At 37.9% G+C, this 144,179-nt stretch overlaps 1 protein-coding gene and 1 pseudogene across 3 annotated transcripts; one reads left to right on the top strand and one right to left on the bottom strand.

Annotated features, from left to right (window-relative positions):
- Window positions 1–41,563: 41,563 nt before the first annotated feature.
- On the bottom strand, window positions 41,564–132,411 carry PHF3 (PHD finger protein 3). 3 transcript variants are annotated; one of them, XM_061131580.1, is made up of 16 exons: window positions 132,271–132,404; window positions 118,903–119,171; window positions 74,912–75,073; window positions 69,418–71,164; window positions 63,362–63,671; window positions 61,009–61,192; window positions 57,992–58,139; window positions 57,753–57,909; window positions 56,406–56,522; window positions 54,251–54,382; window positions 53,540–53,675; window positions 50,081–50,276; window positions 49,140–49,287; window positions 46,794–46,883; window positions 44,601–44,796; window positions 41,564–44,388 (listed from the first exon to the last, which is right to left on the bottom strand). In XM_061131580.1, exons 2-16 carry the CDS (start codon window positions 119,144–119,146, stop codon window positions 42,287–42,289), a joined length of 6,069 nt encoding a protein of 2,022 aa, XP_060987563.1. In that variant the 5' UTR covers window positions 119,147–119,171; window positions 132,271–132,404; the 3' UTR covers window positions 41,564–42,286. The 3 variants fall into 3 exon arrangements, with proteins under 3 accessions (XP_060987563.1, XP_060987564.1, XP_060987565.1); XM_061131581.1 differs by lacking the exon at window positions 118,903–119,171 and having other exon boundaries at window positions 132,271–132,411; XM_061131582.1 differs by lacking the exons at window positions 118,903–119,171; window positions 132,271–132,404 and adding an exon at window positions 75,949–76,099.
- Window positions 91,349–93,466, top strand: LOC133048123 (HAUS augmin-like complex subunit 3; annotated as a pseudogene).
- Window positions 132,412–144,179: the final 11,768 nt, after the last annotated feature.

The raw sequence follows: 144,179 nt of genomic DNA, 5'->3' as shown, positions 1-144,179 counted from the left end.
TGAAAGTGGGATTAATGTCTCCAGCTTTCATTTTTAAACTTCCAAATCCTCTTCAATTCTGCCGTGTTTTACTTTATGTATTTTGGAGCTCTATTATTAGGTGTGTATTATTCATGTCAATGTATGGCAAAACCCACTAAAATATCACAAAGTAATTAGCCTCCAACTAATAAAAATAAATGGAAAAAATATTTTTAAAAAACCACAATTTATATTTTATTTTACTTTTCATTTATTTTTATTAGTTGGTGGCTAATTACTTTACAATATTGTAGTGATTTTTATCATACATTGACATGAATCAGCCATGGATTTACAAGTATTCCCCATCCCGATCCCCCCTCCCACCTCCCTCTCCACCTGATTCCTCTGGGTCTTCCCATTGCACCAGGCCCGAGCACTTGTCTCATGAATCCAGCCTGGACTGGTAATCTGTTTCACCCTAGATAATATACAAGTTTCGGTGCTGTTCTCTCAAAACATCACACCCTCACCTTCTCGCACAGAGTCCAAAATTCTGTTCTGTACATCTGTGTCTCTTTTTCTGTTTTGCATATAGAGTTATCGTTACCATCTTTCTAAATTCCATATATATGTGTTAGTATGCTGTATTGGTCTTTATCTTTCCAGCTTGCTTCACTCTGCATAATGGGCTCCAGTTTCATCCATCTCATTAGAAGTGATTCAAATGAATTCTTTTTAATGGCTGAGTAATATTGCATGGTGTATATGTACCACAGCTTCCTTATCCATTCATCTGCTGATGGGCATCTAGGTTGTTTCCATGTCCTGGCTATTATAAATAGTGCTGCAATGAACATTGGGGTGCATGTGTCTCTTTCAGATCTGGTTTCCTCAGTGTGTATGCGCAGAAGAAAAACACTTTTTTTTTTGTCATTGATTTTTATTAGTTGGAGGCTAATTACTTTACAATATTGTAGTCGTTTTTGTCATACATTGACATGAATCAGCCATGGATTTACATATATTCCCCATCCCGATCCTGCCTCCCACCTCCCTCTCTACCCGATCCCTCTGGGTCTTCCCAGTGCACCAGGCCCGAGCACTTGTCTCATGCATCCAAACTGGGCTGGTGATCTGTTTCACCATAGATAATATACATGTTTCAATGCTGTTCTATCAAAACATCCCACCCTTGCCTTCTCCCACTGAGTCCAAAATTCTGTTCTGTACATCTGTGTCTCTTTTTCTGTTTTGCATCATTACCATCTTTCTAAATCCCATATATATGTGTTAGTATACTGTAATGGTCTTTATCTTTCTGGCTTACTTCACTCTATATAATGGGCTCCAGTTTCATCCATCTCATTAGAACTGATTCAAATGAATTCTTTTTAATAGCTGAGTAATATTGCATGGTGTATATGTACCACAGCTTCCTTATCCATTCGTCTGCTGATGGGCATCTAGGTTGCTTCCATGTCCTGGCTATCATAAACAGTGCTGTGATGAACATTGGGGTGCACCTGTCTCTTTCAGATGTAGTTTCCTCGGTGTGTATGCCCAGAAGTGGGATTGCTGGGTCATATGGCAGTTCTATTTCCAGTTTTTTAAGGAATCTCCACACTCTTCTCCATAGTGGCTGTACTAGTTCGCATTCCCACCAACAGCGTAAGAGGGTTCCCTTTTCTCCACACCCTTTCCAGCATTTATTGCTTGTAGACTTTTGGATAGCAGCCATCCTGACTGGCGTGTAATGGTACCTCATTGTGGTTTTGATTTGCATTTCTCTGATAATGAGTGATGTTGAGCATCTTTTCATGTGATTGTTAGCCATCTGTATGTCTTCTTTGGAGAAATGTCTGTTTCGTTCCTTGGCCCACTTTTTGATTGGGTCATTTACTTTTCTGGAATGGAGCTGCAGGAGTTGCTTGTATATTTTTGAGATTAATCTTTGTCTGTTGCTTCATTTGCTATTATTTTCTCCCAATCTGAGGGCTGTCTTTTCACATTGCTTATCGTTTCCTTTGTTGTGCAAAAGATTTTAAGTTTCATTAGGTCCCATTTGTTTATTTTTGCTTTTATTTCCATTACTCTGGGAGGTGGGTCATAGAGGATCTTGCTGTGATTTATGTCGGAGAGTGTTTTGCCTATGTTCTCCTCTAGGAGTTTTACAGTTTCTGGTCTTACATTTAGATCTTTAATCCATTTTGAGTTTATTTTTGTGTATGGTGTTAGAAAGTGTTCTAGTTTCATTCTTTTACAAGTGGTTGACCAGTTTTCCCAGCACCAATTGTTAAAGAGGTTGTCTTTTTTCCATTGTATATCCTTGCCTCCTTTGTCGAAGATAAGGTGTCCATAGGTTTGTGGATTTATCTCTGGGCTTTCTATTCTGTTCCATTGATATATATTTCTGTCCTTGTGCCAGTACCATACTGTCTAGATGACTGTGGCTTTGTAGTAGAGTCTGAAGTCAGGCAGGTTGATTCCTCCAGTTCCATTCTTCTTTCTCAAGATTACTTTGGCTATTCGAGGTTTTTTTGTATTTCCATACAAACTGTGAAATTATTTGTTCTAGTTCTGTGAAAAATACTGTTGGTAGCTTGATAGGGATTGTATTGAATCTATAGATTGCTTTGGGTAGAATAGCCATTTTGACAATATTGATTCTTCCAATCCACGAACACGGTATGTTTCTCCACCTGTTTGTGTCCTCTTTGATTTCTTTCATCAGTGTTTTATAGTTTTCTATGTATAGGTCTTTTGTTTCTTTAGGTAGATATACTCCTAAGTATTTTATTCTTTTTGTTGCAATGGTGAATGGTATCATTTCCTTAATTTCTCTTTCTGTTTTCTCATTGTTAGTGTATAGGAATGCAAGGGATTTCTGAGTGTTGATTTTACATCCTGCAACTTTACTATATTTGCTGATTAGCTCTAGTAATTTTCTGGTAGAGTCTTTAGGGTTTTCTATGTAGAGGATCATGTCATCTGCAAACAGCAAGAGTTTCACTTCTTCTTTTCCTATCTGGATTCCTTTAACTTCTTTTTCTGCTCTGATTGCTGTGGCCAAAACTATGTTGAATAATAGTGGTGATAGTGGGCACCCTTGTCTTGTTCCTGATTTTAGGGGAAATGCTTTCAATTTTTCACCATTGAGGGTAATGCTTGCTGTGGGTTTGTCATATATAGCTTTTATTATATTGAGGTATGTTCCTTCTATTCCTGCTTTCTGGAGAGTTTTAATCATAAATAGATGTTGAGTTTTGTCAAAGGCTTTCTCTGCATCTATTGAGATAATCATATGTTTTTAATCTTTCAATTTGTTAATGTGGTGTATTACATTGATTGATTTGCAGATATTAAAGAATTCTTGCATTCCTGGGATAAAGCCCACTTGGTCATGGTGTATGATTTTTTTAATATGTTGTTGGATTCTGTTTGCTAGAATTTTGTTAAGGATTTTTGCATCTATGTTCATCAGTGATATTGGTCTGTGGGTTTCTTTTCTTGTGGCATCTTTGTCTGGTTTTGGAATTAGGGTGATGGTGGCCTCATAGAATGAGTTTGGAAGTTTCCCTTCTTCTGCAATTTTCTGGAAGAGTTTGAGTAAGATAGGTGTTAGCTCTTCTCTAAATTTTTGGCAGAATACAGCTGTGTTGCCATCTGGTCCTGAGCTTTTGTTTGCTGGAAGATTTCTGATTACAGTTTCTATTTCCTTGCTTGTGATGGGTCTGTTAAGATCTTCTATTTCTTTCTGGTTCAGTTTTGGAAAGTTATACTTTTCTAAGAATTTGTCCATTTCTTCCAAGTTGTCCATTTTATTGGCATAGAGCTGCTGGTAGTAGTCTCTTATGATCCTTTGTATTTCAGAGTTGTCTGTTGTGATCTCTCCATTTTCATTTCTAATTTTGTTAATTTGGTTTTTCTCTCTTTGTTTCTTAATGAGTCTTGCTAATGGTTTGTCCATTTTGTTTATTTTTTCAAAAAACCAGCTTTTAGCTTTGTTGATGTTTGCTATGGTCTCTTTAGTTTCTTTTGCATTTATTTCTGCCCTAATTTTTAAGATTTCTTTCCTTCTACTAACCCTGGGGTTCTTCATTTCTTCCTTCTCTAGTTGCTTTAGGTGTAGAGTTGGGTTATTTATTTGACTTTTTTCTTGTTTCTTGAGGTAAGGCTGTAATGCTATGAACCTTCCCCTTAGCACTGCTTTTACAGTTTCCCATAGGTTTTGGGTTGTTGTGTTTTCATTTTCATTCATTTCTATGCATATTTTGATTTCTTTTTTGATTTCTTCTATGATTTGTTGGTTATTCAGAGTGTGTTATTTACCCTCCATATGTTTAATTTTTAATAATTTTTTTCCTGTAAATGAGATCTAATCTTACTGCACTGTGATCAGAAAAGATGACTGGAATGATTTCAATTTTTTTTTTTAATTTACCAAGACTAGATTTATTGCCCAGGATATGATCTATTCTGGAGAAGTTTCCATGTGCCCTTGAGAAAAAGAAGTTGATTGTTTTGGAGTAGTATGTCCTATAGATATCAATTAGGTCTAGCTGGTCCATTGTGTCATTTAAAGTTTGTGTTTCCTTGTTAATTTTCTATTTAGATGATCTATCTATAGGTGTGAGTGGGGTATTAAAGTCTCCCAGTGTTATTGTGTTACTATTAATTTCCTCTTTCATATTCGTTTGTGTTTGCCTTACATATTGCGGTGCTCCTATGTTGGGTGCATATATATTTATAATTGTTATATCTTCTTCTTGGATTGATCCTTTGATCGTTATGTAGTGTCCTTCATTGTCTCTTCACAGCCTTTATTTGAAAGTCTATTTTATCTGATATGAGTATTGCGACTCCTGCTTTCTTTTGGTCTCTGTTTGCATGGAATATTTTTCCAGCCCTTCACTTTTTGTCTGTATGTGTCCCTTGTTTTGAGGTGGGTCTCTTGTAGACAGCATATATAGGGGTCTTGTTTTTGTATCCATTCAGCCAGTCTTTGTCTTTTGGTTGGGGCATTCAGCCCATTTACATTTAAGGTAATTATTGATAGGTATGGTCCCATTATCATTTAATTTGTTGTTTTGGGTTCACGTTCATACAACCTTTCTGTTTCCTGTCTAGAGAAGATACTTTAACATTTGTTGAAGAGCTGGTTTGGTGGTGCTGAATTCTCTCAGCTTTTGCTTGTCTGTAAAGCTTTTGAATTCTCCTTCATATCTGAATGAGATCCTTCCTGGGTACAGTAATCTAGGTTGTAGGTTATTCTCTTTCATTACTTTAAGTATGTCATGCTATTCCATTCTGGCCTGAAGGGTTTCTATTGATAGATCAGCTGTTATCTTTATGGGAATCCCTTTGTGTGTTATTTGTTGTTTCTCCCTTGCTGCTTTTAATATTTGTTCTTTGTGTTTGATCTTTGTTAATTTGATTAATATGTGTCTTGGGGTGTTTTGCCTTGGGTTTATCCTGTTTGGGACTCTCTGGGTTTCTTGGACTTTGGTGGCTATTTCCTTCTCCATTTTAGGGAAGTTTTCAGCTATTATCTCCTCGAGTATTTTCTCATGGCCTTTCTTTTTGTCTTCTTCTTCTGGAACTCCTATGATTTGAATGTTGGGGTGTTTCACGTTGTTCCAGAGGTCCCTGAGGTTGTCCTCATTTCTTTTAATTCTTTTTTCTTTTTTCCTCTCTGCTTCATTTATTTCTACCATTTTATCTTCTACCTCACTTATCCTATCTTCTGTCTCCGTTATTCTACTCTTGGTTCCCTCCAGAGTGTTTTTTATCTCATTTATTGCCTTACTCATTTTTAATTGACTCTTTTTTATTTCTTCTAGGTCCTTATTAAACATTTCTTGTATCTTCTCAATCTTTGTCTCCAGGCGATTTATCTGTAACTCCATATTGTTTTCAAGATTTTGGATCATTTTTATTATCATTATTCTAAATTCTTTTTCAGGTAGATTCCCTATCTCCTCCTCTTTTGTTTGACTTGGTGGGCATTTTTCAAGTTCCTTTACCTGCTGGGTATTTCTCTGCCTTTTCATCTTGTTTAGATTGCTGTGTCTGGAGTGGGCTTTCTGTATTCTGGAGGTCTGTGGTTCCTTTTTATTGTGGAGGTTTCACCCAGTGGGTGGGGTTGGATGATTGGCTTGTCAAGGTTTCCTGGTTAGGGAAGCTTGCATCAGTGTTCTGGTGCATGGAACTGGATTTCTTTTCTGTCCTTTCGAAGACAATGGGCTGCTTTTCTGGGCGCCTGATGTCCTCAGCTAGCGATCAGAAGTTGTTTTGTGAAGTTTGGTCAGCGTTCAGTTTTTCTTTCGATGAATTTGTAGGGGAGAAAGTGGTCTCCCCGTCCTATTCCTCCGCCATCCTGGCTCCTCCCCCTCCTCCAGGGTATTTTTAATCTCACTTATTGTGTTGTTCATTGCTGATTTTCTATTCTTTACTTCTTCTAGATCTTTGCTAAATATTTCTTTTATCTTCTCCATCCGTGCCTCCAGTCTATTTATCTTTGCCTCCATTTTATTTCCAAGGATCATCTTTACTATCGTTATTCTGAATTCATTTTCAATAATTGCTATTTCCTCTTAACTTTTTTGGTCTTGTGGATTTTTATCACGTTCCTTCTTCTGCTGCATATTTCTTTGTCTTTCCATTATGTTTAATTTACTGTGTTTGCAGTCTCTTTTCTGCAGGGTGGAAGGCTCTTGTTCCTCTTTTTAAATTTTTTTAATACTTTAAAAATTATAGGATAATTACTTTATAAAATTGTAATTTAGAGGATAATTTAATTAGAGGATAATTACTTTACAATATTGTGATGCTTTTTGCCTTACATCTACATGAATCGGTCTAGATATACATATGTCCCCTCCCTCTTAAGCACCATTCCCACCTCCATCACTGTCCCCCCTATTCTAAGTTGTCACAGAACTCCAGTTTTGGGTTCCCTGCATCATACAGCAAACTCACACTCATTATTGATTTCACATATGGTCATGAATATGTTTCAGGGCCATTCTCTCAAATTATCCCATCCTCTCCTTCCCCCACTGTGTCCAAAAGTCTGTTCTTTATGCCTGTGTCTCCTTTGCTCCCCAGTATATAGGTTCATCAGCACTCTTTCTAGATTCCATCTGTATGTGTTAATATATGATATTTATCTTTCTCTGTCTGACTTACTTCACTCTGTATAATAGGTTCTAGGACAATCCACCTTATTAGAGGTGACTCAAATATGTTCCTTTTTATGACTGAGTAATAGTCCATTGTGTATATGTACCACTTTTTTATCCATTCAGCTGTTGGTGAACATCTAGGTTGTTTCCATGTCCTAGATATTGTAAATAGTGCTGCAATGAATATTAGGTTATGTGTGTCTTTTTCATTTATGGTTTCCTCAGGGTATATGCCTAGTAGTGGGATTGCTGGGTCGTATGGTAGTTTCATTCCTATCTTTTTAAATGAAATCCCCATACTGTTCTCCATAGTGGATGTATCACTTTACATTCCCACCAACAGTGCAAGAGGGTTCCCTTTTCTCCACACCCTCTTCAGCATCTATTGTTTGTACTTTTTAATGATGGTCATTTTAACTGATGGGAGATGATATCTCACTATAGTTTTGATTTGCATTTCTCTAATAATGAATGATGTTGGCATCTTTTCATGTTTTATTACCCACCTATATGTCTTCTTTGAAGAATTGTCAGTTTAGGCCTTCTTCCAAATTTTGATTGGATTGTTTATTTTTCTGGTATTGAGCTTCATGAGTTGTTTGCATATTTTGAAGATTAATTGTCAGATGTTTCATTTGCTATTATTTTCTCCCATTCTGAGGGTTATCTTTTCAACCTAATTGTGCAAAAGCTTTTAAGTTCAATTAATCCCTTTTTAAAAATTAACTTATTTATTTTAATTGGAGGCTAACTACTTTACAATATTGTAGTGGTTTTTGCCATACATTGACATGAATCAGCCATGGGTGTACATGTGTTCCCCATACTGAACCTCCACCACCACCACCTACCTCACCATCACATCCCTCAAGGTCATCCCAGTATACCATCCCTAAGCACCCTGTCATATGCATCAAACCTGGACTAGAGATCTATTTCACATATGATAATATACATGTTTCAGTGCTATTCTTCCAAATTATTCCACCCTCGCCTTTTCCTACAGAGTCCAATAGTCTGTTCTTTAAGTCTGTGCCTCTTTTGCTGTCTCACATATAGGCTCATCATTACCATCTCTCTAAATTCCATATACATGACTTAATATACTGTTTTGGTGTTTTTCTTTCTGACTTACTTCACTCTGTATAATAGGCTCCAGTTTCATCCACCTTATTAGAACTGATTCAAATGCATTCTTTTTAATAGCTGAGTAATATTCCATTGTGTATATGTACCACAGCTTTCTTATCCATTCGTCTGCTGATGGACATCTAGGTTGCTTCCAAGTCCTGGCTATTGTAAACAGTGCTGCAATGAACACTGGGGTACATGTGTCTCTTTCAATTCTGGTTTCCTCGGTGTATATGCCCAGCAGTGGGATTGCTGGATTATATGGCAGTTCTATTTCCAGTTTTTAAAGGAATCTCCACACTGTTCTCCACAGTAGCTATACAAGTTTGCATTCCCACCAACAGTGTAAAAGGGTACCCGTTTCTTCACATTCTCTCCAGCATATATTGCTTGTAGACTTTTGGATAGCAGCCATTCTGACAGGCATGAAATGGTACCTCATTGTGGTTTTGATTTGCATTTCTCTGATAATGTGATGTTGAGCATCTTTTCATGTGTTTGTTGGCCATCTGTATGTCTTCTTTGGAGAAATGTCTGTTTAGTTCTTTGGCCCATTTTTTGATTGGGTCTTTTATTTTTCTGGAATTGAGCTTCAGAAGCTGCTTGTATATTTTTGAGATTAATTCTTTGTCAGTTGCTTCATTTGCTTTATTTTCTCTCATTCTCAAGGCTGTCTTTTCACCTTGCTTATAGTTTCCTTCGTTGTGCAAAAGGTTTTAAATTTAATTAGGTCCCATTTGCTAATTTTTGCTTTTATTTCCATTACTCTGTGAGGTGGGTCATAGAGGATCTTGCTGTGATTTATGTCAGAATGTGTTTTACCTATGTTCTCCTCTAGGAGTTTTATAGTTTCTGGTCTTACATTTAGATCTTTAATCCATTTTGTGTTTATTTTTATGTATGGTGTTAGAAAGTATTCTAGGTTCATTCTTTTACAGGTGGTTGACCAGTTTTCCCAGCACTACTTGTTGAAAAGATTGTATTTCCCCACTGTATATTTTACATCCTTTGTCATAGATAAGGTGTCCATAGGTGCGTAGATATATCTCTGGGCTTTCTATTTTGTTCCATTTATCTATATTTCTGTCTTTGTACCAGTACCATACTGTCTTGATGACTGTAGCTTTGTAGTACAGTCTGAAGTTAGGCAGGTTAATTCCTCCAGTTTCTCTCTTCTTTCTCAAGCTTGTCTTGGCTGTTTGAGGTTTTTTGTATTTCCATACAAACTGTGAAATTATTTGTTCTAGTTCTGTGAAAAATGCCACTGGTGGCTTGATAGGGAATGCACTGAATCTGTAGATTGCTTTGGGTAGTGTACTCTATTTCACTATGTTGATTCTTCCAATCTGAGAACATGTTATATGGTATATTTCTCCATCTATTTGTGTCATCTTTGATTTCTTTCATCAGTGTTTTATAGTTTTCTGTATATAGGTATTTTGTTTCTTTTAGGTAGAATTATTCTGAAGTATTTTATTCTTTTTGTTGCAATGGTGAATGGTATTGTTTTCTAATTTCTCCTTGTCTTCACATTGTTACTGTATAGGAATGCAAGGGATTTCTGTGTGTTAATTTTATATCCTGAAACTTTACTATATTCATTGATTAGCTCTAGTAACTTTCTGGTGGTGTCTTTAGGGTTTTCTATGTAGAGGATCATGCGAACTGCAAACTGAGAGTTTTACTTCTTCTTTTTCCAGTATGGATTCCTTTTATTTCTTTTTCTTCTCTGATTGCTGAGGCTAAAACTTCCAAAACTATGTTGAATAATAGTGGTGAGAGTGGGCACCCTTATCTTGTTCCTGATTTTATGGGAAATGCTTTCAACTTTTCACCATTGAGGATAATGTTTGCTGTGGGTTTATCATATATGACTTTTATTATGTTGAGGTATGTTCCTTCTACGCCTCCTTCCTGGAGAGTTTTTATCATAAGTAGGTGTTGAATTTCGTCAAAGGCTTTCTTTGCATCTATTGAGATAATCTTATGGTTTTTATCTTTCAATTTGTTAATGTGGTGCATCGCCTAGATTGATTTGCAAATATTGAAGAATCCTTGCATCCCTGAGATAAAGCCCACTTGGTCAAGATGTGTGATCTTTTTAACATGTTATTGGATTCTGCTTCCTAGAATCTTGTTGAGGATTTTTGCATCTTTGTTGTAGTTTTCTTTTTTTGTGGCATCTTTGTCTGGTTTTGCTATTAGGGTGATGGTGGCCTCATAAAATGTATTTGGCAGTTTGCCTTCCTATGCAATTTTTTGAAAGAGTTTGAGTAGGATAGGTGTTAGTTCTTCTTTAAATTTTTGGTAGAATTCACCTGTGAAGCCATCTATCCTAGGCTTTTGTTTGTTGGAAGATTTTTTATTACAGTTTTGATTTCCATTCTTGTGATGGGTCTGTTAAGATTTTGTATTTCTTCCTGGTTCAGTTGTGGAAGGTTATACTTTTGTAAGAATTCGTCCATTTCTTCCAAGTTGTCCATTTTTTGGCATATATTTGCTGATGGTAGTCTCTTATGCTCCTTTGTATTCTTCTGTTGTCTGTTATAATTTCTCCATTTTCATTTCTAATTTTGTTGATTTGATTCTTCTCCCCTTTTTTTCCTGGTGAGTCTGGTTACAGCTTTGTCTATTTTATTTATCTTCTCAAAGAATCAGCTTTTAGTTTTGTTGATTTTTGCTACAGTCTCCTGTCAGGGGACATTCAACTTTAAGGGATCCAATATGTTTCCTTCCTTTGTGTGTCGTTTCTCAAGGACTCTCTGTTCTTTATCAGTTCCTGAAAAACAGGAATGAGCAGAGCTGCACTCAGTTCTCAGGACTGAAATCATGGGAAAGGGCACCTGCTTGGATTCCCTTCAGTGACTCTCATCAGTGACCTTCTACTTAAAGGACTGTTGGGGTCCTTTAATGGACCGGAACCTGGTGGTATGGAGTAGATGATAAGAAAGTAAAAGAAAGAAAGAGAGAGAGAGGAAAAAAAAAAAAAAAAGACCCGGGGACCTAAGCTCTGATGGAGCAAAGGTGCTTTAATGATTTTCCTATGAGTATATATAGGCTGTGGTACAAGAAACTTCTTTCGGGAATGATAGAGATCAGAAAACCAAACGTACAGCAACCATTACCAAGGGAACAAGGGGTAATGTTAGTCACAAGGTCAGGAGGCAATCCATATCTCAAGAAAGGGGAATGAGACTAAGCAGTTTTGTCCTAAAGAGAATGTTTACTAAAGGAGACCCAAGCCTGCCTCACACAATGACCTCAGTCCCTGGGAGCAGTGTGCTGTTCCGCTTGAAGAGGGACAAAGGACTCATGAGAGACAGCACGTAGGAATCCTCCCGTCAAACATTCCCTGACAAGGACTATCCATTTTGTTGCAACTGGTGGAATTTAATTCTTTTTAATGGCTGAGTAATCATATTATTGAAGATATATAAGCATGCGTTTCTGCAAATGAAGTACCCTTATTTCACTTGAGACTTGGGTTCCCTGTGTCCTTCTTCTTGTCGACTCCAGTCCCCAGGTCCCGGTCTACGAAGACTGTGACAATTGGCGCCTGAACAGGGACCTGGTGAACGACCTTGGCAAGTGGACGGAGTGAATGTTAGGACCTATGGAGGGCGGTAAGTGCAGGGGTTATGGGACAAATGGCTGGAAAGCCCCACCTCTTTTCTACTTTACTTCATCATTTATTGAAGGTTTAAGGACTTTTGGTTTTGCGTCAGCAGATACAGGCTTGTTTCCAAACAGTGGTTGAATATAATTCCTGGTTCCCTGATGAAGGCAGTTTCAATTTAAAAATTTGGAACTGGGTTAAAAAAAAAATGTTGAATGAGCCGCAAGACAGGGAGAAAATATTGCAATATATTTCTGGCCCTTGTGGGCCCTCATTGAAGCCATGATCTTGCCATTTCAAGGCAACTCTAGCCCCCCTGATATTCATCAACAAGTGGAATGCTCATTATATGAATATAAATTAGATGATAAAGCTTTACAAAAGGCCCAATTAGAGCAACATAAAATGTTCCAAAACTTTCCCACCATCCCTGCTCCAGCTGTCCCAAGTGCTCCTCCTCCTCTTTTAATGGGCACAAAACCAAAGGTCCCCTCGATTCAAGGACAAGATGAATCTGATGATGATTCTTCTGATGCTCTCTTTGACACTAAAGCCAACAATACTTTGTTTTTTGATGACAGTGATAAGCCCCTAGCATGCACTCATATTTATGAAGAGAGACCATCCACTCATTCTCCTTCACAACAAAGGCTTTCTGATTTACTGGCTTTGCAATCTTGAGTCTCTGAGGCTGATGATCTTTTTTCCTTTCCAGTGTTAAAAAATGTTAATGCTCAAAGACAACTAATACCTCAATATGAAGACATTAATTTTGCTCACATGCAACAAATGAAAAAGGCTATAACTATGCATGGCCCTCATTCACCTTTTACTAAAGAACTTCTAAACACTATGACATCTCCTATTGAAAATTTTATTCCTTATGATTGGCAAATTTTGATAAAAACTTTTCTTAAACCAGGAAAATGTCTTCAATAGAGAATATGGTTTCATGATGTGACCCAAGATCATGCCAATTCTAATGCTCAAGCTGGCACTCCCCCAAACCAAATTACTTTTAAAATGTTAACCGGTACAGGGCAATTTAATTCAATGGAAGCTCAGATACAATGTCCTCCTTTGTTACATGAGCAATTGAAAGAAGGTGCCCTTGAAGCTTGAGATCAAATTACTCCTCAAAAAGAACCTAAAGAGAGCTACACAAAGATGTTACAAGGGCCTAGTGAAGCCTATCTTGATAGGAGTTGCTATCTCCCATAGTGTTGTCAGAGAGGAGGCCAGAGTACAACTAGAAAAACTGCTTACATATGAAAATGTGAATCAGGAATGTCAGAGAGCTATCGCTCCGATTCGTGAGACCAGAAATGTTATTTATTTAAAAGCTTGTCGCAACTTAGGATCAAAAACTCAGAAAATGCAAATGTTAGCTGAAGCAATGGCTGCTACTTATAAAAAGAAAAATGGAATATGTTTTGTTTGTAGGGATAAGAGCCATTTAAAAAAGAATTGCCCACTTGTTTCTTTTACCTTACATTTCTATTAACTCCTCTAATGATATACGGACAGATGGATTTGGTAATACTAATCAAAAACAATCCTTATGGACATCAATAATACCTAAATATGCACAACCAAATGTAAATATCAAAATTAATGACAAAAGATTTTCTGGTCTTCTTGATACTGATCCAATATTACCATTATTTCCAAATATTTATGGCCCAAATCGTGGCCTATACAAAGAATTTCTTACCAAACTGCAGGAGTTTCTCAAACCAAAATACAAGAGGTTTATCAAAATGTCCAAATATATCCATGTGAGGGACCAGAAGGCCAGCCTACAACATTACAGCCTTATGTAATAGATGCACCCCTTAATTTAATAAGAAGATATTTACTTATACAATGACAAACTCAAATATATATTCCACATTTTTCCTAGGGGCCACTGCTCATTTAATAAACAATACAATTATTAAAATAACTTGAAAAAATGACAAGCCTATTTAGACAGAGCAATGGCCCCTTACAAAAGAGAAATTAAAGGCTACTAAAAAACTTATAGATACACAATTGAAATTAAAACATATTGAAAAATCTTGTTCCCCTTGAAATTCTCCCATTTTTGTGATAAAGAAGAAATCTAACAAATGGCATCTTTTAACAGACCTTCGAAAGGTTAATGCATCCATGAAACCTATGGATACATTACAACCAAAAATTCCATCACCTACCACTATTCCTCAAAACTGACAATATTATTATTATAGATTTACAAGATTGCTTTTTTACTATACCTCTACACCCTCTAGACCGACAGAGATTTGCTTTCTCTCTCCCTTATCCTAATCATATCAGCCCTCACAAATGATATCAATAGTCTGTGTTGCCTCAAAAAATGATAAATTCTCCCACCATGTGTCAATATTATGTAGCCAAAGCTCTTAAACCTATTTTTTAAAAAAAATCCTAACTTTCTTGTTATTCACTATATAGATGATATATTGCTTACAGCTCCTTCTATTTTAAAAACTTAACAGATGTTTGACATAGCTCAACAATACTTACCAGCTGAGCCATTTCCCTGGTGGCTCAGAGGTTAAAGTGTCTGCCTCCAATGCGGGAGACCCAGGTTCGATCCCTGCGTCGGGAAGATACCCTAGAGAAGGAAATGGCAACCCACTCCAGTATTCTTGCCTGGAGAATCCCATGGATGGAGGATTCTGGTAGGCTACAATCCACGGGGTCGCAAAGAGTCGGACAGGACTGAGCGACTTCACTTCACTTGACAATAATACTTAAAAGATTCTAGATTAATCATTGCCCCTGAAAAGAGTCAAACCTCTACACCTTACCATTACTTAAAATTTATTGTTAATAGACAACGTATTACTCCCCAACTAACACAGATTCATGTTAATAAATTATCAACCTTAAGTGATTTTCAAAAACTTTTAGGTGATATAAATTGGATTAGACCCTCTTTAGACATTATAAATTATCAACTGACTAATTTATTTAACACTTTAAAAAGAGATTCCAATTTAAATAGCCCTCGTTCACTTTCACAAAAGACATGAAAACTCTGTTTAATACAAAATAAATTGCAAAAACAGTTTCTTACTCATATTAGATTTTATTTACCTCTAGAGTTATTTATACTCCCCTCTCTCCATTCTCCCACAGGACTTCTTACCCAACAAGAATACCTGATAGAATGGATCTATACCCATTTTAGAGGGACAAAGTCGCTTATACTCTATCTTGATTTGATCACTCTAATCATTATCAATGGAAAAAACAGAGCTAAGACTCTAATTGGCTCTGATCCTCATAAAATTGTAGCAACTATTAATAAATCTCAATTCAAAAACACATTATAAACTTCTACCGATTTCCAAATAGCCTTTCTGAAATATTTTAAAGAAATTTCATTTCATTATCCTTCTAACAAACTTTGGAATTTCTTCAAAAATACTGAATTTATTACCTCTCACATTGTCACATCACAACCTATACCTCAAACTGGTGTTTTTTATATAGATGGGACTAAAAACACTAAAGCCTCATTCTGGTCTCTCAAAGAATATAAAGTTTTTTATACTAAATTTCACTCTGCTCAACAAAATAAATTATATGCTCTCATTCAGGTTATTCACCTACATCCTTACCCTATTAATATAGTTTCTTATTCTTTACGTTCAGTTTTTGTAATACGATATATAAAAACTTCTACCATAAATTCTAATCAGTCTATTATTCAACAATTTTTCTTGAACTACAATCTATTGTTGAGAACCACACTTACCCCATTTATATTACCCATATTCAAGCACATTCTTCTCTTCCTAGCTCTATGGCTCATGGCAATGAGCAAGCTGATAAACTTGTCTCTTTTGTTACTCCTGAAGAGCAACATGCTCTATTAAACAATAATTCTGGCTCATTACATCAAATTTAGAAAATTCCATACCAACATGCTAAAAAAATCATTAATAATTGCTCTGCTTGTAGGCTCCTATATCTTCAACCCATTGCACAAAATACCAATCCTCGAGGATTACAACCCAGTAAACTATGGCAAATAAACATAACTCATTGCCCTAAACGTTCTCCCTCTTCCTTCTTACATGTCTGAATCGATACAAATTCTTCTTTTATATGGGCCACACCTCTCCAAGGTGAAACTACACAACATGTTATAGCCCACCTGTTGACTTGCTTTACAATAATGGAAACACCTAGTTCTATAAAAACAGACAGTGGCCCTGCCTATATTTCTAGGCAATTCAAAAAACAATTTTTACATTCATTCTCTATTAAACATATTACAGACATTCCTTATAATCCACAAGCACAGGACATAGTTGAATGAACACATCACACACTGAAACTACAAATAAAAAAAAAAAAAAATTACAAAGGGGGAATACATAGGAACACTTCTATCTTCCTTATCCAGAGCAGACTTTACTAGATTCCAATGCAATATATTCTTTAATCATATAACTATTGTTAATACAGCTTTATTTGTTTTAAATTTTTTAAACTTACCACAAGGAGATATTTTGACAAAAGCAGAAAAACATTTCAAGACATTGAAGGATACCTCCCTTCCTCTGCTCATTTGGTATCAAGACGGGTTGACTAAACAATGGAAATCTAGAAAATTAATATTTTGTATTTCTTGTATTTCTCCAGATAGATCCAACAAAATCAGTTGGCTTCCTCTTCGCAAGATCTGCCCCAGGGAAGCCACCAGCGTCCAAGATAGAGAAGAAAAGGCAAAATCCCCCGGAGGAGAAGATTACAGTACAAGCCATGGCGGCTTTAAAAATTTCCAAAAAATGCCACCCTCGACGTCATCAACCTTATGATCTCCCTACTTGGAGACAGATAAAAAACCCTTACTAATCAAGCTGAAAACCTGGTTTCTCAACAGGGAATGCTCGAAATCCTGAAAATATTTTTGTTGCTATGCTTGCTTTGCTTGTTTTTGCTTCCCCCGCTCAGGCTGACTTGATTAATCACACTTATTGGGCTTATATACCTAACCCCCCACCTCTTTATTGCAGGTTATAAAATGGACAGACATAGAACCGATCATATCCACTAATGACTCAGTACATATGCCTCCTCCTTGGAGCTTGGAGGGGCCCTCTCATCCTGAGAAAGAAGGGAGACTAATTAACATTTCTCTAGGCTATGAAATCCTTCCTTTATGCATGGGCCCAGCAGAATTATGTGTTAATGTTCGTCAACAAACGTGGACTTTTGTTCTACCTCCAAAAAAGAACTTCCACACATTGCTTGGACTGTTTACTGCCCTGTCCTTTTAATGAAAACCATGTCCATACTAACAAAACTCTAGGAAAAGGACAAAAGTTGGAATGTAAGGGGTTTATTTATAAGGACTTTAAATATATTCCTGTTTATTGGGATAGATGTCAAGCTAAATCAGGGAAATTAATGTTTGTGGCCAATTACACCATTGTTGATTAGGGACCCCATGGTATGTGGCTATCTAACTGCTCAGATGATATTAACAGTACTATATGTGATTATGTTACTCAAGTAGCATGGAAGATTACCAACAGTTCAATGAAACACTTCCATAACAAAGGGCTCCTTGGCTGGCTTGATGGCGAAATGGCACCTCCTTGCCCTCATATCATCCTCAATAAACGAATTGGGCCTGAACAATGGGATATCTGAAAACTTGCTGCAAGTACTGAAAAACTTGCAACTTGGACTAGATGTTTCACAGAGATCAGTTGTAGTCATAGTAACTATCCCTTCTGTTATAATCATTCATATTTTATACAAGCTTGTGTTCCCCTTCCTTTTGTTATAGCCATAGGAAACTTACAATTTAATAAGATTTTACATTCTGTGACTTGTATAGATTGCAAATTGTATACTTGTCTTAATTCCTCTATTTCTCTAAAAAAACGAATCCCTTTTGATTCTTCGATCTCAACATAGTCTGTGGTTGCCAGTAGATCTCCAACGACCCTGGGAAAAGGGTCCCATGGCAGGGCTTGCCTCCTGGTTACTCACTAAATTACTCCGACGATCTAAGCGATTCATTGGATAGCTAATTCTTGGCATTTTGGGGTTAATAGCCATTTGCACCACTGCTTCTGTTGCAGGCATTGCTTTACAAACTTCAATTCAAACACAAAACTTTATTCAAAATTGGACTAAAGATGCTCATACTATATGGGTCACTCAGGTTCAGATAGATGAAAAAGTTCAGGATAAAATTCAGGAATTAAAAACAGCCATCCAATAGGTTGGAGATCAATTAATAGATTTACAAAAACAAATATTATTAAATTGTGATTGGAATTCTACTCAATTTTGTATCACTCCTGTTCGGTTCAACCATAATGCTTACAATTGGAAACAAATCAAATTTCATTTGCAAGATATACATAATAACGCTTCCTTAAACGTACAATTGTTGCAAAAGGAAATCTTTGAAACTTTCTCTAAGAGTCTATCCTCTTCCAACAATTTGGAAACCTTAGTTAAACAGCTAGCTAATCAATTATCTGGGCTAAACCCTCGAAGATGGTTTCAAAACATTACACATAGTATTGGATCTGAAACTATAATGCTGATAATTATCCTGATGATTATATTTGTAGTATACTGATGCCTTTCAACTAAAATTGTTCAAACTAAACAAACTCAATTGGTCGGGGCCTTTTTCACAAAAGTATCTACAGTCATCCCCAATTATGAAAAATTAAAAAGGGGGAATTATCAGGGAACATTCAACTTTAAGGGATCCAATGTGTTTTCTTCCTTTGTGTGCCATTTCTCAAGGACTCTGTGTTCCTTATCAGCTCCTGGAAATCAGGAACGAGCAGAGCTGCACTCAGTTCTCAGGACTGAGATCATGGGAAAGGGCACCTGCTTGGATTCCCTTCAGTGACTCTCTTCAGTGACCTGGTACTTAAAGGACTATCCATTTTGTTGCAACTGGTGGAATTTCATTCTTTTTAATGGCTGACTAGTCATTTTATTGAAGATATATAAGCATGCATTTCTGCAAATAAAGTACCCGTGTTTCACTTGAGACTTGGCTCCCCAGCGTCCTTCTTCTCGTAGACTACAGTCCACAGGTTCTGGTCTACAAAGACCATGACCATCTCCTTTGTTTCTTTTTCATTTATTTCTGCTCTGATTTTTATGATTTCTTTCCTTCTACTAACCCTGGGGTTCTTCATTTCTTCCTTCTCTAGTTGCTTCAGGTGTAAAGTTAGGTTACTTATTTGATTTTTTTGTTTCTTGAAGTAAGCTTGTATTGTTATGAACATTCACTTTAGCACTTCTTTTACTGAATCCCATAGGTTTTGGATTGTCTTGTTTTCATTTTCATTTGGTTCTATGCATATTTTGATTTTATTTTTTATTTCTTCCATGATTTGTTGGTTATTCAGAAGTGTGTTGCTTAGCTTCCATATGTTTATATTTTTAAGTTATTTTCCCCCATAGTTGACATCTAATCTTACTGTATTGTGATCAGAAAAGATGCTTGCAATGATTTCACTTGTTTTTTTTTTTTTTTTTTTTTAATTTACCAAGGCTAGATTTATGGCCCAGGATGTGATCTATCCTGGAGAATCCTATGTGTGCACTTGAGAAAAAGGTGCAATTCATTGTTTTGGGGGAGAAATGTCCTATAGATATCAATTAGGTCTAACTGGTCCATTGTATCATTTAAAGTTTGTACTTCCTTGCTAATTTTCTGTTTGGTCGATCTATCCATAGGTGTAAGTGGGGTATAAAGTCTCCCACTATTATTGTGTTACTGTTAATGTCCCCTTTTTACTTGTTAGCATTTGCCTTACATATTGAGGTGATCCTATGTTGGGCGCACATATATTTATAATTGCTATATCTTCTTGGATTGATCTTTTTATCATTATGTAGTGTCCTTCTTTGTCTCTTTTCATGGTCTTTATGTCAAAGTCTATTTTATCTGATTTGAGTATTTTTACTCCTGCTTTCTTTTGGTCTCCATTTGCATGAAATATCTTTTTCCAGCCCTTCACTTTCAGTCTGTATGTGTCCCTTGTTTTGAGGTGGGTCTCTTGTAGACAGCGTATATAGATTGTCTTGTTTTTAATCCATTCAGCCAATCTTTGTCTTTTGGTTCGGGCATTCAACCCACTTATATTTAAGGTAATTATTGATAAATATGATCCCGTTGCCATTTACTTTGTTGTTTTGAGTTCGAGTTTATAAACCTTTTCTGTGTTTCCTGTCTAGGGAAGATCCTTTAGCATTTGTTGAAGAGCTGGTTTGGTGGTGCTGAATTCTCTCAGCTTTTGCTTGTCCATAAAGCTTCTGATTTCTCTTTCATATTTGAATGAGATCTTTGCTGGGTATAGTAATCTGAGTTGTAGGTTTTTCTCTTTCATCACTTTAAGTATGTCTTGCCATTCCCTTCTGGCCTGAAGAGTTTCTATTGAAAGATCAGCTGTTATCCTTGTGGGGATCCCCTGGGGTGTTATTTGTTGCTTTTCCCTTGCTGCTTTTAATACTTGTTCTTTGTGTTTGATCTTTGTTAATTTGATTAATACGTGTCTTGGGGTGTTTCACCTTGGGTTTATCCTGTTTGGGACTCTCTGGTTTTGGACATGGGTGGCTATTTTTTTCCTCATTTTAGAGAAGTTTTCAACTATTATCTCCTCAAGTATTTTCACATGCCCTTTCTTTTTGTCTTCTTCTTCTGGGACTCCTATGATTTGAATGTTGGGATGTTTAGCATTGTCTCAGAGGTCTCTGAGGTTGTCCTCATTTCTTTTAATTCTTTTTTCTCTTTTCCTTGCTGCTACATTTATTTCCACCATTCTACCTTCCACCTCACTTATCTTATCTTCTGCCTCAGTTATTCTACTGTTGGTTCCCTCCAGAGTGCTTTTGATCTCATTTATTGCATTATTGACTCTTCTTTATTTCTTCTAGGTCCTTGTTAAATATTTCTTGCATCTTATCAATCCTTGTCTCTAGTCTATTTATCTGTAACTCTATTTTGTTTTCAAGATTTTGGATCATCTGTACTATCATTATTCTGAATTCTTTTTCAGGTAGACTCCCTATCTCCTCCTCTTTGGTTTGGTTTGGTGGGCATTTATCATGGTCCTTTACCTGATGAGTATTTCTCTGCCTTTTCATTTTGTTTAGATTGCTGCGTTTGGGGTGTCGTTTCTGTAGGCTGGAAGTTCGTGGTTCCTCTTTATGGTGGAGCCTGCTCCCTGTGGGTGGAGTTGGACTAGTGGTTTGTCAAGGTTTCCTGGTTAGGGAAGCTTGCGTTGGTGTTCTGGTGGGTGGAGTTGGATCTCTTCTCTCTGGAGTGCAATGAAGTGTCCAGTAGTGAGTTTTGGGGTGTCTATGGGTTTGGCATGGCTTTGGGCAGCCTGTCTTTTAGTGCTCAGGGCTGTGTTCCTGCTTTGTTGGAGAATTAGCATGGTACATCTTGCTCTGGAACTTGTTGGCTCTTGGGTGGAACTTGGTTTCAAGGTAGGTACAGAGGCTTTTGGATGAGCTCTTGTCTATTAATATTCCCTGGAATCAGGAGTTCTCTGGTGTTCTCAAGTTCTGGAGTTAAACCTCCTGCCTCTGGCTTTCAGTCTTATTCTTATAGTAGCCTTAAGACTTCTCCATCCATATAGCACAGATGATAAAACATCTAGGTTAATGGTGAAAAGATTCTTCATAGTGAGGAACACCCAGAGAGTTTCAGAGTTACATGGAGAAGAGAAGAGGAAGAGGGAGATAGAGGTGACCAAGAAAGAAGAGGGTGAGTCAAAAGGGGAGAGAGCAATCTAGCCTATAATCAGTTCCTTATGTGTTCTCCAAGCCCAGAACACCCAGAGAGATCCACAAAGTAGGGAAGAGACAGGGGAGCGAGAATATAGAGGTGACCTGGAGGAGAAGAGAGAGGATCAAAAGGAGAGAGCAATCAAGCCAGTAATCACACCCCTAAGTGAAAATGAATACTGAAGATTAGATTCTTAAAGGTACAAAACTGATATACCAAAAAGCAGAGATTAAAAATCTAGATTAATGGTTAGACTCTCTAAAAAATATTCAAAATACAAAGCAAAAACAACCACAAAAATTATAAAATGTATATATATATATATATATATATATATATGAAATTTGCTTTAAAAATAGGGTCTTTTTTTGGCAAGGTAGTAGTAGGTTATAAAAATGAAATTTAAAGGAGTAGTAAATAAATTAAATTTTTTAAAAATAAAAAGTGATAATAGTAAAAATATATCTAGGAATTTCTCTGGTGCTGTTGTGGGCAGTGTAGGGTCAGTTCAATTTCAGATAGTTCCTTGTTCCAGCTTGTACTTGTTCTCAAGGTCTATGCTGCTGCTGCTGCTGCTAAGTCGCGTCAGTCGTGTCCGACTCTGTGACCCCATAGACGTCTGTCCACTAGGCTCCGCCGTCCCTGGGATTCTCCAGGCAAGAACACTGGAGTGGGTTGCCATTTCCTTCTCCAATGCATGAAAGTGAAAAGTGAAAGCGAAGTCGTTCAGTCATGTCCGACTCTTCGCGACCCCATGGACTGCAGCCCGCCAGGCACCTCCATCCATAGAACTTTCCAGGCAAGAGTACTGGAGTGGGTTGCCATTGCCTTCTCCACTCAAGGTCTACAGGCCCCTTCCAATGCTTAGTCAATGTTAACTACCGGGTTTTAATCTGTTGCACCTGTCACTTCCAGAACAATTCCCTCTTGTTTGTTTTGGCTTCCACTGTTTGCAAGTCTCTTCAGTGTCTAATTTAAACTGCGTTGACACAAGCGGACGAAGGTGGTCACTTATTTAGGCTCACTTGTTCAGTTGTGTTGTGGGGAGGGAGGGACACTGCAAACAAATATCATTGGTGCATGTGGGGAGTGCTCACAATGTATGGAGCACACTGGGTTTGCCCCAGCTCAAGGCAGCGTGTGCTTCCTGGGTCTCCACTGCTCAGGCTCCAGGGTGCTCTGCAGGGGCACTGTCCAAAACAGAGCCTGTGTTCTGTGCACTTGCTAGGTCTAAGCTGCTCAGGTTCTTGGGTACTCTGCAAGGGCACAGACTCAGCTGGGCGTGCATTTTTTGCCTTTCCCAGGTCTGAAGAGCTTAGGCGACCAGGTGCTTGGTGAGTGCACTGTCCCAGGTGGACCATGCATCTTAACCCCCCCTCCCCCACCGGGTACCGGCCGCTTGGTTTCCTGGGTGCACTAGGAAAGCACCATCTCAGATATGTCATGTGTCTCCTCTGGGGAGCTGATCTCAGGCTGTGACCCTCCTGGAAGATGTCAACCATCCAGGATCCAAGGGAGATGTGGTTAGCAACTAGGAGCCTGCTCACAGTTAGGTGGAGGATGTCAGTCTCTGGGGTTGACACTGGAGCAGCCCCTTTCAGCTCCTGCTGTGGCAAGCCTGCCACACTGCCTCCAGCGGGGGTCGGGGGGTGGGGGGGTGGGGGTTGGACTGTATGAAGCCGGCTAGCTTTCCTTTGGTATTCACTCAGTCCTTTGTTGAGGACTGAGGATTGAGGCCAGGCTGTACGTTAGAGCCTTCACAGGAAAGTTCTTTCTCTCTCTCTCTCTCTCTCTCTCTCTCTCTCTCTCTGGTGATTCCACAATTTGGGTTGCTATCTCATGCTAGCTCCCTCAGATTATCCTCAGGGCATTCAGTCCTGGTTCTTACCCTAAACACCAATTATGCAGCCTGTGCCTCCCTGTCTAGCCCCCACTCACTGGTGGCAGACATGGGCATCTGGGCTACTTCTCTGCTGGCAGCAGTTAGGCGTGTAATCTGTGTTTTGTTTTGTTTTTTTTCTCCCCCACTGATTATGTTGCCCCCTGAGATTCCAAAACTCCCTACGGATGCCTGTGAAAGGGTTTCCTACTGTCTGGAAACTTCTCTTCCTTCATGACTCCCTCCCATCCCTATGTATTTTGTCTCTCTTTTTGTCTTTTATATTTTGTCCTACCTCCTTTAGAAAAGAATGGGCTGCCTTTCTGGGTGCCTGGCGTCCTCTGCCAGTGTTCAGAAGTTGTTTTCTGGAAGTTACTCAGCATTCAAATGATCTTTTGATGAATCTATGGGGGAGAAAGTGGTCTCCCTGTCCTATTCCTCCACCATCTTTGGACTGCCTCCTAAGGTAGAATCTATTATCCCCTCTAATTTACAAGTGAGGAAATGGAGGGTCAAACAACTAAGTGACCTGTCCTGGAGCGTTTCAGAAGCTGTCAGGGCCCAATAGGGCCCCCAGGTCTGGGTGGTAAGGCAGAGCTAAACCAGTGACACCAGTAATATGCCAAGTGAAAGACTCACACCTGAGCTGTGTCCTTAAGGAAGGTATTATAGATCCTTAACATTTATATATCAGTCAGTCTGCAGGAAGATGTTTATGTAGATACAGAACTCAGAAAACTGGAAAAGCCAACTAGGGTCCAAATTTGGAAATGTCCAGGGATTGGATTATGGATTTAATTTGATGAGTGCCACCTCCTACCCTCAATGTTTCTATACTTATACTTGGAGGAAAATTTTTAAATCAAACTGTGACAAATTTGTAAATCTGGGCAACTTTTACTTATTGGTTGGTTTCTTCTTTTGGCCTCGTTGAACACTCATCAAACCAGCCATTTCTAGTGGTGACATGCTTTCCAGTCTTCCCTGTGCTAGTGGAAAAAATTCTGATTTGTTCACTCACAATTTCCAGTGTGATCTGCTCCTGCCATCATATCACATGACTTATATGCTGCTTCTCTGTGGGCACAGTGTTATATCTTTCTGATTCATGAATATGTCTCTGTTTACATGTTTTTAATTTTACACAGTTTTATAGTCCTCTCCCCAAAATCCTACATGAGTTTTGTGAGATTTATACAGTGTTAAACCATTTAATATATTTTCCTACTGCTATATGGAAAGATAATTAGCTTTTTCATATTGAGTTTTTTAAAGTAACCTAGTTTTAAATCTTATCAATTTTGATATATTATTAAAGATTAATTTTTTTGACAAATAAACATTTCATCGAAGAATAATGACAGTTTTTTCTTCCTTTCCAACCTTATACATATTATTTCTTTTTGTGGACACATAATTTTGTTCATATTAAAAAGAATATTTTTAACATTTCAGTGTTAATTACAGTAACTATTTGTTACAGGTATTTGGTAAACCCCTTTATTAGGAAACAAAACTCTAGCCCTAAATTGTTGAGCTTTCATCACTAATTTGATGTTGAATTTTATCAAATATTCTTGGATAGACTGAGATAATCATATGATTTTTCTCCTTTAATATGGTCAGTTATTGGGGCTTCCCTGATGGTTCAGCTAGTAAAGAACCCACCTGCCAATGCAGGACACTCAAAAGACATGGGTTTGATCCTTGGGTTGGGAAGATCCCCTGGAGAAGGAAATGGCAACCAACTTCAGTATTCTTGCCTGGAAAATTCCATCAACAGAGGAGCCTGTCAGGCTACAGTTCTTGGGGTTGCAAAGTTCCCATACATACATACACATGGACAATTATGTTGGTTGATTTCCTAATGATAAAATAAATTTGTAATCCTCTAACTCAAATTAGTTATATCTTTTTTACACATGAAATTGGATTCTGTTTGATAGTACTCTGTTTAGAATTCTAGCAGCTATGTGAGATCACTCTATAGCTATCCCTTCTCATGCTGTCCTTCATAATGTCCATGGGGTTCTCAAGGCAAGAATTCTGAAGTGGTTTGCCATTGTCTTCTGCAGTGGAAGTCCAGTGGAAGGACTGATGCTGAGGCTGAAACTCCAATGCTTTGGCCATGTGATGCAAAGAACTGACTCATTTGGAAAGACCCTGATGCTGGGAAAGATTGAAGGCAGGAGGACAAGGGGATGACAGAGGATGAGATGATTGGATGACATCACTGACTCAACGGACATGAGTTTTAGTAAGCTCCGGGAGTTGGTAATGGACAGGGAAGCCTGGCATGCTTCAGTCCATTGGGTCACAAAGAATCAGACATGACTGAGTGACTGAACTAAACTGATAGTGTCCTTCACAGAGTTTTATATCAGACTTATGCTATACTCAAAATATGAATAATAGAGTATTATATCTTTCTATGTATGTGGAAGAGTTTGTGTGAGATGGTAATTATTTCTCTTTAATTGGCCTGATGTGTCTCTGTGGGGAAATTTTGATAACTGATTCAACTGCCTTAATTCTCGTTGACATGTCCATGTGTTTTTTTAAATGTTATTAATTCAGTTTTTATAAGCTCTATTTCTTTAGGAATTCAATGATTTCTCTTAACCTTCCAATTTATTGCCATAAATATGCCATTAGAATCTCTGATTTTTTTTTAATATTCGCAGCATTTAATATATAGCATAATTAATTTTTTTCCTTGGAGAGTTGAATGCTGAAGCTTGGGTTTAACAGGCTTGACAAATAACCTCAAGGCAATATCTGGTTTTATCATCATATTTACCAAGCTTCTATTTCTTTTTTTTTCACTTCATCCTTTTGTTGTTTCTATTATTATTTGTTTTGCCTCTTAATGTTCTTTCTCTCCAGATCATCAATTTATCTAAAAACGTGTTTTAAAATAATTTCTCCAACATTTCTACTTATTTTCATGCTGGAGATGGGATTAACCATGCTATCTAGTGTACTAGCTTATGGAAACTAAAGTCGACTATTTGATATATTTTAAAGAAAGGCTAATAGTTTTGCCAAGAGAATGCACTGGTCATAGCAAACACCCTCTTCCAACAACACAAGAGAAGACTCTACACATGGACATCACCAGATGGTCAACACCAAATTAGATTGGTTATATTCTTTGTAGCCAAAGATGGGAGAAGCACTATATAGTCAGCAAAAATAAGACTGGGAGCTGACTGTGGCTCAGATAATGAACTCCATATTACCAAATTCAGACTGAAATTGAAGAAAGTAGAGAAAACCACTACACCATTCAGGTATGACCTAAATCAAATCCCTTATAACTATGCAGTGGAAGTGAGAAATAGCTTCAAGGAACTAGATCTGATAGACAGAGTGCCTGAGGAACTATGGATGGAGGTTCATGACACTGTACAGGAGACAGGAATTTAGACCATCCCCAAGAAAAAAAACACAAAAAAGAAAAATGGCTGTCCGAGGAGGCTTTACAAATAGCTGTGAAAAGAAGGGAAGTGAAAAGCAAAGGAGAAAAAAGGAAATATATACCCATTTGAATGCAGAGTTTCGAAGAATAGCAAGGAGAGCTAAGAAAGCCTTCCTCAGTGATCAATGCAAAGAAATAGAGGAAAACAATAGAATGGGAAGGCCTAGAGAGCTCTTCAAGATAATTAGAGATACCAAGGGACATTCCATGCAAAGATGGGCTCAATAAAGGACAGAAATGGTAGGGACCTAACAGAAGCAGAAGATATTAAGAAGAGGTGGCAAGAATACACAGAAGAACTGTACAAAAAAGATCTTCACAACCCAGATAATCACAATGGTGTGATCACTCACCTACAGCCAGACATCCTGGAATGTGAAGTCAAGTGGGCCTTAGGAAGCATCACTATGAACAAAGCTAGTGGAGGTGATGGAATTCCAGTTGAGCTATTTGAAATCCTAAACGATGATGCTGTGAAAGTGCTACAGTCAATATGCCAGCAAATTTGGAAAACTCAGCAGTGGCCACAGGACTGGAAAAGGTCAGTTTTCATTCCAATCCCAAAGAAAGTTCAAACTACCACACAGTTGGACGCATCTCACACACTAGTAATGTTCAAAATTCTCCAAGCCAGGCTTCAGCAATATATGAACCGTGAAATTCTAAATGTTCAAGCTGGTTTTAAATTAAAAGAGGCTTACTCCTTGGAAAGAAAGTGACGACCAACCTAGATAGCATATTAAAAAGCAGAGACATTACTTTATCAACAAAGATCTGTCTAGTCAAGGCTATGGTTTTTCCACTGGTCATGTATAGACATGAGAGTTGGACTATAAAGAAAGCTGAGTGCCGAAGAATCGATGCTTTTGAATTGTGATGTTGGAGAAGACTCTTGAGAGTCCCTTGGACTGCAAGGAGATCAAACCAGTCAATCCTAAAGGAAATCAGTCGTGAAAATCCATTGGAAGGACTGATGCTGAAGCTGAAGCTCCAATACTTTGGCCACCTGATGCGAAGGTCTGACTCATTGGAAAAGACCCTGATGCTGGGAAAGATTGAAGGCAGAAGGAGAAGGGGACAACAGAGGATGAGATGGTTGGATGGCATCACCAACTAGATGGACATGAGTTTGAGCAAGCTCCGGGGGTTGGTGATGGACAAGGAATCCTGGCATGCTGCAGTCCATGGGGTTGCAAAGAGTCAGACAGGACTGAGCAACTGAACTGAACTGAATTCAGGAAATGTCTCAGTGTTGTTTTTCCTGTTGTCTAAGTTTCAACTGAGGCTTCAAAATTGAAAAAAATAGGTGTCATATTTACCCACAAGTCTAAAAACAGTTTATGGACAACAAAATGTCATTCTTCACCTAAACTACACCTAAAGTAGTTTAAAAAAAATGACAGTACCAAATGCGGGTGAGAATATAAAATGGTACAGACACTTTGCAGTTTCTTATAAAACTAAAATATTGCTTCTTTTATAAATCTATGGATTCTGTAACTCAGCTAGTGCATCACTGTGATCCAAGTGTTTCACTTTACTGACCAGCCCATTCTACTTTCTTTTTCACCAGATTCCACTGGCCTGGTGCCAGTCAACCCAAAAGTTGTTAAACAGTGGTAAATATAAATATTAATCACTCTTTTTGGGTCCTACTTATGATCAATAGTCATAAAAATGATGGTCAAGAGTGAAGCTTGTGCAATTTGGAAGCCATCTGAATTTTTAGCTATTATTTATCTCAGAAAATTATCCCGTTTGAAACTGCCCCTTACACTGACCAGACCTGAGGCTATTGGCCAGAACCTCAATTACCAGTTATCCAAGAAGAGGGGTGTTGGTGTTTTCCTCTTATTAATAATTAACCTACATTGATTAGTAAAGTATCCTAAAAATGATTCACTGTCAGAATGACTTTGTATGAGTTACTGGAAAACATGGACCTTTCCTATCCTCTACCTCAAAGTGAAAAATAGAGGAAATGTTTTGCAGCTAATTTAGTGGTGAAAGATATTATATGCTGGATCAGGGCCCTTTGATTTCCTATTTATGGCTTCTACCTGTCTCCACAGACAGGCATGCTCACATCAAAAAGGCATCAGAACTTTTAAGTACTCTACTTGAAATGTAAAAATTCAATGTACAAAATCATCATAATTCAGCAATAAAGAGTATCAACTATCTATTCATGGTTTGAAAAGAGCAAAGTCATTTAAAAAAGATGTTCATCTGTCTTATCTATTAAAATATAATAGATCCATCCCTTATCTAAGAACACAGGGCTTTGAAATTCTTGAAAACATAGCTTTGAGTCAAGCTCAGGACTTCCTTGATGGTTAGTGGTTAATACCTCACATTCCCAATGAAGGGAGCACAAGTTCAATCCCTGGTCTGGGAAGTTCCACATGCCATGAGGTGCTGCCAAAAAAATAAAGAAAAAGCTCCCACACAGCAAATGTGGTACAGAAAAAAACCAAGCCAAACCAAAGCCTTAGAGATGAAGATTAAACTGACCATCCTAAGACATAGTGCTACATGTTACTGATAGGGTTAGCTTGCTTTTCCTCTGAATCATAGCTTTGTACAAATCTACAAATGTGGAGGTAATATCATTCCCTGGATATTTGAGACTTGTCTTATGGCCCAGTACACAGTAAATATTTGTAAATGCTTCACAGGGTTTTTTGATAAGAATGTGCATTGAGAAGTGCTATGTTCTTCACATTCATTACATCAAACCTGTGGATTGTGTTCTCTCAATTTTCTACATTTCTTACTGATTTCTGTCACTTTACTTATTAATAATGATTAATTACTGAATTCCTGATAATATTTCAGCCTACCCAGCTACCTCCTTGAAAGTTTTAAAGGCATCTCAACTCTGTCCTGAGCTCCACATCATCTCCAAAGAATTTGCTCCTCCCCAAATCTTCATCATTTTGGTTAATGGCAACGTCATCCAGTTTTTGAGGGTAAAAAGCTTGCAGTGATACTTGACACCTCTCTTTCTTCCCACATGTAATCTTTCAGCATATCTTGTCAACTCTTCCCTTAAAATAGCTTTGAAATCTGACCACCACTTCTTACTACTTCCACTGTTACTGCTCAGATCCAAGCCACCATCATCACATAACAGTACTATTGCAATCACTTCTTTAACAGGGAGACCTATTCACCCTTGCTTTTGTCACTCTTCTTTTCAGTGCAGTAACCAAAATGATACTGTTAAACTTAAGTCAGATCATGACACTCCTCTGTTCAAAAGTTGCCAGTAATTTCGAATCTCACTCTAAGTCAAGGTCTTTATGATGGACTTTAGGGCCATCCATGTGTAGATAATTTCCCATGGGTCTCTCGGATTTCTGCACAATTTTTGAGCATAGACTCTGCTGGCTTTGTTTTGAATTGCCCTTTCCAGTATACTGATGTAAAAAACATCCTTGGAAGAAAGAGATCAAACACAAATCTTCCTTCAGATCAAACACAGGCATGTCCACTGCGCATTATAAAAGATTTGAATCTCTAACCTCAGATTTCCTAAGTAAACAAAAATTCTGACAATTGGACTACTGTTAATACTGTGACTAATAAATTGCCCTTTGTTTCTTATCCAGTTAATAATTTCAAAAATGTTAATAATTTCAAGTGTGAAAGAGGATATGGATAAGCATATTCTGTCATCTGCTGCAGGTTGGGGTATAAACTGATGCAGACTACCTTTGGAGGAGACTTTGGCAGCATCTACTAACCCTAAAAATGCACTTGGACTGTGACACAGAGATCTCATTTGTCATGTTTATACATGAGAAACTTTCTCACATGTTTATAACAGGCATAACCAAGTATGTTCACTGTAGCAGTATGAGCAACAACAATATAGTATTAAGCAAACCAAGTGTCTATCAATATGAGAGTGGTTAAAATTAATCAAAGATAAACAATGGCATATCCAGAAGTAAAAGGAGGCCAGTACATCTGAATTTTAATGAACAAAGAAAGTGGAAAGACAGGACCACCGTGAAGGTTGTTCACTGAACATCTCTAGGGAGCACTAATCACAGACTGAAGTGTGAATGGCATCCCAGGCAGCTGTGCAGTGCATCATCTGCACAATATTTGGAGGACCTGCAGAAGGGGATGATGTTGGGATCTGACAGGAAACCAAATCATGGAAAGCATCAAGGCCATGGTAAAGAATCTGCATTTTATTCAGTGTGTGTGCATGCTAAGTCACTTCAGTCATGTCTGACTATTTGTGACACTATGGAATGTAGCCCACCAGTCTCCTCTGCCCATGGGATTCTCCAGACAAGAACACTGGAGTGGGTCGTCATGCCCTCCCCCAAGGGATCTTCCCGACCCAGGGATCGAACCCATGTTTCTTATGTCTTCTGCACTTGGCAGGCAAGTTCTTTATCACTAGCACAAAATCTTTAAAGATTATGAACAGGGAAATGAATTCATATTTTTAAAAGATTCTTCGGACAGCTATGTGAAAACGAATTACAGAGAGTTGGGAGCACAGTTGCACTCATCTCACACGCTAGTAAAGTAATGCTCAAAATTCTCCAAGCCAGGCTTCAGCAATACGTGAACGGAGAACTTCCAGATGTTCAAGCTGGTTTTAGAAAAGGCAGAGGAACCAGAGATCAAATTGCCAACATCCACTGGATCATCAAAAAAGCAAGAGAATTCCAGAAAAACATCTATATCTGCTTTATTGACTATGCCAAAGCCTTTGACTGTGTGGGTCACAATAAACTGTGGAAAATTCTGCAAGAGATGGGAATACCAGACCATCTGACCTGACTCTTGAGAAACCTGTATGCAGGTCAGGAAGCAACAGTTACAAATGGACATGGAACAACAGACTGGTTCCAAGTAGGAAAAGGAGTACGTCAAGGCTCTATATTGTTACCCTGCTTATCTAACTTATATGCAAAGTACATCATGAGAAACGCTGGGCTGGAAGAAGCACAAGCTGGAATCAAGATTGCCAGGAGAAATATCAATAACCTCAGATATGCAGATGACAGCACCCTTATGGCAGAAAGCGAAGAAGAACTAAAAAGCCTCTTGATGAAAGTGAAAGAGGAGAGAGAAAAAGTTGGCTTAAAGCTCAACATTCAGAAAATGAAGATCATGGCATCTGGTCCCATTACTTCACGGGAAATATATGGGGAAACAGTGAAAACAGTGGCTGACTTTATTTTCCTGGGCTCCAAAATCACTGCATATGGTGACTGCAGCCATGAAATTCAAAGACATACTCCTTGGAAGCAAAGTTATGACTAACCTAAACATCATATTAAAAAGCAGAGACATTACTTTACAAAGGTCTTTCAAATAATGGTGCTGAAAAAACTAGATGTGCATATGCAAAAAAAAAAAAAAAAGTCTACACAGACATTATTCTCTTCTCAAAAATTAACTCAAAATGGAATGCAGAGCTAAATATAAAAAGCAAAACTGTAAAACTCCTATTAGATATGACAAAAGTCTAAATAACCTTGAGTTTGGTAATGACTTTAGATACAACACCACAGGCAGGATTCATGAGAGAAAAGAATTAAGCTGGACTTCATTAAAAACTTCTGCACTGCAAAGGACACTTTCAAAACAATGAGAAGACAAGCCACAAGACTGTGGAGAAAATATTTGCAAAAAGATGTCTGAGAGAGGACTGTTATACAAAATATGCAAAGAACTTGTAAAACTCACCTACAAGAAAATGAAAAGCCCAATTTAAAAATGGGCAAAGGATGTGAACATAAGCTTCACTAAAGAAGATACAGAGATGGAAAATAAGCATATGAAAATGATCCGCATCGTATGTCATTAAGGAACTGCAAATTACACCAAATTCTGGCAGAGGTGTAAAACAACAGGAACGATTATTCACTGCTACCGGGAATGCAAAATGCTACAGCTACTCTGGAAGACAGTGGGCGATTCTTACAAACCTAAACATGCTCTTATGATGATCCAGCAACAACACTCCTTAGTATTTAGCCAAATGAGTTAAAAACTTGTGTATACACACACACACACACAAATCTGTGCACACACATTTCTAAAAACTTCATTCAAAACTGCCCAAACTTGGAAGTAGTTAGGATGTCCTTAAGCCAGTAAATGGATAAATAAGCTGTGATTCATCCAGATAATTATATATTATTCATTGCTGAAAATGAACTATCAAGTCATGAACATATGGAGGAACCATAAATACCTATTACTAACCATTCAGGTATGACCTGAATCAAATCACTTACTATAGACTATAGAGTGGAAGTGAGAAATAGATTTAAGGAACTAGATCTGATAGACAGAGTGCCTGAGGAACTATGGACGGAGGTTCATGACACTGTACAGGAGACAGGAATTTAGACCATCCCCAAGAAAAAAAACACAAAAAAGAAAAATGGCTGTCCGAGGAGGCTTTACAAATAGCTGTGAAAAGAAGGGAAGTGAAAAGCAAAGGAGAAAAAAGGAAATATATACCCATTTGAATGCAGAGTTTCGAAGAATAGCAAGGAGAGCTAAGAAAGCCTTCCTCAGTGATCAATGCAAAGAAACAGAGGGAAAACAATAGAATGGGAAAGCCTAGAGAGCTCTTCAAGATAATTAGAGATACCAAGGGACATTCCATGCAAAGATGGGCTCAATAAAGGACAGAAATGGTAGGGACCTAACAGAAGCAGAAGATATTAAGAAGAGGTGGCAAGAATACACAGAAGAACTGTACAAAAAAGATCTTCACAACCCAGATAATCACAATGGTGTGATCACTCACCTACAGCCAGACATCCTGGAATGTGAAGTCAAGTGGGCCTTAGGAAGCATCACTATGAACAAAGCTAGCGGAGGTGATGGAATTCCAGTTGAGCTATTTGAAATCCTAAACAATGATGCTGTGAAAGTGCTACAGTCAATATGCCAGCAAATTTGGAAAACTCAGCAGTGGCCACAGGACTGGAAAAGGTCAGTTTTCATTCCAATCCTTAAGAAAAGTAATGCCAAAGAATGCTCAAACTACCACACAATTGCACTCATCTCACACAGTAGCAAAGTAATGTTCAAAATTCTCCAAGCCAGGTTTCAGCAATATGTGAACCGTGCAATTCCCTTAGAAAAGGCAGAGAAACCAGAGATCAAATTGCCCACATCCACTGGATCATCAAAAAAGAGAGTTCCAGAAAAACATCTGTTTCTGCGTTATTGATTAGGCCAAAGCCTTTTGACTGTGTGGATCACAATGAACTGTGGAAAATTCTGCGAGATGGGAATACCAGACCACCTGACCTGCCTCTTGAGAAACCTATATGCAGGTCAGGAAGCAACAGTTACAAATGGACATGGAACAACAGACTTGTTCCAAATAGGAAAAGTAGTATGTCAAGGCTGTATATTGTCACCCTGCTTATTTAACTAATATGCAGAGTGCATCATGAGAATCACTGGGCTGGAGGAAGCACAAGCTGGAATTATGACTGCTGGCAGAAATATCAATAACCTCAGATATGCAGATGACACCACCCTTATGGCAGAAAGCAAAGAACTAAAGAGCCTCTTGATGAAAGTGAGAAGAGAGTGAAAAAGTTGGCTTAAAGCTTAACATTCAGAAAATGAAGATCATGGCATCTGGTCCCATTTCTTCATGGGAAATATACAGGGAAACAGTGAAAACAGTAGCTGACTTTATTTTCCTGGGCTCCAAAATCACTGCAGATGGTGACTGCAGCCATGAAATTAAGAGGCTTACTCCTTGGAAGGAAAGTTATGACCAACCTAGACAGCGTATTAAAAAGCAGAGACATTACTTTGCCAACAAAGGTCCATCTAGTCAAGGCTGTGGTTTTTCCACTGGTCATGTACGGATGTGAGAGTTGGATTATAAAGAAAGCTGAGTGCCGAAGAATCGATGCTTTTGAATTGTGGTGTTGGAGAAGACTCTTGAGAGTCCCTTGGACTGCAAGGAGATCAAACCAGTCAATCCTAAAGGAGATCAGCCCTGGGTGTTCATTGGAAGGACTGATGCTGAAGCTGAAACTCCAATACTTTGGCCACCTGATGCCAACAGCTGACTCATTTGAAAAGACCCTGATGTTGGGAAAGATTGATGGCAGGAGGAGAAGGGGACAATGAAGGATGAGATGGATGGATGGCATCACCGACTCAATGGACATGGGCCTGGGTGGACTCCGGAAGTTCGTGATGGACAGGGAGGCCTGGCATCCTGCAGTCCATGGGGATGCAAAGAGTTGGACATGGCTGAGGGACACAACTGAACTGAACTGAGAAAAGCAAACCTGAAAAGGCTACATACTGTGTGATTCCAATTCTACGGCATGCTGGAAAAAGCAAAACTATGAGGACAATAAAAATATCAGTAATTACCAAGAGACAAAGAAAAATAAGAAAAAGGTAAAAGGTGTTAACCAAAGGAAAAATTAAAATTATTAAGAAAGAAAATATACTCTATTACATGGCTCAGCTACGAATAGTTACAATGGAAATAATGTGAAATCTGAATATGGATCTAAGTAAGCCAAAAACCACTGAGTTGACTGTGGGGAGGTAGAAAATGGAGGAAAGGAAAGTTGGCTGGTAAAGGTTAAATCCTTGTCTTCCACACCAAGTTATCAAAAGATATTAGTTTTTTAAGTTAAAAAAAAAAAAAAAAGCATATACACGTCACTCACAAATATAAAGGTAAATATCCTAAAAATCATCTAACAGAGTTGAAAGCAGTTACCTCTGGAGAGCAGTGCTAGCACTGTTGGGTTTTGTTTGTAAACCTTGTAGAATTTCTTGACCATTTTAAGCCATGTACTTATATAACTGATCAAATTTTTTAACTTACACTTCATTTACGTTTAACTATTCAATTCTACAGGTCTCCAAACTGAGGTTAAAACAGGTTCTGAATAATGTTATTGAAAATTTTTGTCCTGATATCTGTACCTTTAAAAGCATAACTGAGGAAGTCCATTTTGCCCAAACATCCATTAGCAACATAATTGTGAACAACATTTGCACCCCCTTCCATTTAGACTGGGAGGTAGTTATCATTGCTGTTGTTACTTAACATTTTCAGTTTGGGATTTATGACAATTTTGCCACCAAAAAAACCACCTGACAACACATGACTGACAGAAAGTACTACAGGTAGAATAGGACAGTAAGGAGGAGAATAATCTTAGTAATAAGGAGCATGTGTAAAGTTGAAAAGAAAAAATCTGTAATTTAATCTATTAAATGGAGAAAAGATTTTACACACATAGGACTGATGCACATTTAACTTCCCAGTGCTATTAAAAAGCAAACTTGCCTGCCCAGGTTCCAGTCTATACAAAGAAGCTAGGTGAACAGTTTAAACATCACTGCAGAATCTGAGATTTTTTTTTTTTACTTACTTTTGCCCCTGTACTGCAATCAGAAAGCTAGTTTAGAAAAGTTCCAGAGCCAAAGTTAAGAACTTTCGTGTCATTTGATGAGATACAAATGCCCCCAAACATACTATTCCCATCAACATTACAAAGTGTGTGAGCAAAATATAATGTAAGGCAAAACTGCAGAATGTCTATGCATTGATTCAAAGGTTTTGTTTTTTAACAGAAACCACACAACTCCAACATATGCTGAAAAACTGCCTTAAATTTGCTTTAGTCCATACCATTTCATTAACTTTGGAGTTACTGAGATCACAAATGCTCTAAATACTTTTTGACAGCTGACTTTTAAAGGTACACATTTTACACGTAAAGGCAACAAAGTTGTTCTAGGAAGGTTATGAAGGCTTCGCCTAAATCACACACCCTTCACATTTGGCTTTTCTTTGAAGAGTCACTTCCCAAAGTGTAGTTGAAGGACCCCTGAGGACCCCTAGGTATTTTCAGGGGATCCACAAAGAGAATGATTTCTTTCTCAACAACAAATCCGTGGGAAGTCAGATTTCCTTCATCATATTTCGAACAAAAATGACATTACTACTAAACATTAAATGCAGAAGAGAGTCCAGCCATCTTAAGTCTGATATTAGAGATGTAAAAATATGAAAACCACCACTCCATTAACTAAATTGACTTAGCTTGAAAGTTATTTTATATAAAACATTATTAACATAGAATGAGATTACTGTCAAACAAGTATTTATTTTTACAATTAGAGCACTCAAAGCTGGTGTTCTGGGACAACCCAGAGGGATGGGATGGGGAGCTGATTCATGTCAATGCATGGCAAAAACCACAACATTGTAAAGTAATTAGCCTTCAATATAAATTAGCCAAGATAATTTTTTTTAAAAAGTGCTCATGATAAAATTTTTATTTCTAATATGCTAAGTATAGACAATTTATAAAAAAAAAAAAAAAGCTCTTTAGAGGTCTCAATAATTGTTAAGAGTGTAAAGGGGTCTTGAAACTAGTTATCCTTGAGAACTGCTACTTCTCACAGCTGGCATCTTACATTCAGATGCCTTCTACACCGCACTGCAAGCACTGCTCACCACTGAATTCCAACTGAGCAAATGCATGAAGAATAGGCACGAGACTGAAAATTGCAACCTAGAGTCTGTAGGTAAAATTCATAGGTCAAAATGGTAAAATATTTTTTTCACCTTAAAATGCAAAATTTCATGTGGTAAATTATCAACATTATAATTGTTTTTGCTATCCTAAAGTGATGATGGTGTTGAGGATGATTTCCTATGTGACATGCTTCCCCAGCACAAAATAAAAATAATTGATAAAAACCTTTCAGATAATTTTACTACAAATGGCATGATGCTTCTGTAACAAAAGTGTTGAATATAAACATGAGAACATTTTTTAAAGTAAGCTGAAATACCTTAGCCAAGAAATTGCACTTCTGGCTATTTATTTAATTTTTGTGTTTCAACTCACACATTCATGTACCCTCTTGCTCTACACATGAGAATTATTGAAATCCTTTATGAAACAAATCAAAGAAATCAGGGTGTTTGGCACCTTCATAATAGCAGTAACCAATTTTACTCATGATTTGCTTTGGGAAACAAACTACTTGTTAACTGGTTAAGTCACATATAGCTGTTCTCAGTTTTTTTTAACAGTGGCTGGGCATAAATCAAGTTTCGTGCATTCTAGGAGCTTGCTGATGAAGAACCAAGTCTTATTAAAGCAAATAGTTCAATGTATGAACACATCAGTTGCATTATATCCATCTCCTCAGATCCCTCTAAAACTTTAGGTCGGGTTGCCACTTACTAAAGACCACAAAGGGCAATAAACATAATCAACATCTGACTTTTATGTTATCACACATACAAAAACACGTGAATATTCAAGAAGCTTGTCACTCCATTTTCTTCTCTACTGTTTTTTTCCTTAATTTTTAGGCATTTACATGGCCTTAGATGTTTTATAACTCCAAAGACTTGTAATTAAGATCTGGTTCACTACAATTTAAGCAAGTTAATAATGTAAATAATGGCCCTCAAAGTTGTAAATCTCAATCCCTGGAACTTGTAAATATGCTAGGTTACACAGGGAAAGGAGACTTAAGGTCACAGATGGAATTCAAGTTGCCAATCAGTGGAGCATAAAGTAGGACTGTCCTGGACTATCTCTATAGACCCACTGTTCTCACAAGGGTCATTAAAAGTGGAACAGTAAATAAGAAGGGCCAGACATGGCAGAAAGTAAAACTCATGCTGCTGACTTGGAAGCTGGAGAGAAGGGCCATGAGGCAAGGCAGGCGGGTGGCCCCCAGAAGATGGAAAATGAAAGGAAATGAGTTATTTTCAAAGCCTCCAGATAAGGAATGCACCCTCTGACACCAGAGATACCCATCAGACTTTACTTCATAGAAGTGTAAGATAAATCTGTGTGATTTCAAGCCACTAAACTTGTCACAGCAGCAAAAGGAAACTAATAAAAGAGGACTGGCAAACGAGGATTTGAAATGAATACAAACTTTGCACATCTGTACAGAACCCACAGACTTTTGGCCATGTCTTCTTGCTCACTCTGAGGCATGGATGGTCCACAGGTAGATAAGACAGCAGGAAAAAGGGCTGTGAAAGGCGAGTGCACTCATGAGGCTTCTGTCCCTCTTCCTTTCTCCAGCCTCAGAGAACAACCACACCACTGGACTTTGGAGAAAAAGTAGAACTGAGCTAGGACTCCAGTTCTGACAATAGCAATATAACCTCAGGGCAGTACAGTTTCTGAGTAACAGTTTCCTCAGCTCTAAGGTAAGTCTTCATCTTGCAGGCTGACCAAAGTTCACATAAAGCACTCAGCATGAGGTCTGACCCACAGAGGGTACATGGAGGCTTTCTTACTGACACAAGGATTACAAGGAGTGGACTTGATAAGCACTGAGACATCCTCGTATTTACTTAGCAAGTATTTAAACTATCATAAGATTCTTCTATATTTTTTAAAGAGAGCAGGCTTTTGTTAAAACAGGAGAAACAGAAAGATGACTTTCACTAGTTTGTGTAAGGATGGTTGGTAGGTGAGACAAAGCATGAGAATGGCTTTGGAGCTACTGCTCCTCACTGAAAACTTCTCATTTTCCGTTTCTTGCCTCACAAAAGCCTCAAAATACTCAATATACCCATACTTACTCTCCACAGTAGCCAGTCCCTGGGGTTAAGAGACCTGGTTCCAGCATTCAGTAGCCCTGCAATCCCAGAGGATGGTCATTACTAACAGAGAGCTATATGAAATCTACCATGATTCTACTAGACATGAACAAAGAATTATATACATTTCCCAGCTATATGTATAAAAACTATTTGCTAAGAGTAATCAAAAACTGACTTAAAGGCTTTCCTCAGTTGGTTAACCCATTCTTCTTTACTTGTATCTTGCAGAAAGAAACCTGTTGTCTGATCAGCTGGATCAGTGAAAGCACATTTACTGAGATACATATAGTTGATTTTCTATACCTGTGGATTTTCATCTTTGAATTCAACATCAGATGGGGGAAAAAAATTCCAGAAAATTCCAAAAACTAAAACCTGAATTTACCGTACACTGGAAACTATTTACATAGCATTTGCCTCATATTTACAACTATTTATATAGCATTTACATTGTATTAGACTTACAAAATTTTAAGTAATCTAGATAGAGATGATTTAAAGTATGTAAGTATATAGGTTATATGCAAATTTATGCTCTTTTATATAAGGGAATTGAGCATCCATGGATTTTGGTATCGGTGGGAGTGTCCAGGAACCAGTTCCCTACTCATTACCCAAGGGATGTATGTGAAATAAAAAACCTAGGGTTTCTTTGGTTTGGGGCTTTTTTTTTTTTTTTTTTTTGGTAAAACCTTAATAACAATTTCTTCATAATGATGCAAAAGCTGACTGACCTTAGTTTTTTTAATCTGCACTGATTTGTTTTCTAACAAGCTAGTTTCCAAAAGAAAAGGTGCAAATTAAAAAAAAAAAACAAAAACACTTTAACTACAAATCCTCTTTGTTTCAGAACCTATGCTGTATGCTGTCCCTAGCCCCTCAGTTGTGTCCGACTCTTTGTGACCCCATGGACTGTAGCCCGCCAGGCTCCTCGGTCCATAGGGATTCTCCAAGCCACAACACTGGAGTGGGTTGCCATGTCCTTCCCCAGGGGATCATCCCAACTCAGGGAATGAACCCAGGTCTCCTGCATTGTGGGCAGATTCTTTACCATCTGAGTCACCAGGGAAGCCTGTTTCAGACTCCACATGATGATAAATTTCAGAGAATAAGGAAAACAAAAAAAGGGATTTCAAGTTGCTACAAATTAGACAAAATGATTTGGTTTTGAATTTCCACTCATTTTCTCTCCAGTTAAAAACAGCAAGGCTGATTCAGTTTCAAAACCCATTATCTGTAAAGTTTTTAGGAAAACAAACTTATCTTCTTAATTTTGTGAAGTCATGTGTATTTTTCTTCACTAATACAGGTAAATAAAAATACTGGCTTTTCTTTCTCTCCTTTTGGTCTCAAGGATTAGCATCATTTGGTAGCTACTACTTTAAATTAAAGCAATCAATACAGCATTATGCAATTTAGGGTGGAAATAAATTTAGGTTTGGATTAACAATAGCCTCCCTGTGCTTTCAAGAAAAATGAGCATACAACATTATAGTTATTTACTCCCCAAACAAGCTAGGGCTAATTATACATTTTACAGAGAGATTCACATGTTTCTCTTAAATAAAAGTTCTATGGTCTTACAATTATTAGTCAGTGTATCAAATTTTTGTGGTGCACCAGTTTTCAGAAACATACCTATAAATTGGATTACAGCTGCAGTTTTTCAGCAGTAGCTCTAAATTCTAGTCTTCTCAGAACTACATGATTTATCTCAATAGCCCATAATCTAAGATAAAGAAATCATTTTCCCCCTCATCTTACTCAGCCTATATGCTCTTGGTTGAGTAAGAGGAGAACAATGTCTAAAGGTATTTAAAGCCTCAAAGAAGAAACTCTTTTACTACTGAATTTCAAATCACACACACAAAATAGGTGAGAAATTCTTTTATCATATTTGGAATCAAAATATCCCTTAAAATATTTACATTTTACAGTAAAAAGGATAGCAAAACACAAGATCATGTACAAGCTTAAGTATTCAAGTTTCTGAAGAGCCAAAAAGAAAGGGAAAATAATGGACTAGCACAAAGCTGTAGCACAATAATAAACGCCATCAGTGAGTGCAGATTAAAAGCAATACATGTACTCCTTGGGCTTCCGATTCTTGGTCAAAAACTGCCGAATGAAATGATTAATATAATCTAATTACAAAGTTGTTTGGCTTTTTGTTGCTCCTCTAGAGTTTCTTTAAAAACAGTGCAATTTAAAACAAACTTACAGAGTACACATTACTCTCAAATTAGTCATTATAGAAAGGACATTCACTAGAGGTGGTAAATATATTCCACAGTTAAGCATATTTACCAATTAAGGAATAAAACTAAAATTTCTAAGCCTTTATTGCATATTAATAAAACAAATCTTTGAATATACAGCAATGTAAATTTTTAAAAATATTAAATTCCTGTAACTAGGGCTGTTGGTATGAAGAAGGGATGATGAGCACTGGCACAGAGCACTCTGCACCAACACACACAATTTATTCTTCTGCAAACCACCAATATTAGAAACTGAAAGGACGGCACGGTCCGAGCAGGCAGTCACGCAGGTTCAGACGCGACAGGGACAGTCGCTGAGCGCCCCGCAGCCGCCTCACCTCTTGCTCCTGGCTCTCTCGGCGTGGTCCCTGTCTCTGTGGTGCCGCTCCCGGTCCTTCTCGCCCTCTCTGTGCTTGCTCTTCTCCCGCTCCTTCTCCGCGTCCTCGCCCTTCGGCTTGTCGGCCTTCCTGTCTGCACTCCTGCTCTCCCTGCCCGCCCTGCCGTCCGCCCCTCGCTCCCCGTGAGGCGGCCGCGCCCGCTCTTTATCCTTATGCCCCTCGTCCCTGCCCTTCCTGTCTCTGTCCTTGTCCTGGGCTCTGTCTCTGCGCCTGTGCCTTTCAGGTTCCTGCTCCCACTCCTTCTCGTGGCGCTCTCTTCTCAGGTGGTGTGAGTCACTGTAAAACCTCTGACGATCCCCCTTACCCCTGTTAAATGGTCTGTCCACTTGCTGCTGGTCTTGCCTACCCCAAGGGTCACTATGGCGCCGTTCCGGCCTCCGAATGTCTTTGACTTGGTAAAAATTCTGTGGGGCCAGATACCTTGACGCTTGTGAGAGGGGACCCATCACACGCTGCGGCTGGCCGGTCAGATGAACAACAGGTGGCCAGGGAACCAAGGGATTTGGGGCAAAGCCAAAGCCTGGAGGGGGAAGTAATGGGGGTGGCAAATGTGGCGGAAATCCAAACATGCTTTGTGGGGGGAAATTAGGAGGTCCTGGAAATGGAAACCCAGGTGGGCTAGACTTCAGATGCTGAAGGTTGGGCTGCTGCGGTCTTATGGGTGAAAAGTTTGCACCTGTTCTGGGGCTGGTGCTTCTGGAAGTGAAACTGATGCTTTTAGAAGGAAATTCGGATTGACATGTGTTTCCAACCTCAAAATGAGATGCTGCTGCTGCTGATCCTCTTCGAAATGGGTGCACAGTTTCAATATTTTGCATTAAAATCTCCTGTAAGGGTTTTGCTTGCTCCACTTGAGAAGACTGTATGTTTTCTACCGATGGCGAGTCTTGTACAGCCCCTGAATCGTCACTCTGCTGAACACAAGGGCTTTTCTCTACAGAAGGCATCTTCTCCTCCACGCTGCTCTGCTCAGTTAAGTGCGATGGGCCAGGAAGAGGTGGTTTCTCTCCATGACGGCAGCCTTCTCCTTCTCTGTTTTCCGGAGCAGTCACCTGCTGACTTCTCCCAGCTGCTTGCCGAGGATCCCTTTTCAGGTTGATAAACTGCGGGGCCCTTGTCGTGTTAGTAACAGCATTTTCACTGCAACTCACATTACCATCTACGTTTCCTCTCCCTACACTAGACCTACAGGGAGGACTAGTATTTGAAGTCCTGTTATCTTGCAAATTATTCTCTTGATCTTGTAGCAGCTGTTTTTTTAACACTCTCTCTTTACTCTCCACAGTATCCTCTTGTTTTGACTGAATTGATAGATTTGTTAGGAATGCTTCTGTAGAAACATCTGGTGGTTTACCTCTGAGACTAAGACTTGTCATAGGCCCAGCAGAAACGGAAGAGACCCCCAGTGCAGACGCCTCTCCTCCTACTGCATTATCTGTCAATTCTGAAGGGTTATCTCCTTTAACTTTCACTTCCTTCGCTTCACCATCAGTTGCTTCTCCTGTATCTATCGTCCCTGCTTTGGGATTAGCTTGCTCATTTATAAATGGAATTTCTTTAAGAGTATTTTGCTCTGTCCCTAACTGAGCTTGTTCGTATGTTTGACCAGTGGTGCCCAAAAGGCTCTGAAGGATATCATCCACAGGAAGAGGTTTATTTGCCAATTCCAGAGTAGAAGGTTGATTTTCCCAGCCAATTAAGACCCCAGGAAGGAATCTTAAAGGTTTTGGTGGTTCCTGTTTGGTGACTTCCAATAAAGGTTCAATGACTGTTGGAAAGTCTTCCTGAAGAGTCTGCTGAGGCTTATTTCTCTGTTTATGCAATACGGTTGTAAAAGAATTAAAAAAGTCATTTTCTTCCTCTGCTGCTCCCTCTGTGGAAACTTCTATCTTACTTTTTTTATCAGGCGGCAATGTTACTGGTACGCTTTCAGACATCTCAGCTGTGTGACCAGCACCACCACTGGCACTATGCTGCCGCTTCAGTTTTTGACGAATAATTAAGCCCAACAACAGATTAGGTCTATGCAATTCAAGGCCTGTACAAAATCAAAAACATCAATCAAGAGTCATTTTCAATCACTATAATAAAGAGTAAAATTTTGCTTACTACAGTCTCCTAAACAGGTGCCTGTTCCTGTCTGGGCAGATTCTGAGGGCCAAGTCCCAAGAAGGAAAGCAGGCTCAGCTTTCCCACTCGGGCCCTCTCACCCCATTTCATTCATATTCTACTAATTAAACAGATACCTACCAGGTCCATCAAAGGGCACGAGAGGGTGTGGGATTTTATCCGTGGCACCCAGAGGGATGAGGTACATGTCTTTGACCTGCTTCATGTTGTTAGCGGCCACTCCATAGCGCTTCCTGCTACTGAAGTATGCAAACAGCAAAGTATAAGAAATTTGATCTTCTTCAGTCACAGGTGTGAAGCGAACCACACAAATCTCCTATTCAAGAAAATAACAAATAATAAAAATAATAACCTAAACAGTAGCTTGGTTTTAAATACCATTCTCAATTATAATAATCTATTGAGTTTTCTGACACTTACCAAGTAATAACATGGCTTACCAACTTAAATGCAGATCTGAATACTATAAGGAAACAACTTTTAGGGAAAGATCTTTGCTGATCCACAGGTGGATCTGTTTTATCTGAAAGTGTTTCACAGAAACTCAGTCCTAAAGTAATTAATTTGTTCAAGGTGACACACTTATCAGTGGCAAAGAAGATATTTAAAGCCACATGTCTTGATATCTATACTATGTCCTGATTTCCAATGTTATAACTTCTACAGAGAGCTGTTTATATTCTCAGCACACTGCAAATTAATAGCAGCCACCACTGCCCCACTATGTACAAACACAGAGAAATGCACAAGTTCACTGATAATCCAACTTAGAGGAACTGAATCTATGAATAAAGGGAGCTGAGTGAAATGACCTCAAATACACACAGGCCATACATTTTATAAAATCATTTGGCTTACTCAGAAACTTATTTGCTTGCCTCTGAGTTCTTGGCTTTGTTTCATATTAAAAAAAAAAAAAAAGTCCCAATTTGGTGTTAATTTGGTAGAATGAAAAACAGACATTTTTTCATGAAAGTATACAATCAAGAAGTGGAGAGCCAGGTGAACCACAAAGCCTAAACTGATGTAAGACCCTAGGAGGAGAGCAAGTGAGCTGGACTAAAACTCCCATCTCTTAGATCTGTCACCTCAAATGCTTTTATCTGGAGGCAACAACTGTGACAGTGTCTTGGTCAGTTCTAGATGGAGGCACACTATGCCGTATTTGTGGTAATAAATACCACATCTGGGGGGCAGATGAAGAGCAATTCCTCAAATGTCCAAGAGTAATACTTCCCAACACTTTCCTGATTTCCACTATCATAAGAAAGTGAAAGCAAATAAATAAAACTTTTCTTACAGTGCTTCAAAATTTTATCTGTATTCTAACACTGTATCAGTTTAAATTCTACAATCTATATTGGGAAAAAAAAATATTTTCAGCTGAAGAAAATCCATCTTGAATTTTTACTAACCTTACTAAAGACTTCTGATCATAAGAGAAAAAAATTAATGTTCGTTTATTCAAGATATATTTTTTGAATGTCTGTAACATGCTGAGTATTAACATCCTTGGAGAGAAAAATGATTTCTTCTAATGATTAAATATTCCTGTGTAGCAGTGTTCTATGAGTTAAAGAAATGATAGAAGATACAGAGAGAAAAGAAAAAGAGAAATATTGCTATAAAGGCTATTAACTAAATCCCAATATCTATCCTCCTCATTTCCTACTAGAGAGCCCTCTTAACCTTCAGTTGGGCACATGGCCATCCAACAGAGATCACACTTCCCAGCCTCCTAATGGTGTATAAGCAGTTGGAGGAAGTGAAAAGAAAACCACACATTCCAGCTCTTGCTTTTAAAACAACTCAACAGCCATTCTTCTTGTTTCCCCCCACTTGGAGCTGATAAATCAGCTTTGACTTTGACTGACTGCTAAGGGCCACAGTCTTAAAAACAGTAAGACAGAAGAGCCCAATCCATGAATAATCTAACAACTGCAAGACTGAACTACAGACCTACCTAATGTAACAGGAAAAGTTTATTTTTTGAGCCACTGTATTTTAGGATCTCTGTCCCAACAGCTTAGCCTGTGCCCCAACCAAAATAAATGTCTATACAAAGCAAGGCAACATTCCAGAATGAATCTCAATACTTATTCTACAACATTCCTTTTAAAACAATGATAGAAATCAGAGACAGCATATCAAAAGCAGGAAAAGATAAAAAACTAAAGGAATAATGGCTTTGAGCCTTAGCCAATGGCATATTATGTCAATTTAGGTCCACCCTAGGGACCTTGCATAGAAATCTCAGTGGTTTACTTTTCAAATATTTTCACATACTGGTAGAGAGAAAAAAGTTTTCCTCACCTTGGTTCCTGAGGCTTTAATTTTTTCCACATAATCCCAAACTGTCTGAGGTGATATCCTACCACCTACTTGAATACTATCTGGTAGGTCCTGTGGTAAAAAATGAAGGTGATCAATGTATACAGTTTATCTTCATTATAGTATCTATACCTCATACAAATTTAGCTCTAAGACTAATTTGAAAAAGTGACTTTAAAAAAGATTATAAAATACATCAGCGAATATAAGAAAATACAGGGATAGCAATTAGGCTTTACCTCAAATGTCAACTCCAAATGACTGAAGTGGATGCTCAAATACAATTAAGAAAGACTCTCAGGTCAAGAAAAGAAGCAGCGCCAGCATCCCATTCTGACAACCCAGGAAGAGTACAGCAGGCTTCAGAGTATTAGGGGGTACTGTTTTCCCCATCCTTTTTTTTTTGGTCATAGTGAACTGGGGTATGCCTTAATCACTAACAGCTGGATTTCAGAAGTTATCAAGTTTAACCATACAGTATACTTTTGCACAGAAGAGAATAATATTGTAATAATGCAAGGTTCATTTTTTTTTTAAAGGTTCAATCTTTCTGAGAACAGAGGACTATACGTAAAATCAATTATGAAGTGTGTAGTTAAGAATATTTGAAATTTTAATCAGTATATTTGTTTTTCAATGAAGACAGAAAAATCGTAATCAATATTAATTCAATTAAATTTAAATAATTAATTGATTTAAATAGTTTAATTGGAATTTTAGTCCAAATCAAACTAGAAATAAGTAGGAAGCAGAGGCGGAGTTCTGAGAAACAACCACATATAACCTGGCTCAGAAAAAAGAATAATATTTTTGTTTAAAATCAAAAGGTTTCCATAGTTTAGGACTTAATTACTCATTTCAAAGAAAAGTTATTTTCACTGTGGACTGATCTAGAAATTTAGAAGACTAATTATGCTATAAGAAAATCATAATGGGTCTATTGAATTTTTTTCTTATAAAATCAATGTGGTCTAAAATATTACTTCCCAAGCAAACTATATGCAAAAATAACAATTAAGTTGTTTATTAATCAAAAACACAACTGGACAAATAAGCTGATAGAGATTAGATAAGCAATATTACACGGACTTAAATTAATTTCATTCTAATACAAAGAAGAGTTTATCTTAGTCTTAAAAGAAAACTGGCATATGTTAAGATTTTTGTCTTATAAAATACTGAAAACTTTGCCTTTACGGTCAGCAGCCTGAGAATGGATAGAAAACTTAATGTTAAATAGCATAATAGCAAAATACAATCTCAACAAAAATAGAGTACACATATACTGATTTATTTTCCTTTTTGCATAAACACAGAAAAGTACAAACTATTCAAATGATATTTAAAAAGTCGACTTTCTCATTTATCACATTACTAATATCGTATATACCATAGTACTGCTGCTGCTGCTAAGTCACTTCAGTCGTGTCCGACGCTGTGTGACCCCATAGACGGCAGCCCACCAGGCTCCCCTGTCCCTGGGATTCTCTAAGCAATAAGTACTACAGCTGCTTATTTCCCATAAATGCTGCTTAATAGTCCTTTCCTATTGTCTCAGGTATAAAACCAACCAAGGGCACCACTGCAGCAACCAAGGTCACTGATCTCAGGACTGTCAACTAGCTGGAAAGTTTCAACTAGGCAGCTGACCCTTGAACAACATGGGGATTAAAGGTGCCCACCCACTGTGCAGTTGATCATCTCAGTGTTACACATAGTCAGCCCTCTGTATTCACAGTTTCATATCTGAGGATTCAACCAACTGAAGATAATGTGGTACTGTGGTATTCACTATTGAAAAAATTCATGTATAAGTGGACCCAAGTAGTGCAAACTCATGTTACTCAAGGCTCAACTGTGGTCTTTATCTCATTCACTGAAATGGGCAGGTAAGAACCACAGTCATGAAGTTGTGGAAATAGAAGCAATGGGGGAATCAGAAGACCTGTTAACAACGAAAAGCCTTCCCAACAGACTAGCACTGGAGGCCATAAACATGTTAATCTTTCATGTAAGTCTGCATTTCAAGAAAAACTTAGATATCCATGCAAAATATCCATTAATTTTTAATTGATATAGTGAGTACATCTTGGAGAGTACAAAACATGGATTTTAAAACTTTCAGAGCACAATTTTCGATAGTTCTAAAACTCCATTTGTGAACTCGTAATTACATTAATTCAATGTTTAAGAGTCACAGTCAATAAATACTTTTACCAAGAATGAAAATAAATATTTTTACTATTTTATTATGCTGTTTCCTTGCCTTTTGCCTTCAGAAACATATATGCCAACCCAGGCATAGAAGAGCAGAAAAGTTCACAGTACCTCTGTCAAGTATTCAGGGGAACCAGATACTGGGTAGGCTTTGGTAACAAATTTTGCTACAGACGGCATGTTGATAAAACCTTTCCAGATGAAGTTCAATCGAGCCAGGAAGGTACACTCAACTTCAACAGTTCCAGGCATCTCTGGACTAAAAAAATGACATTAAGAAATTTTGAGCCTAAAGATCTGCTCATGATAAATGCATATTCTACTTGCTCATCAATTGTTTCTACTTTAGCATGTCAAGAAGGCCAAAGCAGGACTTCTCTGGTGGTCCAGTGGTTGGGAATCCATCTGCCAATGCAGGAGACACACATTTGATTCCTGGTCTGGGAAGACCCCACATGCCACAGAGCAGCTGAGACCATGCACCACAAACACTAAGCCAGCACCCTACAATTACTGAAGCCTGCATGCCTAGAGCCCATGCTCCCCAAAAAGAGAAGCCCCACAATGAGAAGCCCATGCATCGCAGCTAGAGAAAGCCTACATGCAGCAAGAGACCCAGCACAGCCAAAAGTAAGTAAATGAACCAAAGGCCGAAGTACGTAAAGCTATGATTAAAGAGTTTATATTTTCACTTCATGAAATATACTCATATTAACATAGTCATGTTTTACATGATTTTCTTCTAGACTGGCTTAGGTGGACTAAAATGGGGTCCAGAGAATGCAAGCAATTTTTCTTTAATGACTTATTTCTTGCCTCTTAGGACTAATATAATGAAAGATAGCTTTAAAGTCAAGTCTGCACATACTCAATTCTAACTTTTAGAGTCTTTAAAAATCTCAATTAGTTGAAAATATAGGAAGGTACAGTTACCATCTCAAAAGAAAGGTTCCTTTCTTAAGAAACATGTCACTTTTCTGTTTCTGAAGACTTCCAAGTAAAATCGAGCAAAGAGGTATAAAGATTAGAATTTATAACTAAAGGAAAATTACCGTGGAGCAGGAGAGAATGTTGACTTCGGAGATTCTTGTTTCTCCTCTTCAAAGAATTCAGAGGCCAAAATATTTGAGGTCGAAGACAAAGCATCTGCTATACTTTCTGCTTCATTGTCTGAATGTTTACGAGATACACCAACAACAACTTTCACTTTTTTTGGAGAAAGATCATCTACAGGTGGTGCCATTCGACCTAAAGCCAGAAAACACCAAAATAGACCATTTTTGTAAACTGAAATTTCTGTAACTTTATCCATTTTCACTTCTAGAATTATTCACTTTCCCTGACTGCATTACTGCATAGCGGGGGTAGTTTTTAACTATCGTCATTTTCACAACAATTTATGGAACTTACCTCTCTTATGATGTGGAAAAGGAGAACATTAAACAACTCAGACAAGCTTTGGAAAAGGAAACATTATAACCATACCCTAAAACAGGTAGTCTAATACCCCAGAAAACATTTTTCAAACTAAACTACACCAAATTCCAACAGTCTTGAGAGGTAATGTGACCAAGTAAAACAAATCTGTATCCTACATCATACTACATACAACAGCAATTCATGACATATGCAAACTGCAAAGTGACTTAGTTATTTCAGTTCAGTTCAGTTGCTCAGTCATCTCCGACTCTCTGCGATCCCATGAATCGCAGCACGCCAGGCCTCCCTGTCCATCACCAACTCCCAGAGTTTACTCAAACTCATGTCCATCGAGTCGGTGATGCCATCCAGCCATCTCATCCTCTGTCATCCCCTTCTCCTCCTGCCGTCAATCCCTTCCAGCATCAGGATCTTTTCCAATGAGTCAACTCTTCACCATCAGGTGGCCAAAGTATTGGAGTTTCAGTTTCAGCTTCAGTCCTTCCAATGAATACCCAGGACTGAGCTCCTTTAGGACGGACTGGTTGGATCTCCTTGCAGTCCAAGGGACCCTCAAGAGTCTTCTCCAACACCACAGTTCAAAACCATCAATTCTTCGGTGCTCAGCTGTCTTCACAGTCCAACTCTCACATCCATACATGACCAGTGGAAAAACCATAGCCTTGACTAGATGGACCTTTGTTGGCAAAGTAATGTCTCTGCTTTTTAATATGCTGTCTAGGTTGGTCATAACTTTCCTTCCAAGGACTAAGTGTCTTTTAATTTCATGGTTGCAGTCACCATCTGCAGTGATTTTGGAGTCCCCCAAAATAAAGTCTGACACTGTTTCCACTGTTTCCCCATCTATTTGCCATGAAGTGATGGGACCAGATGCCATTATCTTAGTTTTCTGAATGTTGAGCTTTAAGTCAACTTTTTCACTCTCCTCTTTCACCTTCATCATGAGGCTTTTTAGTTCCTCGTCGCTTTCTGACATAAGGGTGATGTCATCTGCATATCTGAGGTTATTGATATTTCTCCCGGCAATCTTGATTCCAGCTTGTGCTTCTTCCAGCCCAGAGTTTCTCATGATGTACTGTGCATATAAGTTAAATAAGCAGGGTGACAATATACAGCCTTGACATACTCCTTTTCCTATTTGGAACCAGTCTGTTGCTCCATGCCCAGTTTTAACTGTTGCTTCCTGACCTGCATATAGGTTTCTCAAGAAACTTAGTTTCTTGAGATAACTAAGGTAAAAACCTTAGTTCTTTTTTACAGTTTTACCTACAGAACTAGTTTTACCTATAGAACCACAAGAAAAAAATCATTCCACCTTTCTAAAAATAGGTCAAGTCTAGTAGGGTTTAACAATTGTATTGTGGGCTACCATTAAATCTGAGATATTACAATATTAAATATTACATTAATTATAAGTGTTACACTGTTAATCATTAAAATTAATAGGTTCAAAACAATAGAAAAATTACTAAGATTTTTCCCAGACAAAACAAACTAATGAGTATACTAAAAATACTATGACACTATAGGTAGCTTTCTTCAGAGATAACAATATCTAAAAACACCCTGTCTTTAAGTCTTTACCATTGTATACATTGTAAAAATGTGATCACACCATTCTGAGAAGACATGTTATTCCTATTATCAGAAAGTTACCAAATTTATAATACATTTCAGTCAGTCTCTAATATAGTGGAGGGTAGCATACTGATTAACCTGAAGAATCTTTCATCTTACTGAACAAAGTATGTTCAGTATTCCTTTTGCATACCACAGTAAAAAAATTAAAACTGAGAGCAACTCTAGAGTTAATTTAAAAAACTCTTAATCCCCCATCTCTACCAATAAACTGAATATAAACTCTTTGTCAACACATTCCATTTTCTTTTCTTCACATCCCCATTTCTTATGCCCTAAATCCAGCATTCTGTCAGTATTACCTGAGTATCTCAAAGCTTACTGACCTCCACCTCCAATGCTTCCACTTTGAATAAAACCATTTCATCTCCGTCTTGTACCAGTGCATAAAGGTCTACCACTTAGCTTCTTTCACCATAATCTCTACTCAAAGTTAGAGAAGTCTTCAAAATTCCAATCTGATCATGTCATTCCCCTGCTAAACACCCTTCAATCACTATCTACTGCTCTTAGATAAAAGACTAAAATCCTTAACATGGCCTACCAAAGTAGTCTTTCAGTAGTTTTCATTGTAATTTGTAAAGTATATTTTATATCATGATCCATAACTCACATACATACACACTCCACATACCCCTGTGTGTTTATGATGTGTGTAATACATGTATGTATGCATGTGTGGAGGGAGTTTTTTGGAATATGGCAAATAGATAGGGAAACAATGGAAACAGTGACAGACTTTATTTTCTTGGGCTACAAAATCAATGCAGATGGTGACTGCAGCCATGAAATTAAGACACTTGCTCCCTGGAAGATAAACCATGACAAACCAACACAGCATATTAAAAAGCAGAGGCATAACTTTGCCAGCAAAGCTGCAGTTTTTTTCATTAGTCCTGTATGGATATGAGGGTTGGACCATAAAGGCCAAGCACCTTCATTGGAAGGACTGATGCTGAAATTCAATACTTTGGCCACCTGATGGGAAGAGCTGACTCACTGGAAAAGACCCTGATTCTGGGAAAGATTGAAAGCAGGAGAAGAAGGGGACGACACAGGATGAGATGGTTGGATGGCATCATTGACTCAATGGACATGAGTTTGAGCAAGCTCCGGGAGATGGTGAAGGACAGGGAAGCCTGGCATGCTGCAGTTCATGGGGTCGCAAAGCGTCAGACACAACTGAGCGACTGAACAACATAGTCTCTCAAAATTGTACTTATCTTTATCAGTGCATTCACTGCAATGTTTCCCATTTTCTGTTTTTGTTTGTTCTGAAATGCTAGTCACTACTCACTAAACTGGTTTCAGTACTACCCTTTAAGTCATAGACTGACTCACACCAACACTGGGGAAACAAAAACCAACTTAAATCACAAGTGTCCAGATTTCAAAATAAAAGCAACATTTTAGAAAGAAATAATTCCAATTACCTATGCAAATTTTGCAGTTAAGATCAAAAAGATGCTGTCTGTGTTGACCAGTGGTATCTTTAGACATTGAGTCAACCTCTCCTTTTTGTTTTTCAGATCCTTCTGTCTTCTCCATTGACTTACTAGCTGTAGGTTCCTAACAAAAGTGAAAGTAAAAATTAGGTTAACAGAAAAAGTTGGCCTCAGTTATTTATGAACTTGTATTTCATACTGTTATTTTTTTCCCAAAATTAAACTGTACCATTCATAGGTTGTTTCTCACTATTTGTTTAAAAAGTAAGTGCTAGATGTTAATTATAACATAAAATGGAGTAAAAACTCAAACAATCCTATTCTCCAAGGCCTCAAATAAGATTTCATATTATTACCTCACTGATATTTGAAAATAAGAAAAGTCACACGACATCTCGAAATACAGTCGGCCTAAGAAGCACCTACAGAGTTTAAGGACTAAAATTTCTAAGTCATAAAGACCCAAGGAATCTACATTATCAAATGTTTAACTGTCTGTGTCTGTGATGCAGGTGGTCTGTACGCTTCATAGAGAGAAACAATACTTTAAACTCTCTCAAAAAACCATCAAACTACATAATAAACACACAGTTTAAAAAATTATTTTTTCTACTTTAAGAATGTTAGCCAAATAAACCTTTTCTGAATCCTCATGTTTTGGGCACTATAAAACATGCTATTTTTATCATCATAATTTACCTGAATCTCCATGGCTGCCTCCTGTTCTTTCATTGGAGCATCACTCTCAATTTCTATCTCACCTTTATGTGTTATTTTTGTGATAGGTCGTCTTTCCACTTCTCTCTGCTCTTTCTCAATCATCTCTATGGTCTAACAAGAAATATTTTAAAGAAATACTTTACAATTAAAATCATAGATGATTTTTAACCTTTAGTTTGTCAAAAAACAAATATATACTGAGTACTTGCAAATGTCAGAGACTGTTTTATAAGTGCTAGGGTTTTAAGAATGAGACCTCATATCTCAGCCCAGAAAAGTTTCAATGTATAATGTGTGTGTCTTTGTGTGTGTGTCAGTCACTCAGTCGTGTCTGACTCTTGAGACCCCAAGGACTGTAGCCCACTAGGCTCCTCTGTCCAAGGGATTCTCCAGGCAAGAGTACTGGAGAGGATTGCCATTTCCTTCTCCAGGTCAATGTATAGTAACTAGAGGCAACTGAAGTGCAACGTTATTTGCATAGTGATAAAACATGATATTTACATTTAAAATCTGCTTTCTGATCTACTCTTTTAGCAGCTGCCACAGAGAAATAAATGAGAACAAGTTCCTCTTAGGTTCTTAACCTGATGTTCTAACATTCCCCAGAACAGTAATTTACTCAAATAACAAAAACAGGCAGTCTCCCATCAGTGGTCTATTGATGGAACATACTTGGTTACAGTGAACAAGCTCAGCAATAAAACCTAATAAACAAGTAAGCACAAAAAGAACAAGTAAAAGGAAGTTGACAGTGGAAAGATAGGTCCAGTCACTTGTCCTGCCATTGTTAAGCGCAAATTTTCCTTAAAGAAAGAAGTCTCCATGCAGATGATACTTGCAGGCATAGATTCAAAGCAGAAGCAAGGCATGTGCATATTTGGGATTCAGAGGGAAAAAAAGAAATGGTGATACTATTTGCAAAATAAGAGAAATTACACAGAGTGAAAGTGAAGAAATATGTGAATGATATGAATGAGTGCAATCTATCAAATTAAGGCCTCTTGCACTTCAAACCAAATTTGGTAGAAAATCAATTTGGAGGCTTAAGATCAAGTATATCATGGACAATTAATATGAACTATAAGGAACCAGTATTTTCTAGAATAAAGGGCTACCACTCTAAGTTTATTGTAATAAAAAACATGGGATAATGTGGCTATCTTGCTGTCACAGTAACTCAAAGATGCATATTCACCTCACCTTCAAAGGTATATCAAATTCACAAACCCCAAATGAAAACTCTTGGCATGGTGACTTTCAGGATTTTTCAGTTTCAAAATGCAATACAGTGTACATACTACATATGTTATATAATACACTAGTTAGGTCTCGAACTTCGCCATTTAACAAAAAGTATTTCTGTGAATATGAACTTTCATATATGACACTTCAGGATCACATTTATCAATAAATTTGTAACAGGGGAAAAAGAAGCCCTTATTTTTCAAAGCTTTTGGTATTTGAAACTGAATATTATGAGGTTATAAACATAAACTTTTTCATTCTGACTTAATTTGGCTCCACAAATTACCAAAATTCATAATCTTCAAACTGTGCTTCTGAAATGTGCAAATGTGAGAATAGATTGACCAATTTTTCCATCCTTCTGATTTACAAAATATAAGGTTATGTAAGCTGATAACTGGAGGAAATGAGGAAAAAGCAGAACAGAAAAGAAAAAATTTAAGAATAGGCTAGTGGAGGATGAGGAGAAGGCAATGGCACCCTACTCCAGTACTCTTGCCTGGAGAATCCCACAGACCGAGGAGCCTGGTGGGCTGCAGTCCATGGGGTTGCTAAGAGTTGGACATGACTGAGCAGCTTCACTTTCATTTTTCACTTTCATGCATTCGAGAAGGAAATGACAACCCACTCCAGTGTTCTTGCCTGGAGAATCCCAGAGACGGGAGAGCCTGGTGGGCTACCATCTATGAGGTCGCACAGAGTTGGACACGACTGAAGCGACTTGGTAGCAGCAGCAGCAGCAATGGAGGATGAGTCATGAGAAGTACAGAACAAAAGGTCTGTAACTGTGTACTCTGAGCTGAATTCCCTCTGTGGATATACCTTTTCTCTGTGGCTAAAAAAATGTAAGTTTTAATACAGACAAACACATATTCATAGATAATCTTACATGTCTATTTTCTCTTCGTCTCCAAGCAGCTAACTCTTTAGAAGCTAGCTCTTCTGGACTCATTCTGATAAGGTGATCAGGGGTTACTTCTCCTTTCAGCACTTTTTTAAATAATATCTGGAGGTATTTAAAAATGGGAAGGAGAGAAAAACATTTTTTAAAGAAGAAGCTGCTGTATAGAAACTTATCATAAAGATGCCGTTTTGAAATCTGATTTATAATGTTTAAATAAGATTCACATATCACCTACTGCAAAGAGAATAAATGACAGCCTTGTTCTAGAAACATCATATAAGGCAGCAAAATAAACATTTTGTATAAAGATCAACACATAATGGAGAAGCATGTATGGTGGTGAAGTTATTACAACACCTATCCAAAATTGTATTAAGTCTTCCCAGGAACACATACTATCACAACAGCCAACCCATGACTACATAAAAGCTACTGCCTAAAGGAACTTTACTGAATATGGTCTTTCATATTCTTAAAACTTCATATCTTTAAATCCTAACATGCTTGGAGGGAACTCCCAGGCAAAGAACCAATTGCAAGAAAAAACCTAAAGGAAATAAATATTTACTTGAAGAAAAGATTTCAGATTATATAATTCAAAAAGTATCTGATCCACTGGACTGTGACAGCAGAATTTACATGAAGATTTTTCTTAAGTAATTGTTAGAAGACTTCAAGAAAATATCTCATATCACACTTACAGCAAGTATCATTACACAAACTGTTGCACTGATGTGAAAACCTTGTAAAACTTAAGTAAATATTTAAGGAGTTTGAATCTACACCCACAGACTCTAAGTCCCAAATAAAAAACCCTAGGAAAAGATTAGGTATTCAATTAAAGTTTACTCCATTGCTAAAAGATTTTTAAAATTAAAGTCATTTTTAAATTAATAACTATTTTAAAAGCTATCTTTTTATCAAAATGTAAATTATTTTCTTAAGCAGCATAGCTCTACTTTCAAATTTAAATCAGAAAGTATTAATTATAGTGTCATGAATTTTGCCTTAACAGATTTTTGAAGATTACATAGGAATGAATTTTTTAATAAACTGGATTAGACAAAAGACATAAAGCAAAGAATTTACATAAATCAGGTTAAGATTTATTTAGTATTTTATATTTTAAAAGAGACTGTATAACACTAGTCACCACTGTACAGAATTTGTAACTCAATTCAGCAGCAAGAGACTTTATTAAAATTACTGGTCTCACTTCAAGAAATAAATTATAGATCTATTGTGTTAAATTATAAACCCCTACGTATTGTATATGTTCTCAGTAGGAAAGCTGGGAACATAAATGTCCAGACATGAACAAAATATACTTACATTGTTCTTAGGATCTTTCAAATTGAACATCAAACTTCTATATTTGTTCTTATATTTAGCATCTGTGTCCCGAAAAAAAGAGAAAAGCTCTTTTTCAATTTTTGTGGCAACTTTTGCTGCCTTTTCCTCTGGTACCTTCAAATTTGAGTCTGTAAGTCTTAAAATTAGAATAATTCAATTATTTTTCAAATACATGAAGTGTATACTATTCAATCTTCTACAGTAGCAATGTGTGTTACCTTTTCATAAGAATGTCTTTTAGAGAATGCCGGACACTCTGTCGGATCTGGTCTGTGGAAGGCTTGGAAGCAGGAACGGCTGGAGGATGCACACCAGGCAGTCCCTTTTCGGTTTTCTTCTTCTTTATCTCTTGCTTCTCATGAGCACCTAATTTAAATAAATATCAAAACTCACTAAGCTGCTTTTAAAAAAATATTTTCCTTTTTAATGCACAATATAAGTTTATAACAGAGCTAACTGATTAAGTATCACTACTTTTAGGGACTTCCCTGGTGGTCCAGTAGTTAAGACTCTGGGCTTCCACTGCAGGAGGTGCAGGTTCGACCCCTGGTTGGCAAACTAAGATCCCATGTGCCATGAGAAAAAAAAAAATCACTATTTTCAAATCATTAGATCAGAATCCATATCCCACATTGAAATATTCTTGACAAGGAAATTCTAACCTATGTATGGTGACAGATGTTAACTAAACTTATTGCAGTGGACCATTTTGCAATATATACATATATCAAAACATTGTACGGTACAACTGAAACTAATGTTATATGTCAATTATACCTAAAAAAAAAAAAGTTCTAAATTAATTTTACTTAAAAACTAAGTTCCCGTGGAGAAGGGAATATCTATGTTGTTGTTTAGTCACTCAGTTGTGTCCAACTCTTCTGTGACCCCATGGACTGCAGCCCACCAGGTTCCTCTGTCCATGGGATTTTCCAGGCAAGAATACTGGAGTGGGTTGCCATTTCCTTCTCCAGGGGAGCTTCTTGACACAGGGATCAAAACCATGTCTCTTGCAGTGGCGAGCAGATTTGCTACATTGGCAAAAGCAATAACCTGGCGAAAGCTAACTTTTATCCTTCACCCAAATACCCTACAAACAGCTAAAGATAACTGGAGAAAACAAGCACTGGTGTTAACAGACCTCACTTTAAATTTATAACCAAAAATCTCAAGTGGATATCTCAATCTATTGCCCTAATCCTATTAAAATATCCTAGAAATTTTTTTGCTCTCCCACTTTCTGAAACATGTATTTTAGGCTTTTTCTTCTTTCTTCTCAAACCAACAATACCTGCCTCTCCAACTTCAACCTTGTCTGACTTTCTCACTTCATATTTCACTAAGGAAACAAAAACAATGTCACCTATTTTCCCATCACGAAACCTACTAACTTCACTCACACATCCCTGCTCCTTCTGCATGCAGCCTTCCGACCATTACAGGGCATCAGCTGTCCTTTCCTATGACCAACCCCTCCGGGGGAATCCCATCCCCTCTGATCTCTTCAACGACTTTGAAACTCAACCATCACCTCTCTCCTACCTCATCAAATTCTCTCGCTACTGGATCATTCCCATTAACCTTACAAACAGGTTATCTCCTTAAAGAGAAATCCTGACCTCATATCCACCTCAAGTCACTCAGGTCATGACACCATTCCTATCTCCTTTAACAGCAAACGTCCTAGGAAGAGTTATGCACAATCACCATCTCCACTTCCTCACCCTCCATTCTTCCTTCTGCCACTACAACTGGCTTTTGTCCCCACTGGTTGGTTGGATGGTACAGTCGCTAAGTCATGTCCGACTCCTGAGACCCCATGAACTGTAGCCTGCCGGGCTCTTCTGCCCATGGGATTCTCCAGGCAAGAATACTGGAGTTGGTTGCCATTTCCTTCTGCAGGGGATCTTCCCAACTCAGGAATCGATCCCAGGTCTCCTGCATTGCAGGCAGACTCTTTACCAACTGAGGTATGAGGGAAGCCCAAATAGCTATCTAGATTGCATCTGACAGTTGATCATTACCTTCTTCTCAGAACTTAACCTGGCCTCCAGGTCACCATGGTCTCTCAGTTCTCTTACATCAAAGGCCATCTCTTGATCTCCTCTGCTGGAGCCTCTCTCCCGCCCAAGTTCTAAATGCTGACATGCCCCGAGGACTCTGCTTCTGTCTCTTCATCCTCAAACTTGCTATGTAGCTCTTCACATTTAAGTGCATGCTTTAAAGTAATGACTACGCACCAATAAATCCCAAATTTATACTCCATGGCCCAAAGTCCAGACTCATCAGCCAAAGATTTAACTCTAAATATCTCCTTGTCCCTTAGTAAGCATCTCAAAATACCCAAAACATAATTTTTCAATTTTTCCTCCCCAAATCTCTCTCATCTCCACAAAGAACACCAACACTGATCTAATCATCTGCTAAGACTCTTTTTTCTTTCACCTACCTATATCTAACCAGTCAGCAAGTTCTTCCAAGTCTACTATAAAACGTATCTGAACCAGACCACCTTCACCACCCTCACTGTACTGTTTTCAGGCTACCATCCTTTCTCCTAGATCCTGGTAGACTCCTAACCAGTCCACTTTCCTTCTCTCCTATTCCCTGACAGTCCAGTCTCCACAAAAAAAAAAAAAAAAAAAGTGAGCCAGCATTCCCTTGTATAAATTCCTCTAAAGGCTCCCCACTCTATTCAGAGTAAACTCCTGTCATGGCCTCAGAGTTTCTACATAATTTTCTCTCAACTCACCTTCTGCCACCATTTTATCCTTCATGTATCTGTAACATTCTAACCATTCCACAGGGACCTTCTTGCTCCTCAAATGCAGACTGCTTCCATTTCAAAGCCTTCAGCTTGGCTGTGCCCTCTGTGGATTCCTGCCTCCAAAACAATCCTGCTTTCCTTCAGATCCCACCGCCTCCATTTTCTTCAAAACAAATTCCTCCCATTCTCCTTACCCTTTACTCTCTATTCCATTATTCAAGCTTTTCTTCAGTGCCTAAATTCTCTAAAATAGCACACCATTTTATTTGTCTCCCTATTATCTGCCATTTCCCATTAATATTTAAGTGCCATGAGGGCAGGGGTCTTATCTTACTGAGGTCATTAGTACTTCCCAAAAATTCCAAACAATAACATCTTATTTCAAGTAAAGTCAATCACCTAAACTATTTTTCTTGCCATTAAAATATAAAAACATTAGTATACAATAATTTCTACTCTTCTTACTACCTGGTTTTGAAGCTTTTTCTCCTGTGCAAATAACAGTTGTAGACTCTTTTGTCATTTTTTCACTTTTTTCCTCTGAGGATCTCCGAGGTAACACTGGTTGTCCCATCTTTCGAAAAGGTGCTAGCTGCCATTTTTTAATTTCACTATCCCTACATTCTGATGAGTTTTTGCCTTCACCAGATTCCTAGGAAAAATAGTATTTAATTCATTAGAATGAAAACTACTAAACTATCTTTAAAATACAAAGCACGCTTCATGACTATGTAGATGAAACAAATTAAACCTAATTAGTATGACAACTTTTTAAGATATCAAGCATACCCCAATTCTTTGGCCCAGTAACTGTTCTGTGAAGACATACGTAACTCTGAACAGCAAGAAGGACCTCCATCCTTTCATCCAAAACTCACCTGTTAAGGACCTATTTTCTGCAGAACACACAGTAGTCTATAAAGGGAACTAAAAAACACTAAGATTATATTCCCAGTAATTGTACTAGAAAGACAATTAAATATAAGATTTCCTTTCGTCAGCTGTGGATATGAAAAAAAGAAGGGCAGGGAGAAATTGTGAAGATATCAATTATCTATATTTTTCTTTACTACTATGTAGAACAAAGTCATATTTACCTATAAAAGTATCAAATGTTCAGTGTAGTTATAATTATAACCCACAAAGAACTACAAATGAAACCAGAATTTGGAAAGCCTTGGAAACAAGTAATATCATATTAATAAGAACATCATGTACAGAAATAAAATCATAGTTTCTAGGAAGACAGTATATGCCAAAAAAAAACTGATGTTCTCTGGACTGGGAATCCTCTTCTTTATTTACTTGTGTTTATTTTCTACCTCTCCAACCAGAGTTGAGAGCAGGAACATATTTCAATCAGTGATACATACTCAAATCTGGTATCATGCTTGGCACACAACAGGAACCCAATAAATAGTTCAACATAAAATCATAAGAAGTGATCTTTAAAAAGCATATTCCATAAACTAAACTCAGACCAGTTCAAAGACTCAACAATTCAACATGAAAAAGAAAAGGAAGCAGTAATCACTTCATTCATGTATTTATTTACAAAATCAGACTAACCTCAGTTCCTTAACTGGTAAGACTGGCTAGAGGGTTTCTCAAAACACTCAGTGTCAATGCTTTATAGTATCTTTTTAGATAAGATGGAGATTATCCACAAAACAATAAGCTCTATTTCTGAGTGGCCAAGAAACTGTACCCAAGAAATGATGATTAAACATTAAAAGAACCTTTCCAAAGGCTTGTTATAAACTGTTTGCGACAGCACTCTCAGTTCTATATTATCGATTACTTTGGTGCTAATCAAATCAACAGAAAAAAACAGCAAATATTAGAAGGACATAATCTAATTCTCAGAAAGTCTTGGCAGACAGAAAATGTTGGATGCCACAAGGATTTGGCAAACTGGAACTTAATACAGATTTGTCACATAAGGTGTGTCTGGAAGAACTGTATTTGTAAATAACAGAGAAAGTTTTAGAGAAAACATGCTTATGTTCTTCAATCTGAATGGTCAGACTAAAAGATTTCCAAGGTTCAACTCTATAACCTGTGTTCACTGTATCTTGGAATTATTATATTTGACCATCCATATATGTTTGTTACCAGTGTTTCCTCCCTAGAGCTACCTACAAGAATAACCAATGATTAAAAAAAATCATAGTAAAAAAAAGGTAGACAATGAAAATAAAACTTAATTAGATAAAGTTTAGATTAGATAAACTTAATTAGATAAAGTGTCCTTTATACACTTCTCCTGTAATTGACTAAATATCTTAAAATTTCTTTTTAGAAAACACAGTAGTTGAAAATGAAAGATGAGGGGAAACTAACTTTTTAAGACACCACATTATAAGGGAGGAATTATGAAGTAAGGCTTCCAAGCAAATACTGGGAACAAAAATCAAAACAAATTAAGATCACATTTCCTCAGAGAGAACTCTTGCACTTGAAAATAATAATTCTAAATGTGGTTTTAAGGATTCACAGATGTTTATGGACTGAACAGCATTTTAGAAAAACTTCTCAGCAAGCACAATTTATCTCTAGCCCCAAAAGATCACATACACATTCTACCCCTGAAAATCCAAATACCAAACTAGAGACTAGACAAAGACTTAAGGAGTAAGTCTGCATATTTCAAAGATGTCACTAACCGGTTTCACCAAAACTAACAAAACATTTTAAGTAAACCATTTTTGTGGAAAAATAAATGTGCAAATGTACACTACAACACTGAAATCTAAAAAATTTCAAATTCTCAGTCAGTCCACACAAGTTCTTAAATAAAAAGAATGCATAATGAGCTCACCCGTTTTAAAATTTTGACCTTGTGCTTCACTGTATCATCTACATACTTGGTTTTGTCATTTGCTGTAGTGTGCTTTGGAAACCCAAGCTTTTCATATTCCATTGCTTTATCTTCACTATGGATTTCAACTTTAGCCTGGTTTCCCAAAATATCTGGATCAGCTATTTCAGTCTTTTTATCTTCTTCAGCACAACATTTTACACACACATATTCTTTGTCTTCCTCTCCCATTTGCTGTGCTTGAGAAAGACTTAACCCAACACAATCACCATGAAACCAGTCATCACATCTCCCACAGCCAACCATAAACCTGGAGAGAAAAAAGAACACTCTGATTTGATACATTTTCTTAAAAACCAATGCCAAGTGGGCCTAAACTGAACTTTTTGTATTGTGGTACTGTGCATGTTTTCTGTTCTTACACGTTCTATCAGTTCAATATTGTCAAAATTCTCCAAGAAAAGAATATTTTAGGAAAATGAAACTTTTTTAAAAAGTCAGTATTCCCCCTCTAATGTAAGTGAGAAAATACTGGCGGGGAGTGGGGAGGGTGCGGGGGGGGCACATAAAGATAAAAACAAAGGGCAACTAGTCTGTCTGAACACTGTATGGAATAATTAACATTTAGAATAAGGGTATTTCTCCACTGAGAAGGGTGATAAGCTTTGACATTCAACCTACCGAAGTTACATTTACCACACAGACCTGAATTTATACATAAAATTGGAGTCACTTAGCCAACTAATTTAAATGACAAAAAGAAAAACCAGACGCAACAAAAATGCAACTCAAAAACTAATTTAATGGAGCCTCACTGACTGTTCCTTATTAACCACCTTAACTACATAACTATTCTTAGAGCTCAAAATATTCTGGTTCATCATGTCACACTTATTTAGTTTAAGAATTTTTTACGTACTTTTGAGTGTGAGCTTACTACTTGACCTTGTACTTCAAATAATAAACTTGTTTCCCCAAATAATGGCCAATAGTGTATCAATATGAAGATATTACTATTCAGGCTGAGTTTTCTTTAATTTCTAAACAATCTCCTTATATTTCCCCTTTACTGCATTTTATCTAAGAAATAATTTCACTGGCCAATTAAAAGTCTAAGGGCATTATTTACCACTCTACAAAGTTTGTTTTTCTAACTTAGACTATCTGGAATTATTTTAGAATAAAATAGCAAAACAGATGCATTAACAGCAATTTGAGGGTGAAATTATCTTTTTCACATACTTTTCAACCCACTGTTAAGAAAATGATAAAAGCTCACTTAATTATGTTTAACATTTTCTTTTTTTCTTCTTCAGGTTAGTAATTCATGGTATATCTGAAAGATGTAGGAGAATTTAAATACATTCTTTAATGATCTAAAAACTTTGGGCTGATTTTGGTAAGAATAGTGCCACCACCACCAATGACAAAACTTTGTTACTGCACTTAATTATAGAAGAGGTTATATTAGATCAAATGCCTATTTACAAAAGTCCTACAAACATAATTACAGACATTTCAAACACAATATACTTGCATATTAAACCATAAACCACGAGTAAAAACTGAAATGGTAAAATAAAGTAGCTGGTGGCGACAGACACCAGTGTAAAACTTTTAAAAACCTACTGTCCAGTAAGATGCTGAAGGTAATATACTGAGTGATATAGCCAACTCTAAATACATCAGAAGTCCTATTTTACCACAGAGACTATAAAACTCAGAAGAGAGTTTCAAATCTTGCAGGATGTCTTGAAATCAAGTCCCTGACTGCAGACCACTCCACTCTTCCGCCTTATGTGCCATTGTCTATATTGTGGACCAACCACTGCTGTGCACTAAGTAAACTTTTTTCATGTCTATAATTCACCGTTCTTGAAGTGGTAATGCTTATGCTAGCTTTTTAGGGTTAAGTCACCATTTCTTCCATGGCTCATTAAGAAAAAAAAAATTCACTGAAAAAAACAAATTAAAAAAAAAACAACACAAAAAACTCATGCCTTAAGTAAAAATAAGTAAAAAAACAGAATATTTTGGATTCATAGCCCTAGTGAGAAAATTTTCTAACAACGTGGTATTTGTCTGCAAGATAGAAATAGTTTCTAGGTATGGAAGATTTTAGATAGGTCTATAGCATGTTTCAATGATACAGATCATATAGCAAACAGAAAAATACAAAGTTTAAAAAAGTTCTTCTATTTCAGACTGTACAGTTGTAAGAACTCCCATTTCTTGAAAATAACTATTGAGGTTGATTCTTTTGAAATACCAAAGGAAAGCTAATGTGTTCCCCATCACAGCTATATTACCAATTTCTTCAAAGCGAGCCTGGAATAGTTTCAACTATGACGATGGCTGTGCTTTTGTCCCAAATCCAAACCTAACTAACAAATTATAAAGCACATATTAGGAAATTTCAAATCTTTATTTGACCAGGGAAGAGTCACTTTATGATGTAGAATGTATTCACTGTATCACCATACCCCAAGTTTATTCTGGAAATATCTCCTCGAACTTGAGAAGCTCTGAAAAACAAATCTCAAAACTATAGTGCCAACCACAGATGTAATCTTAATGGTTTATATTTTAAGTAAGTAATACACTTAAATATAATTCTGAAAAACTAAAAAAGTACACTGATGAAAATTATTACCACATCCTAGGGTAAAATGTAATTGACTTGAAAATGAAACTGGAGAATTTCAAAAAATTTCAAAATAATTAACAGTATTATACAGTTTATTAACCATATATGTATTTTTAAATGGCTTTTCAAAAAAGAGAAGATACACTGTCTTCCCTTTTCATGATATTCCTCATGGCTTAAAAAAGGAGATGGAGTATGGATCAAATAGCTAACATACTCTCCCTCTCCCATTTTCTGCTCTGCCCTTGAAATTCTCATCACCAACAGGCAAAATCACTCAAAGAAAAGACTATAACCCGGGTGTTAAATATTTCACCAAAAACAACATGAGAAGTTTAGCTCTGAATTAATTGGACCAAGTCAGCATGAAATCAGTTAAATGGAAAAGTTTAGAAATATTTGTTGTGTTCTACCACTGTTATATGTTCATACACAAAATTTTAAATCCTACTAAAATTTAAACAATTTAAAATGTAATCCTAATTCTAATGTTTCTGGCACAAATTAAAACATATTCATTGAAAATTTTCATGTTTCTTCACAGCAAACCACAAAGGCAACATTGAGAATTCCTGTTTTTAAAAAGTCACAAACTCACTAACAGGGCTATTTTATAAAAAATGAGCCATCAAGTTCTAAGTATAAAAGTAACAATTGAGACTGTATTACTATGAATGTACATGTACTCACTCTTCCCTAGGATAAAATGATTTCCACATAAACACTAAATCATTGTTGTTGTCACTAACAATCTAATCTGCGGAGAAAAATATTTATCAAACTTGTAAACTCCTGAGAAAAACCAGAATCACTAAGAGAAAATTTCCTTTTAAGAAAAAGGTTTCTTGCTTAAAACTATGACTCAATTATGCTAAGGAGACTTTTTTGTTTCTAAATTTCATCCAATGAACTAATCTTTTAAAACTGGACAAGAAAGTGTAATACAAACTGAAGATGCAAATGTCACCTGGAGAAGGAGGGAATACTAGAAACTACAACATACGTATTATGAAAAAACTGAGTAATTTCCTCCTTCCAAAATGCCAACTAGTTTATGTTTAAAAGAAGTTCAAAGGTGACTTTTTAAAAAAGGATTAAATAGTCTGGTTTCTACAATAACGAACATGCCTTAGCTGTAAGGAGAATCCAGAAAATAAATGGAAGCCAAAACAGGATGAAGTGTAAACAGTAAGGCAGTCGATGCCTACTGCCTTTAGGACATGTACAGAAGTTTCTTAAGGTCAAATATTACATTTGGCCATGCCATGAACAAATCTGTATTTAAAAATATAATTTCCAAACGGAAGCATAAACAGGAGGCTAACCTAAGTTGCATTATATGTAAAATGCTGAAGTAATAAAATAACCTTTATAGGAATAAATATGTCACAAGTGCTAAAAAAAAAAGGTCACATTAACAAATAGTTTTCAATGAATGTAGCTAGTGCATGAGATCAAAGAAATGGATGAAAATTATTCCCACATATGTCCTTCCTAATAAATTCATATACTTACACATGGATTAAACTAGGAAAATTACATGCTGCATGGCAGTTGCATTTTTTTGAGTAACCTCAGTGTATACAACCAGAATGCATCAAAGTAGTAGTGAAGGCTAATTAACATGTAAAGAAAAAAACAATCAATAACTTAGGCTTCTTTATTCACATAATTGAAGTAATGAGAAATGCTGCTTCCAAAATTGATAGTTTCCAATGGTATAATAGTCATTTCAATTACATAGGGTAAACTCAAAATCCCTACACATCTAATATTAGAATATTAGGTCATTTTCCAGATGGAGGTAAAGAAACTCTAGGTTTTATAGGATAGACCCAAAAGGCAGCTTTAGGTAAAAGAACAATGGGACTTAACACTAAATCTTCATTTTAGGAAAATAACTGATGTTGGTGAAGTGACAGTCTTCATTCAAAAGCCTGGGCAAACTCCTGAGGACCAGGCCATCATAACAGAAGTTATCTCAGAAAAGCTACTTTATACCATGGCTTCCAACTCTAGGCCAAAGTTTCATTTCAGAAACTCATTCACTTTAAGGTTTCTATTGGTTATTCTGACAACACATCAGTGTGATTGTTTTTAGAAGACGCTTGCAAAGAAACAAGGTCTTCCTTAAAAGACACAAGGACCATCCAGCCCTTAATTCTCTTAGGCCCACTTTAGAATATTTTAATAAGGAACTTTAAACAAGCAAACAACAAAACATAAAGAGCACAAAAGTGAGGGCAAATGTAGCACTATATTCAAATAAGTCAGAAGTTTTAAAAACTGGGAATATGCTGTTATAAAGTAACCGCTGACACTAAAAACAGGCTACAGGCTGAATCACAAATGAAGAAACTTGACATAAAAGTTATTTTTTACAGAATAGCCCCAGCAACTCCCAACCACCACCTTCCACACCAAATAATGTATTACAGCACACTGCACTAAACTGTCCCTCCCTAAAGAGTTTCATTTTCATACTAACATTCACTTTCATGAGTAAGGATAATATTACAATGTACAAGTTACAATGTTCTTTTATTATATCAATGTTGATAGAAGTTCCAACAGCAATTGCAACACTTGAACAGGATAATCTTGTAGCTGAAAACTCCACTTCATCTCTTGTTCTCTTTTTCTGAAAAAGTTAGCAAATAAAAAATACAGGGGAGCAGAGGGGGAGCAGAGAGCATGGCAGTGTCATAAAACTAAGGATAACACTGACACCTGTGGAAAGAATGCCAAGGGCAGCGCTATAAAAGCACCTCCTAAAAGAGGAGAATTCACAGGAAATCCGAATCACTAAAATAGCAACAAACAAAATAAATGTTTCACTCCATCCCATGTTACATACAAAACTCCCCTGAGTAATTTAACAGTTGTTTTAGTTATCAAATTTCATTCTAAAGTCAAGTTTGACAGTTATAAAGTAGCAGTATTAAGAGTAATTGCTTCATTAAAAATAAACAAACAAAAGTGTGCATGTGTATATATATAAAAATTTTCCACTATGCCCTTCACATTTTATTACTAGTTCTTCTCAAGCCAAACAAAATAATATATAACTTACAGGCCCAAAGCACTATAAAAAAAAAAAAAAAATTTTTTTTTAAGATGCAATGACTAAGTTCCAGTCTCTAACTGATTACACAATGACAAAACAATTCCATATATACCAGTTTTTGGTCAGACTATGTATTTTACAGTGTTCTAGAATACTGATGTATTCAGTGGCTCCATCTTTCTATCTTCCAGGACTGAGGAGGGTTTTTTTTTTTTTTTTTGCAAAAGTCTTTGCATATTAAACCATCTTTCTATAAAAAGTTCTCACACTAATCTCACTCTTAAAAAAGGCAATTTCTCTGTAATATACATATCACATACACATACACACACACACACACACCTGTTGCCATGTGGTTTTTTGCAAAACCCACACTGCTTGCTGGGAGTCCAGATATATTTGCATTCGAATGAAGAGCTATGATCTAAGCCTTCCCTTTTTACAGTAGCTATGTTGTCTGGAATGAACAACGGTGGCTCATCCAAAGAAAAACTTTTGCTGCTTCTTCTTTGGCGGGGTTGTAGGTTCTTCTCAGGTTTTTTTAATTTCAATTTATCCTCTTCCTTTAAGTGTTCTCCACCACCTGCATGCTCCAGCTCTTCCTTCACATGACTATTGGTTCTCGCGGCTAGAGTCGGCTGCTGGGGCTTATGGCACTGTTTCTGGCTGGACTGAAATGAGTGTCCAGTTTGTACAGGATGGTGAGGTTCTTTAGAGCAACTAGGGTGACCATGAGGTTTATCACTCATAGAATGAGCTAAGGGTTTGGAAATCTGTACTAAATTTTGATCCTGTGATGTTTTTTTGAACATAGAATGAGCTTGATTTTTCACAGATTTAACCCCAGAAATGCAACTCTGAATCTTCAAATCCTTATCAACTTGTTTTTTTCTCACTTTGACTGGCCTATGAAAATTCTGCTTAAATTCTGATTCATCAGCATTCCGCTTCACACTTTTGACATTAGCTTTAGTTTTGTTATGCATTAATTCATGCTTTGCTGTAGCAACTTTTTTCAGAGTATCCGTGGTCAAGGTTTGCTTGGGATGAATTACAGGTTTTGTATGTTTAGATTTTATGTTTTTTGATTCTAAGGAAGAAACACTACTGGACTGGCTATCTCTATCATCCTGAAGGGTTGCTGTTTCATGAAATTCCATTTTAATACCTTCAACAACATTCAACTGTTCTGAATTTTGGTCAGGTGCATCACAAATAGCATTTTCTAAAATATTACTTTCTGGTTCAAAAGTATTAACCATCTCCAAGTTTGATTTATTAAATCTGGTGCCCTCCAACTGCTTATCATTAGACTCTGTGCCTTTACAATAAGCCATTTCTATTTCATTTCTTTGAAACAGAGGGGAGTTCTTAGCTTTATCAGAAACTTCCATGCTATCTTCCAATTCCAAACTACATTCATTTACTTTATCCATAGAACCAGACAAACTGACAAAGTTCTTTTCTGTCTTGTTTGGGTTTGTACAAGCAGCACTGCCAGAGAAAGCATCAGAAGATTCAGGTTCCTTAATGACATTGTCATCTTCGTGGGGTAATTTAACTGTCTCCTTTGATTTTTTTTCAACTTCTTCTGCCTTCATTTCTTCAACAATAGTCTCCTTCATTTTACCTGAAATGGAATCATTCCGTTCATTTTCTTCTTTATCTGAAAACTTAAATAATGGGCTAACAGACTTGGTTTTACATTCCAGAGTTTCACTTTTCTTTTCTTCAATATTAATACAAGTCTCTGAAAGGAGTGGACAATTTAACTCATGAGATGGCACGTTTGCTTCTCCCTGATTATTACACTTCTGCTCAGAATCTAATCCAGCTTCATCCTTCATTTCAAGACAAGATGAAACTGCTGCTTCAACCTGTCCACTGTGTCGGTTGCTCCTTCTGCTCTCTTTTTGGTGTTCGGGTTTCGGTGATGTACCAGCTTCTTCTTTAATCTGACACCTTTCTGGTTGTTTCACGCCTACTTTAGGGGCAGACACAGTCTTCCCAGATGCCTTTTTTGTGCTATTTAAAGGTGCTGCATTTGAACGCTTGGCAATAGTGCTTTGTCGCAAATTTCTTACTTGTTCTATCACAAAGGAAAAAAATAAATAAAAATAACTTAGTTATGTTGCCATGTGTTTTTATTTCAGTGCAATTTATTCTGAGCTATAAATTTTTTTTTTTTCCCACTTCAATGAAAATGTACTAAATATCTACTCGTGATGGACCATATTTTAGATATGTTAAATTTTATACTTATCAAAGTTCTATCAATTCTGAGGCAGGGAAAAAACCTCTATAAAATTCAGACTGATATTATACTTTACAATAAGACAAATATTTTTATCAAGTTTCCTTTTTATAAAAATAAGCTGGGACTAAAATTGATTAAGATCCTTTATATTACTACCCACCTCAAACAAGGTTATCATACAGTTTTAAATATTAAATACCTTTAAATATATAAAACCAAACAAATTCAAGTGCCAATTAAATCTGAACTAAACCATCTATCACAATAGGATCTGTATGAGTTTCATTACAGTCTCTAAAGAAGTCTAATGCCCTTATAAATGTACTTCCATTGTATCTCCATTTTAGCATTCAATCTATTCCTCGACTAGTTTAAATATTTCAAGAAGTCAAATAAATACTGAAGTACTAGACACAGATCAACCAAAAAAGAAATTATATTTAAAAAGATTGAAACCAAGAAAATATCTTAGAAGGGAAAATGAGGAAAGTATGAAAATAATTTACTGGATACATCCTCTAAGGAAAACAGAAACACAAAGTGAAAACAAATTGGAAAGAAAGCTAAATAATTCACTAAGAAAAAAATACAACAATTCACTAAGCAGAAAAACAACCCTTTACAAACTGAAATACAAAATAAGGAGCTATAATATGTCCAAGCCTACGCATATCAATACCTTTGAATCAATTCTGTGTGAAAACTAAAAGTCACCAATTTAAAAAAGCCTCCTTCCTTTTTAACACAAAACCCTACAATGCACTGATATTTAGAAGATTCTCCTAATTTGCCACGTATCACTGACCCTGAGCTGTGACTGTCTTACAGAAGGCGTTACATGTCCTCCTCCATCTCGAACATCCCTAGGAAACGCCTGCAGTCACCACACTCAAGTGTCTCCATTTGGATTGTAAATTATATGGTCACCCTAACCTTAAAGACCCTTCCTGATACCTCCAAGACTTGGTACAGTATCTAGTCTTCAGGTAGGTACCCAACAACTTTAAAAAATTACTTATTGGATTATGAACCACTCAAGCTCAGATACATGAACATTTTTAAATAACTAAAATTTTTATGATTTGTTATCATATTTTTGATGATTTTTAAAGTTTTGAAGGCAGTCTGTAATAATTTATAACTCTACTATATTTATCTGCCTTGAAATAAATGAAAAACTTTTAAAACCCATTATCTAAGTGGTCAATAAATGAACAGCACATTCAACTGTGAAGGAATTTAAACAAAAAGCTATTTTCCAATAGTAATTGACTAATTAGCAAAGGATAATTTAACTATCTCCTCTAACTATAAACTGCCTTAGTTTAAAGCCGGACTACATAGGCCAAACACTTATCATCATTTGTCTGTGATGTTCATTCTATTCTTTCATTTCTCAAAGTCACAAATATCTACCAAATAACTGATTTAAAAAAATGTGAGGAAAGGATAAGTAAATATATACATCTCAGTTAATTCACTTCTTAAATCCCACATCAAAACTATCCAAAAGCTACAAATCTAAAAGGAAAGGAAGAATAAGAGAAAACAGGGACGATTTAGAAAGCCAAACAACAGATGATCAAACACTGATGCAGAAAATCCCCCCAAGATGAACACTAACTGGCAGTGCTGGCCAAACCAACACCACTGGCATCTCCAAAGGTTTAGAAACTGGTGACCCCAGATGATCCTAAAGCAGGGAGGAAGGCAGGCAGTTCACACGAGGAGTTGAAAGCTAAGCTGTTTAAGAAGCAGTTGGACCTCAAGCTCCCTCTCCTCTGCTCCATCTATTGGGCATCTGCTCTTCCCAATTTCTTATCTAAGACCAGAGGCTTACTCTTTAAGGAGTATAAAAACAGTTTCAAGACTAAGGAACACTGAGCACAAATAAGAGCGGCAGTAAAGTACACTGAAATTTTTAAGATTATGTGAATCTCTATGTGCTGAAAGCTGAGATGCCCCCATCACCTTCCCTAAAGGGTTTCCATGTATGCTAGTAATCTAACAAGCCTAAATTCTAACATCAGGGATCCTTCCAAAAAGTAACACAGCCAGATTACCATAAAGAATGCTCACAGCTGACAAAACATTAAACACTGAGCAAACTACCAATGATCAGACATTTTAGGAAAGTCTCTTAACATGAAAAGACAGAAGCAAAAAAAAAAAAGAAAAAGGAAAAGAAATTTTAAAAAGTTTAAAACATCGTTAAGTACCTTATGAAAGACAACATGAGATACCACATGCGTGAAACAAGGCCAAAATGCTACAAAAAGCATTATACCCAAAACAAAGAACATTCAGAATTTGATGAAAAAGTTGATGGATAAACATGAGAAAAATTCAGTAAGAAGAGGAAGAAGATAGAGGTGGATAAGTGAAGAAAATAGAAGAGCCAGTCCCTACTATCTAATACTTGAATGATAGGAGTTCCAGGAAACAAGGGCTGAGAAAATAAAGGGGAAAATAATCTGTGAAATAATTCAAGGGATTTTCCCAGACTGAAAATAGAGCATCACTTTCAAGTTTCTGAGGAAAAACAATTTGCAACCTTGAATTCTATGTTTAATCAGACCATGATTCCAATGTAAGAATAGATTATAAATACATTTGCAAACATACAAGGTTTAAAAATATATATATATACATACTCCTTTTCCTCACAAAACTACTAGAAGAGGTGTGTCACCACAACGAAGGAGCTAAACCAAAGAAAAGTAAATAGGAACTGCAATACAGAACAGAATACTCAGAAGACTAGTAAAGGGAGCTCTGTGGACAAGAGCCACATCTCTAGCTTACACAGGGCTAACACAGCACTGCACACAGAAGCAGATCAGAAGGTCCCTAAAGATGCTTCCCTCAACAAGATGAAAATGACAGAATGCCTGACATGCACAAATATATTCAGAAAATATTCAGACCACTGGCAGAGTAGTTGGGGTGTAATTACTGATATGTACATTAAAAGCTGTGTCTGCAAACGTGTAAACTAAGAAGCAAATGATCAATTATTAAATCAGAAAGACAAAGTTGTATAGAACAGTTTATTAAAAGGATCATCACTAACAGCATACTGACTCATAATAACATAAGTAATTACTACTGATCTTATGAAATTATCTATTAGAAAGATAAGAAAATATACTTTTGTTTCATGGGGCAACAAAAGGAGAAAAGAGTGCTAAATTCACCATCTGGAATGGGAAATCAATAAATACAATCATCAGAATAATCAAGAAGTAGCAACATACATGTGTTACTTAAGAGACATGGAATACCAAAAAAGTAACAGTAATTAATAAAACCAAAGTTTCCTCTGAGAAAAGGGAAAAAAGTAGTAGGATGGCAAGTACTAGAAACTCATAGGACTAGTCAACTCTCTGAATCATGTGTAATTTCAACAAGAACTTTTAAAAAATCATACCAGCAGATTGACATAATCTCAAAACTGATTATCAAAATGCCTCAGGTTAGCAAACGACCAAGAAAATACTATCACTGCTCAGCAAGTTTACCTCTATTACATCTGTCCCTACATTTAATTTTCTAGCTAGTTCTCTTTGGTAGAGTTACCTTGTGCCATTAAACGAGGTGATTTTCTTGGTGATCTCACTGAATTTTCTTCTACTTTGTCCCTCAAATTCCTGTTAGGTAAAATCAGTTCTTCGTCATCAATGGTATCATTGCCACTTTCTTTAACAACTCCTTCATCCATAATATCGTCAAGACCAACAACTAGGAAAAAAAAACAAAACAAATTTTTTTTAAAATATTGGTGATGTTAAGTGTTTAAAGGCAGTACAGAAAACACTGTGAGACAGCTTCCTAAAATGGGATAATGCCACTAACAAGCTCCCAGTTCAGTTTACAAACTTCTACCTTACGAGGCAACTGGTCAAAAGAAGACTGGCTGTGATTCTTCTTGGTTTGCCCTCCACTGTCACATACTCTCACTTATCACTTCCTGCACCTCTGTGAACATCGTACGCAGCTACACCTGGAGCACTTAAATAATCCCAATTTTGGTTAAAGAAGTACAAAAAAGAGTAAATACCCTGAAAAGCTTGTGATTCTAGGATCATGCTAGAACCAAAAGATTCAAGTTCTAGCTGTAAGCTATTCCTTGAAGACTTTTATGCTACATGTGTGAGACTAAGTAATGGAGATATACTTTTGAGTTACATCAAGTGCATGCGCACACAAACACACACACACACAGAATGATAAACACAATGTAACTTCCCCCTCCCCCCACAAGTTGGGGAAAACAGTAGATGTTTAATATAACTATATAATTAAGTTACCTTCCCCTAATCAAAAGAGTCATTCATTTAATGGCAGGGGAGGAAGCATGGAAAAGGAATGCAAGACACTGTATTCATATTATCAACAGGTTTATTTCTGTACCGAACAAATGTCATTTTACTAGCTGACATATAGCAATTCTAAATGTGCAGTTGTATAATATCTTGTGAAAAGAATGTGATTATTGCAGTCTTATGGCCTGGATTCAAGTTCCTGCTAAAACACTTAAATAAAACCTGACCAAATCCTTAACCTCTCTACCAGTTTATCTCTAAAACGAGAACAACAATACCTGTCCTACCTACCTCACAGGGCTGTTGTGAGGATCAAGTGAGATGATGTATGAGAACTCACTTTGTAACTTTAGAGCACTACACAAATGTTAGTTATTATCTTCATCCTAGGGGTTAGAAGGAACCTCAAGAAGTTATCTAGTCCTCATCTTTGTATCCAAGTAGAACTTCATTTAAGAGTTCAACAAGAAAGTGGTCTATCCTAAAAATTTAAAGAGAACAAAATTCTTTATAAATATACTTTCAAATGGTACAATCCTTTTGAAGAGCAATTTGACAACAAAACAGAATTATGAAACTCCTTATATACTTCAACCAAAATATTATATTAAGTATAGAAGAGAGAATAAATTATGAAAAAATGCTGGCTAGAAAACATAGTGTGATCCTTGTTAGTAATAGACAAATGAAATGTTGTACATGCACATTTAGACAAACCAAAAAAAACCAAAAAAGATTAGCAAGAAATGGATGAAAATTATAACAACAATTACTCTATAAAATATTTTTTCCCTATTTTCCACATTTCCTGCTATATGCATGGATTACTCTCAAAAACAGAATCCATGTTTTTTTATCACTATGCTATATGTACTAAAGGATTAGAGAAGAATTTATTTTAGGAAAATTCATCATGACTCATTTAAGATATAACTGGGGGAAACATGGGGAGTTCTGTTAGAAGGTTACTCCACCATGATGGATGCTGCCACACATTCATACACATTCTCAGAGAATCTTTAACATTAGATAATTAGTTCTATCATGTTTACTTTAAAAAGCAAAAGTTAAACATTATATGCATACATGTATGAAGAGATAGAAATGGATGAAGGAAGGAAGGCTATCTGTGACTATCTGGTGGTATGGTGGGGTAAGGAATTTGGGAAGTGGGGTTTAAATCACTGTATATTTTCTATAACAAACATGCATTTTGTATTGTAATCAGGAGAGAAAGTAATAATTCAAAAAACAGGAGAAAAGTGATTAAAACCTGATTAACAGTGCTCATTGGCAGGATTATAAAAAGGCAATCTGAATTTTAGGGCTATACTGCACAGCAGGATCATAGGTTTAGCAAAGACAAATCCAGAGGTCAATTATTAGATTTTACCTTATTCCCTTTCCTGGCAGCTACAGTTGACCCCTCTCCCCATCCTGAGCCCCTTTTTCTCACTTAATTTCTGAACATCACACACTCCTCCCTGACTACTTCTCAACATGCTTTATAGATCTCTTCTTGCAGATATCACACACCAAAGGACTTAAAAGGTTCAGTCTTTTTATGCACTTTTATGTGCACTTTATGTGCACTCACTCCTCCCTAAATGATTTTATCCAGTCCATATATACTCGTTTGACTCCCAAAGATGTCTTCCCCAGCCCCAAGCTCACATATGACCTCCTAAGAGTGTGATCTGACATATCTACTAGGTTGTCAAACAGGTATCTCAAGGTTAACATAGAAAAGAAACACTGATTCTACCCATTTCCCCTCCCCTCAGTAAAACAGTCCTAAGACGGTCCCAGTAATGGAACCCAGCTGCTCAATGCTAAAGCTCTAGAACTATCCCCAGCGCCTCTCTCCTCATATCCCATATTCAAGGGTCAGCTCAACCTGCTAGCTAGCTCTATCTATAAAACACATCACCTGTCTGATCACCACTGACCACTCCCACAACTCACCTTCTCCCCACACCACCATCATCTCCCATCAAGTCCCCTAGTGTCCTAGGATCCTCCACGGCCACCTGCCACACACACACTCATACTCACAGTTTGTTTTCCAGACGCCATAACTATATCTTAGCTTCTTCCAAAATATAAAGTTATATCATGTTACCATTCTTCTATCCTCCAAACCCTTACCAATACAAATGTATGTTCACACACTTGAGATACATTTTCAAAATCCCAGCCAGGGCCTCTGGGATCCAAAGAGCAGCCCCCACCTACTTTCCTGACTTCTCAACCACTGACTCACAGTGCTCCAATCACACTGGTCTCTCCATAACATGGGGAAGCAAAAAAAAAAATCAAGTTCTAGGTTGTCTCCAACATTTCCACGGCTCTCAAGCAGTAGGCCCCCCAAAACCAATGCACCTGCTTAACCTCGCTGTGCCTCAAGCTGCTCTATGAAGCAGAAATCATGCTAGTGGTCAGCAGTGCACTGTGATGATCATGTCAGTGTGAGTGCAGGGCTTAGAACAGAACCTGGCACCTAGAAACTGTGGACTTTGGTTCAGTCTCCCCTATCATGGACCTCACCATCACAATTTATGTATTCTTTTTCCCCTCAACTCCCCCTAGAACAAATATTCCATTAAAAATATACCTGAAATTTCTTTCTTCTAATCCATGTCTGATCAAAGTAAATCAGAGTACAGAACGAACAATCTCTTGTAAAACCCATCCAATTAGATATTTAAGTTTTGGAAAGTTCAGTCCAACAGCTTCCACTAAGAAAATGAATAGAAAGCAGTAATGTAGAAAGTAGAATCTGTACTCTTTTCACATCTCTATTTATTCTCAGAGACCTCCAACGTCTGCCCCTCCCATTGCCAAAGGCAAACCAAGATTCAGTATTTGATAATCAATGTTTCTAAAGTTCTCAATACATCCACTAAAAAAGGAATCTGGGGTTATCAAAAAAATAGCAATGACCTGAATTCTGTATGAGGCAGTGGACAGCCATGCATAATGTAGGAAAACAATATGACTTTCCTCCCTCCCATACTTCAGTCATTCTTATTTTGAAATTCTGGCATAAAGCCTATAATCATACTCAAAATCTCCCTAAGCCTGAATTCAGATCACTAAATTCTTCCCATCCTCACCTACAAACAGCCCTCATTAAATCTGCTGAGTCAGGCCTCCATGAAATCCTCCTGACACTAATACCTGCTGTTGTTGTTCAGTCCACCCAGTCATGTTCCACTGTTTGCGACCCCAAGGACTGTAGCACGCGAGGAAGAAACTCCCGAAGTTTGCCCAAGTTCCTGTTCACTGCATCAGTGATGCCATCCAGCCATCTCATTCTCTGATGCCCTCTTCTCCTTCTGCACTCAATCTTTCCCAGCATCAGAGACTTTTCCAATGAATCGGCTCTTCACATCGGGTGGCCAAAATACTGGAGCTTCAGGCTTCAGTGGCAGTCCTTCCAACCAGTATTCAGAGTTGATCTCCCTTAATATTTTGACTGGTTTGATCTCCTTGCTGTAAAAGGGACATTCAGGAGTCTTCTGCAGCACCACAGCTCGAAGACATCAATTCTTTTGACACTCTGCCTCCTTTATGGTCCAGCTCTCACAACCGTAAGTAATCACTGGGAAGACCATAGGTGACTATACGGACCTTTGTCAGCAGTCACATCTCAGCTTTTCAACACAGTTTGTAGATCTGTCATAGCTTTCCTGCCAAGAAGCAATAATCTTCTGATTTCATGGCTACAGTCACCATTAGCAGTGATATCAGAGCCAAAGAAGAGGAAATCTGTCACTACCTTCCACGTTTTCTCCTATTTGCCATGAAGTAATGGGACTGGATGCCATGATCTTAGTTTTCTTAATATTTAGTTTTAAGCCAGCTCTTTCACTCTCCTCCTTCACCCTTATCAAGAGGCTCTTTAGTTCCTCTTCGCTTTCTGCCATTACAGTGGTATCATTCACATGTCTGAGGTTGCTGATGTTTCTCCCGCCTACCTTGATTCCAGCTTGTAACTCATCCAGCCCGGCATTTCTCATGATGTGCTCAGGATATAGGTTAAATAAACAGGGTGACAGCAGACAGCTCTGTCATATTCCTTTCTCAATCCTGAACCAATCTGTTGCTCTATACATGGTTCTGTTTCTTGACCCAAATACAGGTTTCTCAGGAGACAAGTAAGATGGTCTGGTATTCCCATCTCTTTAAGAGTTTTCCACAATTTGTATGGTCCACACAGTCAAAGGCTTTAACGTGGTCTATGAAACAGAGGTAGATGTTTTTTCTGGAATTCCTTTGCTTTCTCTATGATCCACGGAATACTGGCAATTTGTTTCTGGATCCTCTGGCTTTTCTAAACCCAACTCGGACATCTCCAAGTTCTTGATTCAGGTAATGCTGAAGCCTAGCGTGCAAGATTTTAAGCATGATCTTACTAGTGTAGGAGATGAGTGCAACTATCCGATGGTATGAACATTCTTTAGTACTACCCTTCTTGGGAACTGGGATGAGGACTGACCTTTTCCAGTCCTGTGGCCACTGCTGGGTCTTCCAAATTTGCTGACATGTTGAATGCAACAATTTGACAGCATCATCCTTTAGGGTTTTGAATAGCTCTACTGGAATTCCTACAACTGGGAAAGTTCAGTTTTCATTCCAATCCCAAAGAAAGGCAATGCCAAAGAATGCTCAAACTACTGCATAATTGCACTCATCTCAGGCTAGCAAAGTAATGCTCAAAATTCTCCAAGCCAGGCTTCAACAGTATGTGAACCGTGAACTTCCATATGTTCAAGCTGGATTTAGAAAAGGCAGAGGAACCAGAGGATCAAATGGCCAACACCCGCTGGATCATCAAAAAAGCAAGAGAGTTCCAGAAAAACATCTACTTCTCCTTTATTGACTATGCCAAAGCCTTTGACTGTCTGGATCACAACAAACTCTGGAAAACTCTTCAGGAGATGGGAATACCAGCCCACTTTACCTGCCTCCTGAGAAATCTGTATGGAGGTCAAGAAGCAACAGTTACAACTGGACATGCAACAACAGAGTGGTTCCAAATTGGGAAAGGACTATGTCAAGGCTGTATATTGTCACCCTGCTTATTTAACTTATATGCAGAGTATATTATGGGAAATGTTGGGGTGGATAAAGCATAAGCTGGAATCAAGACTGCTGAGAGAAATATCAATAACCGCAGATATGCAGATGACACCACCCTTATGGTAGAAAGTGAAGAACTAAATAGATGGGGAAAAATGGAAACAGTGACACTTTATTTTGGGGGGCTCCAAAATCACTGCAGATGGTGACTGCAGCCATGAAATTAAAAGATGCTTACTCCTTGGAAAAGTTATGACCAACTTAGACAGGATATTAAAAAGCAGAGACATTACTTTGTCAACAAAGATCCGTCTAGTCAAAGCTGCAGTTTTTCCAGTAGTCATGTATGGATGTGAGAGCTGGACTATAAAGAAAGCTGAGCACCAAAGAATTGATGCTTTTGAACCGTGGTGTTGGAGAAGCCTCTTGAGAGTCCCTTGGACTGCAAGGATATCCAACCAGTCCATCCTAAAGGAAATCAGTCCTGAATATTCATTGGAAGGACTTGCTGAAGCTGAAACTCCAATATGTTGGCCAGCTGCAAAGAACTGACTCACTGGAAGAGACTCTGATGTTGGGAAAGATTGGGGGCAGGAGGAGAAGGGGACGACAGAGGATGAGATGGTTGGATGGCATCACCTACTCAATGGACCTGAGTTTCAGTAAGCTCCGGGAGTTGGTGATGGAGAGGGAGGCCTGGCATGCCGCAGCCCACAGGGTCACAAAAAGTCGGACACGACTAAGCGACTGAACTGAACTAGAATTCCATTGCATCCACTAGCTTCACAGCAGTGATCCCTGAGGCTCACTTGACTTCACACTCCAGAATCACACCACCGTAGTTAGCCAGTTCATTAATATCTTTTTTGTACAGTTCTTCTGTGTATTCCTTCCATCTCTTATTGATCTTCAGTGTCGACTAGGTCTCTACTGTTTCTGTCCGTTATTGTGCCCATCTCTAGGTGAGATGTTCCCTTGTTAAGGTAAAATTTATAAAATTTCTCAAAACTGGCATAAGTTTAAGTCACTTTACACCATACAGAAGGGAGAACCACAGTACTGCAGAGACTTCACATCTGACAAGCCTTAACTCAACTCACGCTGGCAGTACAAAGGCCAAACTCCACTGCTTCTTAGGATATTATCTCCTCTATTATGAAACTTGGCCCTAATTATCAGACTTGAGAAAAACTGAAAGAGCATGGTCTCTTTGCAAAGTCATGACAATAAAGGTTACGTATCTATTTCAGAGTTCGTGATCTGAAGTAACATAAAATGTTCCACAGATACATCCTCTTAACAGAGCCCCCTCAGGTTTCTCCTCTAACACAGCAGCAGACTACCACCCAGCCTCTAAGGGCCTCCCTTCAGAAAGTGTTTCCTTTATGGATGATTCACACATTCCTTCCAAAGAGAGTCCACGTCATTATACACATCATCAATTTGTGTGTCACATGTACAATGAGTCATTTGGGGGTGAATTTATCATTTTAAATATTGGTATGTTTCTAATTTTAAAAATACAAATAATGCTACTATCTTTTTCCCTCTAAAATTTCTTCTTTACGATAAATTTAAAAACACAAGTTTACTGAGTCACAGAAGGCAAATTTACATATTCTACTATTTTTCAATCTCATCACATGACTTTTGATAGAGTATAAACAATTTACAGTGCAAAAAGTTTCATATTAAGTCTCAATTAAGAACTTGCTAGCACTGAGTTGCAGATTTTTAAAAGAAACACAGTTACTATAAGCCTGACATACATACTGCCTTTCTGTGTTTTTTTTAGCTCGGCCTTCTCCTCTAGGCTGGTCTTAATGCATTTTTTCCTCAAGAACTTATACAAACTCTTTGTAATACCTTCATTACCTATTTAATGGAAGTATTTTCCCTCGTTTATCTTATTTTAGTATTATCTCATAATCTAAGTTAATTTTTCTTCAGAATACTGTCTTCAGTTATTCCAACAGGATTAAATTATCCATCCTTTCTGTTGAAATTTAACATATTCTAAAGTCTTATATTTAAACATGCACAAGTATTTCGACTTTTGTCAAACAATTCATACTTTGGGAAAAACTGATTAATATTTCACAGAAAGAGAGTTTCTATCAAACAAATCTAAAAGACACTAGGTTAAATGAAGTTAAAACAGTTTCTTCACTGCAAATCTTTAGAGCCTTCAATATGTTAAAGGCATATTATGAGGGAAAGAAGTGCACATGGTAAAACTGCTTCCCGAACTTTATGTTCTCACACACATACCAATAAAACATACACCAAAATGCAATGATAGTTATTTCAGGAAGCAGCTTTCTCGTTCTTCTTATTCATACTTTCTAATCCATCTCATATTAAAAACACTTTGTCAAAAAGAATTTCCCCAAAAAAATACATAATCACTGGCGCCACTTTTAAAATTTTTCCTTTTTAAAGTTATACATGTACCTGATTTTAAAGAGTTGTGCCTAATTCTATAAAATTTATAAAGAAAAACATTAATGCTCACTTTCCTTCTGCTTCCCCCAGTGAACCTCAATTCACTGAGAAAATGTAGGTATTATCTCCCTCCACTGAAAGGCTACTGTAAAAACTATCCTAACAAATGCTTGACTGCACGCTTGACTGAAAACATAAGAGAGTAGCCATTATAATATCTTAGCAGATACTATATTTTTCAAACCATTTTCTGTAGCCCTAAGTACCCTTCACCGTGACCCCTCCCCAACTGTCAAAATAATTTCTCTTATTGCCAAAATGATTCTATTACATTATTATAAAAGTGAGATGGTAATCATTCCCTAAATTTGAGCATTTTAATTTCATCCTAAAATACCATAAATTATGTACCTTTATAGTAATTCATTCAAAAATACTGAGCACCTACTATGCGTCACATGCTGGCATAGATTATTCCAGATACCAATGATACAGAATTCTCTCAAGACAAACAACCTGGTTTCTTCGCTAAATGTGAAGAAGGGGTTAGAAATAGAAACGTGTGTGCATGCTCAGTCACTCAGTTGTGTCTGACTCCTTGAGACCCTATGGGCAATAGCCCTCCAGCCTCGTCTGTACATAGGATTTCCCAGGCAAGAACACTGGAGTGAGTTGCATTTCCTTCTCCAGGGGAACATCCTGAACCAGAGATTGAACCCATTTATCCTGCACTTCCTGCACTGGCAGGAGGATTCTTTACCACTGAGTCAGCTGGGAGGCCATTTATTACTAGTAAGGGGGGTAAGCGTTTACATAAACTGATAGATACTAAAGTCACATAGCAACCAAATGAACATATGAATATATTGACCTATTTCAATTCTAATTCAAACCGTAAAAAGAAAAATGTGTGGGAATTGAGTAAATAAATGAACACTGACTACATACTTGGAAATATTAAAAGGTATCTATTTTAGACAGGATAATAATGATGCTATTTTTTAAAATAAATCTTTTATTTTAGAAATACATACTGAAATATTTACAGATGAAATTATATGATTTCTGAGCTCTTCTTCAAAATAATCTTGGTTGAGGGGAGGTAAGTTCCAAATAGGAAAAGGAGTATGTCAAGGCTGTATATTGTCACCCTGCTTATTTAACTTATATGCAGAGTACATCATGAGAAACGCTGGGCTAGAAGAAGCACATGCTGGAATCAAGATTGCCGGGAGAAATATCAACAACCTCAGATGTGCAGATGACACCACCCTTATGGCAGAGAGTGAAGAGGAACTAAAAAGCCTCTTGATGAAAGTGAAAGAGGACAGTGAAAAAGTTGGCTTAAAGCTTAACATTCAGAAAAATAAGACCATGGCATCTGGTCCCATCACCTCATGGGAAATAGACGGGAAACAGTGGAAATAGTGGAAACAGTGTCAGACTTTATTTTTGGGGCTCCAAAATCACTGCAGATGGTGACTGCAGCCATGCAATTAAAAGACGCTTACTCCTTGGAAGGAAAGTTATGACCCACCTAGACAGCATATGAAAAAGCAGAGACATTACTTTGTCAACAAAGGTCCATCTGGTCAAGGCTATGGTTTTTCCAGCGGTCATGTATGGATGTGAGAGTTGGACTGTGAAGAAAGCTGAGCGCCAAAAAATTGATGCTTTTGAACTGTTGTGTTGGAGAAGACTCTTGAGAGTCCCTTGGACTGCAAGGAGATCCAACCAGTCCATCCTAAAGGAGATCAGTGCTGGGTGTTCACTGGAAGGACAGATGCTGAAGCTGAAACTCCTGTACTTTGGCCACCTCATGTGAAGAGTTGACTCATTGGAAAAGACCCTGATGCTGGGAGGGACTGGGGGCAGGAGAAGAAGGGGACGACAGGGGATGAGATGGCTGGATGCTACCATCGACTCGATGAACATGAGTTTGAGTAAACTCCGGGAGTTGGTGATGGACAGGGAGGCCTGGCGTGCTGCGATTCATGGGGTATCAAAGAGTCGGACACGACTGAGCAACTGAACTGAACTGAAGGAGGACTGAAGCCTGGCGTGCTGCAGTCCATGGGGTCAAAAAGAGTTGGACAAGACTGAGTGACTGAACTGTACTGAAGGAGAAGTGAGTGGGGTTTAAATGGAAAAAGAACTATTAACTAACTGTATAAGTAACAGGTAGGTAGATGAGGGTTCATTTATTATACTAGTCTCACTGCTTTGATGTTTTCCATAAAACAGAAAAAATTTTACAAACTGTTGCCATGAAACTTCCTTTTAACTAGAATGAGACAAATAAAAAGATATATAGCGTATAAACAAAAGGGAAGAATAATAGGGAGTACAAAGAAGGGAACAAACAGCGGCCTATAATTTTAAACTGAGAGGCCAGGGAGAGCCGGGGATACTGGTACTGGTTGTCTCCTGTGCAAGAGCTTCCAGGCCAGGAGAAAGCTCACAGCTCAGGCCAGAAAAAGCCTGGGGATGGCAATACCAAGGTGAATTTTCAGCAAAACAGAACAAGTTGAGGGAGTAGCTTTCTAGTTAGAAGGCACATCAAGTACCTAGACTCTGAGGCAGGAGCATGCCCAGGATGGTGGAAGAACAGAAGAATGGGGGCAAGTCTACGTGGCCAGATTAGCAAAACCGGGGAGAAGAGCAGGTAAAAATAGAAAGGTACAGGGGCAAGCTAGGCTCAGTCTCATAGGCCAGGAGAACTTTAGTTTTTTCCTTTGTGTGAAATGGAAATTGACCAGAGCACTGTGAATAAAAGGGTGATAGATCTGACTCTCCAAGATTACTCTAGATGCTCTTCTGAGAACATATGGGACAGAATCCTCAGAGGCAGAAGCAGGGAAACCACTTCCAGGCTAATGTAATGATCCAGATGAGAAATGGTAGTGACTAAAACCACAGTGGCAGTGAAGAAAGTGCAATGAATGTATGAGATACCAGGGTCTGGATATATTCTGAAAACAATGCCAACAGGATCTGCTGATCAAGTGAATACAGAACATGAAAGAAACAAAAATGACTTCAATGTTTTTTGTTAAGCAACTCAAAAGAAGTTCACATTTCTAGAACGAGGGAGACTGTAGGCATAAAGTGGTACAAGGAGAACTGGGAGGTGGGGAAGCAGGTACCACGAGTTCAGTGTTAGACATTAAGCTTAAAATGCCTAACAGACAGCCAAAGAAGTAAATACAGGAGTCTGGAGTATATATATTTAAGAGCTGAATTATAAAGTGTGTTGTAAGTCATAAAATTAGGGCTTCCCCAGTGACTCAGAGGGTAAAGAATCCACCTGCAATGAGGGAGACCTGGGTTCAATCCCTGGGTTGGGAAGATCCCCTGGAAAAGGGAATGGCTACCCACTCCAGTATTCTGGCCTGGAGAATTCCATGGACAGAGGAGCCTGGCAGGGTCCATGAGGTCACAAAGAGTTGGACACAACTGAGCACCCTTCACTTTCATTTTCACTTTTCAATTCATAAAATTATACATCACTATAAAAGTGAGTAGAAATAGAGAAGATGCTTAAAATCTGAACCCTGAAATACTCCAGTGCCTAGAGGTCAAGAAGATGAAGAGGATAATCAGAAGAAATGGACAGGAAGACAGGAAGGTGAGAGAATAACCAAGAATGGTGAACCAAAAATCACATCTGGCAGAGTGACACTGCTTGCAACCCAGAGCAGCTGATGAGAGCGAAATCAGAATGTGGAGGAGAGAGACTGGGGACGAGAGCACTAAAATTCTTTCCAGGAGTTTGTTGTAAACAGACAAAAAGAACGGGGCAAGACAACTATACTGAAGAATAAATATAAACAATGATATGTGGCTAACACTGAAATTCAACTGTTAAGGAACCTGACAAGAGACTCTTTCAGATTTCTACCAAGCACAGAGAAAAAGAGATATTCCATCATGTTAATTACAGATCATATGCATGAAATACGGAAAATAGAAACCTAATCAGATGGGACTTTCCTGGTGGTCCAGTGGCTAAAACTCATGCTCCCCATGTAGGGGCCCAGGTTTGTTTCCTGGTGAAGGAAATAGATTCCATGTGCCACAACTAAGACTCAGCACAGTCAACTTAATTAATTAATTAAGTTTTTTAAAAAGGAAACCTAATCAGAAAACATGAAAACCTAATATCATAAATACCTAAGTATCTGATTTCATGAATATCCAAATATGTACCTAAGTATAGGATATAAGGGCAAAAAAATGTACCAAAGGTTTTTGTTTTTGTTTATTTTTAAACTACCAGGCAACATGTATTATGAAATTAAGGAAAATATCAAAATGTACATAACAATTTTTCAGTTGAATTAGCGCCACTCCATAATTCTAAGCAGCACAGAGAAGAGGCACTTGGCCACCAACCCAGCCAACTCCAGAAAACTTAAAGAGTAGCCAGGTAAACACCATTAATACAAACTGGAGTGTTAAATGGGTACTGGGGAGTATTCAGTTGCTTCAGAATCTGCTCCTTGGTTGTTTGGAAATCACTGTCTTACAGTTTATTTACATAATCCACTAATTACAGACTCAACTTGGCTGAAAAACTAAATATTAAGGTATTACTACAAGCACAACGCAAGGAGATACTATAATTGATCCTTGAATAATATAAGTTTGAACTGTGAGAGTCCACTTATTCACAACTTTTTTTCCAAATGTAAATGCTCAGTATCACATGACCCATGTTTGGCTGAATCTCTGTACTTGAAATCGCAGATACGGAGGAACTGTGGACAGCAAGGAACCTCTGATATGGAAGGCAATGCTGAAGGCTGACATCCCTAAATCACACTGTTCAAGTCAACTGTAGAACTACTTATTAACATTGGATTACTTTAATCTGACAAAAGGATTAACTAACAACCACTTAAATTAATGTATACTTTTCATTTGCTATTTCTCTACTAGGAATGTTCTTCCCTTACCCAGGAACCCACGATCTTCAAAAGGCTGGCCACTACATGTGTCCAAGCACACTGCTTCTCTTGGGTCACCTCCACACACAGACCTGCCCTGATCAGCCCAATTCTTTGAGATGGCCCTGGCCACCAAACAACTAACCAGACAGTCTCTATCACCTTACATTCTACTTGGAAGCTCCAGGACAGGGATTCTGTCTCGAACACAACTGTATCCTCCAGCACATGATGGGCACCCAACAACAGTTTCTTAAATGAACAAAAAGCACTAACCACTTGTTGCCAAATCATTACACCTTACAACTGTGGAATCACATGCTGTAAGCTGCTGGCGCTTGCAATGCATTTTAATGAGAATGTTACCATAAAACAGGATCTGCGTGAAAAGAAGGTGACTAATTCTCCTATAATATGGATCTTACCTTTATTTATTTTCACACTGCAATGAACCATATCCCAACAAGGCACTTCATTCTATAATATTTTGTTTGCTTTTATTCGAACATAAAAGAAAACCAGAGACAAATGAGGCTAAGCAAAAAGTTCTTGGAGGATTACATATTTTTCAGTATGTAAGAGTGATTAACATCCTTAATCCATAGCACCCTGTGACAAGACTCTACTGATACCATACACAAAACTAAATAGAATATAAACTCCACAAGAGCAAGAATTTGTCACTGTTTTCTGATATGTATGTAACTCCTAGAGCAACCAATTTAATTCCCATTAACATCAGCAGATTGAAAACATAACCTAACTGCACCAAAACTCAAATATAATTCCCGGGTATTTTATTCTTTTTGGTGCCATTAAGATTGTTTTCAATCTCTATTTAATGTCTAATGTCAAAGTTTCTTTTACACAGTAACATTCATCTGTTGTAATGCGGCTTTAGCTCTGATCCATTACTGCATTACTAATTATATCTTTCTGAGCAGGTAGCTTTTCTGTTGTTTGGCTGTTTGATGTTGGGATACTTCCTTCTAATCTCTGGTTTTTAAAAACTATTAAGCATTCTTACTGAGTTCTGGAAGGAGTTAGCCAATGTTACCGTGATATGGAGTTCCGTTCAGTTCAGTTCAGCTGCTCAGTCGTGTCCGACTCTTTGAGACCCCATGGACTGCAGGATGCCAGGCATCCCTCTCCATCACCAACTCCCGGAGTTTCCTCAAACCCATGACCACTGAGTCAGTGATGCCATCCAAATCTCTCATTCTCTGTCATCCCCTTCTCCTCCTGCCCTCAATCTTTCCCAGGATCAGGGTCTTTACCAATGAGTCAGTTTTTCACATCAAGTGGCCAAAGTATTGGAATTTCAGCTTCAGCATCAGTCCCTCCAAAGAATATTCAGGACTGATTTCCTTTAGGATGGACTGGTTGGGTCTCCTTGCAGTCCAAGGGATCCTCAAGAGTCTTCTCCAACACCGCAGTTCAAAAGCATCAATTCTTCGGCGCTCAGCTTTCTTGATACTCCAACTCTCACAACCACACATGACTACTGGAAAAATCATAGCCTTGACTAGACGGACCTTCCTTGGGAAAGTAATGACTCTGCTTTTTAATATCCTGTCTAGGTTGTCATAACTTTGCTTCCAAGGAGTAAGCGTCTTTTAATTTCATGGTTGCAATCACCATCTGCAGTGATTTTGGAGCCGCCCAAAATAAAGTCTGCCACTGTTTCCACTGTTTCCCTATTTGCCATGAAGAGATGGGACTGGATGCCATGATCTTAGTTTTCTGAATATTGAGCTTTAAGCCAACTTTTTCACTCTCCTCTTTCACTTTCATCAAGAGGCTCTTTAGTTCTTCTTCACTTTCTGTCATAAGGGTGGTGTCATCTGCATATCTGAAGTTATTGATATTTCTGCCGGCAATCATGATTCCAGCTTGTGCTTCCTCCAGCCCAGCATTTCTCGTGATGTACTCTGCATGCAAGTTAAATAAGCAGGGTGACAATATACAGCCTTGAAGTACTCCTTTTCCTATTTGGAACCAGTCTGTTGCTCCATGTCCACTTCTAACTGTTGATTCCTGACATGTATACAGGTTTCTTAAGAGGCAGGTCAGGTGTTCTGGGATTCCCATCTCTTCAAGAATTTTCCACAGTTTATTGTGATCCACACAAAGGCTTTGTCATAGTCAATAAAGCAGAAAGAGATGTTTTTCTGGAACTCTCTTGCTTTTTTGATGATCCAGAGGATGTTGGCAATTTGATCTCTGGTTCCTTTGCCTTTTCTAAAACCAGCTTGAACATCTGGAAGTTCAGGGTTCATGTACTGTTAAAGCCTGGCTTGGAGAATTTTGAGGATTACTTTCCTAGTGTGTGCAATGAGGACAACCATGTCATGGTTTGAACATTCTTTGGCATTGCCTTTCTTAGGGACTGGAATGAAAACTGACCTTTTCCAGTCCTGTGGCCACTGCTGAGTATTTTCCAAATTTGCTGGCATATTGAGTGCAGCACTTTCACAGCATCATTGTTTAGGATTTGAAATAGCTCAACTGGAATTCCATCACCTCCACTAGCTTTGTTCGTAGTGATGCTTCCTAAGGCCCACTTGACTTCACATTCCATGATGTATGGCTCTAGGTGTGAGTGATCACACCATCGTGATTATCTGGATTGTGAAGATCTATTTTGTACTTCTGTGTATTCTTGCCACCTCTTCTTAATATCTTCTGCTTCTGTTAGGTCCATAGCATTTCTGTCCTTTATTGTGCCCATCTCTGCATGAAATGTTCCCTTGGTACTTCTAATTTTCTTGAAGAGATCTCTAGTCTTTCCTATTCTGTTATTTTCCTCTATTTCTTCACATTGATCTCTGAAGAAAGCTTTCTTGTCTCTCCTTGCTATTCTTTGTAACTCTGCTTTCAAGTGGGTATATCTTTCCTTTTCTCCTTTGCTTTTCACTTTTCTTCTTTTTATAGCTATTTGTAAGGCCTCCTCAGACAGCCATTTTGCTTTTTTTGCATTTCTTTTTCTTGGGGATGGTTGATCCCTGTCTCCTGTACAATGTCATGAACCTCCGTCCATAGTTCATCAGGCACTCTGTCTATCTAAATCTATTTCTCACTTCCACTGTATAATCAAGGGACTTGATTTAGGTCAAACCTGAATGGTGCTATGGAGTAGAGGTTTGTTATTCTGTTTCTTTTGTTTAGTCATGGTAACTTCCTGATTGGAGTCAGATTTATAATAAGGTGGTTCTAATCTCTTGAGATAAAAATTTGGAAACCTTGAATTTTTTTATATATTCATGCATTTGTTTATCCAAGCTGTGCTTAGGACTAAACACTCACTGTATGTTTCAGCTGCTGTTACAGGAATTACAGATATATCAGAAAACAGTGACAAATTCCTGCCCTCATAGGGTTTATATTCTACTTAATGTTGTGTATACTACTATCAATAAAAGTCTTCTGGGCAGCTATGGATTGCAGCTGACATACATTTGTGTTCAACATCAGTTAATTCACTTGTAAGCAAATAATTTGAGCCTGAAATCAAGTATAAAATGGGCAGAGAAGAATCTTCACAGCCTCACTAGCAAGGCTCTTGGCAAAGATAATCTGGGTGTCCAAATTTCTAGCTTGAACAGTCAAGTTCTGATACTTGACAAACAAATCATTCATATAAAAGACAAAATTTTGCCTGCTATGGTAAAAGAAAATCCAGTTATTGAAGATGCCAGTTGGAAAAGGAAATTTGATCTGCAGAGTAAACAAGACTATTACACAGCAAGACAAAAGTTATTTTTAAATCAGCTGATAAAGCAAAAGGCATCATTTGAACATGTACAATTATCACATGAAACTGAATTGAGAAAGCATTAGGACATGAATTGTCTGCTTGAAAACTTGGTTCAAGTACTTAAGCAAAGCAATTTGAGGCCCCAGCAGTGACTGAAAATACTAACAGATCCATCAGTATCTCAGCAGATAAATCCTAGGAATACCAGTGATAGCAAGGATTATTCTACTCACCGGCTTTATCGACTTTAGAAGGAGAAAATAGGAGAAAAGGAAATCTGGAAATCTGGAGAAGTGGCTGAGAAACTAAAACAGGATGTTTCTTTGGTCCAACAACAGTTGGCAGAATGGCCTCAGGAATATTCTTTCTGTCCAAACTAAATAATGATGTGGACATGCTCTGTGATGCTTTGTATCAAGGAGAAAATCAACTTTTGCTTAGTGATCAGACACTTGAGTTGTTTACAACTTTTGGCTGTTGGGTACAATACTGCTGTGAACATTGTTGTACAAGTGTTCAAGTCCCTGTTTTCATTCCTTTTGGATATATACCTGTAAGAGGATGCTGGAACAGAGTTAATGGAGCAGTTTCACTAGGTTGAATTTAACTAAACAAGCTAAATCATATTCTTATTGATATTCTTGCTGATGTGAAGACTAAAAGAAACTGCATCAAGTGGAAAGAGAATTATATGTATATTTTTTAAAAGATGAAGATTATCTGAAAGAGACTGTCAAGAATTTAGAAAACCAAAGATTAAAGCTAATGGTTTTGAGGACTGAAATTTACCAAAAATGAAATTTTCACTGCATGTGCTACATTTTAAAGTTTTATGTATTTTGAGAACAACATAGCTAATAATGGAAAAGGAAATGGCAACCTACTCCAGCATTCTTGCTTGGGAAATTACATGGGCAGAGGAGGCTAGTGATGGGGGTCACAAAGAGTCAGACATGACTGAGCAACTGAACAACAAAATGTCTATTAATAACATGCCCAAAACAATCTACAGATTCAATGCAGTCCCTAACAAAATTCCAATGGCTCTTTCACAGAAATAGAATAGGCAATCCTAAATTTGTATGGAACCACAAAAGACCCTGAATAGCCAAAGCAATCTTGAGAAAGAAGAACAAAACTGGAGACATCATACTTCCTGTTTTCAAGCTATACCATTTTCAAACTATATCATACATACCATATAACCATCATACCATAAAACAGTCAAAACAAGCACACTGATCAAAAGAACAGAACTGAGAACCCAGAAACAAATTCACGCATACATAGTCATTAATTATCAAGAATACACAAAATAGTAGTCTCTTCAATAAATGGTGTTGGGAAAACTGAATAGCTCATGTCAAGGATGAAACTAGACCACTATCTTATACCACACACAAAAAGCACCACAAAATGAGTTAAAGACATGAACGTAAGACATGAAACCATAAAACCTCCTGGAAGAAAACATAAGAGAAAAAGCTCCCTGATACTGGTCTTGGCAGTAATTTTTTGGATTTGACACCAAAAGCAAAAGCAACAAAAGCAAAAATAAACAAGTGTGACTACATCAAACTAAAAAGCTTCTGCACAACAAAGGAAACCATCAATAAAATGAAAAGGTAACCTACAGAACATATCCTACAGCTACTAAGAGGTTAGTATCAAAAACATATGAAGAATTCATTCAACTCAACAGCAAGAAAACAATCCAATTAAAAAATGAGTGAAGCACTAAACAGACATTTTACCAAAGGAGACATACAAATAAATGGCCAATAAATACATGACAAGGTGCCAACAATTCCTAATCATCTGGGAAATGCAACTAAAAATCACAATGAAATATCATTTCATAACTGTCAGAAAGGTTATCTTCAAAAAAAACAAGAGGGGAAAAAAAAACCAACAAGAGAAATATAAGTGTTGTAAAGGATGTGAAGAAAAAGTACATTTGTACTGTTGGCAGGAATGTAAACTGCTGCAATCGCTATGGAAGTTCCCCAAAATACTAAAAATAGAAATACCATGTTGTTACTTTAGTCACTAAGGCGTGCCTGACTCTTTGGCGACCCCATGGACTCTAGCTTGCCAGACTCCTTTATCCATGGGATCTTCCAGGCAAGAATATTTATGTGGATTGCATTTCCTTCTCCAGGGGATCTTCCCAATTCAGGGATAGAATCCACGGCTTCTGCCACAACTCCTGCATTGCAGGCAGATTCTTTACCGGCTCAGCAGTAAAGAATCCACCTGACAATGCAGGAGACGCGGGTTCTATCCCTGGGTTAGGAAGATATCCTAGAGGAGGAATTGACAACCCACTCCAGTATTCTTGCCAGGATAATCCCATGGACAGAGGAGCCTGGCAAGCTACAGTTCATGGGTTCGCAAAGAGTAAGACGTGACTGAACATGCATGCATTTAGAACTACCATGATGACGCAATTTCACTCCTGGGTGTATATCCAAAGGAGATGAAAACAGGATAATGGAGAGAGATCTGCACTCCCACATCCATTGCAGCATTAATTACAACAGCTAAAATACAGAAACAACCTCATCTAACAAAGGCTGACTAGATAAAGATGTGGAATATATACTCTGCAGAATATTAATCAGTCATGAGAAAGAAGAAACCCTGCCATTAGGGATGACACGGATGGACCCTGAAGGCATTGTGGTAAGTGAAATAATCCAGACAAAGAAAATACAAATATTACATAGCTATCACTTACATGTGGAATCTAAAAAAAGGTCAAACTTAAGACAAAAAGAGTAAAAAGGTAGTTTCCCAGGGGAAATAATGAGACTGAGGTTGGCAAAAGGGTACAAACTTTCAGCTTTAATGATTAAGGTCTAAGGAGCTAATGTAAAAGCATGGATGGTGACTATATTCAATACCACTCTACTGTATAACTGAAACTGCTTTCAATTATATAGTATGAAACAAACTTAAATGTTCTTACCATACACACACACACACACACACACACAGATAACTATATGAGATGATGGATGTACTAATTAACTGGAGGGAGAGAATTCTTTAATAATGTATATCAAATCACCAAGATATGCATTTAAAATACCATACAATTTTATATGTCACTTGTACCAAAAATTTGAAAATTTTTAAAAACTTAAAGAAAGAGTATTAATTTGCTGTAAATTTAGAACACATAAGAGAATTGTTATAACCTGGAAAATATAAGAAATGAATTCTAATAAATGTAACTGTAGTAGATAAACTTACATATACCTAGGTTTAAGAGTCATAATGAATAAAAAATGAATTAATATTTTACAAATTTAGCCTCAAGCAACTATACAGCATAAAATATATATCTCATTCCATTCTACAATATAGGTTTGCATCAGTAAATACTTTGTTATCTTCAATAGCCCCTCTGGGCTCCTGTGAGTAGTAATGGACTGAGAGATACTTTAACAAATTCATTTTAGCTAAAATTCTAATTCTAGAACCTTTCTAAGGACAATCAAGTAAACAGAAGTCCTTAGAGGAAAACTACTAAAGTTTATTTCTGCCACGTTACATTTATAAGACACCTTTATTCATAAGCATGCACAATCTTACATTTATTTCGTATATTTCTAGTAATCTGTTTCCTGGACTCTCAAATTAGATGGACAGAATACACCGTATGTCTGAGAAAGATATACTGAGGTCCAAAGACATTATATAAAAAAAGAGAAGTAAACCATTAAAAAAAAAGTGTTCCAGGTGTATTTGTCTCCGATTCAATTAATGTAGGAACCGAAAGCCCCACCTACTAACACAATGCCTAAGGATAACACTAATGATGGTGTGCTCAGTCACTAAGTTGTGTTTGACTCTTTTGTGACCCAATGAACTGCAGCCCGCCAGTCTCCTCTGTCCATGGGATTTCTCAGGCAAGAATACTAGAATGGGTTGCATTTCCTTCTCCAGAGGATCTTCCCGACCCGGGGATCAAACTGCAGAGTCTCCTGCATTGGCAGGTGGAGTCTTTACCACTGAGCCACCTGGGAAGCCCCCAAAAATGAATGATATAATAATTTATTTCCTAGGATAATGCAATCAACAGTTAAATTATGCACATTCTATTGTCTTTTAAAAAGGAAGAGCTATTAATTATTTTAGAAAATGACCCATCCAAAATAGTTAAAAAATGGCTTTAAAACTATCTGCTCCTTTGGAAATTTTTTACAAGCAACAACTATTTTCCTAAAATATCATATGAATATTTCCATATTAAAGACAACAGTGCTTGCCCATTAGTCAAAGTCATTTGTTTGACAATTTTCCTGTGACTTGTGTCAAACTTGATTAAAAACATTTCTATCAATGTTAAGCCTTAAACCTAGAAAAAACAGGGGAGAAACTTGTCTTAACCAGAAGAATGGCAATAACAACAAAAAATGCAAAAGAACTAGAAAATCATCATTTGCTATAACTGATTCCACCAAATACCATCAACGGATGCACAAAACCATAAAGGCTATTTGAGGAACTAAATAGTCCCATAATGCAAAGTTATACCCCTACAAATTACTTGCTAATAACTCAAATATTTAGGATGGAGAGCTTTGGCTGCCACCACCTTAATCCAGCAACAACACTTAACATCAAAACTAAACAGTGTAAACCTTCTATTGTGATGTAATATCAACTGCATAGTTTCATCCATAAGTCCTGCCAAATTACATTTAACCTGAATCTCATCAAGCTTATTTAAAACCTAACTTCCAATTTACAGGAAACTGAAGAAATAGAGGAACAAGCCAACTGATATCTCTCTCTCACACACACACACACAATCCAAAACTTGGGATAATCCATATAGACATTTTTGGTCTTATCTCTTCAAAATCAGTATCACTGGAAAAGTGTGTGGGAGGCCTCAGAAATGGGAACTAAAGACTAGGACCTTGACCATATATTGATGTGAACAAATCAAATAAAAATGGTACTCTGGGGACAAATGGCAAATTTGAATATGGGTACGTATGAGATTTTTGTAAACTATTTTTTCACTGTAGTTATGACATTGCTATGTAGAAATCCTTTTTCTGGAAATACATGGTGAAGTTAAACTAATTGGGTAGAAAAACTGGATAAATAAGTAAATTGATAAATGGATGCAGAAAATACAACAGAACATTAAGAGGTGAATCTTGGTGATGGGTAAACATGTATATATTCTACTATTCTTCGCTTCAGTATGTCTTCAGTTTTCAAAATATAAAGTTTCAGGACAAAAAAAGACCAAGATGAAAGTATGTCCTTAATTAGATATCTAAACAGCATATAAGTGATTTATAGTCCATCTTTTTTCAAAAAAGATATAAAGTGGCTTTTAAAAAGATATACAATAGAAGGTAACATCTTAAAGAAAAAAGGTAAGAAAAATTAAGCAAAAGAAAAATACATGTAAGACACCAAGGTGAGGTCAAGGATTATGACCTGAATGAGCTACAAATATTGACATTTTACTAGGAGTTCCTCAATTCTTAATGAAGTTTAAAGTTTGTCAAGCAAAGAAACCACTTAACAAAACATTTGGTAAAACACTTCGGGGGAAAGGTATGAAGAAATAGTCATTATATATTCAAACAGTACTGCCTCTAAATAAAATGCATTACTATTTCTTTCAACAGACATCTGTATAACAGCTTTCATTAGACTTAAGCATACATTTGCCAGTGGTGTCCTAAGAAGACCTAAAAGGGTGCATACAAAATCAATCTGTGTCCAGAGAGAAAATATTACTATGTATTGTGAGCTAAAAACTAAAAAGAAATTAAACTTTACCAAAATTTAATCAAACTGACATGATTCCTTGCTAGCTTCATGAGAGAAAAGAATTTCATAAAATGAAAACAGTTGATACCTTTCATGGCATTTATTTGCCTTCAGCATTCTGCAATACTTAAGGATGTCATCAATGTAGCTCTTTCTACATATATTTTAAAAAACTTTTAAACAGACTGCTTGCAGTAATTTTAATGAAATGGGAAATGACTATTAAAATTTTTACAGTGTCTCACAACCCCATGGCCTGTAGCCCACCAGCCTCCTCTATCTATGGAATCCTCTAGGCAAAAATACTGGAGTGGGTTGCTATTCCCTTCTCCAGGGGATCTTCCTGACCCAGGGATCGAACCCAGGTCTCCTGCATTGCAGGTGGATTCTTTACCAGCTGAGCCACCAGGAGACCCATATGGAAACACTAAAGAACCCAAATAACAAAAACAAACTTGAGAAAGAAAAATGGAGCTGTAGCAATCCACTTTCCTGACTTTACACTATATGACAAAGCTACAGTCATCAAGACAGTATGCTACTGAACACAAAAACAGAAATACAGAAGAATGGAACAAGACAGAAAGCCCAGAGATAAACCTACACACCTATGTGCACCTTATCTTTGAAAAAGGAGGCAAGAATATACAATGAAGAAAAGAAAACCTCTTCAATAAGAACTGTGGGAAAACTAGACAGCTACATGTAAAAAAATGAAGAGAACACTTCCTAACACCATAAACAAAAATAAACTCAAAATGGATTAAAGAATTAAACATAAGACCAGAAACTATACAGCTCTTAGAGGAAATCATAGACAGTACACTCTGACATAGACCACAGCAAGGGCCTCTGTGACCCACTTTCTAGAGAAAAGGAGGGGAAAAAAAAAAAATCAACATAATCTAATAAACATAGACATTTTTCACAGCAAAGGAAACAATACACAAGACAACCCTCAGAATGGGAGATAATAACTGCAAAGGAAGCAAATGACAAAGTATTACTCTCCAAAATATATAAGCAGCTCATACAGCTTAATATCAGTAAAACAAACAGCCCAATCAAAAAATGGGCAGAAGACTTAAACAGACATTTCTTCAAAGACATGCACATGGCCAATAAACACATGAAAAGATGTTCAATATCACTAACTACTGGAGAAATGCAAATCAACATCAGTCAGAATGGCAATCATCAAAAAACCTACAAACAATAAATGCTGGAGAGGATAAGGAGAAAAGGGAACCTTCTTGCACTGTTAGTGTGAACGTAAATTGATACAACCATTATGGAAAACAGTACAGAAATTTCTTAAAAAACTAGAACTTAATCTACCATATGACCCAGCAACCCCAATACTGGGCATATACCCTAAGAAAACCACAAACCTAAAAGACACATGTACCCCAAAATTCACTTCAGCCCTATTTACAATAGCCAGGACATGGAAGCAATCTAGATAGCCATTGATAGAGTCAGTGGTAGTGAGGTGAATGAAACAGAGCCTGTTATACACAGTGAACTAAGTCAGAAAGAGAAAAATAAAGATCATATATTAACACATACACATGGAATCTAGAAAAATGGTACTGATGAACTTAGGCATGCATGGAAGGAATGGAAATACAGATGTAAAGTCCAGACATGTGGGACAGCAGAGGAAGGAGAGGGTGAACTGAAAGGAGAAAGTAGCACTGACTTTGTACACAGACAGCTGGGAGTAAACTGTTATACAAAACAAGCAGTCCAGCCTGATGCTGTGATGACCTAGAGGGTTAGGATGAGGGGAGAGGAGGCTCAAGGCAGAGGGGATGTATGTACAATTAAGGCTGATTAGTGTTGCTGTATGTCAGAAACCAATACAGCATTGTAAAGCAATTTTCCCCATTTAAAAAATAAATTTAAAATAAATAAAACTGTGCTCATTTCCATGCTCAAAACCCTTCAAGCTAGGCTTCAGCAGTATGTGAGCCGAGAAATTCCAGACATACAAGCTGGGTTTCCAAAGAGGCAGAGGACCCAGAGATCAAATTGCCAACATCTGTTGGATCATGGAGAAATCAAAAGTTCCAGAAAAAAACATCTACTTCTGCTCCACTGACTACACTAAGGCCTTTGACTGTGTGGATCACAACAAACTGGAAAATTCTTAAAAGAGATAGGAGTTCTAGATCACCTGACCTAAGAAATGTGTATGCAAGTCAAGAAACAACAGTTAGAATTGGACATGGAACACAGACCGGTTCACAATTGGGGAAAGAGTACGACCAAGTTCCTGCTTATTTAATTTATATGCAGAGTACATCAAGTGAAATGCCAGGCTGGATGAATCACAAGTTGGAACCAAGACTGTCAAAGAAATATCAACAACCTCAGATACACAGATGACACCACTCTAATGGCAGAAAGTGAAGAAGAACTAAAAAGCCTTTGGGGGTGAAAAGAGAAGAGTGAAAAAGCAGGCTTAAAATTCAACATTCAAAAAACAAAGATCATGGCATCTGGTCCCATCACTTCATGGCAAATAGATGGGGAAAAGGCGGAAGCAATGACAGATTTTATCTTCTTGGTCTCCAAAATCACTCTAGGTAGTGACTACAGGAATGAAATAAAAGATGCTTGCTCCTTGGAAGGAAAGCTATGACAAACCTAGATAGCATATTAAAAAGCAGAGACATACTTTGCCAACAGAAGTCTGTATAGTCAAAGCTATGGTTTCTCCAGTAGTCATATATGGATGTGAGTGTTCATCCATAAAGATAGAGTGCTGAAGAACTGATGCTTTCGAACTGTGATTCTGGACAAGATTCTTGAGAGTCCCCTGGATGGCAAAGAGATCAAACCAGTCAATCCTAAAGAAAATCAACCCTGAATATTCATTGGAAGGACAGCTGCTGAAGTTGAAGCTCTAACAGTTGGCCACTTGATGAGAAGAGCTGACTCACTGGAAAAGATCTTGATGCCCAGAAAGACTGGAGGCAAAAGGAGAAGGCAGCGGCAGAGGATTCGATGACTGGATGGCATCACTGGCTCAATGGACATGAATCTGATCAAACTCTGGGAGACAGTAAAGGACAGAGGAGTCTGGAATACTGCAATTCATCGGGTTGCAGAGTCTGACACAACTGAGCGACTGAACAACAACAAAGTAGGACAAGTATATAAACACACATGAAAGGAAGAATGAGCACTTTTAAATGTTTTACTGTAAACATTTACAGTCAGAAGGTTTGGATACCATCCCTTAATGCAATTCTGACACCCACTCCCTCTTCAGGGTGCAATACAAGAATCATCCTTGGGCTAAAACTTCTTGTATGAGCAGGTGATGATCATCTATGAACAAAGACCTAAACTTCACAAACTCAGTGTATTAAGTCGCTCATTTGTGTCCGACTCTTTGCAACCCCATGGACTGTAGCCCACCAGGCTCCTCTGTTTATGGGATTCTCCAGGCAAGAACACTGGAGTGGGTTTCCATTTCCTTCCCCAGGGGATCTTCCTGACCCAAGGATCAAACCCAGGTCTCCCACATTGAAGGCAAATTCTTAACCATTTGAGCTACCTGGAAAGTCGTTTTACAAACTGAGACCCATGTTCTATTAGTTAGGAGTGAAAAACATACACTCACCCTAGAAAAATCTTTGAAGAGTGTAGCAGGCTCAGTTCTGAAAACAGATCAAGTATTTAAACCCAGGTTGATCTGAGAGGTGGCACAGACCTATCATGAAAAACAGGTCCTGATCTCAGCGCCTGCACAGAGTAAACTAAAGAAACTGTACCTGAGCCCACTGGCTAGCTGCTCAATGTCCATTCAGCCTGCCTTCCTCATTCATGAATTCCTGTTATTTCACATGGTCATCCAAATTAAGACTACACTTTTCAATCTCCCCTACTATCAGATCTGGCCACTGTCTAAGTAGCAACCACCAGAATGAAAGGACAAGTGGTACATGCAATTCTCAGGAGGTGACCGTAAAGGAAGGGGGCATGCCTTCACCTTTCCTTTAACTGGCCAGGCACCAACCTGACAGCTGGAAGAGCCATCACAAACTATGAGGTGACTCTAGAGCCAGGGATCACACCTGATAGTGCAAGGAAGAGAGAACTTAAGTCCCTGACACTGTAGAGTCCCATCAGCTCTCAGCTACTTTCTTCTGAGTTATTTCATGACAAAATAAATTATTTTTTTTCAAGATGCACTTATCTAACACAGGTGGTGGTGTTTAACTCTACCCCAGTAAGCCAGACAGAGGGAGGATCAGCATGCCGTGCCAAAGACTTAGTGGGGAGTGCTCTTGGTACAGACATCTGCAGAAGGAAAGGGAGGAAGCAGGACTGGAGCGAACGGAAAGTTGGGATATGGTACAGCAGGAATAAAGGCCTCAGCCAGCCCTGGGGGGAGCTCAGAAGCTGAGCGGGATCTTCCTGAGTTCAGTCATCTTGAGCTGAGGCATCACTTCTTGAGGTGAGTCATCGTGAGTTGTGATGATGGCACCAGGCTTTTGTACCCCCATAGCACCCAGTCACTGGATGCAGACTGCCCTACGAAGAGGGGCTGACTCAGGGTGTGGCAACTCCATCACAAAGGCAATAGTGAAGTGGGTTCTCTGCTGGCAGCGTTCCTTTATTACTACTGTTACTTAGAAGTTTTTTGTCACTCCCAGCTGAACCTAAACCTAGGCCAAAAGGCCAAAACTTTTTCATCAAGATGACCCAGTGACTTACAATCCATTAGAATCAGATCTATGACAGCAACAGACTAGGAAAAGAACAGAAAGCCTTGAACAGATAAAGCATTTCTAGGGTCAGCCAGGAGACTGAGGATGCCTAGATCTATGATATGGGAAAATCCAGGTAACCAGATTTTCCTAATTTTTTAATAGCAGGGATTTGCCATTTTCACTTTTCACTTTCATGCACTGGAGAAGGAAATGGCAACCCACTCCAGTATTCTTGCCTGGAGAACCCCAGGGAGCCTGGTGGGCTGCCGTCTATGGAGTCGCACAGAGTCGGACACGACTGAAGCGACGTAGCAGCAGCAGCAGCCACTACCACGGAATTATGAAATTGAACTCCTCTGGCTGGCAGGTACACTCATCTCCAGGACAGGAAGGGCAGGCCAGGGATAGGGCCCTAAAACAAGCTAACCTCTCTCTTTGACCAATAAAAGTCAAACAGTCCTGTCAAGATCTCATAAGAACTGCAGGTGCAGCTCTTTTATCAGAATTCCTTTTTCACTATCAAAAGATAGCAAAGAGTTTAGAGATTTCATAATTCAATTTTCTCCCTGGTGGAGAAAAAAATTAGAATAAAATTATCGGAGTAATTAGATAAAGGAACAGAAAATCAAAATCAAGATGAAGAAAGCAAGGATCTTTAGTTTTCTTTATACCCAAATTATTTTCAAACTACAAAGCAGAATAATTCATCACTTTAAAGATTAACAAGCTATTTATAAGCCATTCATGTTGATTAATAAGTAAGCTAAGTACCAACTTTTGCTCATCTAGTGTGGTACAATATTCAACAATTACAAGTATATTCTATCATTTGGTACCACATTAAACAATTATCAAATTAAGAATCCTAGTCTATCAAGTTGCAAAATTATAGACTGCTAGCCTTTCTGCCCAAAGAATATTACCCATTACCCACATGCAGTGCCATAAAAGTTTTTTATTCCACTATGTTAATATGTACCAACATAAATACTTGCAAAATCACCTACATATGAAAAAATTTAATAATGCAAATAGTTGTGGAACTGTTAAGGAGTTAATGATCTTATTTAAATTAGCTACATACTTATGGCAACTAGAAGCATGGTACTGACAAATTTGTTAACAGCAGCAATTGAGATGCAGACACAGAGGACAGACTTACGGACAAGGGTGGGGAACAACAGGGCAAGGGTGAGATGAATGGAGAGCAGCATGGACGCGTTTACACTAACACACGCACACAGCCAGCCAGCGGGAGTGCCGCAGGCCTCAGGGAGCTCGCGCTGGGCTCTCTAACAAGCTAGAGGCGGGAGCGAGATTCAAGAGGGAGGGCGCGTATGTGCAGCTGCAGTTAATTCATGTTGATGTATGACAGGAATCAAAAACAATACTGTAAACTGATAATCAATTAAAAGTAAATATTGAAAAAAGGAAAAAAATTAGCTATGTACTAATGTGATATGCTTACATGCTTTAATTCTGAGCTATGATCACAGATAAGGTATAAAAACTAATTTTCATTATAGATAGAATAAGCAATTAATTTTGGAGGGAAATAAAACACATTCTGCAAATAAAGAATGAGGCTGAAAGGAATTCAGCTGAGAAGGAAGAGGTAGAAAGGTAAAAGAATTCAGAATATGAAAGATGGTCAGCAAGAAGCGTAACACATTATTTTCAAAATACTGTAGGATAAAGGATTTAAAAACACTTCTCTTTCATACCTCTGCACAAAACTAGGACTCACAGGTCAGGGTCACTGCATTAGTATTCTAAAACAACAGAGTTATGGGCTTAAAAAACTTATGAAAAGCCAATCTGAAAATATGACCATTCTAAACCTTGTTAAAGAGAAACTTCAAATTTATATATCTTCAAAACTGACTCATGTCTGTTATGTCCTTCTTGTATTTTAAATACAATTTAAGATATCTTTAAAATCTGACAAGTATTCTCTTCAAAATATTGTACCAGCCATATTTTATGAATTCTACATCTTTAAATAACAACAAAAAATTTCCAGACTGTGACAAAAGTGATAAAATAATCAAATTATTTTTGCTCTGGCAAGAGAAAAAATACCTTGCCTTTCTGACTTAAAATACAAGTGACAGTTTTCTCTTTTTGCACACCACCAACAGGAGGTAGTAGTTCAATAATCACAGACAGAAATCAAATTTTAAACTACATTTCCAAACCAGCAGTCTTACAATGAGATTTCTCAGATGTGCCTTTTCTCCCATTAAAGAAAGTATAAAACTATTTAAATTACCACACTGCAATCAAATAATTATCAGACATCATTTTAAGTTAAGATATCTAAATAGAAATTAATGTTCACTCCGTTTAACTACCCCAGGCTGCTATCCACTCAAAGGGGCATCATTCACACTGTATTCTCTGACTGGTACTCACTGGAGTTGTACAAGCCAACCAGTAAATTGCTCTCATCCTAATCTTGAACTCTAGTTACAGGAAAACAGCTTTACCATGCAAAAGGAATAAAATTGTGTTTAGAACAATGTCATCATTTTAGATTCCTTGATTTCAGTAAACTTCTAAATAATCATACCATGACAATTTACCTCTTTGCTATGTAAATATAAACTGAGTAATCAATTATCATTCAAGATGACCTAGAGACATAGATAAAAGTTAATGATAAAAGATTCAAAATTAAGGAAAAGTAGTATTTTAGGGAAGAAGAGATCACAAAGGACAGTACCAACAACAGTAGCTCCAGTCCAGAAATCATCTCAGAACATTCTCAACTAAAGCAAACAACATAAGTATGAAAAAGTACAAGTGGCAGAAGTAGAAAGTACAGGGCTAAAGCGATTCAAACAGAATCCAGGCAATGCTCATGGTGACAATGGCCACAAAGGATTCTGCAATCCTGCCTGACTGGAAGAAAACTGCAGGAATAATAACTGGAACTAAAGGGGTTAGAAGTCTATGAATTTTACTCAACAAGTTGCCAGTTTAACCATGGACTATAAAGTGATCTTCACTTATGTCTGAAATTAGGCTTCTCCTATTTACGTGTTAAGAGAATCCAAAATCATTTTCTGAGAAAAATCTTGACTCTGTCCTCCTCTCCACAGGGAGGGCAGAGCAGCCTCCTACTATTCACAAAGATGTCACTACCAGTGCCTTTAAATTTTCACATGCACTTAGCTGGCAAAAAAGAAGGGGTAAGGTGAGAGATAACTGCATTCCCAACAGTTCTCAGAGAAGATGAGTTATCAATATACTCAGAAATATGATGTTGAGAATGATATCCAAGATGAGCTGTCTGAAAAATAACCTAATACCTAACCTAGGACTAGGTCAGACCACTCTATTAGTCCCTATAATTCTACTGGGATACACATTGAGGGATACCACAAGAAAAGGTCCTATGTTCACTGAAAATATGTTAAGGATTTTCTTTTATTACATCACATCACAATAGAACTGTGAATGAAATGTCTAATTTTAATATCAGAAATAACTTCCCTTTCCCTGGGCACTGGATTTGTTTTTACCTGCACTGTTCTCCTCTTCAACAACTTTGCAAAATCTGAGAGCCAAAGCAGTGTCCCACCTACTTTATTTACTACTTTAATCTCTGGTCTCACAACAGAGCCCTACTTCTCTCCTTTCTTTGTACTCTTTTTCTTTTTTTTCCAGTTAAAAAATTTACTGAATATCTATTACCACCTCCTTTGATCTTTTAAGAGAACCTTAAAAAACAAAAAAGAAAATGTCTTCTAATTTTTCTAGTCTTAATCTTAAGAGCACTCATGTACTTGAAGGCAGGAAGAAAATCTATTCCAGTTCAAATACTATTCCTTATTATAAATTTGGGAAATTACTTAACTACCTCAAAATCTCAGTTTATTCAGCTATAAAATGGGGTTAATTCTACTTTCCTATAGCAAAGACATAACACTGGCAAAGTACTTTTATACAGTACCTAGCACATTAACATCCACAAGATATTAACAATTTTATCAACTTCCTTTATATATAATCCCAGAGAGAAAACACCTGGGGACCATATAAGCAGACTCTGCCTGCAAACTCCCTATGAAACTACATTCCCAAAAATCTTGAGATTAAAACTAGCTTCATGACAACACATATAAACTAACTATAAAAGTTCAAAGAATATCATGTTCTGACACAAATTGATTATGCCACAGTACTCAGACATTTAGTGAAGTGCCAGGCTAAATTTTCCATGAAAGTATTTTCACATGAGATTTAAAACAACAAGAGTTTCAGTGAAGCAGATTATTGTATACAATGTGGGTTCAGGTCATTTGCTCAGTCTTGTCCGACAACTTCCGACCCCATGAACGGCAGCACGCCACGCCTCCCTGTCCTTCACCAACTCCCGTAGTTTACTCAAACTCATGCCATCCAAACAACTCATCCTCTGTCGTCCCTTCTTCTCCTGCCTTCAGTCTCTCCCAGCATCAGTATCTTTTCAAACAAGTCAGTTCTTTCCATCAGGTGGCCAAAGTATTGGAGTTTCAGCTTCAGCATCAGTCTCTCCAATGAACACCCAGGACTCATTTCCTTTAGGATGGACTGGATGGATCTCCTTGCAGTCCAAGGGACTCTCAAGAGTCTTCTCCAATACCACAGTTCAAAAGCATTAATTCTTCAAGGCTCAGCTTTCTTTATAGTCCAACACTCATATCCATACATGACTATTGGAAAAACCATAGCTTTGACGGACCTTTGATGGCAAAGTAATGTCTCTGCTTTTTAATATGCTGTCTAGGTTCGTTGTAGCTTTTCTTCCAAGGAAGCAAGCGTCCTTTAATTTCATAGCTGCAGTCACCATCTGCAGTGATTTTGCAGCCTTAAAAAATGAAGTCTTTCACCATTTCCACATCAATTTGCCATGAAGTGATGGGACTGGTTGCCATGATATTAGTCTTCTGAATGTTGAATTTTAAGCCAACTTTTTCACTCTCCTCTTTCACTTTCATCAAGAGGCTCTTTAGTTCTTCTCCGCTTTCTGACATAAGTGTGGTGTCATCTGCACATTTGAGGTTATTGATATTTCTCCCGGCAATCATGATTCCAGCTTGTGCTTCATGCAGTGCGGCATTTCTTATGATGTACTCTGCATATGAGTTAAATAAGCAGGGTGACAATATACAGCCTTGATGTACTCCTTTCCCAATTTGGAACCAGTCTGTTGTTCCATGTCCACTTCTAACTGTTGCTTCCTGACCTGCATACAGATTTCTCAGGAGGCAGGTCAGGTGTTCTGGTATTCCCATCTCTTTTAAGAATTTTCCACAGTTGATTGTGATCCACACAGTCAAAAGCTTTGTCACAGTCAATAAAGCAAAAGTAGATGTTCTTCTGGAACTCTCTTGCTTTTTCGACGAGCCAATGGATGTTGGCAATTTGATCTCTGGTTCCTCTGCCTTTTCTAAATCCAGCTTGAACATCTAGAAGTGCACAGTCCACGTACTGTTGAAGCCTGGCCTGGAGAATTTTCTAGTGTGTGACATGAGTGCAATTGTGCAGTAGTTGTGAGCATTCCTTGGCACTGCCCTTTTTTGGGATTGGAACGAAAACAGACCTTTTCCAGTCCTGTGGCCACTGCTGAGTTCTCCAAATTTGCTGGCATACTGGGTGCAGCACTTTCACAGCATCATGTTTTAGGGTCTGAAATAGCTCAACTGGAATTCCATCACCTCCACTAGCTTTGTTCCTAGTGATGCTTCCTAAGGCCCACTTGACTTTGCATTTCAGGATGCCTGGCTCTAGGTGAGTGATCACACCATTATGATTATCTGGGTCATGAAGATCTTTTTTGTACAGTTCTTTTGCGTATTCTTGTCACCTCTTCTTAGTATCTTCTGCTTCTGTTAGGTCCATACCATTTGTCCTTTATTGTGCCCATCTTTGCATGAAATGTTCCCTTGGTATCTTTGATTTTCTTGAAGAGATCTCTAGTTTTTCCCATTCTATTGTTTTCTGCTATTTCTTTGCACTGATCACGGAAGAAAGCTTTCTTATCTCCTCTTGCTATTCTTTGGCACTCTGCATTCAAATGGGTATATCTTTCCTTTTCTCCTTTGCCTTTTGCTTCTCTGCTTTTCATAGGTGTTTTTAAGGCCTCCTCAGACAACCATTTTGCCTTTTTGCATTTCTTTTTTTGGGGGGATGGTCTTGATCCCTGTCTCCTGTACAGTATCACAAACCTTCATCCATAGTTCTTCAGGCACTCTGTCTATCAGATCTAATCCCTTGAATCTATTTCTCACTTCCACTCTATAGGCATAAGGGATTTGATGTAGGTCATACCTGAATGGTCTAGTGGATTTCCCTACTTTCTTCACTTTAAGTCTGAATTTGGCAACAAGAAGTTCATGATCTGAGCCACAGTCAGCTCCTGGTCTTGTTTTTGCTGACTGTATAGAGCTTCTGCATCTTTGGCTGCAAAGAATATAATCAATCTGATTTCCGTGTTGACCATCTGGTGATGTCCATGTGTAGAGTCTTCACTTGTGTTGGTGGAAGAAGGTGTTTCCTATGCCCAGTGCGTTCTCTTGGCAAAACTTTGTTAGCCTTTGCCCTGCTTCATTCTGTACTACAAGGCCAGATTTGCCTGTTACTCCAGGTATCTCTTGACTTCCTACTTTTGCATTCCAGTCCCATGTAATGAAAATGACATCTTTTTTGGGTGTTAGTTCTAGAAGTGGGTGGGCCTCATCAAATCAGTTGAAGGCCTTAAGAGAAAAAAGGTAGAGGTTCCCCAAATAGGAGGGAATTTTGTCTCCAAACGGCTTCAGACTCAAGCTGCAACATCAGTTTTTCCCTGGGTGTCCAGTCTACCCTGCAGGTGTGGGGCTCGCCAGCCTCTACAATTATACAAAATATTCTTAAGATAAACAAGTCTCAATTAGTCAAGCAAGCAATCTCATGTGCTCTCCATATACACACATCCCATTTTCTCTGTAAAATCTGATGAGAGGTAGCAGAGATTTGCAAATTCTGAGAAGTCTGTTAATAGGTTTATTACTAACAAAACTAGCAATATAACTTATAGGTTAAGAAATTTTGAACGGAAGGGAACAAATGCCAACTGACGACAGAAGAAACAAACAACAGTGTAAAACTCAACACTGACAAAAGCTAGAAAGCAATGCACAGGATTCCGAAATCCATTAAGTAATAATTACTGGGTATCAGAAATTTTATATCCGTTATGGAATGATAGAGGGTACTGACAGTGAGTTAGACCAGAAATAAGGAATTAACTTAAGGACTAAATACTGAGAGGTCAACTTCATGCCTTCCCTGACTTCAGCACCCAGTAAAGCCGATAGCCAAGCACTGAACTCCAATCAAGGAAATCTCTTCTTAACCCTAAACTGAAAGTGAAAGAACAAGCTGCAGGAAACAAGACCACAACCTCCTCATAATAAGGAGCTTCACTCCCTGGCATTCAAAGATTACTCAAAATAACCATATCATTACCCAGGTAAAGCCCACTTACCCCACAGCAAAATTTAACATTAATTTTCTATTTCCTCCCATTTTAAACAACAAGCAACCAAAAATAATCATTTAGGGGAAGTCTGCAACACTATGGGAAACATCAAAATAAACAAATGGAAAAAACTAATTCAGACTATAAAGAAACTCTTACTATATACCTATCCCTGGAGAAGGAAAGGACAACCCACTCCAGTATTCTCCATAGGGTCACAAAGAGTCAGACACGACTGAGGCGACTTAGCACAGACATGCGCACTATACACCTATACAACAGAGCACTTTTTAAAAATGGTACAGATAAAGAGAACAGTTCTCAGAAACAGTTACTGTCAAAACTAAATATTCAAAGAAATGGAAAATATGGCAGTGAATCTCTAAAAAGACACAAAGCAAAACGATGGAAAAGATGAAAGAAAGAGGTAACAAAAATGGGCAATTAATCCAAAAGGGCCAACACCTACTACGAGTTTGCAGAAAAAAATAGTAGAAAACTTCCCAGAACTAAAGGGATCTCTCTTCAAATGAAAAGGCCCACCAAGTGCCAGCAAAAATAAATCAAAGACTAAACACCAAAAGATAAGAACATCCTAAAGCAGATCTGAAAGCTGGCACAGACTGTGGCTCAGATCATGAACTCCTTATTGCCACATTCAGACTTAAAGTGAAGAAAGTAGGGAAATCCACTAGACCATTCAGGTACGAATGAATCCCTAACGATTATACAGTGGAAGTGACAAATAGATTTAAGCGATTAGATATGACAGACAGAGTGCCTGAAGAACTATGGATGAAGGTTCATGACGTTGTACAGGAAGCAGTGAACAAGACCATCCCCAAGAAAAAGAAATGCAAAAAGGCAAAATGGTTCTCTGAGGAGGCCTTAAAAACACCTATGAAAAGAAGAGAAGCAAAAGGCAAGGGAGAAAAGGAAAGATATACCCATTTGAATACAGAGTTCCAAAGAAGAGCAAGGAGACACAAGAAAGCCTTCCTCAGTGATCAGTGCAAAGAAATAAGAGGAAAACAACAGAAAGGGAAAAACTAGAGATCTCGTCAAGAAAATTAGATACCAAGGGAACATTTCATGCAAAGATGGGCACAATAAACAACAGAAATGGTATGGACATAACAGAAGCAGAATATATTAAGAAGAGGTGGCAAGAACACACAGAACTGTACAAAAAAGATCTTCATGACCCAGATAACCACGACAGTGTAATCACTCACTTAGAGCCAGATATCCTGGAATGTGAAGTCAAGTGGGCCTTAGGAAGCATCAGTATGAGCAAAGCTAGTGGAGGTGATGGAACTCCAGCTGAGCATTTCAAATCCTAAAACATGATGCTGTCAAAGTGCTGCACTCATTATGCCAGCAAATTTGGAGAACTCAGCAGTGGCCACAGGACTGGAAAAGGTCAGTTTTCATTCCAATCCCAAAGAAAGGCAATGCTCAAAACTATCGCACGACTGCGCTCATCTCACACACTAGCAAAGTAATGCTCAAAATTCTCCAAAACAGGCTTCAACAGTATATGAACTGTGCACTTCCAGATGTTCAAGATGGATTTAGAAAAGGCAGAGAAACCAGAGATCAAATTGCCAACATCTGCTGGATCATCAAAAAAGTAAGAGAGTTCCAGAAAAACATCTACTTTTGCTTTATTTACTACGCCAAAGCCTTTGACAGTGTGGCTCACAACAAACTGTGGAAAACGCTTAAAAAAGATGGGAATACCAGAACACCTGACCTGCCTCCTGAGAAATCTGTATGCAGGTCAGGAAGCAACAGTTAGAAGTGGACATGGAACAACAGACTGGTTCCAAATTGGGAAAGGAGTACATCAAGGCTGTATATTGTCACCCTGCTTATTTAACTCATATGCAGAGTACATCATGAGAAATGCCGCACTGCATGAAGCACAACAAGCTGGAATCATGATTGCCGGGAGAAATATCAATAACCTCAAATGTGCAGATGACACCACACTTATGTCAGAAAGCGGAGAAGAACTAAAGAGCCTCTTGATGAAAGTGAAAGAAGAGAGTGAAAAAGTTGGCTTAAAGCTAAACATTCAGAAAACTAAGATCATGGCATCTGGTCCCATCACTTCATGGAAAATAGATATGGAAACAATGGAAAACAATGACAGACTTCATTTTTTAAGGCTGCAAAATCACTGCAGATGGTGACTGCAGCCATGAAATTAGAAGACGCTTGCTTCTTGGAAGAAAAGCTACAACCAATCTAGACAGCATATTAAAAAGCAGAGACATTACTTTGCCAACAAAAGTCCATCTAGTCAAATCTATGGTTTTTCCAGTAGCCATGTTTGGATGTGAGAGTGGACTTAAAAAAAAGCCGAGCACCGAAGAATTGATGTTTTTGAACTGTGGTATTAGAGAAGACTCTTGAGAGTCCCTTGAATGCAAGGAGATCCAACCAGTCAAGGAAATCAGTCCTGAATATTCATTGAAGTACTGATGCTGAAGCTGAAACTCCAATACTTTGGCCACCTGATGAAAAGAACTGACTCATTGGAAAAGACCCTGATGCTGGGAAAGATTGAAGATGGAAGAAGGGGATGACAGAAGATGAGATAGTTGGATGGCATCACTGATTCAATGAATGAGAGTTTGAGTAAACTCCAGGAGTTGGTGATGGACAGGAAGGCCTGGCATGCTGCAGTCCATGGGGTCGTAAAGAGTTACACACAACTCAGCAATTAAACTGAAAGCAGGGTAGGGTACAGAGAAAGTCACCTAACAAAGCAATAAGTCTCATACAAACCCAAGCAACCAACCCATCAGGAATACCAGATACAAAATTTTAAGGAAACTGATATTCGTTTCTATAAAGGCAAATTATTAGTCAAGTATAATATTATTAGAAAGGTACTAAGGATGTCATTAAGTAAAGAGGGCATAGCTAAAAAAACTGACTTCCAGGAAAACAACAGCTTCACTCAAGGAGAGCAGAGACACTCGGGGATGACAGATGTACAAGCCTGGAGCACAGCAAACGCAGACAGAACAGGACAGTGACAGAGGGTGCTGGGAGCAGGTAGTTTCAGTAAACTCAGAAGTATGCCCAGGATCGTGGGTAAAGAAGTCTGTTATATAACAGTTCAGAAATGCAAGCTAAAAAATAATAATACTGGAACTTCCCTGGTAGTCCAGTGTTAAAGAATTCGCCTGCCAATCCCTAGTCTGGGAAGATTCCACATGCCTCGGGGCAACTAAGCCAGCACACCCCCAACTGCTGACCTCTGGCCTAGATTCTGCAAGCTGCAACTAAGGAGCCTGAGAGCCCTGACTGAAGCCCCCACCCAGGAGCCCGCACTCCGCGGCACGGAAACCACCACAGAGAGCAGCCTGCGGACGGCCGCAGAGCCTCCTCACCGCAACCAGAGAAAGCCTGTGTGCAGCACTGAAGACCCAGGACAGCCAGAAACTAAAAATAATAACAACACAGAGCAAATTTTAAGTAACAGAGGAAAGGAAGAAACTGAAAGATATTAGGAATACAGTGATGAATACATGATTAATTTTATTCCACATTTTAAACTTAAAAGACAGAAAATTAAATGCTCAGTCAATGTAAGGTAAAATTAAAATATGTTCTGCTTTATACTACATCAAATTAAGAAAAGCAAAAGTCAACTGAATCAAATAGAGGTACAACAGAAAGGCCACAAAATATACCAACTAAAACCGTAAACTGGAAAACTCTGGTTGGGCCAAAAATTTCCTCTCTTCATCTTCTGAATTTAGAAACTGGCATTTTAATGTTTGTGTTAAAGGGCTTACTTGTTTTATCTGAGTTCAATTCTGTTATTTTGGTAGTAAGGATGACTTGTGGCAATGATTAATGAAAAATACATGTTTGTGAAGAATCGACAATCTATTTAAAATGTCTAAATTGAATACAGTGAGGGCATAAGAAATAAGATGGAAAGAAACAGTGAATTAAGAGCAATCAAAGTTGCTTACATAAAAGTAGTTATCATTATGCTTTTCAAGTTGTATTTCAAATAATTTAAAGAATCAATGAAATACATTAAGCCTACAAATAAGATTTAGTATTAAAGTAAACATAATTTAACTTTTAATAAGAAATAACAGGCACTTTATGTTGGGACAGACAATGACAGAGGACTCTGGGAGGACACTGGTCATGAAAGGTCACCTAACAGAAACTCTATGGGACAAAATTCCCCAATGAAAGACCTGGGCCAAGGGGGTCACACCCAGCAAACGCATAAATCCCATAACCCAGGGAACCTATCATTCTATCTTGAGGGAATCGCAAGTTCTCCCTTTCAGCCAATCAAACTCTGCCCCCTCTCTTTCCCATTATTCGTAAAATAGTCAAATCTCTTGTCCAAGTGACAAACTTTCAAAAAAATATGGCTGCTGTTTTGTACTACTGTTTCCACTTCCCAGTATTTTCTCTTCTCCACTGATTGTACAAAGTGTTTGCCTCTCTTTTGTTTGTTCTCCCGACAGCGTTAGTGGCAAAGAACCACCCCCTGTCAATGCAGCTAGACATAAAGATATATCGGTTCGATCTCTGAGTTGGGTAGATCCCCTGGAGGAGGGCACGGGCAGCCCACTCCAATATCCTTGCCTGGAGAATCCGACGGACAGAGGATCCTGGCGGGCGACAGCCCATGGGGTCCAAAGAGTCAGGCACGACTCAGCATGCATACACACCCAACTTTCACTGAAACCCCTCTAACTCAAAACATATAATATTAATCATCAATCTCACAGAAAAAAATCTCTATTCCTAAAGGCTATGAATGTTCTTACAAGGTTGATCAGTTACTCTTTACTAACATTCAACTAAAGGGTATACACTTTTTCTTAACCAATATACTGTCATTTCATTTGCATAGCTACTTTACACGTACTAAATTTGTATTTTATTGTTCAAGTGTAGCTCTCAAAAATAAGATCAGTGGCAAAGGGATGTTCACTAAAGCACAGAAATTAAAAAAAAAATCAATGAACACTACTATTCGGAATAATAAAATTAGTGGGAAAAAAACCCCAGTGCAAATATGTAACGAATGCATGGATCTGCAAATGTAATAAATTGGCACCATCTGCTGCCCCGACATACAAAGTACAAATAAGGAAAACAAAACTACTATCTGACAACCGAATCTTACTGAACCAGGGGTCCGTCGTGTTTAGTTCAATGTACTGACTGGAAATGTTGTCCAAGAGTAGCATGAAGCCATAAAAAGCTGTAAATACCTTTCAAACAAATCTCAGTGATGCAAAAGAACAATCATCTTTCCAGAACAAGTACCATAAATTTTTTAATATTACACAGATGAATTCTGCCTTTAATGATGAAGGAGCCCACAGAAATGTTTAAAAGTTAAAAATCTGTGTGCTTAAAAAAAAAAGGCCCAAATCACACTACTGCTGAGAAGCTTGTAAAATTACTCTTAACATGTATTAACAATACTTTGCTCAGAAGAAAAGTAGCACAAGCTAAAATTCTTATTAAACAACTCTACTTGATGTCATAAATTACCAGTGGCATTCTTGATAGGAAACAACTATCACATATGTATGGTAGCAGAAATTTACAATTGAAAAAACTATACAATATGAATTTCTTTACAACTGAAAAAACACCTAACCACACGATATGAATCAACTCTTGGTGAGCTAATGAATTCAATGACTGTTTGATGCTTTTAATCTCCAAAAACCATGCTACATTAGGGACTTTTTTTTTTTTTAATTCAGTGAATGATGGTTTTTAAACACTGATATAGCCTAGAAAGGACACCCAGGTTTCACTAAAGGATGCAACAGCTACAAGCACTACCTAAATGAAAGGCTGCTCTGAATAGCCATACTACAGTACATCCCTCCTCCTCCTGGTCTCAAGGAAATAAATCAAATTACAGCCACTGAACATTTCTTTTCTACCAGGTAAAGAAATGGTTTCATAAATATAAGATTTGTTTCACACTTATGAATCATGGCTGTTTGTAAAGTAAGAGATAAAATTAACAATTCTTTATTACACTGACAATGTCAGTTTTTCAAATAGCACTTCAATGATTTTTAATACATTCCTAATGTAGTATATTTAACCAATATAGTCAGTATTCTGAACCTATTACTTGGGAAAATATTATTTTTATTTTAAAGATAACAGGAATTTTTAAGAATACAAATAACTGGTTTGATCATCAAGATCAAGTACTTTCCAAATTTAAAGGGTTTCCTCAATTATTACAATATTTTTTAAAATTTATTACCAGGCAAATCTAAAAACCATACGCAAACACTACATTTACATAAATATGTTTAGAGTCAAAAGCATCCATAAGAGATCAGAAATCTACTGGTTATCTCTCAAGATTAAACAGTGAGCATCCTAACTCTGAGCACCTGACAGCACTAAAGATGATCCTCCATGTGTCCTTCCTATTTTTATAACTGTTAAAGTTTCTCTAGGATTCCTGGAGACAATGAACTATAATGAAAAATTTATATAAGAAATATAATGGAAGACATTCAACAATCGCTCTAACAGCTACAGCAACCAACCTATGTGAGCATAGGAGAACAAAACAGCAGTTATTGTTTGCTATCTTTTGCACTGTTAAAACCAAGGATACAAAATAACTATAATCTATAACTCTCGATGGCCTGAGAAATACTAAAGAGCCATTATCCTGCAAAGCTTTAGTCAAGACAATTAGTAAAAACCTAGAGAGCCAGGTACAAACATCTGGGTAAGAACTTTATCCTTTTGAGTTTGTATCAAAATGCTGAAGCAGTCTGTTAACAGCTTAAAGTTACAATAGGGTGTCACTAAATAGTTTACAAAAAAATTTTTTTTTAATGTTTTCTACTTTGCTATCATTAGAAAATATGTTGGCCTTTTACTGAACCAAATATCCCAAAGGACCAAAGAAATTTTGAAATAATCCAAGATAAATCCACTGCTTTGTGGCACAATGAAATCTAAGCAATCCTACAAGGAGCTTTATAATCTTAAAATTTCCCACACATATTTCCTTACATATCTTGAAAGTGTATGGATACATACCACATATATTAACACAGTTTTGCTTTTAAACCAAGATAAATAATTGTAGCAAACAAATTTAAAACAGGAAAATTTAGAAAATATTTCTATTTGTAGGTTCTTAATAAAAAAGTTAAAAGTTTACAATCAAACTGTAAACCACTATTAACCAGAACTCAAAAAAATTTAAGTATTTGAATATAGTGTTCTAAGTCTTCTATCAGCAAAAGAAATATCCAGCCAAAGAGACTTTTCATATGAAAAAAAAAAAAAACTTTTCACATCAACAGAAAATTTTAAGAAAAGACTGTAAGTAGGAACACCAGTATTACTCAGGGACTAAAAAATAAATTTGCCAGTTCCAGGCCTAACAGAACATCCTTAAGGGTAACTGTACTTCTAGTAATAAGCATATAAGTATTCAACAATCTTTCTTCCTGAAATCAGACTAAGCTGTGAAACTTTGTACATATAATCAGTGTCAAAAGTGCTTGACAATAATTAGATATACTATACTGACACAGGAACAATGCATACATAAAACAAAATTTTATAAGCTTTAAAACATTTAAGAATACAATGACAACAAAAAACAATGTAAACCTATGCAATAACATAACACAATGTATATAATTCAGAGATACACCATTATTAGCAAGCAATTCAAAAGACTTCAGCATTAAGTTGTTAAAATGAAAGATTCTTAGAAGCCAAAGTGTTGAGTCAGAGTAATCTGACAAATTTACTAATGAATAGCAGGCCACCTAATCCAAACTTTAAGTACTCTTATATCAAAACATTAGGTAGGAAATTTTAAAAAGGTAATGAAAATTACTGAAAAACTGTAGTGCATAAGTCTTGAGTCATTGATAAACAGAACACTACCACATAAACCTGAACTAAAAGCCTAACCTCTCCATGCGAAGCTGCTTTTCCTTTGTCTAATTTTTAGCGTACAGAATAGCTAATTGCTCCAAAGTTTGTTGCAATATTTTCTCTGCTTTATTTAAAAAAATCCTACATATTTTTCCACATAGTAATATGACCTCTGAAGTAATCTCTTATTAAGAATTTGATTAGCAGTACAGAAAGTTACCCTCTGAAAGTTACTTTCAGTTACTTCAACTATAGATCTGAAAGAAGTGTCATCTGTCCAGTGGCAATATAATGCAAGCCACATAAGTAATTTTAAATTTTCAAGGAATCACTAAAAAAAAAAAAACTAAAAACAGGTGAAATTAATTTTAATAAATATTTTATTTAACCAAAAATACCCAAAATATCATCTCAACATGTAATCTCCATTTTTAAAACTTGATGAAACATTTTACAATCTTTTATTCACATTGAACGTTTAAAATAAAATGTGCAATTTACAGCACATCTCAACTGAGACTCATTTCAAGTGGTTAAGTGGATAGTAGTTGCTATGCTGGACAGCACAGGTCTAGAGATCTTCCTCTGGTTTTTTGAGATATTACACAAGTACAGAACACTAAAAGACTTGCAATGGGAACACACAATAAGAGCTAGGATGGGCGCAGGGAAACGTCAATTCAGGCATTTCCAACAGACTTAGGATGACATCACGTCGCAACTGCTGAGGCAATCACTATCTGCTAGGAGTCCCAATTTATATCTGTTGTCATGATGTAATTATTAACAGCACCCCCTATGATTCTCAAATTACACGGTTACCCTATCTATATCCAAAACATCCTCAAAGATAACTCCACATTCTTTGGAAGAAAATTTAAATTCTAATTCTGATGACTAGAAAAGGAGCTCTAAATCCAAAGGAAAGAATCCTAAATGTACTACCCTCATCAAAAAAAAAACTGCTGAAAATTCCTTTTATTTTTAAATTGCAGACTAAAAAAAAAAAGTAAAAATTACCTGTTGAACAAGGCATCTGGAAATTGGGATCATTGCTATCCAAAACAGGCAAACAGAACTGGTTACTTGCAGATCCTAGCATAGGATCCTTATCGCTGAGCATGTTCTTCAGCGAGTCCTCTAAGACATTTTGACTTGTACTAAAATCCTCACAGACTTCATTCTCCAGGTTGGATCCTAGAAATAGGGCATCATCTAAGTGTTCAGTAGGAATTAAATGATTAAATGTATCAACTATATCCATGAAGACTTCTGTGTGTCTTTCAGCCCTATAGAAAGACAAAAAAAATACCATAAGAAATAAAGCTATCAACTGATAATCACCTAAAACCAAATTATTTTAATAGTTTTGAGTCTATGAACACACTTAGGTTATTTCTAAATTGTTTTAAAAAAATCCTCACTGCTTTTAGAATATACATTTGGACATGTAGAACGAATCTTTGCTAAACAATGTTTCTCCATCATACATGTAGAATTTCATTTTAACAGACCCTATTAAAGGTTTACTTAATTAATTTTAGAGAAAAAAACTATGTATATATAGTCCATTAACTTGACACATTTGAAAGAATTACATGGTTTAAATCATAAAAACCATATGTTTTTAACCACACTCTCTTCATAAATTAAGACTCAGACACTGCTTATTAGTAAAGGTCATATAAAAGAACTAAAATCAAATCATTTAAAGTACTGTCCCATATTTATTAAAACTGTAAACACCCTTGCTTTATTTACAATGCATTTAAATTAATTAAAGAAACACAAAAAAAATTTTTTTTGTGGGACAAGAAAAAAATGGAAAGAAACTATTAATTAAATCCAACAAATCAAAACTCAAAAAAACTAGACACACGCAGGCACAGATGTGCACATACACACACTTGAAGGGAGCATCCCTTTTAAGATAAAATAAATGTCAAGAAAAGAATGTATCAGAGATTTATATTTGTCTTAGTGAGCTATGTGGGGTTTATACAGATTATCAAGGTAATCCCCTATTCAAACTGTACCTAGGCATTGCTCAACAAAGGTCATTTCAAGCTCTAGAGGAGCCTTAATTATCAAAAGCTGGATTATTATTGGTTTCAGAGAATAATGAACTAATAATGTATTCTGGGTGACAGAGAAGAGTCAACTAAATAAGATCTAGTAATACTGAATTAGCTAGAAAATTCCACTAATTAACCTACAACATCTTGGATTTCAAAATTCCAAACATTAGCTCCAATTCTACCAAACTTTCTTCAAACTGTCCTTGAATTCTTTATCCTATAAAAATGAGAAGAGGAAGTTCAAAAACACTCTACAGCTTACTGGGTATATATTATATGCTGCTAAACATTTTACCTACATTTTTAATTCACTTATTCCCAGTGATAATAATAACAGACTCTATTAATATCCTAGTTTTGTAAACAAAAGGCATTTAAACATGTTCCCTGAAGTCAGAGCTAAACATCCAAACCTAGGTTTTAAGGCTATATAGCCCACTGTTGTTAACTCTAACCCTTTCATACTGGTAGAAAGGCAGCCTTTTACAAAGATAGAAACTGACTGGATTTGACTCATTAAAGGTTCTTCTTTTAAAAACATTTTCCAACAAATCAGTAGTTGCCTGGGGCCTTGGATAAGAGAGGGACTGACTGCAAATAACAGGAATGTATTTTGAAGGATGATGAAAATGTCCTGAAATTTGACTGTACATATATCCTGAAATTTGACTGAGTACATATACCCATCAAAGTTCACCAATCTGTTCATTTTAAATGGATGCAGTTTCACTGCAACTCAATTTAAAATTTAAAGGAAAGGAAAAAAATTGCCTCTTACAAAAGTTGATCCTCTTCTAAATATAAGATTTCAGTATCTCTTCTCAAATTTTGCAAATTATTTACACTGAAATATTAACAAAGCACCAAAGCAAAATGTTAAATATTTTACTGATCATCTTACATGCATTCTCTAATTACAACATTTAGAGAAAACTGAGCTACATAGTGATGAAAAGTCAGGGGCAGTTTTAATTCCTTGAAGCTATCTGATCTCAGTACCTAAGAAAGGTTCAATTACCATACATCCCCAATACTTCCACTAATATATCTTTAGATTCCAAAGAAATTGTAATATAGTAAATTTCTGATAATTAAAAATAATTTACAAAAATGTTACCAAATGTTTACAAAATTAGCTAGAACTACCAACAAATTTGTTTATCTGAATATGCTAGAATCCACAGTTAATCACAAGCCAAAACAAACCCCTCTTCAGAGTGGCATTCCAGGTGAAACAAAGAAAAAAAGGCAATTCCACTTCAAGAAACAGTTACCTTTCTTTATAATATAATATGTTGAATCTACTAACTATGCACTCATTCCCAAAGCAACACAAGTTTGGGAAATTCTACAAATTTCATCCAACGTCAGTCTTTGTTGCACCAACTTCTGCATTCTGGAGACATTCACGACATTCAGAAGGTACAGTTATATGGCTCGAAATCACCAAGCTACACAGAAGACCAACCAGCCCATTCTAAACAAGCAATATTTTTTTTCAGTGATACTACTATTGAACCATCCCAAACTCTTTTACTAAAAAGTGCCTTCAGAACCTCAGGCATAGTTGCTTTTTTTTTTTTTTTTTTAAATTGAGACATGGTTGCCTTACAATCGTCTATCAGCTTCTGCTGTATAACGAAGCAAATCAGCCGTATATACACATATATCCCCTCCTCCCTCCTGGACCCGGATCCCACCCCCCATCCCATCCCTCTAGGTCACCACAGAGCACCGCGCTGAGCTCCCGGCACTACAGAGCAGGTTTCCACTAGCTATCTATTGTACACATGGTAGTTTCAACAGCAGACAATATTTAGTCTTTAAAGATCAATTTAAAAAAAAAGTAAAGCACACTGTATATAAGATCAGTGAACCTAATTCTCCAATTTTTTTTTTTGGACAAAACTAGTATGACTTATAAAGTATGTTGCCCTGGATTAAATAAGCAGATTAGGAAAACTGTAAAAAGTCAAGAAAGACCAGTATAGCAAAGTTACATTTCTTTAATATCTTTATTCAGCAAGTGATCACTAAGCAGTTACCACTGTACAAGACACGCTGAATGTGCCAGGGCAACTGGGAATCTTATAAGACAAAATATGGTATAAAGCACCCCAAACTTATGGGTCCAAAGTAGACAATTTCAACAGAAGTGTTTTGTGCAATTGTTATAAACTGATAAGACTGAATTTTCATAAGTTGTTCCAACAGGCTTTGGAGCCAATTTCAAATAATGCCAAAAAATCACAGTATACAGACATATGGCAAGATTGTCTTGAAAGTAACACTGATTGGAAGTATAAATCATTTTTTTTAAAAAATCAGTTTTATATATCAAGTATACAGTATCAAAAATAAAAACTCTCCATGCTAAATTGTAAAACAAATTTTAGCCAACTGTAGAAATATTAACTTACTTAACACAAATATCCTAATCTACTAAATGCAATGTGGTATCCTGATCTGGATTATGGAACAGAAAAAAGAGAGTAGTGGAAAAACTGGTGAAATCAGAATCAAACCCGGAGTTCAGTTAATAGTAATGTTAATCTCTAGTTGTGATTAAAAAAAAAAAAAAAATAGCATTAGGACTTCCTGAGTGGTCCAATGGTTAAGAATCCACCTTTCAATGCAAGGGACAAGGTTTGATCCCTGGTCAGGGAACTCAGATGTCATAGGCCTCGGGACAACAAAGTTCCAAGTTGCAACTGAGCCGGAGAGCCACAGGGAAACTGGAGCACTGCAACTAAGACCCAACGCAGTCAAACAAACACTAAAGAGAAAAAAAAAAAAGACACTAGCATTATGTCGGACATAATCAAGAAAACTAGATTCTACATCATGTTTGCAACTTTTCTATAAATCTAAAACTACTCCAAAATAAGGTCAAAAAAAAAAAAAAGAAGACTAACCTAAAATACAATGTCCTGAAATACCTAGCCATGCAGATAGACAAAGATAACTGATCCAATTAAGGAGAAATTTAAGAGATGGTTCGGTGTCCTTTCTATTATAATTAAACAAACTGCTTGATTTAAACAAATTTCTGGGAATTCCTTTTTTTCCACAGAGCCTCAGTGGTAAAGACTCCACCTGTAAGGCAGGAGACTTAAGTGCAATTCCTGGGGAGAAGATCCCCTGGAGAAGGAATTGGCAACACACTCCATTATTTCACTAGGAAAATCCCATGAACAGAGGAGACTGGGAGGCTACAGTCTGTGGGGTTGCAGAGAGTCAGACACAGCTGAGCAACTGAGCACACACACACCAGACCAGTTTTTAGACTCTGAGAACTAAGATCCCACAAGCCACGCAGTGCAGCCAAAAAATTAATAAATAGACAAATCCCTGTTTCTTACACTGAAACTGTACTTAAATGCATCTTTATATTTGGCATCATAAAGTTAATAATTAAAACATAACAAACCTATCCAGGATGTATTTTAAGACGCTAATGAAATGTATTTATGCAATTAAATTGATAATAGTAACTAGGGAATACATATATATTAAAATCAGAAACTACTTCTGGGGGTTCACAGCCACACCTCAAATATGACAAGATGCATAAGTCAGAGAATTGAATAATTTCTTTATTCAAAATTATTCCTTTACTCACGTATTTATCAAGCACCTACTATAAAGTGCTATTATAAGTATACCAGTGAAATAAACCCTATTCTCAAATTCAAGGAACTTATGATGCAAAATGAAGTATAGCCATATAAACAAATATGAGAACAGGCAAACATCACAACAAAATATGAAAGTGTCAAACTGAAGGGCTCAGATGGTACTATTGCTGCTAAGTCACTTCAGTCGTGTCCGACTCTGTGCGACCCCATAGACGGCAGCCCACCAGGCTACCCAGTCCCTGGGATTCTCCAGGCAAGAACACTGGAGTGTGTTGCCATTTCCTTCTCCAATGCATGAAAGTGAAAAGTGAAAGTGAAGTCGCTCAGTCATGTCCGACTCTTTGCGACCCCATGGACTGCAGCCTACCAGACTCCTCCGTCCATGGGATTTTCCAGGCAAGAGCACAGGAGTGGGGTGCCATTGCCTTCTCTGCAGATGGTACCACAGAGCAAGGTAAAATCCATGGGGCCAGGCAAGGCTAAGTAGGCAATGTGAGCTGGGCCCTAATGGTCCAGGGGCTACTTCAAACAGATGAACAACAGGTGCTGACTGTGAAAGGTTGAGTTTGGTCCTAATGGAAGATTTAGAAAAACTCAGAATACAACCAAAAATAAGTATTAGTACTAACATGCTGAATCTGAGTCCAAAGATATTTCCCACTTGTTCCATCTGTAACAGAGAATTACAGTGCAGCCAAATTTTGTTTACAGTGATAAAACCAACATATATTGTTTTCTAAGTGTTTCCTGCACACACAAAATGCAAAAAGATTTAAAAAGTATCAACAGGGAAAAAAATTACACTTCTACCAAAATCCCCTGTAAATTAAGTGAATTAAAACTACCCCCAAACTCGCAGAAACATCCTCAAAATAAAACTATGTGTTTTATCACATTTTCTTTAAAAAATACACATACACATAGTAAGCTTAACAATAAATCATTAAAGCTATTAAAGTCGTGTGTGTGTGCGCGCGTGCACATAAGAATGTAGAGGAGGGGACAAACATTTATCAGGACATTATAAAATCTATGAAGAATAATTAAACACTGTAATAGTGGTGAGAAGAGAAAGGCCTTCTATGTATGACAGTAAATGAACACCTTGCTAACAACGGCAACATGTGAGCCAAAACTCAAAATGAGGGAGTGATCCACACATAAATGGGGAACAACAATTCAAGTAATGACTTAAATGCAAAGGCTCTGGGTTCCTTCCAATCCCTACACCACAGTTTAAATTAAGCTGTCAATTCACCAAGCATGCTCACTATTAGCAAATTTCTAACAGGTAGTAATAGTAGCAGTAAGAAAAAATAAAAGTACCACTACTAAAACAATGATAAAATATAAAACTTAATGTGCTCTGGTCGATAGTGCTCCACATCAGCAGTTCTCCAGTGGAGGTAATTACGCCTCTCCAGAGGGTATTTGGCCATGTATGGAGACATTTTTGGTCAATAGAACTGGCGGGCACGCGTGATACTGGCAGCTAGTAAACATACTACACTGCATTTAAGAAAGCCCCATTATAAAGAACTAGCCAGCCAAAAAACAGTGCTGAGGTTAAGAAATCCTGCTCTACACTTAATTTAATCCTCTCGACAATGCTATATTATAATCCTGATTATACAGAAATAAATAAAATTGGGATCAGAGAGATTAAATTACTTGCTGTAGTCAGTGGTGGAGCTGAAATTTGAATCCCAAATGTTTCATTCAAGAGTCAATACACTTAACCACCACCTAGTATTATCTCTTCACAGTTAAATTCATTGACTGTTATGTGCCAGGCAACAAGCTAACTTAAATATATAATGTCTTTAAACTTCACAGCCACACAATTTGGTGAGCTAAAGCTTAGCTGAGTCACACCCAATATTACAGAATAAGTAAGTAACAGAACTCAAAACCGTCTCTGATACAAAGGTCAGTTCTTCACCACCATTAATACAACAATGTTAAAGAAGAATAAGTTATCCTTTCAGGACAGAATCAAGAAAAATCACTAAATGGTTAATATATGGTGTATGACGTAATTCTAAAAAGTACATTTCTACAAAGCAATGCAACCTCATCACCTGCTCTACAAGCCCATTTCAAATTCTGGTTCAGTTTCTTTAGTTAGAATCTATGGGCAAGACTACCTAAAAAAAAAAAAAAAAAGGAAGAGGATCATAACTTTGTTACTGAATTTATCAGGTAAAAAGAATATTTAAGAATCCAAGATGACTGCCATACTAAGACCAAAGACCTGACAACCTAGAAAAAGAACCCTCAAGCTGAAACTGGCAAAAGCAGAATTACTTAACCCTCAGTGAGAAAGTTACCTTTAAAATTTACAATTATGATGCCCTATCGTCATTATTGGAAGCATCAGTACTTTGGATTAACCACAGAAATAGTACAAGCAGCTCATCATCAAAACTAATGGCAGTCCAAGTTAACACATACTTCACGTGTACTATGTGAGGCCCTATGCTAACTGTACTGCATGCGTATCTCACTACTCTCTCACAACTCTGAGAAACAGAGTAGATGTGATTACTCTATTTTGCCAACGAGCAAACTCAGGCCTAGACCATTATTTAGGTCAATTCACCAAGCATGCTCACTATAAGCAAATTTCTAACAGGTGGTAATAGTAGCAGTAAGAAAAAATAGAAGTACCACTACTAAAACAATGATAAAATATAAAACTTGCCCTGGTCACATACCCAGGACAGGTGTTCCTCAAAGATACTGCAGTGTAATTCTGAGACAACCACAATAAAGCGAGTATTGTACACAATGAAGTAAGCCACAACAATTTTTTGGTTTCTCAATGCATATATACTCTACTGTAGTCTACTACTATGTATACGATAGCATTATGTCTAAAAACACAATGTACAAACCTTAATTAAAAATAACTTATTGCTAAGAAATGCATCATCTGAACCTTCAGCAAGCTGTAATCTTTTTGCAGATGGAGGGTCCTTCCTCGATGCTGGTGGCTGCTGAAGGCTGGGGTGGCTGCTGCAAGACAACAATGAAGTCTGATACACCGATTGGCTCTTCCTTCCCCAGTTTCTCTGTCACATGACATGCTTATTGATAGCACGTTACCCACTATAGAACTTCTTCCAAATTTGGAGTCAGTCTTCTCAAACCCTGCAGCTGCTTTCTCAATTAAGTTAATGTAATACCTAAATCCTGTGTTGTCATTTCAATCTATACAGCATCTTCAGCAGGAGTAGATTTCCTCTCAAGAATCCACTGACTTTGCTCATTCATAAGGAATAATGGATGAAGCAACACCTCCTCCATTTAAATTTTATCACAGGGTTGCAGCAATTCAGTCCCATTTTCAGGCTCCACTTCTAATTTTAATTCTCTTGCTATTGCTACCACATCTGCAGTTACTTCCTCCACTGAAATTTTGAAACCCTCCAAGCCATCCACGAGGACTGGATCAACTTCTTCCAAACCCCTCTGAATGTTGATCTGACTTTGCCCAGATCCCTTAGAGGAATCAGTATCTATGGCAGCTATAGCCTTACAAAAGGTATTTCTCAAAAATAAAACCTCAAAGTCGAAGTGACTCCATGATCCATGGGCTGCAGAACGGATGTTGTTGTGAGCAGGCATGAAAATCATTCATCCCCTCTCCATCTTCACCAGAGTTCTTGGATTACAAGGTGCACTGACCAGGTCGATGAGCAGTGACGTTTAGCAACCTTTTTCTGAGCAACAGGATACCAGTGGGCTTAAAATATTCAGTAAACCATGCTGTAAACAGATGTGCTGTCATCCAGGCTTTGTTGCTCCATTTACAGAGCACAGGCAGAGTAGATTTAATGTAATTTTTAAGGACCCTAGGATTTTTAGAATGAGCACTGGCTTCAACTTGAAGTCACCAGCTGCATTAGTCTCTTAACTGGAGAACCAGCCTGTCCTTTAAAACCAGGCTTTGATTTCTCTTCAGGTATGAATATCCAGGACGGCATCTTCTTCCAACAGAAGGCTGTTTTGACTAAACTGAAAATCTGTTGTTCAGGGTAGCCACCTTCATGATTTATCTTAGCTAGATCCTTTGGAAAACTTGCTGCAGCTTTCACATCAGCATGCGCTACTTCACACATTTGTACTTTTATGTTATGGAGACAGTTCCTTTCCTCAAACTTCATGAACCAACCTCTCCTAGCTCCAAGTTTTCTTCTGTGTCTCCCCACCTCTCTCAGCCTTCAAAGAATAGAAGAGAGTTAAGGCCTTGCTCCAAATTAGACTTTGGCTTAAGAGGATGTTATGTTTGGTTTGATTATCCACACCACTAAAACCTTCTCTGTATCAGCAATAAGGTCGTTTCACTTTCTTCATTCATATGTTCACTGGAGCTACACATTTAACTTTCTTCAAGAACTTTTTCTTTGCATCCACAACTCAGCTAACCGTTTGGCACAAGAGGCCTACTTTGGAAGATACCTTGGCTTTCAACATGCCTTCCTTATTAACCTCAGTCATTTCTAACTTTTGATTTCAAGTGAGAGACATGGACTCTTCACTAGGAAACTTAAGAGGTCATGGCAGGGTTATTTACTGGCCTACTTTCAATATTATAGCATCTCAATGACTAGGGAGGTCCAAGGAGAGGGAGAGAAACAAGGAACAGCCAGTCGGTGGAGGCATCAGAACATACACAACATTTACAATTAAGTTCACTATCTTAACAGGGTTGTGGTTTGTAGTAACCCAAAATGACAACAGTAACATCAACACCAATCACAGAGAAATAACACAATAACAAAAAGTTTAAAATACTGTGAGAATTAACAAAACGTGATATAGAAGACTCAAAGTGAGCAAATGCTGCTTAAAAAAAACTGGCAGCAAGACTTGCTCCATACATGACTGCCACAACCTTCAATTTGTTTAAAAAAAAAAAAAAAAAACCCGCAGTGCCTGCAAAGCACAGTAAAAGAGGTATGTCTCTATACCCAAACTGGAATCCAGGCAGCAAGATTCCTCAGCCTGCACTTTCAACCTACTATACTTTATGAAGTCTATGCGCATGACACATATCAATCTTTATATTGTTAATGAAATCTTTAAAATATTGAAAACAGTGACATGCCCACTTTCAAAACAAATTGGGAAATATGCACTTAGCCACACCCTACACATAAAAAAATAAAATAGATATCTTTAGTGTGTACATCATCATTGTGGAAGTGATGAACCACAAACCTCACAATTTTCAAAGTCTACAATTTTATTATGTTTTCATGTGACCATCTCACACAAATTATGAGTGAACTAAAACTTAAGCCTTTGTATACAATCCACTATGCCATTCAAAATTCTGTCCAATAAAGTTAGACTGTGACAAAAGACAAAACGTCAGGATAGTATTTAAGTTTTTGCTTAACTGTTTCTCTTCACCCTCACTCCATTATACAAATAATCTTAAATATTTAAATCTTGATCATTAAAAATGATCTAGGTTAAACACACAATGCATAGCAATAACTGTCCAGTCTATACATTTGGCAATTCCTCATACAATGTGTTTTGTGAGTCTTGAAATATCTTCTTCTTTTATCTCTAATTCAACAATTTAACAACTCCCATCTGAATCTGGTTTCTCAACCAAGAATACATTCCATGAGAATACAAATAGTACCTGAGTCTCAAATATTTTTAATCAAATCAATACTGTCAATATCATTCCCTATGTAATTAAAGGGCAACATTAAAGAAGAATTTTTTTTTTTACTGTTCTTAAAAATGCAAGTAGAAATATGTAAAATTTACTAGAAATATGTAAAAATTTGCCAAGTCATTTTTGTAGTTAAAAAATAAGATATCTACACTTCTGAAAAGATATTCCAGGATTCTCAGAGGGTGGTCTAAAAAATGAAAGAAACAGAGCCTAAGATGTACTGTTTCAGGAAAGAAATCCAGCAACCACAAATCCAAAAGAATCGATGAAATGTAGATGAATAAAAACATTTAGAAGTCAGCACTTCAAGAACCTTGCACTCCCTAACACTTTGGTGGTGATCCACAAACCTGAGAGGCTAATCAATAACTGTATTTCCTCATTAAAAAATAATAAAGATCTTACCTCCAGGTTATTATCCTTAAAAATTAACTAAAAAAGATTTCATGAGATATCTGTGAAAAGATTTTTAAAAAATATATCAAAAAAGACATATCAAAAAGGTAAAAAGTTACCATGTCAAGGAAGAGAACCATTATTTATATTTTAGTACCCAAAACTAACTTTCATCAAAAATAATTTTATTAATTGCCTCAAACAGGGGTGGGATGGTGAGGGAGATGGGAGGGAGTTTCAAAAGGGAGGGGATGTATGTGTATCTATGGCTGATTCATGTTGAGGTTTGACAGAAAACAGCAAAATTCTGTAAAGCAATTATCCCTCAGTGAAAAATAAATTTTAAAAAGTTTTATTAATTGCTATTATAAAGTCAAAAATTATCAACCCTTCCCGATTCCAATATGCAAAACCATTATGATTTTAACATTATGGTTTTAAATAATATAAAGACAACTTCCTTTCCATATGTCCATCCCGAACGTTGCTTTGAACCAATGTGATTTTTCACCTACATTTACCGAGACCACTTCTCATAGATTTGACTTATCTGAGTATGCAACAGATGGATATGTCACAGGATCAGCTAGACAGTTATCTGACGTCTATCCCAAGAGCACTGAACGCATAACTAATTCAGTGTGATGGTTAAGGAAGTTCACTATCCTCCCAACGGATGCAAAAGCAGTATTAGTTACATTTTCATGTTCTTCAACAAATGGACCTACAAAGCATAAATGAAGTGGGGAAACTTGTCTCGTCACTGCTGCTGCTGCTGCTGCTGCTAAGTCGCTTCAGTCATGTCCGACTCTGTGCGACCCCATAGACGGCAGCCCACCAGGCTACCCAGTCCCTGGATTGTCCAGGCAACACTGGAGTGGGTTGCCATTTCCTTCTCCAATGCATAAAAGTTAAAAGTGAAAGTGAAGTCGCTCAGTCGTGTCTGACTCTTCGTGACCCCATGGACTGCAGCCTACCAGGTTCCTCCGTCCATCACTAACTCCTCACAAATCTCCGGTACAGCTACCAAATAAAGCTTAAACTCTAAGGCTGTAGTTCTGCATACTTAACAAGAGGCTCACCTCGGTTGAGTGGATGTCTTTCTGCTGCTAAGGAACTGACTAAACTGTTACTGGTTTCATCAGCGCAGTAAGAACTGTTAAAATTACTTCCTTCAATTCTGTTACTATCATAGGGAAATAGAGTATATATTTTAAAATAGTGATGACGACGATGCTGATGAAGGGAAACTTCATTATCCTTATGTACGTCCACTAAACAGAACTGGATAGAAATAATAAAGGAAAAGTAAAGGTCTAAGTGGTAATAATGGTAAAGAAATAACTACTTGAAACAATAATATTCAAACACACCATGTGTGCTCTGGAATGAAGATACAAGTTCAACAACAGAAGAATGCTGCAAAAATTTCCTGGTTCTTTGACTCCTCTCTCGCCTACCAGGAAAACACATCTACAAACATTTTCACAATCCCAAACACTTCATTCAAGAATCAAAAAATGGTAGCTCATGAATGAATAATAGAAGCACAGTTTTGGAAGATCTCAACCAGCTTAGAAAAGGGAAGACAAGTTCGAACCCAAAATACTAACTAAATAGAAACAATGTAGTATTTAAGTACCTTCCCCCCCAACCAGCTTAAAATAACGTGTAAAGATCGTATTTGCGAAGGCTCAAATATCTCCATTTCATTTTAAATTATCAATAAACGCAATAAAAATCAGGACTGGGAAGATATTAAAACGTTGTTGCCGCCTACATTAATCACTATTCATGACCATGCAAATGATTCCTGAACAGCACCAATAATCACACACTCTACTTCGAATCAGAGTCCTGAAAAACAGCATTTAAAAACTCAAAGATGGGAACGAACCCTCGGACCCCGCGATACACGGCTGGAGAGAAGCAGGGGCGCTGTGCTGCACCAGCATTCTCCCCCTTTCTCCGTCCTCCCCGCCCCCCGGTCAGGTGACCAGCCATTTAGCACCATTAACACCCATGGGTCGACAAGTGGTTCATTAAATTACACGTATTGTCGAAGGCCAGGTTCCGGGCACCTCACTTCAAACTGCAAAAGGAGGCGACAGTTTGGGGCCCGACCACAAAAGCGCGCGGCCGCGGGAGGGAGAATGGAGCGCCAGCCCGCGTCCCGGAGGCGGGGAGCCAGCTCGGCTCCGCGGCCGGACTCAGGCCCCAGGCTCGACGCTGCAGCGCCGGGGCGAGGCCTGCGGGCTGGGCCTCCGGGCCGCGCCGCCGCGCCTTCCCGCCCGAGCGCCCGCGCGGCGGCGGGACTCACCCGAGGCGGGGGCACGGAGCCGGCTGGGAGGCCGCGGCCCGACCCTCGCCGGGCGGCCCCGCCGCCGCGGCCCAAACGGTCCCGGGCGACCGAGGCGGCGCGGGCAGGCCGAGGCGTTGCGCAAGAGGCCGGGGGGCGCCCCGGTCTGCGCGGGAGGGAGGCGCGGAGCCCGGCAGGCGGAGGGCGGGAGGCCGCGGGGCGCGGGGCAGGGGGGGAGGGCCGCGCGTCGCCAGCCGCCGCCGCGCCGCCACTCACCAGCTCCGCCGACGAGCGCTACCTCAGGCAGCGAGGGAAGATGGTGGCCGCGCCGCGCGGAGGAGGGGGCCGGCGCGCCGAGAGGGGGTACGCGCGGGACGCAGGCGTCGCTGCCGCGGCCGCTTCCTCCTCACGGCCGGCCGGCCGCCGCGGACCCCGGCGCCCCGGCTTCCGCGCCGCCCTCCTCAGCCTTCGTGCAGCCGCCGCCGCTCAGCGCCAGAGCAGAGCGCGCCTCGTGGGGACCGTGCGGCGGCGCGAGACCCCGAGGCCATCTGCGTGCGGCGGCGGCGGCCCGGCGGCTGGAGCGCGGCCGCGTCACGTGACCGCACTGTTTACCGTTCCGGGGCAGCGCCGCGCCTGCGCGCTGCGGGCCTCGGGCCTCCGAGGGCGCGGCCCGCCCGCGGCCCCGCCGGAGCTGCGCGCGCCCGCTCCTCCGCGGCTAGGTGACCGCCCGCTCAATGTGATGCTGACGGGCAGGTCTTTCCCCTTGCGCTGCTCTTCATGAACGGGGCGTGGGTCCCAGAATGGCGGGCGAGGGCGGAACCGACCGACCCCGAGCCGAGGGATCCCTGCTGGCCCTGCACCACAGTCCGCTCGTGGACCGCCTCGCCCTCTTCTTGCGCACGTTAGCTATCCGCTCTGCTTTCAGGACTCGAGAGGCCGCCTCCTCCGAGAAGTGCTCCAGATCTAACTCAGCGGCTCTCAACAGTGGTCATAGGTTTCCTGCAGGGCCCCAAGACGTTTCAGAGGGTCTCCGATTCTTGCAACTGCCTAAGACTAAATTTTCTTCGTCTCCTTCAACCGAAGCAACGTGTAGCAGTTTAATGCAGAAGCAGATATGAGAATTCAGCCATTCTCTACTAAGGCAGATATTACGGATATTTGCAAAAATTTAAAATAATGCCACTCTTTAAGTTTTGTTGGAGAATGTATTTTTCATAATAAATATGTTAATGTATTTCGTTATTTTTAAAATGTTCTTTATTGTCCTTTGGTTTAATTTCTAAGTAAATATCAATACATGTAACTAGCCCACATAAAAAGTCTACGAACTCTCTCAGTAATTTTCAAGAGCATATAGGGGTGGGTTCTGAGACCAAAAAGTCTGAAAACCGCTGGTTTAATTTACGTGCTTCCCCAGCAGGTAAGACTAACCCATATCTCAACCCTACCAGGAATGTCTCCTAACTGGAGGAACCATTGCAAGTAACCACTAAAAAATGATAGCTTTTAAAATTTATACTTGTTTATTTAAGCCTCAAGGCAACAGCAGGATGGCCACATTTAGGATGTAGTGTGAAGTATTAATAGAGCAATAGTTCATAGGCAGGTGATGAAGATCTGATCTCTGCTCTACTCTATGGGGTATTTTGAGCGCTCCCCAAACCAAATGCTCTTCCAGAAAGGAAGCTTAAATGGTTCTAATTCTAGAATCAGAGTTCACGCTATCTCCTGATTCATCAATTCCTCAGAACTTTGTTTTATAATCTCTCTTTTTTAAAGTTTTTTTGGTTTTTTTTTTTTTTTTATGAGAAAGGTATATAGAAATGAATAGTCAAGTTTTCTGTTGTGTTGTCTTTTTTTTTCACTTGCAGTATCTGGGATGAACTGCAAAAATAAATTTAACTTTACTCTTCTGTACCTCAATGTGAAATTTGAAAAAGGCCTTAGAAGGTTATTGTAATGGGACTTCCCTGGTAGTCCAGTGATTAAGAAACCACCTGCCAATGCACGGGACATGGGTTCAATCCCTGGTAGGGAAAGCTTCCACATGTTGGGGGCAACTAAGCCTGTGCACCACAACTATTCAGCCTACAAGTGCCTGGCCACAACAAGAGAAGCCACTGCAATGAGAAGCCCACACACAACTAAGGAATAGCCCTTGAGTAGAAATGAAGACCCAACACAGCCATTAATTAATTAAGTTTTTTTTTTAAAAAATTATTTTCATAAAATTTCACCATTGTGGTGGTGAAAGCCACTCAGTCGTGGCCAACTCTTTGCAACACCATGGACTGTCCATGGACTTCTCCAGGCCAGAATACTGGAGTGGGTAGCCTCTCCCTTCTCAAGGGGATCTTCTGAACCCAGGCATTGAACCCATGTTTCCCACGTTGCAGGCAGATTCTTTACCAGCTGAGCCACAAGGAAAGCCCAAGAATACAGGACTGGGTAGCCTATCCCTTCTCCAGGGGATCTTCCTGGCCCAGGGTCTCCTGCATTGCAGGCAGATTCTTTACCAATTGAGCTATGAGAAAAGCCCAAATTCCACCATAAAGGAATTCTTACAGGAGACCTTGAATAGAAGAGCATTAGATAGAAAATTCCCTTAGAAGAACTGGGGAAAATTTACCTTGTTAGAAAATTTTTCATATATTTATGAAAAATTAAAATGGAATGACAAGAAAGTATAGAAACCATAAGCCTTGCACATCTATTGGGCTGACGAAAATGTTCATTCAGTTTTTTCCATAAGATGGCTCTTTTTTCTTGTTATTCAGTCCCTAAGATGTGTCTAACTCTGAGACTCCATGAACAGAAGCATGCCAGACTTCCCTGTCCTTCACTATCTCCCAGAGTTTGTTGAAACTCATGTCCATTGAGTCAGTGATGCCATCCAACCATCTCATCCTCTGTTGTCTCCTTCTCGTCTTGCCCTCAATCTTTCCCAGCATCAGGATCTTTTCCAAGGAGTCAGTTCTTCCTATCAGGTGGCCAAAGTATTGGAGCTTCAGCTTCAGCACCAGTCCTTCCAATGAATATTCAGGGTTGATTTCCTTAGGGTTGACTGGTTTGATCTCCTTGCAGTCCAAGGGACTCTTAAGAGTCTTCTCCAACACCACAGTTCGAAAGCATCCATTCCTGAGTGCTCAGCCTTCTTTATGGTCCAACTCTCATATCCATACATGACTACTGGAAAAACCATAGCTTTGACTGTATGCATCTTTGTTGGCAAAGTGACATCTTTGCTTTTTAATACAATGTGTAGGTTTGTCATAGCTTTTCTTCCAAGAAGCACGCATCTTTTAATTTTGTGGTTACAGCCACAGTCCACAGTGATTTTGGAGCCCCAAAAAAAAGAAGTCTGACACTGTTCCCACTTTTTCCCCATCTATTTGCCATAAAGTGATGGGACCAGATGCCAAGATCTTCTGGTTTTTTGAATGTTGACTTTTAAGCCAGCTTTTTCACTCTCCTCTTTCTCTTTCATCAAGAGGCTCTTTAGTTCCTCTTCACTTTCTGCCATTAAAGTGGTATCATCTACACATTTGAGGTTGTTGATACTTCTCCCAGTGATCTTGATTCCAGCTTTTAAGTCATTCAGCCTAGCATTTTGCTTGATGTACTCTGCATATAAGTTAAATAAGCAGAGTGACAATATACTCTTGTGACACATGGACTCTATGGTAGCCTGCCAAGCTCCTCTGTCCACGGGATTCTCCAGGCAAGAATATTGGGGTGGGTTTCCATTTCCTTCTCCAGGGATCTTCCCAACACAGGGATCGAACCTGAGTCTCCTGCATTGCAGACAGAGTGTTTACCAACAGAGCTATGAGGGAAACCTGACAATATACAGCCTTGCCTTACTCCTTTCCCAATTTTGAACCAGTCCATTGTTCCATCTTCAGTTCTAACTGTTGCTTCTTGTCCTGCATACAGGTTTCTCAGGAAGCATGAAAGAAGGTCTGGTACTCCCATCTTTTCAAGAATATTCTACAGTTTGTTGTGATCCACACAGTCAAAGTCTTTAGCATAGGCAATGAAGCAGAAGTAGATGTTTCCCGAATTCCCTTGCTTTCCCTATGATCCAGCAGATGTTGGCAATTTGACTCTGGTTCCTCTGCCTTTTCTAAATCCAGCTTGTACATCTGGAAGGTCTCTGTTCATGTACTACTGAGTTTTCCAAATTTGCTGCACTCAATTAGCATATTGAGTGCAGCACTTTAACAGAATCATCTTTTAGGATTTCCATCACCTCCACTAGCTTTGTTCATAGCAATATTTCCTAAGACCCACTTGATTTCACACTCCAGGATGTCTGACTCTAAGTGAGTGACCACACTATTGTGGTTATCTGGGTCATTAAGAGTTTTTTTGTACATTTCTTCTGTATAAGATGACTCTAGTAACTCATCTGTGTAAGACAGCTCTATTAGTACTTCCTTGTCTTTAACTGTATTTGAAACAATTTTGCTACATTATATTGTGAAAGCTGTGCTGTCACATGCATTTTTAAAAATTATCAAAACTGGTGAATTTTTGTGTAGCTATTTTAAAACTGAAGGTGGAAGGGAAAAGCAACATTTTTGGCATATTATGCTTTATTTTTTCAAGAAAGGCGAATATGCAATTGAAATGTAAAAAAACATTGTGCAGTGTATGGACAAGATGCCGTGATTGAACATATCAAAAGTGGTTTGCAAAGTTTCATGCTGAAAATCTCTTGAGGGACAATGCTTCACTATCGGGTAGAACAGTTGAAGTGGACAACAATCAAATCAAGACATTAATTGTGATCAAACAATGTTATACCATGTAGGAGATAGCTGGCATACTCAAAATATCCAAATCAAGCATTGAAAATCATTTGCACCAGCTTGGCTATGTTAATTACTTTGATGTTTGAGTTTCACATAAGTTAAGTGGAAAAAAATCATTGACCATATTTCCACATGCAATTCTCTACTTAGACATAAAAAGCATTCTGTTCTTAAAACAAATTGTGACTGGCAATGCAAAGTGGATATTGTACAATAATATGGAATGGAAGAGATCGTGAGACAAGGGAAATGAACCACCACCAACCATACCAAAGGCCCATCTTCATCCAAAGAAGGTGATATTGTATATAGGGTAGGACTGGAAGGAAGTTCTCGATAATGAGCTCCTGCTGGAAAACCAAAAGATTAATTCCAACAAGTACTGCTACAAAATAGACCAACTGAAGGCAGCAATCAATGAAAAGCATCCAGAATTAGTCAACAAAAACTGCATAATCTTTCATCAGGATAACGCAAGACCACATGTTTCTTTGATGACCAAACAAAAGCTGTTACAGCTTGGGTGGAAAGTTCTGATTCATTCATTGTATTCACCAGGCAGTGTACCTTTGGGTGTCTATTTATTTCAGTCTTTACAAAATTCTCTTAATGGAAAAATTTTACAATTTCCTGGAAGACTGTAAAAGGCACCTGGAATAGTTCTTTGCTCAAAGAGATAAAAAGTCTGGGGAGGATGGAATTCCATCATTGTCTGAAAAAATGGCAGAAGGTAGTGGAACAAAATGGTGGTGAACAATGAATACATTGTTCAGTAAAGTTCTTGATGAAAATGAAAAATTCATCTTTCATTTTAACTTAAAAAACCGGAAGGAAATTTTTGGCCAACTCAATACTGGTGGGGCTTCCCAGGTGGGGTCAGTGGTGAAGAGCCCGCCTGCCAATGGAGGAGATGTAAGAACTGTGGTTCAACCCCTGGGTTGGGAAGATCACAGCAACGCATTCCTGTATTCTTGCCTAGAGAATCCCATGGACAGAGGAGCCTAGTGGGCTTATGGTCCATAGCGTCACAAGGAGTCGGACAAGACTGAAACGACTACACAATACAAAACAAAGATTTCTAACTTTAAAAAGTCAGCATATTTGTCACAAAGCATGTTCTTTGGATTCTATTATTTTGAACCATCCAAAAATCCAGATTCTCGTTTGTCTTGCATTTTGCTTCCAGATATAAACACAAACTAAGTGATTCTTATCCAATTCACACATGATAATACTGGGAAAGCCCTAATTTCATGCATGACACTGTTTTAGTTAAACAATCTTTTGAAAACAATCAGATTGTACTGGTAACATTACAAAGAGTCGGACACAACTGAACAACTGAACAACTGGTAACACTGAAAACTCCCAATTAACTTAGGAAAATTAAATATGACAGAAAACAAGATAAGACAACTAACAGTAGTGAAAACTGACACTACATTTATTGTTTAATTTCTAGGTTGGGACCAACTCTCTGTAATCGCATGGACTACAGCAAGCCAGGCTTCCCTGTCCTTCACTGTCCTGAGTTTGCTCAAACTCATGTCCACTGAGTCAATGATGCCATCCAACCATCTCATCCTCTGTCACTTCCTTCTCCTCCTGCCCTCAATCTCTTCCAGAATCAGGGTCTTTTTCAATGAGTCAACTCTTTGCATCAAGTGGCCAAAGTATTGGAGCTTCAGCTTCAGCACCAGTGCTTCCAACGACTATTCAGGGTTGATTTCCTTTAGAATAGACTGGCTTGATTTCCTTGCAGTTCAAGGGACTCTCAAGAGTCTTCTTTAGCACCACAATTCAACATCACCAGTTTTTCAGCAGTCAGTCAGCCTCATGGTCCAATTCTTACATCCATACATGACTACCAGAAAAATCATAGATTTAACTAATTGACTATAAAAAAGAATATGATAGAATGAAAATTGACAAAATTTGGATCCTTCAAAATTGAGCCTGGCAGGAAAAGTGGTCATGAAAGACAGTTCATGATACAGATAAAAAGGTTGATTTGGTATAAAAAATGCTTGTCATCATTAAAAATTGAAAAGATTAAGAAGAGGTGCAAAAATACACAGAAGAGCTACACAAAAAAGGTCTTAACGACCTGGATAACCACAATGGTGTGATCACTCACCTAGAGCAGACATCCTAGACTGTGAAGTCAAGTGGGCCTCAGTAAACATTACTATGAACAGAGCTAGTGAAGGTGATGGAATTCCAGCTGAGCTATTTGAAATCCTAAAAGATGATGCTGTTAAAGTGCTATACTCAATAGGCCAGCAAATTTGGAAAACTCAGCAGTGTTTTCCAAGACTGGAAAAGGTCATTTTTCATTTCAATTCCAAAGAAAGGCAATGCCAAAGAATGTTCAAACTATATGCAAATTGTGCTCATTTCACATGCTAGCAAGGTAATGCTCAAAATCCTTCAAGCTAGGATGTTCATGTTCATGTTCAACAGTACATGAACTGAAAAATTCCAGATATACAATCTGGATTTAGGAAAGGAAGAGGAACCAGAAATCAAATTGCCAACATTCATTGGATCATAGAGAAAGCAAGGGAATTCCAGAAAAACATCTACTTCTGCTTCATTGCCTATGCTAAGGCCTTTGTGTTGATCACAACAAACTGTAGAAAATTCTTGAAGAGATAGGAATACCAGACCACCTTACCTGTCTCCTGAGAATCCCATTTGCAGGTCAAGGAGCAACAGTTAGAACCAGACATGGTACAATGGACTGGTTCAAAATTGGGAAAGGAGTACATCAAGGTTGCATATTGTCACCCCACTTACTTAACTTACATGCACAGAACACCATGGGAAATGCCAGAGTGGATGATTCACATGCTGAAATCAAGACTGCTGGAATTAATGTCAACAACCCCAGATATGCAGATGATACCACTCTAATGGCAGAAAGCAAAGACGAACTGAAGAGTCTCCTGATGAACGTGAAGAGCAGAGTGAAAAAGCTGACTTAAAACTCAACATTCAAAAAACGAAGATCATGGCATCCGGTCCCTTTACTTCATGGCAAGTAGATGGGGGAAAAGTGATAGATTTTATTTTCTTGGGCTTCAAAATCATTATGGACAGTGACTGCAGCCATGAAATTAAAAGACACTTGCTCCTTGGAAGGAAAGCTATGACAAACCTAGGCAGGGTGTTAAAAAGCAAAAACATCACCTTGCCAACAAAGGTCCATGTAGTCAAATGTATGGCTTTTCTCGTAGTCATGTACAAATGTGAGAGTTGGAGCATAAAGAAGACTGACTGCTGAAGAACAGATGCTTTCAAATTGTGGTGCTGGAGAAGACTCTTGAGAGTCCCTTGGACTGCAAGGAGATCAAACCAGTCAACCCTAAAGGAAATCAAATCTGAATGGTCATTGGAAGGACTGATGCTGAAGCTGAAACTCCAACACTTTGACCATCTGACAGGAAGAGTTGACTCACTGGAAAAGACCCTGATTCCGGGAAAGATTGAGGGCAGGAGGAGAAGGAGGTGCAAGAGGATGAGATGGTTGGGTGGCATCACTGGACATGAGTTTGACCAAGCTCTGAGAGATAGTAAAGGACAGGGAAGCCTGGCAGTCTGTAGTCTATGGGGTCACAAAGAGTTGGACATGACGTAGCAACTGAACAACAGCACTGTATCAGAGTAAAGATGGGGAATAATTGAAACAGTTAACTGTAAGGTGCAGAAAATTGATAAAAATATTACATTTATTTAATGAGGTTTTCTCTGGAAAAAAATTTTAGATACACTTTCAAGTTAGTTTCAGAGATGTAAATGTTATTATTCCTAAACATGGCATCAAAACTGTGGGATTAAAATATCCTGAAGTCATTTTATTGAGCTCATCATGAAATTTAGAGGCTTTGTCCAGAACTCTGTGCACTTCATTACTCATGGGCTTGCTCCCTTTCCCCCCATTGTCTGACTATTTTATTCAGAGAGATGGCTCCCAGCCATCCAGGCTTTCAGCAGCAAACAAGGGATTGAGAGGAACTGCATGCCCCATCCAATTTGCACAGCATAACAGAGTTCAGGGAAAGCTAGACAGTGTGAGTCCAATAATGCCATAAAGCTTTTCCATGCACCAAGACTGTGCCTTTACCCACTTCAACAACTTTACAGGGAGGGAGCAGAAAGACCTGAGACACAGTCTTCTAACCAGTTCTGTCCTTAATGATCTGTATGTTACCTCTCCCAACCCCTCTATAATACTCTCCCTGCCAACCCACAACTACATTTATTTGCTCCTTTATTAAATCTGTTCCATTATATACTCCCAATGGGTTTCAGAAATAAAAGCATTCCTCCTGGCGTCAAGGAACTCAGAAGAGTAAGAAAGACGGGCAAGTGGACAATTACAGTGCAACTTGGTAAATGCTTTGACAGCAGTTGGTACAAGGGACATGTGGTCATGCTTTACCTGGCTTAGAGTGGACAGAAGGCCTTTCTGACCAAGGAGATGCCTTCAATGGTAAGAGAGTACCAGAGAATCTACTGTGTTTCTGGAACTCCTATTGATTCATTAACTAGTCAGACATACTGTAACCATGAAAATAATTAAACATCTTTTAACAAAGAAGGTATGATAAAGACCCTCAGAGACAGTGTCAACTCCCTACTTGAAATCTTTCCATGGCTTTCCAAAGTAAAAAGAATAAAATTCAAATTTCTTAATATGGCCATTACAATATTGTAAGATTGGTCCTTCTTCAGCTCCTCAGTCTCTTCTCTCCCTATTCTCTACTTTTAAAATTTATGATACACAAGATAAAATTTCTTCCTGTTTTCTACACACATCCTTACTGTCCCTCAACATGAAGTCTTTGCTCATGCTATTACCCCTGACAAGAATGTCCTCCTCCCAACTGACACAAATGCCCCCACAATTCCTTCCACCACTTTCTCTGGATTGCTCCTGCATCCTTTTAAGATTTAGTTCAATGATAATTGTCTGAATCCACAACACTTAATGAGGAAGCATTAGAAACATCCTCACGCAGGCCAGGGATGAGTAAGGCTCCTACTACGACCACCATTATTCAATATTAGCCAGAAAAGAAAGAATACAAAGATATGGGAAAAGACACAATGATAGTTATTTACATATAGAGAATAGTATGGAGGTTTCTTAAAAAACTAAAAATAGAGTTACCATATGATCCTACAATCCCACCCTGGGATTTCACTTTATCCAGAGAAAGTGAAAGTCACTCAGTCATGTCTGACTCTTTGCAACCCCATGGACTATACAGTCCATGGAATTCTCCAGGCCAGAATACTGGAATGGGTAGCCTTTCCCTCCTCCAGTGGGATCTTCCCAACCTAGGGATCGAACCCAGGTCTCTTGCATTGCCATTGCAGGTAGATTCTTTACCAGCTAAGCCACAAGGGAAGCCCATCCATCCAGAGAAAAACATGATCCAAAACATGATAAAACATGATCCAAAAAGATATATATATACATGTATATGTATGTGTATATATATATGTATATATATTTGTTCACTGCAGCACTGTTTACAATAGCCAAGACATGGAAGCAACTTAAATGTCCATCAACAGAGGAATGGATAAAGAAAATGTGATATATATACACAATGGAATATTACTCAGCTATTAAGAACAATAGAATAATGCCCTTTATAGCAACATGGTTGGACCTAGAGAGTGTCATACTGCTTGAAATCAGTCAGACAGAGAAGTATTATATGACATCCCTTATATGTTGAGTCTAAAAAGAAATGAAACAAATGAAGTTACTTACAAAACAGAAACAGACTCACAGACTTAGAGAAGGAATTTATGGTTGCTAGGGGGAGAGGATGGGGGAAGGGATAGTTAGGGAGTTTGGGATGGACATACACACTGCTATATTTAAAATGGACACCCAACAAGACCTATTATATAGCACATGGAACTCTGCTCAATGTTATGTGGCAGCTTGGATGAGAGAGGAGTTTGGGAGAGGCTGAATAGATACATATGTACGGCTGAGTCCCTGCACTGCATACCTGAAACTATCCAACATTGTTAATCAACTACACCCCAAAACAAAATAAAAAGTTTAAAAAAAAATGGACAAAGCAAAGGGCAAAAATTATAAAACTCTTAGAAGAAATCATGAGGGTAAATCTTCATGATTTTGTATTTGGTGATAGTTTCCTAAGTATGAAACCTAAGCACGAGCAACAACAGCAAGAAAAATAGATAACTTAGATTTCATCAAAATTAAAAACTGTTGTGCTTCAAGAAACACTATCGAGAAAGTGAAAAGACCACTCATAATGGGAGAAAATATTTGCAAATCATATAACCTGTGATAGACTTGCATCCAAAATATACAAAGAGCTTTTACAACTGAACAATAAAAGATGAATAACCCAATTCAAAGGGGACAAAGATCTATAAATGCATTTCTCAAGGAAATATACAAATAGCCAATAAACATACAAAAAAATGCTCAACGTTAGTCTTTAGGGAAATGTAAATCAAAACCACACTGAGGATGGACCTAGAGAATATTATGCTTAGTGAAATAAATCAGTCAGAGAAAGACAAATACTGTATGATATCACCTATACATAGAATCTAAAAAATAATGCAAACAAATGTATATAAAGCAGAAACAGACTCACAGGCACAGAAAATAAACTATTGGTAACCAAAATGGAGGGAGGATGGGGAGGGACAAATTAGAGGGAGAAGATAAAGAGATACTAACTACTATGCATAAAATAGACAAGAAACCAGGATATTGTACATCACAGGAGAATAGAGCAATTATCTTGTAACAACTTTTAATTGAATATAATCTGTAAAAATCTTGAGTCATTGCTGTTCACCTGAAACTCATACTATAAATTAAGAAAAAAAAAAAAACCTCACAGTGAGATACTATTTCACATACACTAGGATTTTTATAATAAAAAAATAGATGATAGCAATTATTGATGAGGATGTGGAAAATGAGAATACTTGTGCACTGCTAATGGGAATGCAAAATGGCATAACTGCTTTGGAATACAGTGTGAGGTTCTTAAACTGTTAAACACAGTGTTACCGTATGACCCAGTAATTCCACTCCTAGTTATATAAACAAGAGATATGAAGAATATGCCCATGCAAAGAGGTTATTGATACTTCTCCCAGCAATCTTGATTCCAGTTTGGGTTTTATCCAGCCCAGCATTTCTCATGATGTACTCTGCATATAGGTTAAATAAGCAGGGTGACAATACACAGCCTTGACGTACTCTCTTTTCCTATTTGGAACCAGTCTGTTGTCTTATCAGTCTGCTGTCTTTCCCATTAGAATTTGAGCTCTTAGGGGACTGGAGTGTTATTT

The sequence above is a fragment of the Dama dama genome, chromosome 28, assembly GCF_033118175.1.
Source record: "Dama dama isolate Ldn47 chromosome 28, ASM3311817v1, whole genome shotgun sequence".
In the NCBI taxonomy this organism is placed as follows: domain Eukaryota; kingdom Metazoa; phylum Chordata; class Mammalia; order Artiodactyla; family Cervidae; genus Dama; species Dama dama.
Note: the sequence above shows the minus strand (reverse complement) of the source record. Positions and strands in the feature narration are given on the sequence as shown.

Coding starts and splice junctions, on each gene's coding strand:
- PHF3 (XM_061131580.1), bottom strand. CDS start 119,146: ATGGATATAGTTGATACATTTAATCATTTAATTCCTACTGAACACTTA. Junction 56,523..57,752: donor TGAAAGATCCTAAGAACAAT/GTAAGTATATTT, acceptor AAATACCTCCAG/ATATTATTTAAAAAAGTGCT. Junction 46,884..49,139: donor CCCCTGAATACTTGACAGAG/GTACTGTGAACT, acceptor TTTTTACCACAG/GACCTACCAGATAGTATTCA.